The sequence below is a fragment of the Antechinus flavipes genome, chromosome 2 (assembly GCF_016432865.1).
Source record: "Antechinus flavipes isolate AdamAnt ecotype Samford, QLD, Australia chromosome 2, AdamAnt_v2, whole genome shotgun sequence".
Classification (NCBI taxonomy): Eukaryota; Metazoa; Chordata; class Mammalia; order Dasyuromorphia; family Dasyuridae; genus Antechinus; species Antechinus flavipes.
In genome coordinates, this window is record NC_067399.1 from 24,326,111 (window position 1) to 24,468,612 (window position 142,502).

Consider the following 142,502-nt stretch of genomic DNA (forward strand, 5'->3'; position numbering starts at 1 on the left):
ATTTTATTATATAATATATATAAATAGTAGAAGGAGTTCCCATACTGGGAGTTCACCACCAATTCCTGATATGTTGACATAAGAACAGCTTTGTTCAATTCCTGGGTCATCCTCATTTGTCTAGACTTGTGTCCTGACACCGGACTTTGACGTCCCAGGAGGAAAGACTAAAACTGACCGCTTTGTGGAGCTCTGCTTCCCTTAAATCCGATTCCAAATGAAATCCCCATTAAATGTAAGTCTAGCGAAATGAAGGATGGTCAATAAACGACAAATGCTACACGAGTGGTTGATCTGCATCAGTGGAGGGAGGGGATACAGAGGGAGTCCCTGCTTGGATGGAATTACAGACTCAGGCCAGCAGTAGGTACTTTCCCCAAGTAGGTGATAAGCAGTGAATGGAGCACATGCTCGGAGTTTGGAAGTGCTGGGCAATTGCTCCATAGGCTATTTGGTTTGATGAGTCTCAGGCAGCTTCCTAGAGGGTGAGTTATACTGAATTAAGTATATATATTATATGTAATATCATATATAATATTGTAAATATAATAGATTTATATTATAGATATTATGTAATATTACATATTACTATTATATTAATAATATATCACATATAATTATATTAATGACATATTATTTTATTATATAATATATATAAATAGTAGGAGTTCCCATACTGGGAGTTCACCACCAATCCCTGATATGTTGACGTAAGAACAGCTTTATTCAGCTGTGCTGAGGAGATGGGAGCCAAGTATCCCAGAGGCTCTGCCTTCAGGAGCTGTCAGTCTCACTGGGGAGATGGGATTTAGCCGGGAGAAGCCCCCTAAGGAGGGAGACCGAGTTGCTTGTGGCCATGTCGGCCGTGAGGCGATACTGGGCTCTCTAGAGACCGGTGCAGAGCATGTGTCTGAGCCTCTGGTCCTTGGGTCTCCTGCGTGGGAATGGGGGGAGAAATGGGCGGGGGGAGGGGGGGGGAAGAGAACTCGAAATCAAAAACATGGCCATGAGTTGGCGTTCTTGGTATTCCGGGCTTCTCCCGGGCTCCTGGGACTGAGACACCGGCACAAAGCCGGCTTTGTTAGGGGTGAAAGAGGGCTAGAGAGTGGGGGAGGAGTAAGAATTAGGCCTGGGGAGGACCTCCTCCTCTCCTCTGGGCCCGAGGACTCCAGAGCCCTCAGCCAGCTGGAGCCGGAGGCCCTAGTCTCTCACGGGGGAAGAGTCTGATCCAAGGCAGCCCCGACTCGTGGCTGCTCTCAGGGGCCTCAGATTGGGGATGGGGCAGGCGGCCATAGCGGCTGAATGTGCATCCTCCCTTCAGGGAGGTGTCCCTGGTCCTCCCAATACAGGAGGAGACACCTTCCTTTCCCGTGAGGGCCATATTTTAATCTCATTCTAACCATGTTCTAAACTTTAGTCACTTACTCTCCATGCGACTGTTCCTCCTATTACTATCACTACCACAATGACAACTCTTGCTCCTATTAGTGCTGCTGCTGCTGTGTTTCTCCCACTATTATCATTTCTACTGCTGCTGCTACTACTAACTGCTGTAGACGGCTGCTGCTTCTACTGCTACTCCTACTTCTACTATTACCATTACTCTCACTACTGCTGCTGCTGAGTACTACTGCTGCTACTGAATATTATTACTGCTGCTAGTGCTATTCCTACTATTACTTTTACTACTGCTACTGAATGCTATTGACTGTTGCTGAATGCTTCTGCTCTTCCTCCTATTATTATTATTACTGCTTCTGTTGACTTCTGCTGCTGCTTTTGCTATTTCTACTATTGCTACTACTATTATGCTACTTCTTCTACTATTACTACCACTATTACTATTACTACTTCTACTATTAATATTTCTACTACTATTACTACTACTTTTACTACTACTACTACCATTACTATTTCTACTACCACTACTATCACTACTACTACTACTACTACTACTACTGTTACTATTTCTACTACAACCACCACTACTACTACTATTACTATTTCTACTACCACTTTTTCTACTACTACTACTATTACTATTTCTACTACCACCACTACTACTACTACTTTTACTACTACTACTACTATTACTATTTCTACTGCCACTATTACTACTACTTTTACTACTACTACTACTATTACTATTTCTACTACCACTACTACTACTACTACTATTACTATTTCTACTACCACTACTACTATTACTACCTCTGCTTCTACTTCTACTACTAGGTATTGACTACTAGGATAATAATAGCGCCTATCTCCCAGAGAAGCTAGGTGGTGATAGATACTAGAACGCCACTGAGCGTGGAGTCGGGAAGATTCATCTTCCTGAATTCAAATATGGCCTCTCGTAGTTACCAGCTTTATGACCCTGGGCAAGTCACTCAATCCTGTTTATCTCAATTTCCTCATCACTAAAGCTGGAGCTGGAGAAGGAAATAGAAAACCGCTCTTCTATCAAAAAAAAAATCTCAAATGGGCTGGCAAAGACTTGGACATGACTGAAAAGTGACTGACTAATAGTAGTAATATTGATAATAGCGCTCAAGCTAAAAGCATTTATTTAGCCCCTGCTGTATGCCAGGGACTGTGTTAGCTGGGGGGGGGGGGGATACAAAGAGTAAAACAAAAATGGCTCCTGCCCTCAATGAGTTTACATTCCAATTGGCAGGGACGATGTCGAGTTTTTTCTTCTATAAAATGGAGATTATGACAGCACTGCACACAACCCCCCTCCTCCCTCATTGTTACGAGGACCAAATGGGATAATTTTTGTAAAATGCTTTGAAAAACTAAAAGTGCTGTTTCCACGCCAGCTATTAGTAACCTCGTCCCAGTTAATCCATGGGTGCTGGGCGCCTTCTTCTGTGCCAGGCGTTGGGCTAAGCCCGGAGACACAAAAAGAGGCGAAAGTCCTCTGCTGGCCCTCCACGACCTCACAATCTGTGGGGACGCAAGCGGAGAAACGTTGTCCAAACAAGATCCCTACGGTGTAAACGGGGGAGCCTCAGGTGGCGGGTGACAGCCATCATTGGGACGAGGGAAGCCTCCAACAGAAGGCAGCTGCAGAGAACATGGGGGAAATCAAAGGTGGTCCCTGAATTGACTTTCGAAGGAAATGAATGATTTTTTTTCCTTTTGCAAGTCTATTGGGTTAAGCCAAGAGCCACCCCTCAAGTCAGGGCCTTGATATCTCTCATCTGGTCCATTGCAGGGACCCTAAGTCCATCTCCCTGACTCTCCCCCTTCCCCATCTATGTGCACCCCCAAAGAGACTTTCCTAGAGCCCAGATATGGCCACCTCTCTCCCCCGTCCAGGAATCTTTGTTGGCTCCCACTATCCCTGCACTTTGACATCTGAACCCTTTAAACGCCAATCCACCTTCTTATCCTATTTCCACCATTTTTAAACTTTCCATTCCATCCCAGCGGGCCCATTTACCATTCCCTACCTCTCCACATAGGGCGGCTAGATGGCCCAGTGGATAGAGCGCCAGCCTGGGAGTCAGCAGGACTTGGATTTGGATTGGGGGGTGGCTATGTGAGTGGAGAGAAGCCGTGAAGGTGAAATGGATAAAATCTGGAAACTGGTTGGCTGGAGATCCAAAATCTAGCGCTCCAGGACCCCAGCGGCCATCTGCCCCGGGCCTCCCATGGTCCAAACAAGGAAACTGAGGCTCAATGATGACCCAGACAATACTTATCAGAAATAAAATCTGAACCCAGATCCTCTCATCTCTCCCTCATCCAACCCTGATGTGTCCCTACAGTCACTTCCAGCTCTAAATTTATGAATGAAAAATGGAGAAATGGGGCTTGTAGCATCACAGCTGCTCCTGGGTTTGCTCTAAGAGACGGTGAATGGGATTTCGTGTAGGGAGACAGATGGAGATTCCTGGACAAAGATCGCTCTGGAAACATCCCGACTTTTTTCTGGATCTGTGGGAGGTTCGGAACCACAGAAACATGCTGGGCGCCAGGAGGGAAAGGCCGCAGGTTCTAGTTAATCCCCTCTTCTCGTGAGTGGGAGGGAAGTTGTGTAGAAAGTCACTCTCCCTTTTGAAGAACTTGGGGAGACTTTTACTGGGGCCCTTCTCCTTGATTAATCACCAGGAGGCATTTACATTTGCTCCTTGGGGAGTCTGGGGGGCTCCGGATTGGGAGGGAGCGCAGAACTGTCCTGGGGACCTGGGTTTGGATTCTACCTCTGTGTGATGCTGGGCTAGTCTCTGAACCTCTCTGTGAAGGGACTCGCTCAGACCAGGTGGTCTCTGAGGTTCCTCCGGGTCTAAATCTCTTGATTCTGTGATCGGGCTCCTCTGGGGAGGGTCAAAGGTCAGGATACCTGTCCCTGAGCAAACCCTTCTCCGGCCCATCAGATAAGAGAGCCATCTGGCATGGGACGCACTTGGGTTTTGGAAGGTAGTTCCCGATTTTCCCTCTGGGGCTGAATGAGAAAGCTGCAGAGCGATAACTAGAGATGTTTATACCCAGGCAGAGGGAGTAGCCAGCAGTGGGCTGGGGCAGGGGGCCAGCCTGAAACAGGTGGAGAGATGTGTCCCCCAGAAGGGCACAAAGGCCCAGCCCCTAACCCCATCCCCCTCCTCAGGGAAGGCAGGCTCCGGGAGGAAGGGGCTACAGTGACAGGTGATGCAGGAGTCACGTGAGGGGGTCCCACTTCACAGTGTGGCAGGAGGAACAAGGAGAGTGCTCCCCCTCCCCCAGTGTCGGTACCCTGGAACACTGAGCCGCTCACCTAACGACAGCTCTGAAAACCCTTCCAAACTGGAAAATCCTTCTAAAGGAGGCGGCTAGAGCTGTGGCCCCTTTGCTCCCTTCCATCTATCTGTGGATGATGGGGGCGGGGGAAGAGCATTTACTCTGGACTCAGAGGACCCAGGTGCAAATCCTACCTTTAGCACTGGATTCAGTCTCAGTTTCCTCATCTGTAAAATGAGGAGATGGGACTAGTTGCCTCCAGTCCCTTCCAGCTGTAGTTCTAAGAGCCCACGAGCCTCCATTCTTCTTTCCCCAGGCTAAACCTCTCTCTTTCCTCAATTGTCACAAAGGCAAGGACCCCCACCTTGTCCTCTATATTCTCTGCAGATGTTTGATGGTCTCTCCATTTCTTGTTGTATTTCAGTCATTTTCAATTGTGTCTGATTATTTGTGACTGAACAACGACAACAGCAAGAAGTAGAAAGACCAATAAACACCTGCAGAGAATACAGAGAACAGCAAGGGCGGTAAAATAAAGCTCCGACTTAGAGAATCCTGTGGAGCTTTCTCACGCCAACTCGCAACCAAACGCTCTCCCACGTACATCATGGGAGCAATTCTCTCCATGCACATTTTGCGGTTTTTTGTGGGTAGGAAATGAATAGCCTCCCTTTTCCTGATTTAGTTGTACATTATTAACGAATGCTCTACTCACTACTTGGGGAGACCCTCCGTCTGAGACAACTCCTAACCTTGAAGTAATTTTCCCCTGGAGTACCACAGTGAGTAAAGGGGGTGAGAAAAGAGAGTCCAACCCCTCTCCTTGGCGGCCATTCCCTAGGACAGATTTAGTTAAAAACTCCGTGTGTGAATTCAGAGCAAAGAGAGTCCTCACAGGGGTGAAAGGAAGTTATGATTATAATATAATTATATATAGAAATATAAATATAATAATAATACAATACTGCTGATTATAATATCGTTTATCCATCTCACCCAAAAGAGACCCCTTCGGCCGGCTCTCTGCTTCCACCTGCTGGTTTCAGCTCCATTCAGTAAACATTAAGCACCTACTATGTGTTAGTCACTGGGCATAGAAAAACAAAACCAATGGGTGGTTGGCAAATCCAATTTGGAAATACTCAGAGATATCTCAAGTGAAGAATAGAAGGGGACAGGTTGCTACCTGTAATCACAGAGGGTGGAGGTCTATTTCCACAGAGGTTGAAGTGGGACCCCAAGAATCCATGACCCTCCCTCCCCCATTGATTATTTCTCACTCCCCAGTGGGCACAAATTTGCCGAATTCCGGTCAGGCCCCTATGGCCAGCTTTACTGTTTGCAGGTGTGTTTTCCTAAGCTTATGGATTTATGGTGGTCAGTTTTACAAGGTTTATAACTGTTCATTTGACCAGTATGCGCCCCCTAATTCATTTTCCCAGATTCCCCAGATCAATTGAATCTAAATTATAAATTCAATCTACCTTAGTCAGTAATTTTATAAGAAACCATAGAATCCCCCACAATAAGGAGATTTGTTCAGAGGTAAGTAATCCATTAAATTAGAATAACCAAGGAGACTCAGTTTACCTCAGGCTTCAACAAATAGAGATTAGCCAGTTTTTAGACCTCTCAGAATATCTCCAGGCCATGAAAGAGTTAGATTTTTCTCTAAGTAATTAAATAAAGGTCCAGGAGATCACCTCGGACATTTCTACTAGAAGAGCAAGCCTTTTGTTTTCAGACCTTTGAAATTGGGTCTGGAATTATCAAGGGGCTGTTCTGAGAAGGTCTCAGTTTCCCATCAAGTTCACCAACAACAAACCAAGCCCAACTAATCCAAAAACTTCAAGCGACTTCCTTCCTTCAAAACAGAATTCAAGCATCATCTTCTAGGCTCCAGTGGTTTGACCCATGACATCTTGGGCAAATCCTTCCCTTGGCTCTCCAACTGCTAGTTATTATCTTATATTTCTTCTCTTTATATTTATTTGATATCTGTTGGGATGTGTCTTTGTCATTTCACTTGATTGTGTAATAATCACTAGCCTTTCTAGAGTGTTACACAGATGCTTTACACATGGACTCTCTTTTGAGTGTCACAACAGTGTTGTGAGGAAGGTACTATGATTGTTATTATTATTATTGTTTCTTATTTTATAGCTTTTTATTTACAAGTTATATGCATGGGTGATTTTAAAGCATTGACAATTGCCAAACCTTTTGTTTCAATTTTTCCCCTCCTTCCCACCATCCTTTCCCCCTGATGGCAGATTGACCAATACATGTTAAATATGTTAAAGTATAAATTAAATACAATATATTATTTTGTTTTTATAGTTGAGGAAACTGAGAGAAGGAGCAAATGAGTAGGCAGCTGGGGTAACATCTGAACTCAGATCTTCCTGATCCCAAGTTCAATGAGCCCCTATTGCTGAAGAATATAAATTCCTTGGGAATAAAGAATGTTTTGTATTTGTATTTTATGCTCCCTATGCCTTGCACGGTGCCAGGCACATAGTAGGTGCTTAACCTTCCTAAACATTAGATAGCAATAGAAATAAGATTTTTTTTAAAGTCTATGGTAGCAAGTTATATATAGTAGATTTATGTTTTCATGTGTAATCGTCTTACTATATTATGGAAATATTTGTTTTATTCCATAAGTTAAAAAAATTCACAGAAGTCTATGGTATAATGGGGGAAGAATGACTTTTTACTGGACCACAGGATGGTAAGAAGACGTTGAATGTTTTCAGCCAGGGCTGGGTGGGATAATCTCCAGTTTGCCTTCCAGGTCTGAAATTCTGTGATTCTAGAGTAGGATTCGTGGCTCCTGTTGGGGAAGTCCTTCACTACAGAGAATCATGTGAGAGATCAACTAGGGAATATGCTGGTAAATGCTGGTAACAACCAGATTTCCAGGGGGAAAAATGGATGCATGGCGCACTTGTAAATTTAATCTTCCTTGCTATTTTCTCCATCACTTTCTTAAATCTAGATAATCCACAAAATAAAAACCATGATTTGCAGCAGGGTATGAACCCTCACACTGAAAATTTAACAGTCGGTTCTCCACAGTGGTTGGAACCGGTTCTAGCGCCCACCTGGAATGTCATTATCAAAGTCAGTTTGGAATAGGGCAGTAAAGAAAGGGAAGGGATGAAGGAAGAGAAAGGGAGTCTCATTTGACACCACAGGTCTGCTACTATCTGTGTTATTGTTGTTCAGTGTTCTCAGTTGTTCCTGATTCTTCATGGTCCTATTTGGGCTTTTCTTGGCAAAGATACTGACGTGGTTGGCCATTTCCTTCTCCAGTTCATTTTACAGATGAGGAAACTGAGGTAAATAGGGTTTAATGATTTGCTAAAGTGTTTGATATAAAGCCCCAGTTCCCTCCTCTGGGAAACCGAAGTTGGATCAGGTGACCTCTGAGGTCCCAACTTTAAAATCCTATACATCTAAAAACTTGAGTATTTATGTTAGAGGCCACTGTGTGTCAGGCAGGACAATGGACTCGTCTCTAACTGGGGATCTTAGGTTTGTAAGTAGAATACAATATCCCTGTAACCCATTCTTTGTGGTCCTTTTAGTCACACGTGACTCTCTGTAACCCCATTTGGGGTTCTCTTGGCAGATACTGCAGTGGGAGGCTACTTCCTTCCCCAGCCCAGCTCACAGATAAGGCAACGGAAGCAAACAGGGTGACTTGCCCAGCATCACCCAGCTAGGGAATGTCTGAAGCTGGATTTGAATCCAGATCTTCCTTGCCCCAGACCCAGCAGCGCCATATCCACTGCAGCCATCTAGCATCCTTTGTCGTGTAACTGTTAACGAAAGGAGATTTACAAACCATCTCGAGACAAGAGCAGCCAAAGCCGGAGAAGGATTCTCATGGAGAGTACAGCTGATTCCAAAACAAAGGTGTATGGGGGTCCTGGTCTGGGGTCCGAACCCTGAGGGAAGGGCTCCAGCCTTGGAGTCCTGGTTACTTTCTCTACACAAATTCCAAGCTTTAGTCTGCTAAACCCCTTAAAAGACTACTCGAGGTTTCAACACCTTTTAAGGAAAAGTTCACTGCTTGGGGCAGGGTTTAGGACACTGCTTTCACCGCCTTGGGGAAGTGGGGTAATCCTGGGGTCTGTTAAGGTCTGGGGAAGTGGACAGAGCACCTCAGGAAGACCCAAGTTCAAATCCAATCAAAGACACTTTTTAGTGGGTAAATCACAACATGCATCCAAAAAGAGAGGGTTTTTTTTTTTTTTAATCTAGGAGCTCCTTTTAGTAATGACCTCACAGGTCCCATGCTAGGCACATAGTAGGCACTTTATAAATTCTTCTTGATTCCTTGGTTAGAAGAAGAGATGCCTGAAGTTCTTGAATTCTATAATGGCTGTTGCCAGTCCCAGTCAAACCCTGGAGGTCCCCAGAGGTCTTCTTCCCCCAATGGCACAAGCCTTGCTGACGTCCAGTACAGGGTCAGTTCGGACCACTGTTGGAAGCCAAGAAGCTGGGTAATGACAAAGAAGAGTTTGTCCTTGGGTCCCCCATTCCTCCCTCTCCCAAGGCTGGAGATGCTTTCTGGAAAAGCCAAGGACAAGATTTAAGGATGGAGCTGAAAGGATGCAGGACTTCCTTCCTCTCCTCCTCCTGCTCTTCCTCCCTTCCTTCTCCCAAAGCCAACTTTCTAAGGTGTCGAGATCTGGTCTGGAAAAGGGACGCTGCCAACAGACACACAGACACACACAAACAAACATCTGCGTACTGGAGTGAGACCAGAGAGACTGAGGGATATAATGAGCAATCCTTTTCAATGAACATCTGGTGCCATTAGAAAATGTTGCCCAGGGAGTCAGAGGACCCGGATTCATATCCTGGCTTTAAATTTAAATATCTGTGTGTGATCTCAGAGAAGCCATTTCCTTTCTTTCTCTCTCTGTAAAAAAGAAGACGATGGACTAGATAGCGGGGTCAACCTCAGGACCTTTGCGGTCCCTCCCATGTGGTTGTTTTTATAAAATAGGTCCTGCATTAAACACCGGGTGAGATACAAAGTCTAGCCTGCTTTACAGGCTCAGAAGGGAAAGCTGACACAAACGGATAATTAACATTTACAATAATACTTTTTAAGGACATGAGCTCATACAAAGTCTTAGGTGAGGTTAGAGTTGTGGTTGCTGACTTGTGTTCAACTTTCCTTGATCTCCTTTGAGGTTTTCTTTGCAAAGAGTGTTTTGCCATTTCCTTCTCTAGATCATTTTACATAGGAGGAAAGTGAGGAAAGGGAGTTGTGGATTTTAGAGAAATACTGCTTATTCTTTTAAGGAAAGCTCCTTTTATCCCTATGCTCGCTAGTGTTTTTAATAAGAATGGGTGCTGTATTTTGTCAAAGGATTTTTCTGCATCTATTGAGATTATCAAATGATTTCTGTTGGTTTTTAATTGATATGGTCAATTATGGTAATAGTTTTCCTGATACGGAACCAGCCTGCATCTCCGGTATATATGGCACTTGGTCATAGTGTATTATCCTGTTGATAAGTTACTGTAGTCTCTTTGCTAATATTTTATTTAAATTTTTTGCATCATTATTCATTAGGGAAATTGGTCTGTAATTTTCTTTCTGTTTTGGTTCTTCCTGGTTTAGGTGTCAGGGCCATATTTGTGTCATAGAAGGAATTTGGCAGGACTCCTTCTTTACCTATTTTCCCAGATAGTTTACATAGTATTGGAATTAATTGTTCTTTAAATGTTTGGTAGAATTCACTTGTGAATCCATCTGGCCCTGGAGATTTCTTCTTAGGGAGTTCTTTAATGACTTGTTCAGTTTCTTATTCAAGTGATTTATTTCCTCTTCCGTTAATCTGGGCAATTTATATTTTTTGTAAATATTCATCCATTTCAGTTAGATTGTCAGACTTGAAGCTGGGCAAAATAGCTCCTAATTAGGCAAACAGGGTGAAGTGACTTGCACAGGGTCACACTGATGTCATCTGCAATGTGGGGTTTGTTGCCAAATGACAGCAGGTGCCAAAAGTTGGGGTTTGATCATGTGAAAAACCATTCTCTTTGGCAAAAGGTAGATTTGTTTAGGGGAATAGATTATAGACAAATGAAGGGATACAATAGATACCGGAAATGGTAAATAAGAAATAGAGTAAGAGAGCATATGAAAGACAAGTTCCTTGGTGGAACTCCCCATTACCCAGTAAAAGGGAGCACCCCACGGGGTTGGGGAGTGCTCCATAGCTGGCAGGATAAATCCTGAAAAACCTTAGCACCCTAGAAGAGCTAATTAGCCATAAAGAGAAGCATAGTGGCATTGGGGGAGGTACCATTTCTCACAGAGGGGGGTAAGGAGAGTGTCCCTGGTGGGCTGACCCAAAGGAAGGCAGTCTCAGGGCCTTGACATAACTTAGGTTTCTAACTGGTTTACCCTTAGCGGATGGGAGCAAGGAACTAAACTGATCTCCATTGTCAGAGCCCTCTCCCAGATGAATTTTCTATCAATTGCTCTGCTAACCACACTTAACATTGAAGACCTCATCAACCCAGCTAGAAAGTGTCTGAGGCTGGATTCGAACTCAGCCCTTCGGGACCCCGATTTCAGAAGATCTGTATCCCCTGCAGAGCCACATAGGTGCCCAGAAGGTTGGAGGGGAAAGTTCTAGGGCAGGACTCCCTGGAGAAGGTGCCATTTGTGTTGAGCTTGAAAGGAAGGCTAAAAATGCAAGAGAGGCAGTGTGGTGTAGTGGATAGAGAGCCATCCTGCAGGGCAGGAAGACTAAAGTCCAGCCTCGGATGTGTGCTGGCTGTTACCTCAGCCTGTCCCTTATCCCGGCGGGTTCTGGGCCCTTCCCTAACCTGATGCTGCGGAGCTGGGAGCCTGGAGGGTGTTTCTAGGGCAAGGAAATAGCCTGAGGGTAAAGAATCGCTGCTGGGAGACACCTAAAGCTGCTGGGTCTGACCGGAGTCTGATGAGAAAATTCCCTCCCCGGCTGGCTGTGAAGGGCTCTGAAGGGCTCTGGGAAAACACTTCCATCCCTTGAAAAGCTTGTTGACCAATTTGTCACCAGCCAGAAAATCCACCGTTGTAGACAGCGGGTCCCCTTGAGTCTTTAAAAGTGAAAATACACCCCTCCTCCCCCCCCCCAACCCCGCATTCTCCACCTAGAGAAACGGCCAGTTCCTCATGAAGAAATTCATCAGATCCTCCTTTGAAGTGGTCCGAAATTCTCCCCGCCGTCCCTCCGAACCGTGCTCTTGGACCGGGCAATCAGGGCGTCTCCAGAGGTCCCTAGGGAGATTCACTGCTCATCTCAGGCCCACTGGACTTGACACACAGTCCTCCAGGCTCGGAAGGCCCGGGCTTGCATCATTGTAAAGCTAGTCATTGCCTAGTGTGACCCTACTCTGCGCCTTCCTTGTGGGTTGTCCTTAAGGATAGAATGCCCGGGCCTCCTGGGCTTCGCTGGGGCCGTGTCTACACTGCTGCTTGCAAGAAACCAGTTAAATTCACCAAACATTCATCAAGTGCCTGTCCCAGATGCTGTGGGAATAATAATAATTAAAAAAAAATCTTGAGACACTTAGCTTCTACTGGTTGGGGGGGAGGGGATAAGTTGTATCTGAGGAGGAAGGGACTTCTTTGGCTGGATTAGAGAAGACTTCCTGGAAGAAGTGACATCTGAGTTTGACCCAGAAAGAAGATAGTGACTCAGAGAAAAAAGTGAAATGAAAAGTGTTTTTCAGAAATGGCACTTGCTGTTTGGGTTAGGGGTTGAAATGTCAAATGTGGTGCCAGATTCAGCTTGTTATGAGGAAGAAAGCTCTGTGTTCTGGGTTAAGAGTCCTCGGGGCCCATCTCAGTTTTGCTATTAAATACCCAGTGATACTCTCTCTGTCTTTTACTTTTCCTTTTTCCTTTCCTTTTTCCTTTCCTTTTTCCTTCCCTTTTTCCTTCCCTTTTTCTTTCCCTTTTCCTTCCCTCTTTCCTTTCCTTTCCTTCCCTTCCCTTCTCTTCCTTTCCTTTCCCTTCCCTTCCCTTTCCTTCCTTTCCTTTCCCTTCCCTTCCCTTCCTTCTTTTCTTCTTTCCTTCTTTCCTTTGTCTTAATCACTGAATCTGAGGTCCTTCATTTAATCTTGAGGGATTGGGATCTTTTCTACCCCCCCCCAATAGCACATCGCTTACTTGTCACCCGAAATGGAAAGAGATTTAAAATGAATAGTTAACGATTCCAGAAAGGAGCAATATAGACTATGACTTAATCATCATGAATGGAATTCAGGAAAAGTATCTTCAGAGAATCCAGCCACAGAATGTCGGATTTTTGAGTCAAAGGGAATCTGGGTTCAAAACCTCCTTTGTCAGTGACTACCTCTGTGACCCAAAGGTAATTCATTTAATCTTATTCAGCTTCAGGTTCACTAAACTAAGAACAATATTAGCAGCAGATCAGAGTTTTAGGAACAATAAAATTAGGTAATGTATACTTTGTAAATCCTAGTTTGCCATATACAAACCAACTATTGCTATAACTCTTACCTTAGGAGATACAGAAAATAATAGTCTCTGTGGGGATAGGATAGACCTGGGATAGCATTCATACAGTTCTTTTGTGTGTTTTAGGAGGCCGACAACCCAAGTATTTTTTTATGTTCTGCAGCTATTTTAAATGGAATTACACTTTTTTTCTTTTCTCAATGGGTTTTGTTGATAATGATCGGAAGTGTTAATGATTTGTGTGAATTCATTTTATATTCAGCAAATTTGCTGAGGTACTATTTCAATTGATTTTAATTGACTCTCTAGGGTTCTCCAAGTAAACCATAGTATCATCTGAAGAAAGTGATACTTTTCCCCCGTTTTTCCTTTTCTCATTTTTTTTCTCGTCCTATTATTACAGCTAGTATTTCTAGCATTGTATCAAATACCTACGATGATAATTGTTATCCTTGCTTTATCCTTGATCTTATTGGAAAATCCTCTTGTTTATTTCCATTACATTTGGTTCTAAATAGTCTAATATTTAGATATTAATTTATAATTTAGATATTAAAATATTCTAATATTCTAAATATTCTAATACCATATTAAGGATAGTTCCATTTATTCCTGCATTTTCTAATGTATTGAAGATAAGTCTTTCTGACTCCATCTACCACACATTGTGCCATCTATACAATACAATATCTTTTATTTGAGGATAAAAATGATATTTCTGATCTCACAGGACCATGATGTTGTTATTTGATCATTTTTAGTCATGTGCGACTTTGTGACCTCATTTGTCTTTTTCTCGGAAAAGATATTGGAGAGATTTGTCATTTCCTTCTTCAGCTCATTTTGCAGATGATGAAACTGAGGCAAATAGGGTTAAGTGATCTGCCCAGGATCCTACAGCTAGGAAGTATCTGAGCCCAGATTTAAACTCAGGAAGATGATTCCAGGCCTGGAACTCTTATCTATTCTGCACTCTAGCTGCCCACAGGACTAGGTGAAGAACAAATCAGGTAAGGAAGGCAAAAATCCCTCAGCACCCTGAAAAATACGGTGAGCTCCAGATGAAGGTACCTTGTTCAGAGACAGGCTGGTTGTAACATGGGAAACTCATCTTGCATGGGAAATTCAGACCTGGATTGAGAGTCATGGCGACAGGGCCTGGTTGAAGGGATAGATGAGACTGGACGAGGGTAGAAATCTGGGCTATCGGGCACTGAAGGTGAATATTATTTAATATCATTAGTTTTCAGTTTGGGCCAGCTTTGAGTAATCTTGAGGCAAAGATGGAGCCCACAAGTCCTATCCCACTGAAAACTTTCTCAAGTCTATAGAATCCTTTCCCCTGAATCAAGTTTTATGGTGACGCGGCTTTGGAAGACTAGAGGGCAACCTCTTCTCCACCCTTCAAGGATTTATGAAGCATGTGACCAGGATTAGAGATCTGTCTCTAGCTGGAGTTAGAGGGCAATCTGTGGTCAAGGTTGGGGGGTGGGAGTGGTGATGGCGGCCAGTCCATTGCCAGCATTAGCGTGTTGTGTCTAGTGAGGGCTCAGACTGTGGCTGGGGTTAAAATGATCCCGAAACTGGGATTAGACCTCAGTCTATGGTGAATGTAAGGGCTCCGTCTATGACTGGGATTGGCCATTAGACATTTTTTATTCTCTTATTTCCAGTGCCAAATTCATTCTCCTTGGGAGGGAATATGAGACTTAATCACTCTGCCTTCTTTTTCATTGTCTCATTGATCCTAAGAAAAGGTCCCATCCCTCCCTTTTTTGTTCTTTTTTCTCCCAGTAGAGCCAAATCCCCCTTTTGTTCTCTTTGCTCTCTTTGTCAGTCTCAGCTCATTCTGAGCTTTAGAATTCATGACACCATTAAAGAAAAAAACATAATGTTCCTTCATTACCTAATCTTACTTCTCTTTAATGTATTTTTCTTTTAAAAATCTAAGTTAATTGGTGAGTTGCCTATGCTCTATGTTGATTTTTTTTCAGGCAAAGCCCATTTTGTCTCTGTCATTGAAGTCATTTCCCCTTATGATATAAGAACTTAATTTTAAAATATCTCCTATCAACTCTGGGAGATGACTAAGAACCTTTACATTGAATTCCTAATCCCTATATTTTTGCCTGCCGACATTTTGGATTTCCTACATGGGCTAATTGTACAATATTTCAGAGTCCGATTCTTTTTGTACAGCAAAATAACGGTTTGGTCATGTATACTTATTTTATATTTAATTTATACTTTAACATATTTAATGTCTACTGGTCATCCTGCCATCTAGGGGAGGGGGGAGGAGGGGAAAAATTGGAACAAAAGGTTTGGCAATTGTCAATGCTGAAAAATGACCCATGCATATAACTTGTAAATAAAAAGCTATTAAAAAAATAAAATATTTCCTATCCCTCTTGGGATCAGTTTCCTTGAAACATTTTAATATTTAGTATTTCTTTTGAACCTTCTGAAATATACTTTCTTCATATCTCATTTCCTGGCTTCTATTTTACTATTGAAAGGACTGGTCATGGCACCTGAGAGTTCCCATCATCATCTTCTCTCCTTAAATCCCCTCCAACCCCAGACAAAAGTTCTTCCCTTACAGTGAGACTCAGATGCAGAATGGAATTTCCCCTTGTGGGTTTTTCCACAGTTGGACAAATGAGATTATCAGGAGGGAAGTCAATTTTGTGGGACATCTCAATAGTGATTTCACATCAGCCCTGACCTTTCTGAGCAACTTCCTTAAGTTCCAAATCTGGGCTCTTTCTGTCGGCAGTGGCCATCTTCTCCAAGCTGCACAAAACCCTTCTTGTTGCTAATTAACACCAATGTAAGACCCCAGGAGCTCCTCACCTTCAGAAGTAGCAGCTCCCCCAACATCCCTTTCTCAAGATCATGGTTCAGTTGTCTGAGCTCAGAGAAAGACACAAAGCAGAAAAGGCGGCCCCGAGTCTCAGGCTCATCCGAGACGCCCAGGCTGCTCTTACTGCCGTCTGTGAGCAGCTGCCATGGCCACGGGAGCGGAGAATTGTCCTTCTCCCTCCTCGTGGAGAGCAAAGAGAGGAAAATCCGCAGTTCTCAACATGCTTGGTAGACGTCCATCCTGATAATAGTATACAATATTTGTGATATATGGCCGTGGGATGGGAAGAGGGAGAGCACCAGAGAGTGGATCCTTTTAAATTCAACCAAATGGGCCATTCTTTCTGGGCCGGTGTCCCCAGAGATGGACAGAGAACCTCGGTTCGGTTCCCCTCATGAGTCAAAGGACGTTGCGTTAAGTCGATGAGTCACATCTGGCTCTCATGACCCCAATTGGGATTTTCTCAGCACAGACAATGGAGTGGATTGGCCATTTTCTTCCCCAGCTCATTTTACAGATGAGAAAACTGAGGCAAACAGGATGAAGTGACTCGGCCAGGGTCACACAGCCAGTAAATGTCAGACCTAAACCAAATTCAAGTCCTCTTGATTCCAGGGCTGGCACTCTGTCCATTGTTCCATTTAACCGCCCCGAGCCAAATGCTGCTACATTGTCATCCTCACAATCCCATCTTTTTTGGGTATTTTATTTATTTGGGTATCCCATCTCTTTTGGCTTGGGTATGATCATCATTTTCAGGATGAAGAAAATGGAACTTCCTATGACATTATTTGGTGAAGAGTGCAGCTTAGATTTCATAACACACAATCTAGAAAATGTCTTATTTGTGGAGGAAATAAATATCTGTTGTGTGACTAATCTATACGTTATATGGAGTATCTTTCTGATCTTTTTTGGGAAGACCCTAGACTGGAGCCAAACCTCAACTTTAAGCAATTTTTCCTGTTTGGAAAGCAATGGATTCCTCTTTTCAGAGGCAAGGTTCTCTAAGTTCTAAGCCCCCTCCCATGATCCCAGAGTTGAAGAGCCCCTTAGTGGGGAAGGGAACCTTGCAGCAACTTGGACCATGACTGGTCTCTTACTGAGATAGCATGAATGTACTTGGAGATGATTCAACTGGGCTTTAGTTTCTCGTCTCTTAGCTAACAGCCTTGGACAAGTGATTTAACCTCTCTGGACCTCAGTTGCCTCATCTGTAGTCTGGGGATGATAATGTCTCATGGATAGAAACTAAGGTAGGATCTGAGTCAGATCTTGGCCCCCTTTGAGCTTTATGAGTCAATGAAATGAGATCATCGCTAGGAAAGCATTGAGACATCTTAAAGGAACCATTTATCTAAGGAAGATGCTCAGGAACACAAGGGATTGCTTACAAGGCTCCTGCCTGACCTATGATTATAGGAAGTGTAGAAGCTACTTTAGATTCATATTGACCTTTGACAAGTGATCTGGAATCGACATTTCACCAGCCCCTTATGTAGACACTTAATAAATGCTTGTTGGTTGGTTGCTTGTACGTCCTTGAAGTATTCATTTGGGACAAGAGTTTCCTCTGAAAGGGAAGCTCACTTTTTTGGTCCCCGCTATTTAAAAATCTTGTTATTTATTTTATTTGAAGTTAATTTTTTGAGAATAACTTTTATTGGTATATTTTATTTTGCTGCCATCTTTTAAGCCCATTCTACCACTCTCTCACCCCTTCCTAGAGAACAATTTTTATAATAATTTTTAAAATTTTTTATCATTTTACAATGATAAAAGTTTCAGAAAGCTAACCAAACTATTGAAAAAGTATGCTATGTATACAGTGCTCCATATCTATAGCCCCCCTCCTTTGTGTAGAAGTAGGAATATCTTCTTCTCATATCTTGGATCCACCTTAAATCATTTCTATTTTTCTAGTTGTTTAGGTTGGAGGCCCTTCTACATACGAGGCAGGCAGTGACTCATGATAAACTTTGCAAAATATTCTTCGTTTATTGAATTTTTGTAACTTTGCGTTTGAGGTGAGGTTATAACTGCCCACCAGCCATGATAGGTCTGGGCCCTAACAAAACTCTTAATTTGGGAATTGTCTAAGAAATATGCAGAATGGCCTGCTTGGGACTCTTTACAAAGCATTTACGAGATTGTTAAGAATCGTGCCCCGTGGAACTTCTCAGCATCTTAGTACCAGGCACTGGAAGGGACGATGACTGAACCTCCGTGGAGACTTTCCAGAATCTGGGGGTGGGCAACTAGGCCAAATGTATCCCAATTGATTTGCTGGGATTGACATTTAACTAGGGAGTGTAATGATGATCATGAGTCGTGGATTTCCCCTGATGGGCCCTGGCTGGGACCAGCCCCGTGGAGCATTTATGGAGTTGACTTGAGGTCACACAGCAATTAAGTAGCTAAGGCTAGTCCCGGATGCTCCGTCTCACTATCCAGACTTTTCTCACTGTAACTTGATTGCCGCAACACAGTGGAGGTGAGAACAATACAGGAATCCAAGTTTCATTATTCCCAGCCCAGAGCCCTCTTCATAGATTCCCAGATTTGGGAAGGACCTCTGAATAAATAAATGGATGAATGGATGGGTGGATGAATGAATAAAGCTTTTATTAAGCATATATATATATATATATATATATATATATATATATATATATATAGTCTCATTGCATAGTCATATAGTCTCATTGCATAGTCATGGCCCACCCTGAGTTGACTTCCTCCACCAGTAACTACTCATTTCCTGTCCATTAAAAGATAATCAAGGTCCCATTTTATGATGATTTAAGGTTCTCTCCATATCTGACCCTTCCCAGTCTTTTCTTGCAGAAAGTCTTATGAAGTATGGAAAAAGTATTCTGGGTGTAGGACCAGAGTGTAGGAATTATCTTGTTCTTTGTGTATTTGCATTCCCTAGCACAATGCTTGTGGATGGATTGAATAAATATAACCTGTGACTGCTTTTATTTCTTTACCTTAAACAATATTCATTCTTCCCTGTTTTTCCTTCCTTCCTTCCTTCCTTCCTTCCTTCCTTCCTTCCTTCCTTCCTTCCTTCCTTCCTTCCTTCCTTCCCTCCTTCCTTCCTTCCTTCCTTCCTTCCTTCCTTCCTTCTTTCCTTCCTTCCTTCCTTCTTCCCTTCCTCCTTCTTTCCTTTCTCTTTTTCTCCATCCCTCCCTCTTCCTCTACCCATCCTTCCCTCCCTTCCCCCCCCTCTCTCTTTCTCTCTCTCTTCCTCTCTTTTTCTTCCTTTCTTTCTCTGAACACTATCCCATTGCTAATCACACCATAGGAGCTTTGACTCCATTTCTGACCTGGGCTCATTTATCCTTATGTAGGCAATTTAGTGTGCCACCTCCATTCTTGAGGCTCATTATACCGATGCCAGTTGTACTGGGGAACCAACTGAATTAGCCTCCTGAAGCTCAGAACTCGAGTTTTAAGAGATTCACTAGCTCAAGCTTCCCTGTAACTGTGATCATAGGTGTTTTCTACCCTATCTGGCTTAAATTATAGTTTCAAAAAGATTTTTTCTAACCAATGTCTTGAATTTACAGAAAACCAAGATGTAGATTGCCTTCATCTAAGACAGTTCCTAGCACATAGTAGGTACTTAATAAATCATTGTTGAAGTGAATGAGAAAAATCATTTGTTGAATACCTATTATGTGTAAAGCTGTTTTGGACAAAGAGAATCCTTGCCCTCATGGAGATTATATTCTGACAGAATAGGGTGTGAAACTATGATTTCATTAGTATAGTTTTCTATGTCATTCAATCATTTTTCAGTCCTATCCAACTCTTTATAATCCCATTTGGGGTTTTCTTGGCAAAGATATTGAAACGGTTTGCCATTTTCTTCTCCAGTTCACTTTACAGATGAGAAAACTGAGACAAACAGGGTTAAGTGACTTGCCCAGAGTTATATAGCTAGTAAGGTTTTTATACCAGGGTTGTATATAGTATGTGTTCTTATGTAGGAACACATATAGTTCTTATGTACATTAGAATTTACATTCCAATGAGTGCAGGACTTCTCACTTTTTTTTTTTTTTAGCATAGTGCTTGGAACATAGTAGAGACTCAAAATGCCTTTTCTATTCATTCATAAATTTTATTGATTATTATTATTATTAATTATACATATAATTAATTATTTATTAAGCTCTTTCTATGTACCAGGCAATTTAATAGATAAAACATAACAGATGACAATGAATTAATATTTGTAGACAAAGAAAGGATTGTGTGATTTTGGGTGCCTTTTCCATCTCCTCTTTCCTTCCTACTTTTTTTAACCATTGGACCATTATCATTGGGTCAGAGAAAACAAGCTGCCCGGGGAGTTTTGGCCTGATTGACGCCCCATAGAGATCAGCATTTCATATCTTGGCTAGCCTGGCATTGGGTCGGTATATAGTTGGTCTCTTGGCCCATACTCCAAGCCTTTCCATAATAGTAAGGTCTGTCATGTTCCTACTTGTAGAGAGCCAAGAAGTAAGACTCCATTCTGGGTTTTGAGTCTTACTGTAACTTGGCTCACCAAACTCCCTTACTGAAATAGCAGAGACTGCTTGTCAATATCATAAATTCATAATCTAGCAACTGAAGCAAAATGCAAAAACTCCTCTTTGGATTAAAAGCTAAACCTTTGAACTTAGGACAAGGAAGAATGTCCACAAGGAGACTAAAGATATTTGGGAGAAAGATACTGGAGACAATGGCATAATAAACTTTACTCTGATATGTATCTCGACTATTTACATCTCTGTCTAAGCAACCCAGTTCCTGGGCTTAAGGGGTTTAATCATTGACGTCATAATAGATTTTGTTAGGGAATTTTAGGGAATTTAAAAGAGTACTTTGTAAAAATCTACGAGCATTTGAACTGTATACACACACACACACACACACACACACACACACACACACACACATACCGTGTTTCCCTGATCATAAGACACTGTCTTATTATTTTTTGGACAGAAAAAACACCAGAGGGCTTATTTTCAGGGGAGGGCTTATTTTAATGCTCTCAATGGCGCCAGCAAGCAAATCACTGGGGAAGAACAGGATGACGCGCTCACTGCTGCAGCTCTGATTGGATGCAGCTCGGAGCGCGGCATGCGTTTCACCAGGGGGAAGAGGAGGAGGACGGTGCATACAGACGGTACCGTAATGTAGCATGTAGCACAGGGGATCACCTTCACTACAGTAGCAATCTCAATAGGGCTTATTTTCGGGGGAGGGCTTATTTTAGAGGAATCTTACACAGTAAGGGGAGGGCTTATTTTCGGGATAGGTCTTATTATCAGGGAAACACGGTATATATATTTGCCTCTCTGATCAATAAACTTCAAAGAGCACATAATTAGGACCTCTTCACCTGGCTCCAGTATGTTGTCACATCCTTCATCTCACTACAGGAACTGGACTCCAACATCTGTTAGCTCAAATTTCAAGAATCTAGGCTCTTTCCCTGTCAGGAGGAGCCATCAACACAAAAGATTTTTGGAAAGAAAAGACAACTATGAGGTAACTAAGTGGCGCAGTAGATGGAGCACCGGCCTTGAAGTCAGGAGAACTTGAGTTCAAATTTGACTTCAGACACTTAACACTTCCTACCTGTGTGCTAGGGCAACACACTTAATCCCAATTATCTCAGCAAAAAGAAAAAAAGAAAAGAAAAGAGAATTGTACAAAAGTCATTTATATTATAATGTAGTATTATTTATAATAACAAAATGAAAATCATCGTTTTCTGCATTGTAAAAAAGTCACAAATATTGAAAATGCAAGGACATATCTAGTGATTCCTCCTACCTGGATGGCCTTTCCTCCCTTCTATTCCTATTTAAATTCTTCCTTTTTTCCCCAAAGTCTACACTTTCTTCAGAAAACTTATCTGACCATTCTGCCCCCAAATGAACTCTCCTAAATCAAATAGGAAGAAATTCAAATTAAGAATGAATGTAAAATCTTAAATCATTTTTAAAAACCCAATGGTTTTATAAGTATGAGATGGAGGAAATGTGATTAGAAAGCAGGTTGTCTGAAAAAAGATACAAAAGTTTTTTTTTTTTTTTTTTTTTTTTAATCAAACTGCAAATTCTACTTGGGCAATAGTTTGATATAGAAGCCAAAATAGAGAACTCCAACTTAGCTTCATTAAGGAAGGTGTGGGTGTAGCACCAGGGCAGTGATACCCCCGTACTCTGACCTGACCCCACTCTGGGTGCCATGGTTTGGGGAGGAGATTGATAAGCAAGTGAGAAGGCAACTAGGCTGTGGAGAGTCTCTATGCCAATGAGGAGCAGTTGACATATTTGGAAATATTATATCTAAAGAATATCCCGACTCTATTTTGGACTCTCTGGACTTGGCTACCACATCTGGCCACCGTCTCACCCTGAAAATTGCGTCCAAGACTGGAGCTCTCTAACTCTCTAACTCTTCCTGGAACATTCCTTCTTCTCTGTATTCCTTTTCAGTCATCAGTGATCTCCTTCAGATGCCTCCATTTTGTGGAAGGGCTGCCAGCCTTTATTTCCTCTCCCTCCTCTGCTTCTGACTCAACAGATTTTACTACTACGTTCTCCCCTATGGAATCCCACTTCCCACTTTTCAACTCTCTTTTTTTTTGTGTTGAATTCCTCATTAGAAAATAAGCTCCTTGAGTCCTCAGGGACTGCCTTCCCCTATTGTATTTGTATTGCCAATGCTTACCATAGCATCGGGCACTTAGTACAAGTTTATATCCTTCCACCTATTAGCCATTAATTTGATTTTTAGAGGTATTATATAGGACGTTTTTCTTCAAGTGGGACATAATGGTCTTTTAAGTCTCTTCCAACTCTGAGAGTCTGTGATTCTGAGACATTTTCTAACTCTTAACACTGTCTTTCTTGTGGCTGGAGTCTCAGTATCCACGATCTTATATTTGTTGCATATCTTTGTATGTATAAACAAACACCTTGTTTCGTCTCTTAGACTATTAACTCTGAGTATAGGGGGATATCTCAGACTTCCTTTGATTCCCTTCAGTCTAGGTCAAAACTGGTCATCGAATTGGTTCACTTTGGACCCAATCGCTATTTTCCTTTTCACTGAGATTTATAACCTTTGCATCACTTTTGATTCTTCTCCCCCATCTGCTTTAGTCGCCAAATCAAGTCAATTCTATCCCCATAATGTCTATCTTTTTATGTCATTCATATAATTATCACTGTAGTTCAGGACCTTTCTCAAGTCTCTTTCTTGTACTATTACAGTATTTTCTCTAATAGGTCTTCCGTCTTCTATTCTCTCCTTTCTCTCACCCAATATTCTGAGTAAAATTCCCAAGATATAGGTTTAACCATATCACTTCTTTGCTCAAAAATTTTCAATGATTTCCTATTGTCTCTAGGCTAAAATCTAATTTCTGTAGTTTAGGATTTAAGATCTTCTACAATCTGACTAAAATCTACTTTTCCAATGTTATTTCATCTTTCATGCTTTTTATGAGTAACCACCAGAGTACCCCAATTTTGTATGAATAACAATCCAAGTTTAAGGCACTCTGTGGGTCTACAACCACCCATAACCATTATGATTTCTCACCAATGTACTAATTTTTTCTCTCTCATCAAGTAGGCACAATTAGTTAAAGGCAGCTAGGGTGGCACAATGGATAGAGCACTGGCCTTGGAGTCAGGAGGATCTGAGTTCAAATCCAGCCTCAGACATTTGATGTGTGACCTTGGACAAGTCACTTAAAATCCTGATTGCCTCATTCCCTAAGAATGGCAAAACAAGAAAAGTTGTAATGTGGTATTCCTCCCTTAAACCCAGAGCATAATCTCTTTCAAATAACACATCGTTTAATATAAAGAGTGGATAAGCAAAGAGAATATGAATTAGAGGCACAAAAATGGAGAGTCCATAGAGTTAAGTTGTAGGGATGGGAGGAGAACTCACAACTCCAATGATTCCGGACCATTGATGTTCTCTGGTGAAATAATTTTCTCTCTGTCGGGTTTATTGTCACTAGTCTCGTCATGACGAGTTAGTGGCTCTTGGAGTCCTTGCTGGTCCCCATTAGTCTATGTCATAATGGCTAGAAATCCTCTCTAATGCAGGCTGATGGCTTTTTAGTCACTATCTTCAGGTAACAAAAGCCAGACATGATGTCTTCAGTTTAAGATCGTCCCTTTTTTTGATCCCAATGTTTGGTTGTAGATCAAAGCCCTGGGTTATAGATAACAATCTGATTTAGGATAAGCTGCTCTTGTCTATCCCCTGATGGTAATGGGGATGGGGATGATATTCTCTGGTTTAGTATGTAAAGAAATTCGAGCCAGAACAAAATGCTAAAGCTAATGAGGCAAGATCTCTGTTCTTCACCCACATAGCTGGCACTCCTGACTTTATTATGTATATCTCAGCAGCAAAGTCTGACTGATTTGGCTCTGTTTTTTGGCCAGCAAAGACTGACTCTCTCTCTCTCTCTCTCTCTCTCTCTCTCCCCTCCTCCCTCCCTCCTTCTCTCTCTTCTCTCTTTCTTCTCTTTCTCTGTCTCTCCATCTCTCTCTTCTCTCTATCTTTAAGATCTTCCACAATCTGACTAAAATCTACTTTTCCAATGTTATTTCATCTTTCATGCTTTTTATGAGTAACAACCAGAGTACCCCAATTTTGTATCTTTTAATCTGTCTCTCTCTATCTCTCTCTTCTCTTTCTCCATCTCTCTGGATAGGTTTCTTTCCATCTCTCTCCTCTCTCTCTTCTCTCTCTCTCTCTCTCTCTCTCTCTCTCTCTCTCTCTCTCTCTCTCTTCTAGCCAAATTTAAGTGGTAGCTGTTTTCTGAATTCTATATGCTGTCACTGCCATGGAAGCCGTGTCTTGTTCCTGAAATTCATTCTTTCCATCTCTAAGGCTCAGCTCAGGTGCCAACTTCTCAGTGAAGTTTTCATAGATTCTTTCCTTCTAGTTTTTTTGCTCTCTGTCTCTCTGTGTCTCTGTCTCTGTCTCTCCTTAATTAATTTCTGTTTACTAATTTGCATGTCAGTTGTTTTCGTATCAGTAGAATATAAGCTCTTTGAGTGCAAGAACTATTTTGCTTTTGTCTCTGTGTCTCCAGCACCTAAAACAGCGTCCAGGACATAGTAATTGTTCAATACATTTTGTCGAATTGGATTCCTTGGATCATTTGTGTGGTTCTCACAAAAAGGATGGATAGGAATTTCCGGTGAGGCTGGGGAGGGAGAATGGTGTGATAGTTAGAGGTTGGAATGAGGTTGGTGCTTTCTGGAAAACAAAAAGGAACTTTGAATTCACCTTCCTTGTTCTGCTTTCGCAACTTGTTTATGAAGAGAAAAAAAAACTACCCATTTGGCTGGAAGCCAAAGGGATGGTTGGTGAACAACTGAAAAAGGAAGTGGTGATCACAAAGGGCCAGCATGGCTTCATCAGGAACAAGTCATGTCAGGTTAATCTCATTTCCTTTTTTGAGTTACTTAACTGGTAGATATGGGGGAATTTTATAGATGTTGCTTACTTAGTTTTTTTTTTTTTTTGCACTCTAGTAATAGTTGGTTTTTGTCATTCTGAAATCGACAAAGATGGACATTTTTTCCCTGTATGAAGAACAGAAAAAGAGAATAGTGTAGGAAATCACAATTCTCCATCATGTGCAGTTTTTTAAAAAAAGAAAATAAATTTATTATGCTAGTTTCAAAGCTGTCCTACTTGTTTATGAATTCTTTCTGTCATCCTCTTCCTATTAAAAAAAGTTTCAGTGGCCTTCTTTTGTTTTTTGTTCTTTTTTTTTTTTTGACAATCCTATTATTTGTCTTCCTAAATCCCCTCCCAATTAAAAAAAAAATCTCCCTTGTAAGCGTAGCTAAGTGAAACAAACCCTTACGTTGACCATTTTTGAATGAGTTTGAATCGATCCTGCACCCCTAATCGATCACCTCTTGTCAGGAGTTCCATAGCCTGCTTGTCAACGGTCCTCCACAGATGTGGTTGGTCATTACATGGATCAGAGTTTTAAATTTTTTAAAGATATTTTCATGACAACATTGTGATCCTTTTAATTTTTTTTTCTCTTGATTCGGCTTACTTTGCTCTGCATCAGTTCATAGAAATCTTTGCAGATTTCTTGGAATCTATCACTTTTCATTATTCCTTTTTGGATGGAAAGAAAGAAAAAAAGGAAGAAAAGAAGAAAAGCAGCATTTATTAAGCACTTACCATGTGTCAGGCACAGTGCTAAGCAATATGGCGCTGTAATATTCCATTGCATTCAAGTTCCTTTATTCTTCAGTTATTCGATTTTTTTTTTAGCAAAGTGTTTGATAAAGCATCTCATATTCTTTTAGAAAAGATGGAGAGTTGCAGTACAAATAGGAGGATTTGGTATTGAGCAAACAGACAGAGAATTGTAATAAATTATTTTAATGTCAACTTGGAAGAAAAAAATAGCAAAGATCTGCGACCATTTTTTTGAACAATTGCCTTCATTATCAAAGATAGTAGAATCATCATTCTTGAACTCTAATCTCATTCCCAAATGTGTTTATTTAGGAGGTAAAAATGGTAAAAAGAACAAAGATAGGAAGAGCAGGACAAGAAGACCTCAGAGGACATCTATGCTAGATGCAACACAACTGGGAGATTGTTGGGGGATCTATGAACAAAAATTTCTGAGGAGAAAAGAATACAAAAGGTGTGGGAAAATCCTGAACTTTATTATTTCTGAAAAAGTATCAAATGGGGTAATATACGTACAATGGCTTGTAAACCTTAAAGTGCTTTATAAATGCTACCTGTTATTATTAAATGGTAACAGAATAAACATAAATAGCTACTAATATATTGGTTTTTCTTCCATTTGTACAAGTGTGCAACATGAGAGTGATCAATGGAGGTGCTAGTTGAGAATAAGTATGCAGGTAATCTATCAGTATCTTCATTATCATATAGTTAATTGAGAGATGTAGAGAATGTAAGATCCCATTATTTTTGTTGTTTGTTTCTTATGAAAAGGCATTTAATTTGAGCAAAACAAACCCATAAGTTTCTCTTCCAACAAGATGTCTCCCACTCACCAAAATAATTCGAGATTCCCTGAAAGATATTATCAAAGATAATTTTGTCCAACAATCTTTCAGATCCTAGATGTCAATGTTCAATGTCAACATTAATGTCAGTGTTTGCCAATCCTCTGATCATAAATATGGAACCTAAACAAGATGGTGAAAGCTAGGCAGGGGGATTTGCCGTTACGATGGAGTAGATCCACCACAGAGTCCAAGTTGAGTGGGAATTCTCATTGTATGGTGAGTCTTTTTTTTTTTTTTTATAACTTTTTATTGACAGATCCCATGGCAGGGTAATTTTTTACAGCATTATCCCTTGCGCTCACTTCTGTCCCGACTTTTCCCCTCCTTCCCTCCACCCACTCCCCCAGATGGCAAGCAGTCCTTTACATGTTAAATAGGTTACAGTATATCCTAGATACATTATATGTTTGCAAAACCAAACAGTTTTCTTGTTGCACAGGGAGAATTGGATTCAGAAGGTAGAAATAACTCGGGAAGAAAAACAAAAATGCAAATAGTTTACATTCATTTCCCAGTGTTCTTTCTTTGGGTGTCGCTGCTTCTGTCCATCCTTGATCAATTGAAACTGAATTAGCTCTCTTTATCGAAGAGATCCACTTCCATCAGAATACATTCTCAAACAGTATCGTTGTTGAAGTATATAATGATCTCCTGGTTCTGCTCATTTCACTCATCATCAGTTCATGTAAGTCTCTCCAGTCCTCTCTGTATTCATCCTGCTGGTCATTTCTTACAGAACAATAATATTCCATAACATTCATATACCACAGTTTACTCAACCATTCTCCAATTGATGGGCATCCCTTCATTTTCCATCTTCAAGTCACTACAAACAGGGCTGCCACAAACAGCTTGGCACATACAGGTCCCTTTCCCTTCGTTAGTATCTCTTTGGGATATAAGCCCAGTAGAAACACTGCTGGATCAAAGGGTATGCACAGTTTGATAACTTTTTGAGCATAGTTCCAAATCGCTCTCCAGAATGGCTGGATGTGTTCACAATTCCACCAACAATGTATCAGTGTCCCTGTTTTCCCACATCCCCTCCAACATTCCGCATTATCTTTTCCTGTCGTTCTAGCCAATCTGACAGGTGTGTAGTGGTAACTCAGAGTTGTCTTCATTTGCATTTCTCTGATTAATAATGATTTGGAGCATATTTTCATATGGCTAGAAATAGTTTCAATTTCTTTGTCTGAGAATTGTCTGTTCATATCCTTTGACCATTTATCAACTGGAGAATGTCTTGATTTCTTATAAATTAGAGTCAATTCTCTATATATTTTGGAAATGAGGCCTTTATCAGAACCTTTGACTATAAAAATGTTTTCCCAGTTTATTGTTTCCCTTCTAATCTTGTCTGCATTAATTTTGTTTGTACAAAAACTTTTCAATTTGATATAATCAAAATTTTCTATTTTGTGGTCAATAGTGATCTCTGTGTGGTGAGTCTTTAGACGTTTTTGTTTGTGGATGACGTTTTGCTGATGGGTGCTTCAAGCCCTGGAATGTTCTTAGACACAATGAAGAGATCCTTAAGTACATGAAAGAATCTTACCCTGCCATCCACACAGGAAATCTGAATGGATGAAGAATTATGAGATGCAGTTGAATGGACTGTCTAAAGCACTTGTCTAATAGTATGTATAGTTACACAGAAAGTACAAATAGTTACTGGATTGGACTCAGGATTAAATCAGAAAAAGAAACTAGCTTGGGAGGGCAGCTAGGTAGCTCAGTGTATAGAGCACCAGCCCTGAAATCAGGAAGAACTGAGTTCAAATCTAGCCTTAGAAACTTAACACTTCCTGGCTGTGTGACCCTGGGCAAGTCACTTTGCCCCAAATGCCTCAGCAAAAAGAAAGAAAGAAAGAAAGAAAGAAACTAGGTTGGAATGCCTTAAGAAATTGGCACACTTCTTTGATGACTTAAACTTATCAAAGTCCATCTTTTTAAAGTAAATATCAGCTAATTGGTAATAATAAAAATTATAATAATTAGAACAACAATAACTAGCATTTACATGGTACTTACTATATTCTAGGCATTAATCTAAACACTTTGCAATTATTTTCTCATCCATCCAACAGACCTGCAAAGAGGATGCTATTATTATCCTCATTCTACTGATGAGGAAACTGAGGCGATCAATCAGTGAGTACTTATTAAGCATCTATTAAAACAACAACGACTTCTAGTAATGACTAGCATTTCTACGTCATATTTTAAGGTTTGCAAAGTACTTTACAAATATTATTTAATTTTATCCATCCCAAGAACAGTGATGAGTAGATGGTGGACTTGTCTCCTTTTTTACAGATGAGTAAATTAAGGCAGAGAAAAGTTAAGAAAAGATGTAGAGGTATGGCGGCAGGAAGGGTTTGGAGGAAAGAAAAGGAGTTTGAGACGCCTTTGGTACGGGTTGTATGAGATGTCCATGGTGAGACAGATTAGCTCAGAAGAGAGACTAGGGAAAGATATTTAGATGTAGGAAATCACCAGCTCAGAATTGATACCCGAATTGAATAATTGGGGGTTAATGAGATCACCGAGTGAAATAGTACAAAATGAAGAGAAAAGGGAATCCAGAGTGGAGCTTTGGTAGCCGCCAGTGATTGTTGTTTCGTTCCATCTTTTTTCAGTCAAGTCTTACTCTTTTTGGTTTTCTTCTTTTCCTTCTGTAGTTTATTTTACAGATGGGAAAATAGGGTTAAGTGATCTGCTCGGGTCACAGTTAGTGACTGTCACCCAGAAAGGTTCTTCCTGAGTCCAGGTTGGGCGCCCTACCCACTGGACCACCTACTACCCGCGATTAGTTCAGGGGGTTTTGAAGTTGAGTGGACTCCTGGTAGTAGAATTATATGTAAGACTGTACTGTGTGCTAGGATCATGGAGACAATCCCCCAGAAAACAGATCTTGCCCCTTTAGAGAGGGAGATCTCCAGTTTAGCATGAGAACCAGTTGGGTTATGTTCAGCTCTTCTGTGAGACAAACTCCAACCATCCAACTAGAGTCATTTAAAGAGGGAGAAAATACTAAATACTAAAAACTGGTCTTAGCTATGGAGTGGCACCTGACCTCTGTTTGGGAAGCAGAAGAGAGAAAAGCTAGCAGTTAGGCGTGAGTAATATTAGGTTACTTGGACAAGGATCTGGAGGCAGGAGATGAGGGAAGGGCCAGTGGGCCGATCTGACTGGAACAGAAGATGGGTGGCAGGGGATATTAGGAAGGGAGGCTCCCATGGTGCTTTGGAGATGCCCCCTTGTTTTTCCCACACGTCTCTGTCTTGCCTCTTCTCTAGGACATTGGATGTCTGAGATCAAGGACTAGTGGGCTTCCCACGTCATACATTGTTTTTGTCAGGAAAGATCGAGACGAACCTCATCCACTTCTTGTTTTGATCTTGGAGGGGCCTGGCAAATGGAGTAATGGTCCTCTAGGTCAAACCCGCCATTTTATTGATGAGGAAATTGAAGCCCGAGGTCATATAGGAAGTGACCTTCAGAGGCAGAATTTGAAGCCGGGTCCTTTGGCTTCCAGCTGCTTTGAGCTTTTCCCGCCGTGGGACTTGGGGGACCCACTCCAGTCCCTTTTTGTCATGAAATCACCGTCGGCTGTTGAGTAAATGATTTCACTTCTGCAAATCCTGAAGTTCTCATTTTTAAGGTGGGGGGAGGGTCGCACTGAGTGGGGAGAGCCAGAGTCCTCCGCCCTTTCGTGTTGCTCTCCATTTCTGGGTCTTGAGATTCCAGGATCCGGGGAATCAAGCAGAGACCTCAGTGGGCTGCTCCATGTCTCAGTCCTTTAACCTTGGGCAGCAGCTGTGACCTGGATCTATTCTGTTCTCTGAGGTCAAAGAGCAAAATCACCTTTTGTAGTGGCCGGAGGTCCCCAGTTTTGCCCTTTGGGCCAGACAGTGAGTCAGAGCCATGTATCCTCCCGGCTGGCGACGTGGATGAAAGCCCCCATCTTGGGGGGGAGGGGGATCTCCTGGCTACAAGTACGTGCTGATTATGGTTATAATAACTACTAACATTTCTATGGCACCTCCTATGTTCCTGGCACTGTGCTAAGTTCTGCAGACACAAAACAAAACAACAACAAAAAACAAAAACAAAACAACAACAACAACAAAACCCAACAAAAAACAAAACAAAATAAAAAACAACAAAAAACAAAAACAAAACAACAAAAAACAAAAACAAAACAAAACAAAAAGCAAAAACAAAAACAAAATAATAACAACAAAGAGAATCCCTGCCACAGATTACAATCCAATGGGGAAGCCACATGGAGATTGAAGCTGGAAAGGAGGGAAAGATGTCTGGTGTGGAAGTGGTCATGGAGAAACTAATCAGAGAAGTTCCAAGGTGCTAGAGCCAGGTGAGAAATGAGAAAAACAGAAATTGAGATGAGCTTTCCCTTTCGGTGCAGGTTTGACGTTCATGGCCCTTTCCTCCAATCACAGAGACCGGGGGTGGAGTCTCAAAAATGATGATATTTTACAGGATGATGAGATTTTCCACGTTCTTCTCCCCAACTTGACTCCCCTACTTGATCTGCCTCAATTTCCTCAACTGTAAAATGGATATAATAATAATGCCTCCTTCCTGGGTTCTTGTGAAGAACAAACAAAATAGTGTTTGTAAAGTGCTTTGAAAATCTTAAACCACTAAATCAGTGTTTGCTGTCATACTGGTGACCTCATTAGTTTCCATAAATTAAAGATTTAATATCACTAAATGGCACAGGGATTAGAGTACTGGACCTGGAGCTCACAAAGAGCTGAGGCCTCCCCCCCCCCCATTTATTATCTGGGCAAATCTAGACAAGTCATTTAACTTTGGTCTGCCTTACTTACCGCATCTGTAAGATGGGATAATAGTACCTCCCTCCCAGGTGAAGATCAAACAAGTAACATCAGTAAAGTGCTTTGCAAACTTTCGTGTCATAAAAGTGTTAATGTTATTAGCACGATCACATGCGGATGACTCTTAGATAAACAGCTATAATTTCTCTCTTGAACTCAGGGCTGCGTCATCTTGTGATCCTGGAAGATGCCCAATGAGCATTTTCAATTGGATGACTCATAGGCATCACAAACCATATTTCTAAAGTAGAATTTATTATTATTTCCCCCAGATCCTTCCTCTGTCTAGCTTTCCTGTTTTATTTCTCTTTCCAATTAGATTAGCTAGGTAGCTCAGAGGATAGAATGCTGGGCTGAAATCAGGAAATCTGAGTTCCAATTCAGCCTCAGACACTTACTAGCTGTGTGACTCTGGCCAAGTCACTTAACTCTTTTTGCCTCAGTTTCCTCATCTGTAAAATAAACTGGAGGAAAAAAAAGGCAAACCACTCCAGTATCCAATGGGATCCAAATGGGATCAGGAAGAATCAGACATGACTCAACAATAACCTCTTTCCAGTTACCTGGATTTGTACCCTCGGGATCAATCTTAACTCCTCCTTCTCTTAGTTGCACAGTCTGGTGGATTCTACCTTCACAACATCTTTTCCAAGTATGTCCCTCTCCCCACTCAGCCACTGCTCTGATCGGAGACCATCATCCTCCTCCCTTGTAGAAGCCTGCTCATTGGTCTCCATGAATCAAGTCTCTTCCGACTCTCTCCCATCCTCCAGAGGTGTTCCAGCTTGGATCAGGTCATGCTCTCACTCAATAAACCTCAGTAGGTCCCTATTGTTCCCGTGATAAATTTCTGATTTAGTATTTAAAGTCCTTCCCAATTATATCCTGCAACCCATGTTCCCTGATTGATTTCCAGTGCCCCCCCCCCCCTTATTTTCTATGTTCCAGATGAGCTAGTTCCCTGTATATAACATTTCATCTGCCTTTTTTTGGTTCCTGGAGGGCACAGTGCTTGGCACACAGTGGGTGCTTAATCAATACTCACTGATTGATCAAGACATAACACACAGTTGGCTTCTGACTCTGCCTATGTTTAGATTCAGTCCTGACTACCGACCCCAAATGGGCACAATTACAGCTTCTCTGTGTTCTCTAGGGGCTGAATGAGGACAATTACTACAATGGTGGGTGAGGACAGAAATCAGAAACACAATCTGTTTACTTCACTTTTGCTAAAGATGTTTACCTTTCCTCTCTAGAATCTCCCTTCCTCTCTCCCTCCTTCCTTACTTCCTTCTCTTTCTCCTTTCTTCTTTTTTCCTTCTTAACTTGCTTCCTTCCCTCCCTCATTTCCTTGCTTCCTTCCCTCCCTCCTTCCTTCCTTTCTTCCTTCTCTTCCCTCCCTCCCTCCTTCCTTCCTTCCCCCTTCCTCTCTTCTTTTCTTCCTTCCTTCTTTTCCTCCCTCCTTCCCTCCCTCCTTCCTTCTTTCCTTCCTTTCTCTCTTCCTCCCTTCATTCCTTCTTCTCTTCCTCCCTTCATTCCTTCCTCTCTTCTTCCCTTCATTCCTTCCTCCCTCCCTCTCTTCCTCCCTTCATTCCTTCCTCTCTTCATTCCTTCCTTCTTCCTCCATTCCTCCTTCCCTCTTTTCCTTCCTTCCTTCCTTCCTTCCTTCCTTCCTTCCTTCCTTCCTTCCTTCCTTCCTTCCTTCCTTCCTCTCTCCCTCCCTCTCTCTTCCTTCCTTCTTCCTTCCTTTCTTCCTCCTTCCCTCTCTCCCTCCCTCCCTCCTTCTCTCCCTCCCTCTCTTTCTTCTTTTTTTCCTTCCTTCTTTCCTCTCTTCTTCCTTTCCCTGCCTTCTCCTTCCTTTTTCTCACCTTGGCTCCATGGTCTCTCCTTTCCTTCTCTTGTACCCCCTTCCTGACTCTCCCCTCCTTTCTCTGGCTCTTCCCCCTTCTATCCCGCCCCTGGCCCCCAAACTCTCCCTGCCAAAGAGCTGCTGCAGCTCGAGCCTGCGAGCTTTCCGGTCTGGACGCTAAGGCCAGCTGGTTGCCGGGCAGCGGTGACTCCGGCGTGTTTACTTGGGAGGACAGAGTGGGCAGCCGCTGGTGGGGTGTGCTGCTCCCCCCGGGGGCTGGGGTCGAATCAGGATACGCAGCCGCCAGACGTGGTCGGGGTCAGGATGACCCAGAGGGAGATAAGGAGAGCCGAGGACACAAGGAGGCTTTGTCAGGCTGGGGCCTGGAAACCAGCAGCTTGCTCCCGTGACCAGGGGGATGAGGATGCCGCCGGCCCAAGCTACCAGAGATGTGGTGAGTTAGCTCGCTTAAGCCCGCCCCCGCCCCCCAGCCACCTTTCCCGGCCTGGCTTGGGGCTGAGCAGATTTGCTAAGGGATAGTGGAGATGGAGCAATGCAAGAGACTTCGAGGAAAGGAGACTGAGCCAGGCAGAGCCGTAACAAGGGCAGAGCACTTAGACTTTGTCCCAGGGCGCTGAAATTTAAACAGCAATCACAAAATCTCTAGTCTTTTAGCGGTGGAAAAATAATTGAGCTTCGCACTCAGCACCTTCCTCTTTTCCCCTTCCATTGACTGCTAGTCTGCTCCCAGGCTTGGATAACTTTGGAGTCCACAATTCCATTTCTTCCAATACTTTCCAATAAGATGGAGCCTCTAGCTCTCTCCCAGGCTCTTGAGTGTCCTGTCACCATCACAGACCTCCAGGCCTTGCCACACACGCCCGCCATGATACCTGTCGTACTCTGGGTCTTTCCGGCTACCCAGAACTTTGTTGTTGTTGTTGTCTGTGGTCTCCTCCAATTAGAGTCTACCGACATTTACTGAGCATGTGCTGTCTGGCACCGAGGACAATCTCCAGATGAGTAAGATTTAGCACGCAACTTCTTTCTGGCCCTCAGTTTCCCCACCTGTAAAATGATGATCTTTAAACTTTGATTTTTTTGGACATTTTTCCTTCTAACTTTGAGTTTTTGGAGGCCTATTGGATGATAAACACTTAGCTGGGGTGAACTGAGTTATTAGAGACAGGTTAATCTGCCTCATTTTGATTATAAAACAGAACCAAGTTGAGATGTTGGGGAACAGCAGTCTACACAAACAAAAATACTTAATACATTCCCGACCCCATGGATGCCGAGTTTCTCCCTGAGATCTCTTTTTAAAATGGCTGTTCTTCCAGTGATTTCGTGGGATTATGAGAAAGAGAAAAGTACAGTCTACAAGGAAGTGTTTCCTCCAATGGTGCAGGTTGCAACCCTTCCTCCAACTGATAGGAAATCTCATCGATTCGGAAGTCCTCTGCGCCAACAGAGATCAGTCCTGCCCAACCTGGGAAACTCCTGTCCGCTCTGTCCGGTACATTCGCCACGAGTCTACGCGATGCATTGGAGACTTTCCTGCCATCTTGGGGATGTCAACAGAACACGAATGTTGGCGAGGTTCTCCCCTGTGATCGTGGTTTTCTTGATGACATGATTTTCATTGCTTTCTTCCCCAGGATTCTGTGTCTATGGGCTCATCCCCATCCGACATCTACAGCTCTTTGGATGGTTGGGTTACCTTCAATTCCATTCTTTGTAGACGTTCCGTATCTCAGGGCCACCCAAGATCACTGCAGCAATGGGGAGATTCAAAAGATACTTCAGAGAGACTCTCAACAAAAATAACCAGTTAGGATCCTAATATTTTCTGTGCCTTTTGGTCAATTAGGCAGCTAGGTAGCATAGCGGAGGAGTGTTGGATCTTGAGTCAGTGAGATCTGAGTTCAAATTTTGCCCAAGACACTTACTAGGTGTGTGATCCTGGGCAAAGCAATTAACTGCTGTTTGCCTCAATTTCCTCCTCTGTAAAATAGGGCAATGAGGTGGTGCGGTATATAGAGCACTGGGCTTGGAATCAGGAAGAATCATTCTTTTGAGTTCAAATCTAGCCTCAGACACTTACTAGCTGTGTGATCCTGGGCATGTCACTTGACCCATTTGCTTCAGTTTCCTTATCTGTAAAATGAGCTCAAGAAGGAAATGAAAAACCCCTCCAGTGACTTTGCCCAAAAAATCCCAAATGGGGTCGTCAAGAGTGACACAATGAAAACACCCGAACAACAACAAAAAAGGGACAATAATACCTATAATGCATATATGTAAAGTGCTTTGCAAAACCATATTATTTGTTATGCAACGATCAAAAATAGTAATAGCATTTAATAGTGATTTAAGGTTTGCAAAGAACTAGATACCTGGCATCTCATTTAATTCTCCCAACAATCCTTGCATATAGGCAAGGAAAGGGAATAAAGATATCTATCTATCTATCTATCTATCTATCTATCTATCTATCTATCTATCCATCCATCCATCTATCCTGTTTATCTATCTATCTATCTATCTATCTATCCTATTTATCTATCTATCTATCCCTCTATCCATCTGTCTATATCTATCTATCTACAAATAGATAGATAGTTCCTATTATGTGCCAGACACTAGGCTAATCTTTTACAAATATTATCTCATTTAATAATCCTTCAATAGGTGCTATTATTATTTTTATTTTTACAGTTGAGGAAACTGAGGCAAATAGAGAGTTTTTAAAAAGTGATTTGCCAAGGGTCACAGAATTAAGTGTCGGAGGTCACATTTGAACTCAGATCCGGCGCTCCGTCTTCTGTGTCACCCAGCTGACTCCGTAAATGCTCATATTATTCCCATTTTACAGATGGTAAAACAGAGGCTAAGTGGCTAGTCCATAATCACACAGCTAGTAAGTATCTGAGGCAGAATTTAAATTCAGATCTTTCTGACTGCAAATTCAGCACTCTATCCCCTAGCTGACTCTAAATAATTGCGTGACATCATGGTACAGGAAGAAGGTGCTTTTCTTTGTCTAAGAGAACCTGAATTCAGATCTCAGTTCTGCTACTTATCACTTATGTTATCTTAAGCTAGTCACTTACCCCTTGGTCTCAACTTTAAAATGATGGAGTTTGAATTCATGACCTCTAACCTTTCTCCCGGTTCTGAAACGGTGACTTTATATGTTCTGGAGATAGAAAATCTGTTCTTTCCTTAGCCTGAGGCCGAGTCCCATTTTTATGGAGATGGTGTGGAAATAAGAAAGTATGGGTCAATAGTTACCGATAACCCCACGATTATTTCTTTTTCTTTTGGCTGGATTCCCTCCCCCACAAAAATTGTTCAGTATTTTCTCTTCTTTCAGTTAGTTAACCTAAGAACCAGTCCCTTTAACACCCTCCAAACTGTCACATCCAGCACGGATTTCCTTTGTATAAATTTGATGCGGCCCATCCACTTTCCTGTTTTTGTCTTATTTCATGCTTCACCGGAGACTGAGATATTAGATTGGTTCCACTGTCATTGATGAAGAAAATAATTTCTTACAGAAGTGATGAAAAATCGGTTCCATTTTTAACTGTTTGTTCTCCTTCCAATTTCAGCTTTTGATGCCTCGGGATGACTTGACTTAATATGATCTCTTGTCAACCTTTCTGGGAACTCAATATTCCCTCCGCTGCTTTTCATTGTATACTGCTTAGAGTCTTGTCAAGATTTTGCTCAGGAGTTTAACTTCTAAGCCGATAGTGCTTGGGCTTATGGCTTGTCAAAAATATTAGGCGCTTGCTGCCTGAGACAGTTTATGGGCCCCTTTGACCTTCTCACTGTGCTGATTGTTTTTTATAAGTCCAGCTTTCATAGGACATGGATCATTTTGATGGCTTTTCTTTGTCCTGTTTTCATTTTTCCAGGCCAAGAATTCACTCAAACAGGTCAGGTTGGAGCTGTTATGATTATAGATCATTTGTCTTCTCATCTTTATCCTTTCTTCCAACTTGGTATTGGTTTTGACTGTTGTTCTAACAAGTTGTTGATATGACTAAGCATAAAGAGTTGATTTGGATATGATATAATTTTCCTCTATTAGTAAAAATTTCTTTTACATCAGTTAAATCCTGGATCCTTTGGAAACTGAAGAACTGTCTGAATTACTTTTTTTTTGGGGGGGGTAGAGAATACAAATTTTTAATGATATTTTCTTTTTTTCCCCAATTACATGTTGAACTTTTTTTTTTTTTTAATTTAAGCACCAGCCCCGAAATCAGGAGGACCTGAGTTCAAATCTGGTCTCAGACCCTTAACATTTCCTATTTGTGTGACCCTGGGCAAGTCACTTAACCCCAATTGCTTCAGCAAAAAAAAAAAAATTAAAAGTTTTGAATTTCAAATTCAATTTCTCCTTCCCTCTCTTCCATCCCTGCTTCCTGAGAAGTGAAGCAATCTGATTTACGTGAAATCATGTAAAACATTTCCATATTCATCATTTTGTACAGAAAGACGAACAAGAAAGAGAGACAGAGAAATAAAAGAAGGAAAGAAAGTGGGAAATAGCAGGCTTGTCTGTATTCCAACAGCTTCAGTTCTCTAGAGGATAGCTAACTTCATCATGATTCCTTTGGGGTTGTCTTAAGTCATTCTCAATTTTTCATCGTACAATATTGCTGTTATTGTGTGTAATGTTCTGGTTCTGCTCATTTAAATTTGCATCAGTTAATGTAAATCTTTCCAGGTTTTTCTGAAATCTCCTATTTTTTTCATTAGCATTTCATTATAATTTTTCATTATTTCCTATAATTTCATTATAATCACATACTGCAGCTTGTTCAGCCAGTCCCCATAATGAGAATGCTCTCAATTTCCAGTTCTTAGCCACCCCAAAAAGAGTTGTTATAAATATTTTTATGCAAATAGGTCCTTAAGAGCAGTTTCTAAACACACTGATTGATGGGTAAATGACTGCTCAGATGCATGCTGAATCTTAGGAAAGAATCTAAGATTTATGGATAGAGAACTAGCCCTGAAATCAGGAGGATCTGAGTTCAAATCTGGCCTCAGACACTTAACACTTCTAGCTGTGTGACCCTGGGCAAGTCACTTAGCCCCAATTGCCTCAACAAAAAGAAAAAAAAAAAGAATCTAAGATTTAAATTCTTTTTCCCTAAGAAAACTAAAATGAAGAAAACAACAAAAAAAAGCAACTCCAAATTAAAGCCACAAAATATTGCTATACATAAGCTATTAAAAATAGGTAGCCTACATTTGGGTAATTGAGAGCTAGTTATATTGTCATTTATTTCTGGCAAGTAATGGTTCTCAAGGGTCAAAAAACCAAGACTGAAGAAAGGAAAAGAATCCTTGAAAAAGAATTCAGCTTTTCTCCTGGGTTAATAATGTGATATTGGATTTGCAGCTGAAGCATCCTGGTTTGGATAGGGGAAATAATAATGGTTCTAAAATCTATTCAGTTGTTTTTTCCAGTCATGTCTGACTTCGTGACCCCATTTGGGTTTCCTTAGCAAAGCTGCTGTGGTGGTTTGCCAATTCCTTCTCCGGTTCATTTTACAGATGAGGAAACTGAGGCAAATAGGATTCAGTGATCTACCTAGAGCACAACAGCCTGAAGGCAGTTAGACTCTATCTGCTTTGACACTGAGCTGCCCAAGAGTTGGAGAACCTGGGTTCAAATCCTGTCTCTGGCATTTATTTCCTGTGTGATTCTGGGAAAATCACTTGGCCTTTGTGACTATTTCTTTTCCACTGTAAGGTGAAAGGTTTGGCCTCCATGGCCTCTATACTCTCTCCAGTTTAAAACTTGTAACTCCATGATGAGGGAGGGGAGAGGATGGTACAATGCTCCTCCTTTGCCTCTTGGATGACTGAAAATTTAGCCTAGAATTGGGCCTAGAGGCTACATGATAGATGGAGCTAACATCCAAGAGATGTACAAGGAGGAAAAGATTGGCTTGGTCAGCTACAGAGAATGAGGGATGAGTGATGGTCAGGTTGGGGATGTTAGTGGTACCCAGCTAATGTTAAGAAACTTAGAGAAGGGGGATGGAGCTAGGAAGCTTCTCAAGCTCTCCCAATTTCCCTCAAAAATCACATGAAACTGAGCCTCTGAAGAGAGTCTGATGGAATGAAACCATTCTCTAGTTCAAGATAGATTGAAAAAACTTCAAGAAAGGTCAGTCTCACTGGAGTGAAAAGGATGTTCAGCCTAGCTCAAACGGAGTCTGGAAAAGCCAGTGAGAGGCTCTTAATCACAGCAGATCAGCAATTGTGACCCTTGGTCCTGGCTCAATAGAGGAGCACACCAGTGGCGCAGCCTCCAGGCCCAGCTCAGAAGGCAAATTCAGGAAAACCAGACTGTTTCCTGGAAAAAGCAGATAAAAATACCTCCTGCAAACATGTGGGGCTTAATGCTGCACAAGAAGCTTGGGACAGAGCTATTTTACCCCCAGAGCAGAGCTTGACCATTAAAGTAAAAAAATTAGGAAATACCAAAAGAAAAGGAAAGATAACAAGCAAAAACCAAAAAAGAACCTTGACCCTGGAAAGCTACTATGGTGACAGGGAAGAGCAAAGCATCAACTCGGACAAGGACAAAATGTTTGGAGGAAATCACAAAAAGTGAACTGGTCTCAATAGGCCAATTGGTCAATTGGGAGAAGTAGAAAAAAAAATGAGGAAAGAAACGAGAGGTATGCAAGAGAGAGTCAACAGCTTGGAAAAGGAAGGTGACTCCTTAAAAATATAATTGTTCAAATGCAAGAAAAATCCATGAAGAAAACAACTCTTTCAAAAGTACAATGAACCAAATGGCAGAAGAGACACGAAAGCTAAGTGAAGAAAATCACACATCAAAAACTAGATTGTGTCAAATGGAAGCTAATGATTTTATGGGACATGAAGAAGAAGTCAAACAAACTAAAAAGAATGGAAAAATGGAAGAAAATGTAAAATGCCACATTGGAAAAACAGCCGACCTGGAAAATAGATCCAGAAGAGACAATTTAAAAATTATTCATCTACCTGAAGGCCATGACCAAAAAAAAAGAGCCTGAATAGCATTCTTCAAGAGATCGTCAAAGAAAACTGCCCTGATATTCTAGAAAGAGAGGGGGAAATGCTCATGGAAAGAATCCTCGATCACCTGCAGAAAGAGAAAGGAAACACAAAGAAAACCCCAAGGACCTTTGTTGAAAAACTCCAGAACTACAATCTCAAGGAAAAAAATATTGCAAGCTGCCAGACAAAAGCAATTCAAATGTCAAGGAACAACAGTCAGGATTACCCAGGATCTGGCAATTTCTACAACAAAGCATCTGAAGGACTGGAATATCATATTCTGGAAGGCAAAGGATTGGGGTTACAAGTAAGAATTACTGTCCCATGAGACTGAACATCTTTCAGGGGAGGTTATGGATCTTCAATGAAGTAAGAGACTTTCAATCATTTCTATTGAAAAAACCCCCCAGAACTAAACAGAAAATTTAATCTAAAAACACAGGAATCAAGAGAAGCATAAAAAGGTAAACAGGAGGAACATGTATATTAATTAAAGGTTAAACTGTTTACATCCCTACATGGGAAAATGATTGTAACTCTTGAGAACTGTATCTATCACTGGAGCAGACAGAGGAGGACATCATATGGACTGAGGATGTGGTTGTGAATGGACTCTGATGTGATGATCTTTTTTTTTTTTAATAACTTTTTATTGATAGAATGCATGCCAGGGTAATTTTTTACAGCATTATCCCTTGCAATCACTTTTGTTCCAATTTTTCCCCTCCCTCCCTCCACCCCTTCCCCCGGATGGCAAGCAGTCCTTTACATGTTGAATGGGTTGCAGTATATCCTAGATACAATATATGTGTGCAGAACCGAACAGTTTTCTTGTTGCACAGGGAGAATTGAATTCAGAAGGTAGAAATAACCCGGGAAGAAAAACAAAAATGCAAGCAGTTGATATTCATTTCCCAGTGTTCTTTCTTTGGGTGTAGCTGCTTCTGTCCATCTTTGATCAATTAAGGCTCTATTTATCGAAGAGATCCACTTGATGTGATGATCTTTAATGAAAAAAACTTTGAGGGGTGAAAAATAAAAGATTGTATTAGGAGAAGAGGACAAGGAAAATAAAATGGGACAAATCAGATCACATGAAGATGTTCAGAAGACCTGTTACGATAGAGGGAAAGAAGCTTAATCTCATCAGTTTTTGGCTCAAAAAAGAGAATAACAATCACTCAGTTGGGCATAGAAAGTTATCTTATCCTATAAAGAATTAAGAGAAAGAGGAAAGAAAATGGAGGGACTGGATAGAAGGAAGGGCAGAAAAACTAGGAAAAAAAGGTACGAGAAGGGGGAAGGGGTGACAGAAAATAAGGTAGTAGATGGAATGGGTAAAAAAAAAAAAACCCTCAAATACTACTAAATATAGGGTGGAAAGAGAACAAAAGTATATCCAGGGGAGAAAAGATAAAGCTGGTGATCATTACTGTGAAAGTGAGTGAGATGAACTCTTCCATAAAAGGGAGGCGAATAGCAGACTGGATTAAGGAACAATCCTACAATATGTTATTTACAAGAAACATATGTGATACAGAGAGACACTACAGAGGAAAGATAAAAGGTTGGAACAGAATTTATTATGCTTCAGCTAAAGTAAAAAAAAAAGCAGGGGTAGCAATTCTGATCTCTGATAAAGCAAAAATTAAAATAGGTCTAATTAAAAGAAATAGGGAAGGAAAGTACATCTTGATAAAGGGTATCATAAATAATGAAGTAGCTGGAGGTAACTAGGTGGCTCAATGGATAGAGCACCAGCCCTGAAGTCAGCAGGACCTGAGTTCAAATCTGGCCTCAGATACTTCACACTTCCTGGCTGTGTGACCCTAGGCAAGTCACTTAATCCCAATTGCCTCAGCAAAATAATAATAATAATAATGAGGTAGCTATAATATTAAATGTATATGCACCAACTGGTAAATTATACAAATTCCTAGAGAAGATAATCTAAGCTTCTTTCCCTTCTTTCCCGCCATTGTCTTCTGAACCTCTTCACATGATCTGATCTGGCTCATTTTATCTCTCCTTTCCTCCTCTCCTGATACATTTTTTTTTCTTCCAGGAAGAAATAGCCAGCAAAACTATATTAGGGGGGTACTTCAATCTTTCCCTCTCAGAATCAGACAAATCTAACCACAAAATAAACAAGAAAGAAATTAATAGGATTCTAGAAACCCTAGATATGATAGACCTCTGGAGAAAACTTAATAGAGACTGAAAGAAATATACCTTTTTTCCAGCATGGTACCTACACAAAAATTGATCATGTATTAGAGCATAAATTCAGAAAGCCAAAAATAGTAAATGCTTCCTTTTCAGACCATGATGCAAGGGAAATTCTGAAACTCAAAGAAGAGATTAATAAAATTGAAACTAAGAAAATTATTGAATTAATTAATAAAATTGAAAATTTATGAAAAAACCAACAAAATAGATAAATTTTTGGCTAATTTGATTAGAAAAATGAAAGAAAAAACCCAAATCACCAGCATCAAAAATGAAAAGGGTGAACTTACCACCAATGAAAAAGAAATTAAAACAATAGTTAGGAGCTATATTGCATGGGAGCAAGTCTGACAATCTAATTGAAATGGATGAATATTTACAAAAATATAAATGGCCTGGATTAACAGAAGAGGAAAAAAATTTTTTAAAGAGTGTCATTTTAGAAAAAGAAATTAACAAGCCATTAATGAATTCCCTAAGAAAAAATCTCCAGGGCAATATGGATTCACAAGTGAATTCTACCAAACATTTAAAGAACAACTAATTCCAATATTATGTAAACTATTTGGAAAAATAGGTAAAGAAGGAGTTCTGCTTAATTCCTTCTATGACACAAACATGGCACTGATACCTAAACCAGGAAGAACTAAAACAGAGAAAGAAAATCACAACCCAATCACCCTAATGAATTTTGATGCAAAAATTTTAAATAAAATATCAGCAGAGTTTACAGCAATTTATCAGCATTACACTATGACCAAGTGGGATTTATAGCAGGAATGCAAGGCTGGTTCAAAGAAAACTAAAACCATAATCGACCATATCAATAACAAAACCAACAGAAATCATTTGATAATCTCAATAGATGCAGAAAAGGCTTTTGACAAAATACAGCACCCAGTCTTATTAAAAACACTAGAGAGCATTGGGATAAAGGGAGCTTTCCTTAAAATAATAAGCCGTATCTATCTAAAACCAACAGCAAGCATTATTTGTAACGGAGAGAAGCTGGATGCATTCCCAATAAAATCAGGAGTGGAACAAGGATACTCATTATCACCACTATTATTCAACATTGTAATGGAAATGTTAGCAATAAGAAAAGAAAAAGAAATTAAAGGAATTAGAATAGGCAATGAAAAAATAAAACTATCACTCTTTGCAGATGATATGATGATATACTTAACGAATCCCAGAAAATCATCCAAAAACCTACTGGAAACAATTCACAGCTTTAGCAAAGCTGCAGGATATAAAATAAGCCCACGCAAATCATCGGTATTTCTATATATTACTGACAAAGTCCCAGCAAGAGATAGAAAGAGAAATTTCATTTAAAATAACAGTAGACAAAATATTTGGGTGTCTACCTGCCAAGACAAACCCAGGAACTATATGAACACAATTACAAAATCTTTCTCACACAAATGAAGTTGGATCTAAACAACTGGAAAAATATCAATTGCTCATGGGTGGGCCAAGCTAATAGAATACAAATGACAGTTCTGCCTAAATTGGTCTACTTGTTCAGTGCCATAATGATCAAACTGCCAAAATTTTTTTTACAGAACTAGAAAAAATAATAACAAAGTTCATCTGGAAGAACAAAAGGTCAAGCATATCAAGGAAATTAATGAAAAAAATTCAAAGGGCGGTGGGTTAGCAGTACCCAACCTAAAACTATATTATAAAGCAGCAGTCACCAAAACCATTTGCTCTTGGCTAAGAAACAGAGTGATAGATTAGCAGAATAGATTAGACACATGTGACACAATAATCAAGGCCTATAGTAATCTAGTATTTGATAACCCCTCCCCAAACTCCAGCTGGATTAAGAACTCACTATTTGACAAAATTGCTGGGAAAATTGGAAAATAACATGTAAAAGACTTGGCATATTAAAATGAGGTTAAAATGGGTACATGATTTGGGCATAAAGGGTGATATCATAAGCAACCTATCAGATCTTTGGAGAAGGATGACCAAAGAAAAACTAGAGAACATTATGCAAGGCAAAGTGGACCACTTGGATTACATTCAAGTTTTTGCACAAACAAAACCAAGAGAAACAAGATTAAAAGGGAAGTACAAAGCTGGGGGAAAATTTTTATAGCCAGTGTTTCTGATAAGTGTCTCATTTCTAAAATATATAAAGAACTATGTCAAATTTATAAGAATATGTCATTTCCCAATTAATAAATGATCAAAGGATATGAACAATTTGCAGATGAAGAAATTGAATGTATCTATAATCATAAGAGAAAATTCTCTAAATCATCATTGATCAGAGAAATGCAAATTAAGATAACTCTTAGGTACCATCTCACACCTCTCAGACTGGCTAAGATGACAGGAAAAGATCATGATGAATGTTGGAGGGGATGTGGGAAAACTGGGACACTCATGCATTGTTGGTGGAGTTGTGAAATGATCCAACAATTGTGGAGAGCAATTAGGAATTATAAAACTGTTACTCTTTGACCCAGCAGTACCATTACCGGGTCTTATCCCAAGGAAATCATAAAGGATTGGAAAAGGACCCACATGTGCCAAAATGTTTGTAGCGGCTCTTTTTTTTGTGGTAGCAAATGTGGAAAATGAATAGATGCTCATCAATTTGCGAATGGTTGAACAAATCATGGTATATGAAAGTAAAGAAATGTTATTATTCTAGAAAATAAATTATCAACAAGCTGATTTTAGAGAGATCTGTAAAGATTTATGTGACAGATACTGAGCAAAACAAGCAGAACCAGGAATACATTGTACATATAACAGCAAGATTGTGCCATGATCAACTGTGAAAGACTCGCTTCTTTTTAGTGGTTCAGTGATCCAAGACGGTCCCAAAAGACTCTGGATAGAAATGCCATCTGCATCCAGAAAAAGAATTATGGAGATTGAATGTAAATCAACACATGCTCTGTTCATGTCTTTGTTTCTGTTTTTTAATCTCTCCCATGGTTTTTCCCTTTTGTTCTGACTTTTCTCTTCCAACATGATTCATAAAACAAAGTGTATTAAAGATAAATTAATTAAATAATTAAAGAGATTGAGAGCGAGGCCCCCTGTGGAGGATCATGGGCCACACGGGCAAGTAGGTCTCAGTGTGAGAATGGATAGGTGGTTGTGAGCTTGGCCACCGTGGGATTGCAGGAAGTAACAAAGGTGAAGGCTGTGAGTTGAAGCCTAATTTCTCCATTTTGCTGATGAGGAAACAGGCCCAGGAAGATCCTGGGAGTCACCCATAATGCCATGTTCCTTCTTGACTAGGGAGATCCGTTCTGCTTTCCTAAAATGGGGCGAGTTCCAGGCCGGGAGGGCTGAGGGGCTTTGGGGTTGGGGGCTGCGTCTTAGAGTCACTGGGTAGGGCGAGAACTGGGGCCCTATCCTTGGTCCCCTTAAGGAGGCAGCCCGGGATGGCAGAAGGCGCAATGAACTTGTTTCCACTCCAGCTTCAGAGACTTCCCAGCTGTGTGATCAGTGACTCAGTTTTCCCATCTGTAAAAAGGGAGGATTGGACGCGGTGGTTTCTCCGATTGCTAAATCTGTGATTTAGGGAATAAATAGGAGGGGGAGGAGAGAGGAGGGCGGGAAGGGGGCCGGGGAAACTCTACCTTGCAGACTGTGGGCAAGGCTCAGAGGAAAGCGGCTGGAAATCCCGGAGACAGCCGTTCTGGTGCTGGCTACAGGCCAACATTCTGCATTTCCAAAACGGGGCTTACTAAGCTCAGTCCTGCCTGCTCCGGTCGGGGGGAGCCCGGTCCGAGCCTCATGGGATCTAGACCTGAAGCGGATCTTTAGAGACCACGGAGACCAAAACCTCCATTCGGCAAATGGGGAAACTGAGGCCAGACTTCGTAAAGCTGACAGACCTGACTGCTTGCGAGAAGTTTGAGAGCTGAAGGCACGTAGGGAGCTGGGTTTGCGCTTGAGGAGAGCGGGCCTGGGTTGGGGCGCCCCGAGGGGCGCTTCGGACCACTGGGGGTACGTCTCGGGCACCCCCACAAGGCGGGGTCGGGCTGGGACTGCCAACTCCCCGGCACGCCTCCCAGCCCGGGCCGGGGCAGCTGGCTGCGGACAAGCGGCCCAGGGCGCGGGAGGGCGGAGCGCGGAGCCCGGGGCAGCCTCCGGGGAGGCGGGGCGGCCCGGGAGGGGAGAGGAGGGGGCCCGAGACGAGGAAAGCGAGGCGGAGCCGGGAGGATAAACAGGCCGCGGTGGCCGGGCCGGCCCCTACAGTCCCGGCGGCGGCGGCGGCGGCTGCAGGAGGAGGCGGCTGCGGAGGAGGAGCGGGAGGAAGAGGAGGAGGAGGAGGAGAAGAAGGAGGAGAGAAGGAGGAGGAGGAGGCTCCCGGGCAGGAGGCTGGAGCTCAGCACAGCCGCGATTCACTCCCCCCGGCTCGGCAGGGAAAGGTACCGCGGGCTCGCCCCTCTCACCCCTTCCCACCCCCGGCCCCCCGCGAGCCCCGAGCTCCAGGCGCGCGAATGCGGGCGCGGGGTGCGCTGCCGGGGGAGCCGGGCTAAGTCAGCCCCTTCCCGCGAGCGCCCGTTCACAGGGGTGCGGGAGGCGCCCTCCGAGAAGCTTTCCGAGATTGACAGGCGCCGAGTTGCCCCAGATGCCCCTGGCTGAAGCTCGGGGGGAGGGGGGACCGCGATCTCCTCCCCGGAGCTGTACCGATCGGAAGGGGGGACCCCTGCGGGGGGGTGGGGGGTGTGCACACTGCTCGCGCCTCTGTGTGTGTACGTGTAGGTGCGGTGCCGGAGGGCTGGGAGGATGTACGTGTGTGCGCGCGTGTGTGCGCGCGTGTGTGTGCGCGCGTGTCTGGGTGCGCGCACATCCAGGGGGCCGGGGCTCGGCCGGCCGAGACAAAGCCCGCCCCCGCCGCGGCCCCTCCGGCCCCGGGCCCGGGGCCCGAGCTCGGAACCTCTCAGTTCGGGCTGCGGTTACGGGCCCGGGCCCGGGGAGGGGGCAGCCGGGCGGGCTTTGTGCACTAGGTGTATTTGTGCCTTTGTGTGCTCGGGAGGCCCTTTGTGTGCCTGGCGCGGGTGGGGGGGGGCGGGTGTGTGACCCTGGCACGGAGGGCACCCGAGGTAACCCCGGCCCAGACGGATTTCCCGGTTCCCGGCTCCCGGCCTCTGCTTTGAAAGCACAACCTGTCTCCCTCACACACCCACACGGGGCTCCCCCGCCCCCCTTACTCAGGCAGCCAGGAAGAGGCCCTGAGTCAGTGAGCAAACCAAACAGAGCTGGGGGGGGGGGGCGGTGTGTGTGTGACAGAGACAGAGAGAGGAGACGGAGAGAAAAGGGGGATGGGGACAGAGACAGAGACAGACAGACAGACAGACAGAGACAGAGAGACAGACAGACAAAGAGGAGGAGGCAGACAGACAGACAGACAGAGACAGAGACAGAGAGACAGACAGACAGAGAGGAGGAGGCAGACAGACAGACAGAGACAGAGACACAAAGAGGAAGAGGCAGAGAGACAGAGACAGGAGACAGAAAGAGAGACAGAGAGACGGTGTGTGTACGAGAGGGACAGAGACAGAGAGACACACACAGATGGGGTGTGTGGGTGTGAGAGAGAGAGAGATACACGGATAGAGTGAGTCACTGCACTAGGTTTTGAAGAATGGGTCCCGAAGGCTAAGGAGAGATCTCCGTGCTGTGATTAGGATTCTGAGCTTCTATGTGGGAGTCGGTTCCAGGGGGTGGGTGGAGCCTGGTGTCCCCTCAACTTCCCATTTCTTCCCCCACACTGGGGCTGAGGTGAAGCTTAGGGGAAAGGCTGCAGAGATCCTGCTTTGTGCTCTAGGCCCTTGTGTAAGGGACTTGGAGGGGCCCAAGCCCTTCAGTTCACTTTTAGGGAAACTGAGGCTAGCGAGAAAGCCATGGTGGGGCCTGGAAGGAGCAGAGGCAGCCCTGCTAACTGCCCCGTTGTGTCCACCGTTGCCTCCTAGTGTGTGTGTGTATGTGTGTGAGTGTGTGTGAGTGTGTATGTGTGAATGTGTGTGTGAGTGAGTGTGTATGAGTGTGTGAGTGTGTAAGTGTGTGTGTGAGTGTGTGTATGTGTGTGTGTATGTATGTGTAAGTGTGATTGTGTGTGCATGTGTGAGTGTGTAAGTGGGTGAGTGAGTGTGTGTGTTGTGTGAGTGTGTAAGTGTGTGTGTGAGTGTGTGTGTGAGTGTGTGTGTGTGAGTGTGTATGTATGTGTGAGTGTGATTGTGTGTGCATATGTGAGTGTGTATGAGTTGTGTGAGTGTGTATGAGTTGTGTGAGTGTGTAAGTGTGTGAGTGAGTTGTGTGTGTGTGTGAGTGAGTGTGTGTGTATGTGTGTGAGTGTGTGTGTATGTGTGTGAGTGTGTAAGTATGTGCGAATGTGTGTGTGAGTGAGTGTGTATGAGTGTGTGTGTGTGTGAGTGTGTGTATGTGTGTGAGTGTGTATGTATGTGTGAGTGTGATTGTGTGTGCATATGTGAGTGTGTATGAGTTGTGTGAGTGTGTAAGTGTGTGAGTGAGTTGTGTGTGTGTGTGAGTGAGTGTGTGTGAGTGTATTGTGAGTGTGAGTGTGTGCGTTTGCTCCCCAGGCCAGGCTTGCGGCACCTTCACAGACTCTCCCGTGTATCGGTCAGGGGGCAGTTTTAGGCGGACTTTTCAGACTCCGCGTCACTCGCTGTTGGACAAGTCCCGGCCTCCGGGAGTTTAGAGCTCACAAGCCACCAGCCTCCTTTGCCGCTGAGAAGCTGAGGTCCGAGGCTCAGGGGTGCCCGGGACTCCCAGGCCGGGCTCCTGCCTGTGCCGGGGCCGCCTCACCGAGGGCCCTGTCAGTGTGCGGGGCGGAAGCGGGGGCGGGGTGGGGGGCAGCAGGACCAAGACCCTCATAAACTATGAAGTGAGGGGCAAGAGCGCCCCTCCGCGCGCTGGGGCGGCGCTTGGGGTGATGGGCGCGCAGGCTGTGACAGACACCGCGGGGCGTGGGCACGAGCCCTAATCCGCGCGTGTTCCGGGCTCTCTGTGCGCGGGCGGGGCGACTTCGGGTCCCAGCGCGGGAACTTGTGTACGACATCTGGCCAGACACGGCAGCGGGACCCCCCCCCCCCCCCATCGGACAGATGCTGGAGCGGGGTTTGAATCCTGCCCCTTCTCTTGCCCAAGCTGAGCGACTTCTTCCCCGAGTCTGTTTCTCTCCCAGAAGAAGAGGACGGGCCAGACCAGGGCTTCTTCCAGCTGTTCCGACCCGTTCTGCGCGGGGGGTGGATTCCCCTCAACTTCCCCTTTTTTCCAAGAAGAGACTGAGCCAGGAAAGGTTCCAGCGCTTTCCTGACCCCCTGGCTGGCTGGTGGCCGCTTAACCTCTCAGGGTCTGTGCTACAGTTCCTCAGTAAGCATTTATGAAGCCCCGACTGTATGCCAGCCAGCAGCTGACCTGCATCAGTGGGGGCTTTGCCACAGTGGAAGGTCCCTTTGTAAATGGAATGAACCCCATACAAGGGAATGTAAAAATAAAACTTCCAGACGGTCCCTCCCCAGGAGCCTCTGGGCCTCCAGGGAGGGCTCGTGGGTTCGCAGCTGGATAGTCCTCCCACCCCCTTTATTTTACAGAAGGGGACATTGAGGCCGAGGGAGGTTAAACATCGTGGCAAAGGTGGGATTTGAATCCAGCTTCTACAGCCAGACCTTTTCCTACTGTACTTCAGCGTCCCCTTGTCCCCCCAGAATCACAGAATTTGAGCCTGGGAGAGAAGGGGGGGACGCTCGTTATCATCTACCCAACAAGGGGGGCCCTGCCCGTCTCTCTGATCTCTAAGTTCCCTTCTGGCTCTAGAGAGTCTACTTGCTGGAAACCAGATTGTTTGGATGGACGGCTTCATCTTAGGGGTCCCACAACTCCTCCTGGGGGCCATGGACGGCCATGGGTCAGAGGCAGCCTTCACACAGAGCACTCTCCCCACCCGACAGGGACCTTCTTCCTCTAACCCAGTCTGGCCTCAAGTGCCCCCCCCCTCCAGGGTTCTTTCTTTCTTTCTTTCTTTCTTTCTTTCTTTCTTTCTTTCTTTTTTTCTTTCTTTCTTTCTTTCTTTCTTTCTTTCTTTCTTTCTTTCTTTCTTTCTTTCTTTCTCTCTCTCTTTTCCTTTCTTCCTTCCTTCCTTCCTTCCTTCCTTCCTTCCTTCCTTCCTTCCTTCCTTCCTTCCTTCCTTCCTTCCTTCCTTCTCTCTCTCTCTCTCTCTCTCTCTTCCATTGGGGTTAAATGACTTAGCTAGGGTCACACAGCTAGTGCCAGTTGTCTGAGCTGGATTTGAACGGGAGATTCTCCTGACTCCCGGCTCTCTCTATTACACCACTTGTTGCCCCATTCTTCCAGTTTCTTAAAGGGGAAAAGGAATTATCAAATACCATGGGAAGTTGAGCCATGTGAAGGCTCTGGATGGAGAAGTGTAAACAGCAGAGCCGGGGCTCCCAGTGGCCCAGTGGAGGTTTGAGCAAACAGCAGAAAGCCTGACTGGTGGGGGTTGCTCAGTGGGAGCCTGATTCCTTTTGTTCTCCATGAAGAAAGCCTGGGGGGGGGGGGTCATGGCAGTCCCTGATCTTTCAACATTCTTCCACCCCAAGCGGACCTGCTCTGTTTGCCAAGATTTTGGAAGACAAAGCTAAGTCTTGCTGAGAAGAAGCACAAGACTCCCGATGCTTGCGGCTCACAAAAGGGTAAAGGCTGGGACTGAAGGATGGAAAAGCAGGATGGGACGGGCTGAGTGGGTCAGAGATCCTTTTTCTGGAGCAATAGCTCCCGGTGTGAGAGGCCCCCTTCTCCAGGGATTTCACTCCAGGAAACCCACGGTGAAAATGCCTGTGCTGGGATAGCCCCGTGTTAGGGGCTGATGGGAGAGAAAAAAGTTCGCCCCTCCCCCGGGGAGGGGGCTTTCTGTCTAGTTGGAGAAATAAGTCTGGTGAAAAACGGCCTCCAACATTCAGCAATCAAACAGCGTATCATCGAAGGGTAAATTGTGGGGCTGATAGTGTCAGAGATGGGGAAGGGTAATCCCAGAATCCTTCACGAAGGAAGAAGGGATCAGAGAATCCTGTGATAGAATAGGAAGGGCCTTCTGATCCAACCCACTCATATACAGATGGAGAAACTGAGGCTCAGAGAGGTTGGCCTTGCTCAGGGTCACACACGTAGTATGTCTGCCTAGAAATACAATCCCAGCATCCTCCTGCTTCCCAGGACCCTGGCGGATCTGTGTGGGACACGGAGGAGGCAGGAAACTTTAAAATGCAGCAGATTTAGAGCTGAAAGGCTGTCGAGAATTCATCCGAATGAATCCCCTCGTTTTTCGGACGAGAAAGAGGTCCGGACGGGAGAAGGCCGCTTGCCCAGCGTGCACGGTGGCTGGAGAGTCAGGCCGGGTCCCGGACCCTGAATTTTCCCCCTCTAACTCAGTCTGCAGAGGCTCTGGAGGAGAACGGGCCGTATTGTGGGCTGTGAAAAGGGAGAGGGCCGGCCTGGTAGGAACAGAGCAATTGTGTTGGGGAAAGGGAGAGAAATTTGGAAAGCTTTCAGAGGGAGAGGATTTGGGGGGAGCGTTGAATAGCAGATCCAGCCAGCCCTCGCTGGCCATTTCTCTTTGGGAAAAAAAAAAATAGGCTACTTTTTGCAGCTGCCCTTCAATCCCTCTATTGTTTGGGCTGAGGATGATGGAGGAATCGTATTGTGAGCTTGAAAGAGAGCGCGCAGTGTGACTGACCCCAGAAGGGCCTGACAATGGAAACTCAAGCTGCCTCTGTGCTGACAAACCCTTTCCTCCAATAGTCCTCCAAGGTGGGAAGGGCCCGTATTATCGGAGCCGAAAGTCCTAAGTTCAAATCTCAGTCCCGACACGTAACTGTCCAGAGGCCATCAAGGGATGGTTCGAAAGGCATTTCTGAAGGGCTTGCTGTGTTCCAAGCGCTCTCTAAAGGGCTTGAAAATCAGAAACTTAGATTTAGGAGGAAACTTGGCTTTGGAGGGTCCCTCGGCAGGACCAGCGGTAAAACAGCACCCCCAGGAAATGATCTTGAAGCGAGTTGCCCCTCTCTGGGGCTTCTCTGACTGACTTGTCCGTCATTGGTCCTCCTCCCCCTCCATCGGTCCTTTCTGGGCCTAGTCTTCTCCCTTCAGACTGCAAGCTTCTCCAGGACTCAGATTCCGTCTCTCTGTCTCTCTCTGTCTCTGTCTCCCCCGTGTTTACACAGGGCCTGGCACACAGCAGGTGTTTAATAAATGTTTATGGGCTATTTTGATGAAATAAGAAAATTAACGTCTGCAGTGATTACCTCCCAGGGCCGTTCGAATGAGCTAATAGGATGTTAAAGTACGATATAAAAGCTAGTTATTTTATTTTTATTATACTGCTGTCATTGTTATAGGAAATTAGTGGGATGTGGTAGATAAAGAGCGGCAGGAAGGGCTTCTCCTGACATGCGTTGGATGCGCGATCCTGGGCAAGTTAACCTTTAACCAGAAATTTGCTTAGGCTAGAATTTATCGAACAGATGGAGAGTCATTTTGATAAAGGGAATTTCCTCACTGGGAATTCTGGGAACCAACGAAGCCTCAAAGTCCATAAAAATGCTTTTCGTCTTACAGATAACGACTGAGCTTTAGACGTGATGTTAGCGGAGCTAATAAAGATGATGATGATGATGATGATGATGATGGCTAGCATTTCTGGGGCAGTTAAAGGGCTTTACAATTATTATCTCATTTCACCCTGACCGGCGCTGCTGGGATTATTCTCCATGCACAGTTGAGGAAGCTGAGACACAGCTTAAGTGACTCAGCTAGGGTCGCACAGCTAGTGTCCGAGGCCAGCTTGAAATTCAGCTCCGGCTTTAGATCCGGCGTTCTGGCCACTGAGCCCCCCGGTGCCTTCGGAGTGACGGTCAGAATCTGGGTACGGGACACTGACTATCGAGTTCTGGCTCCGTCCTTTCTTCCCAGCTAGTGCTCTATGGACAGGGGAAGAGACCTGTACAAGGATCGACTTCAGGGGAACTCAGAAGGCTCTCTTCCCAAGCCGTCGCAGGGGAACCGGGCCTTTGGGCTAAACATGGTCCTCTCCTGGTTGGAGTCCGCCCTCCAAATGCTAATAGCTAGATCGCAGAGTGAGGAGAGGGCTGGGCCTGGAGTAAGAAAGAACCGAGCTCACATTCAGTCCGAGATTGTTACTACCTGTGTGATCTGGGCAACTTATTTAATCTTTATTTGACTCAGTTTCCTCATCTGTAAAACAGGAATAATAATAGTACCTATTTCCCACAGAAATTGTTGTGAAGAGCAAGTAAGAAAATGTGTCAAGCCCTTAGCATAGTGCCCGGCACATAGTAAGCACATAATAAATGCTTCTTTACCCTCTCCCTCCTTCCCAGTCTCCTCTTTTCTTCTCTCCCTCCTTCCTTCTTCCCTCCCTCCCTCTTTCCTTCCTTCCTTCCTTCCTTCCTTCCTTCCTTCCTTCCTTCTTCCTTCCTTCCTTCCTTCCTTCCTTCCTTCCTTCCTTCCTTCCTTCCTTCCTTCCTTCCTTCCTTCCTTCCTTCCTTCCTTCCCCTCCTCCCTCCCTTCTTCCTCCCTCCCTTCCTCCCTCCCTCCCTTCTTCCTCCCTCCCTCCCTCCCTCCCTTCTTCCCTCCCTCCCTTCCTTGACAGTGAGACAATCCCACCCCTCAAAGCAATTACATCCTCCTGGGGAGGCCCAGAATGCATCAGAGGAGCTCTAAGTAATTGCTGGGGGTGGGAGGTGGAGCAGGGAAAGCGCCCGCAGCTGATGAGCTCGGGAAGGTCTGGCTGGGGAAGGGGCCGCCGGGGAGGGCTCGGAGGAAGCGGATGATTCTCGGGAGGGATTCTGGGTAGGAAGGAAGAGCCCTCGGTGCTTTCCTCCTTTCTGGAAGGGCCTGGGTCAGTGCTGGGTGGGGAAGATGTGGCAGAGAGAGTGAAGGAGGGGCAGGAGAAGGCGAAGTTCTGACCGAGCGCCGGGCCTAGGAATTATAAGCACTCTTCTGCCGCCCACTGACTGTGTGACCTTGTGTAAGTAACTTGTCTTTGTTCAGCCGAAAAGCCCCTGGTTTTCCACCCTGGCAGGAGGGGGCGGCGGCCGCTGGAGGGCGAGGTTCCAGGAAGGGAAGGGGCTGAAAGCTATTTCTGGTCACTCAGCCATCCCCGAGGGCCTGCTCCTGTGCTGGGGTCCACCCACAGAACAAAGGCCTCACTCCCTGCCCTCCGGAGTTTCCACCTGACATTCAAGAAATCCAATCTATGTGAAACGTGCGCAATTCCCCATTTCCACACCCCCGACATTTATTAAGTCTGATCCTGGACAGGTCACTTGCCCCCAGACTGTGCTAGCTGTTACGGGCCAGGCCCGGGCGGCCCCACAGCCCGACCAGTCTGACCTCGGGGGACAGGAGGGGATGGAGGCTGGGCCGGGGACTGATCCAGGGTCACCCGCTGGCCGGAGGCAGGCCTTGGGAGCCTCCCGTCCCCGGGCAGCTATTTCCAGCGCCCGGCAGCGTGTGGCGGGGGCAGATCACGGGCTGGACTTCCTGGTGCCAACCTCGTGCCAGTCGGGGCCGATAAAGCATTTCCCCAGGAGTTTGTTGTGGGCGAGATTGGCAGGACCGTGAGACAGCATCTGAAAATGAAACGCTGCTTGGTTGGTTTGTTTGTTTGGGTCAAGAAGGACGGGGGGCAACTGGGGGGGCAGCAGAGAGAGCACCGGGCCTGGATTCCAAGTCCCGAGTTCGAATCTGCCCTCAGAGACTTACTGTTGTGAGGCCCTGCTCCAGTCACTTCACCCTAATCATCTCCTCCCCCAAAAGATGGTAAAAAAGAAAGAGATCCGTCAGCGTGGGCCCCTCACTCAGGGAGACTCCCTGGAAAGGAATGAAAGGGACATTCGCTCTTGGTTCTTGATCTTCCCCTCCGGCAGAGGTGGTGTCCCTCGGGGCGGAGTGCTGTCTACTTGGTGGGGTGAGGTTTCTCAGTGTGATTCTCTGTTGCATTTCTTTGATACTGGGGGAATTCTGGGGGAGAAGGCCTTCCCACTCTCAGGGAGGGGAGAAAGAATTTGATAAGATAAAAGCTTCAACAAACATATCTTCCTGTCTTGCCGCAGGCTTTGTTGGGGCCCAGTGAAGAGGAGGGAATCTGGGGGCCGGATTCAGGTTTTACCTCCGACACCCATTTACTGTGAGTCGGGGCACGTGGCCGGGCCACAGATGTGGGGCCTTAGAGAGTCCGAATCCCTCATTTACAGATGGGGAAACTGAGACCCACGGGAAAAAGCGACTGGCTGAGGTGTCTGAGGTGAGATCTGAACGCTCCGTGTTCTTCCTAAATAATGCTGCCTTAGCTTTCTGCTCGGTACAACGGAGGGCCTGATTCTCTCAGGGTTCACTGGGAAGGGCTGTGTGTGTGCACGCGAGTGTGCAAACATAAGGATGTGCCGGCCTTGATGAAGAGGGAGAGTGTTCCTGATCGGAGACTAAGGACGGGAGACAAGATGCCCCAGTGCATTTAGGGAGCAGAAAGACCCACTTGGCTAGAGCCGAATGGGTTTCCTGAGGAGGAGGAGGGCCCAGGAAGTTGGATTGTAAACTCTGTGGATGCTCATTTTTATTTAATTTATTATTATTACTACTAATGATGAGCAATTATATTTCATTCTTGTATTTATTTTTTATTCTTGTTACTACTATTCCATTCTTTTATTTAATTCCTAACTTTGTGAAAGCTGTATTTTGGCTAATATTTGTGTTTTCCGGGCGGCTCCGACACAGGGAAGTGGCCAGCGCCCTGGGTTCTGTCGGGCAGGGAACCGAGTTCGGATCTGGGCGCGGACACGCCCTCGCCTTGGGCCTTGGCCCAGCCACTACGTGCTGTTTGCTGCAGCATCAGGAAAACGATGCTAATGGTAGGTTCTTGTGAGCATCCGCCGCGGTGACATTGGGAAAGTGCTTTGAAGGCTGTGGAAACGCTCACTGTTATTATGTCGCACAGTGTCCTTGAGCAGTCTGTACTTAAATAGCATTTTACTCTGTGACTCAAGTAGCCACATCACGGGACCGGGCCGAGGGGCCGGGTTCGAGTCGGGGCCTCAGGGAGAAGCTCCCAGAGGGCCAGACTCGGGGGGGACTGCTCCCCACGCCCACACCGGGCTGGGGGCCGTGGTGAACCTTTCTCTGCTCCTCTTCTGTAAAACGTCAGGGGCGTCTGGCTGCTGCCGGGAGAGCCCCGGGCCTGGCTTGGGGCGGGGGGAGTGGAGGCAGGGGGATGCGGCGATGACCTCGCTCCGAGGGGAGGGGAAGCTTCCGTGAGAGGAGGCCGGTGATGGCCGGGAGAGGGGGGCCGTCCCCGGGGAGGGAGGTTCGCTTGTCCTCTTTCCCCTGTCCCAGGCAGAGCTCCCTCTCACCCAGAGGCCTTTGGGGCTCCCCGGGTGCGACCTCTGGTCAGCAGCTGCCGGCCGTGCTCGGGGAGGGTCACGGGCCTGGGCAGGTGACTGGCAGCCGCTGGCCGGGGCCGGCCTCTGAGAGCCCGTTACTGATCCGCGGTCACCGGCCTTCGGGGGAAAGTCCCGCTGACCATTCCCTGAACCGGGCAGACATGCTGCTCAGCGGCCGGAGGAGGGGGCGCCGGGGGGAGGGGAGGCCCCATACAGGGCCGTGCCAAATCTTTGGAAACATTTTCGGGTTGCTTTTCCCCCTCTAAATTCTCCTGACTGGGCCACCGCTGTCAGTGAGTCGTCCAATCACCAGCATCTGGTACACACCAAACGTGTGTCAGGTCCCGGAGACACAAATGAAAAGCCCGAGATGCCGCAGGAGGCGCGGCCGCGGGTAACTGAGAGCTGGCTGTGTGCCAGAGCCCTCTGGGGGGGCCGGGTGCCCCGGGTGCCCGCAGATAGCGACCCGGAAATGGAGACAGATTACGGAGGCTCCTGGGACGGGGGCAGGGTGGCCAGGAGCAAGGCCTGGATGCGGATCTGGGACCCTGGCCCCCGTAACCCGCCGGCTGGCCCCGAGGAGCCCCCCGCTTTGTGTCCCTGGACTCCTCGCCAGCCACGGGCCGGCCTCAGACTCGGGTTTTCCCGACCCCAACTCCTGCCTTGTGTCCCAGTGCTCAATGTCTATTGTAGTGAATTGGATCCAGAGCGGGAGAGAATCGGTGTGAGGGGCGTTCGGATTGCCCGAGGGTGAGAGGTCCTGGGTTCAGATCCCCATTCTGTGGGACTGTAAGCAAATCATGTAACTTTTCTCCGCTTTGGTAAAATGGGGGTGGTACATCCCCCCCCCCCCAACCAGTGGGTTATTGTGGGGAATCAAATTAGATTCAATGTATAAAATATAACCAGAATAGAACTATCTGTGTGAATGTGGACACAGACATAACACACACAGCCTGCACCACTGTGCGCACAATACACACACACGTATAAATACAGTCTTACATATAGATGAGTAGCTGCATCTGTAGCCGTCCTGGCGAGCTCGGAGGCCCACAGAAATGCCGTCCATTGTTCTTCTCTCCCCAGCAGACAGGAGGCGGCCATGACCTTGGCTGGTAGGGTTTAGGGTGAACTCTCCTTGGGGCCCGATTTCCCCAGAGGGAATCTCCCGCTGGGCCGGGTGAATCCCGGGGATGAGGGAAAATCTGATTTCCTTCCTTGTGATTAATGATGTCCAGGAAAACGGAGGGAAGCCCAGGGCTGGGCTGGAAGCCCCCTCGGTGGGCGAGGGCGGGGCGGGACGGCATTCTCCGGCCGGTGGGTGCTCCCATTTCCTGGCTGGCGGCAGAGGCCCGGAACGCGGCCCCGGAGAAGATGGACAGGGTGTGGAGCTGGACGCTGCCGGGGCGACCCGGGAGGGCTGGTTCCCTGGACGAGCCGGAGGGAATTACAAGTCCCGGCACGTCGCCCCGGCACGCAGGGAGCCGTGGGCACATTCTTTCTCTGAAGCCTCCAGTTGCCCATCAATCTGCTTCCGCTGTTCTTAGTTTCTAACTTTTATTCTTTCCTATTTGGTCTCCTGTCACACTCCTTCATTCACTCATTTATTCATTCTTTCTCCTTTTTTCCCCATTTCTTCTGCTTTTATTCTTCCAGTCTCATTTTTTCCTCATTTTTTCACTCTTTTTTCTCATTTCATTTTCTCTCTCCTTCCTTTCTCCCATATTATTATCAGTTAATAATTTCTCAGAATCTACTCTGTTTCCAAACCATTTTTCTTTTTCCTCCTCTTCTTCTCCCCCCCCCCCCCCCTTTCTCTCCCTCTCTCCTCCCCCACCGGGACTTTTCAATTTCCCGCTCCCCCCTCCGCCAGTCTTTTCTCAGTCTTTCCCCTTATGTGTCTGCTTCTCCCCCAGCTTGTGAGACCTCAGGAAACTTGGGGAACTGAACAAGTTCTTGGTCTCTGGTCCTTTGTGTGAGCTTGGGACTCTGGGAAGCCAAATCCTCAAGGGTTTGGGAGGGATTTAATGATGTGCCAGGAGGTGGAGGGCTGGGGATGCAGGGGCCAGCAAGAGGACAGTTCCTGCTCTGTCTGAGGAGGGAAGCCGTGTGAATAGGCAGATAGAAAAGCTACACACACACACACACACACACACACACACACACACAGTTAAAAAAAAAAAAAAGGCCAAAGAGTTAACTGAATGTTGTTCCGCTGCTATTACAAAGAAAAAATATTAATTGGTTAAAATTTCAGCCTGTTCCAAAGTGTTCAAGTGGCTCGTTTACTTTTTCTAACAGTCCAAAGACAGCCGCACTTTTATCAGAAGGAGCGTGACTTTAAATTGTTTCCGTATATTTCACACTATGAATAAACAGACTTAAAAACACACCCCCCGTATTTTTGTTGGTGTTCAGTTGTCTCAGCTGTGTCTGCCTCTTTGTGATCCCAGTTTCTTGGCAGAGATACTAGAACGGTTTGCTATTTTCTTCTCTAGTTCATGTGACGGTTGAGGAAACTGAGTCAAAGTGGCTTGTCCGGGGAGTGTCCAAGGCTGGATTTGAACTCGGGAAGATGAGTTTTCCTGATACCAAGCCTGATGCCCTAGCCATTGTGGCACCTAGTTTGTACTCAGGGCTTCCTGATCTATAAACAGATTTCCGTTTATAGAACAAGGAGCCCTGAGTTCAAATTCATCCTGGGACACGGCTATTTGCCTCAGTTTCCTCATCTGTAAAATGTGAAATAGCCTCAGAGGTCATCCTTTTTGCTTGGTCTTTTCCCAGGCTGCCTCAGAGCCCCTCCCTATCATTCATTTCCCACTCTGTGTGGCTGCTTTTTAGTCTCTCTTTCCCCTCCCCTGTCACCTCTTTCAGGGTGACTCTGCCTGCCCTTTTCCGTGTCTGTTCCCATTTCCCCCGCTTCTCTCTCTCTCTCTCTCTCTCTGTCTCTCTGTCTCTCCTCTGTCTCTCTCTCTCTCTCTCTCTCTGTCTCTCCTCTCTCTCTCTCTGTCTCTCTCTCTCTCTCTGTCTCTGTCTCTCTCTCTCTCCCTCTGTCTCTCTCTCTCTCTCTGTCTCTGTCTCTCTGTCTCTGTCTCTGTCTCTCTCTCTGTCTCTCTCTCTCTCTCTGTCTCTGTCTCTTTGTCTCTGTCTCCGCCCCCCCCCCCCCCCCCCCCGCCCCCGGATCCCACAGCGCTGCCTGGGCTGACTGACAGCCCCCTGCCCCGCGGCTCCCTAGGTCCCGGCTCTCCAGGCCTGTGGGAGCCCTCCCTGGGCGGGGACGCTTCAGGCGGCACTTTCACGGGCAGTGCCAGGACGGGCCCGTGCCAGGGGGGAGGGGCTGCCGCCTGGTTTGGGGGCCCCGGTGCCCCCTCTCTCCGCCTCGGCCCGGGGTTAGACTGCAGCGGGGACTCTGGGCCTTCAGTTAACGTCCGTCGGCCTGCGGCCTCCTTGGGCCCCTGCTGTCCGGCACCACCCTGCATGCTGCTGCTAGGTGGCGCCAAGGTGCGCAGAGGCCGGGTCTGGAACTGGAAGCCTCATCGCGAGTTCAAACCCCGCCTCAGACCCTTCCTGAAGAAGCCGCTTCTGCCGCCTGCCTCAGTTTCCTCGTCTGTAAGGGAGCTGGAGGCGGCCGGGTCCTTGCCGGGAAAGCCCGAGTGGGATCATGCCCCGGGCTGGGATGTTTCAGGCACAGAAGGGGCCTGAGCGGCAGCGGGAGAGTGGCCCTGGGGGCCGGCCCGGAGCCTCCCCCGAGGAGCAGATCCCATCTCGGCAGGTATCTGGGCTGGCCGCTGGCGGGCCATTCCTGCGGGAGATGCGTCTCTCCCAGATAGAGATCTCGGCCTCCCGGGAGCATATAGGCGAGGGATGGGCGGGCCGGAGCTGACTCCCAGAGAGGCCGTCCTGCAGCCAGGAGCCGCGCTCTGAGAACTTGGGGTAAGCGGGACGTCCCCGGGGAGCCCGCCGGCCGGGAGATGGCGCCGGGGCGAGGGAACCAGAGTTTGTCGGGCCCTTCGTGCGAGCGGGGAGAGGGGGGGTCCTCGAGGAGCCCCCGTCGGAGGGAGAGACCCCGGCGCCCACGGAGGCACGGGCAGCCCCACTGGGGGGGTGGCGAGAGCAGCCCAGGGGCCTGGAGAGGGCCCGTGAAAGTGAGCAGAGGCCGGGGGCAGACGGAGGCAGGTGGGTCACGGAGGGACGGAGCCCTTAGCAGGAGTAAGGAGACAGGAGCAGCCTGGGACAAGCAGAGGGAGGGGGTCCCCACTCGTCCGGGGAGCACGGGGGCAAAGGGGCAAGGACGGGCTGAGGGGAGACGGGGCTGGGAGGGGAAGTTTATGTGGGGCAGAGCTGAGGGTGGGCTTGGGGGCAGTCACGGGAACCCTGGCTCTTGTGCCAGTCTCTCCCCTCCCCCCAGCGTCCGCTACTTCCTCTGCCCTTTGCCCAGCTCCCCGACCCCTTCTCTCCCTGGCCCCAGGGCCCCCCTTCCTTGAGAGAGGGCCCGTAATTTCCCTCACAGAAGTGTCAGGGCCTGACCCTTCCATCATGTACCGATCCCTGACCCTAGCGCCCTTTTGGCCCCTTCTCCCTCAGGAGGTGGCTGAGAACCCCCGGGATGGCCCGGGGCCGGGCCCTGAGCCTGGGCCGTGGGCCCGCGGGGCTCCATCCGCTGCCCCGCCCCCTCAGTGGCCCCTTGTCCCCAGACGCTCTCTCTTCCTTTCGTTCTTCTTCTGGCTCTGGGAGGCGACTCCCACAGGAGGGTGTGAATTGGGACCCTTCAAAACCAACCCAAGCCCCGCCCTTTCTTCTCCTCTCCCCGAGACCCCTGGCAGGGCCCACTGCGTCCGGCTGCGTCCGCCTCCCCTGCCTTCTCTCCCCCATCTGCGCCCCCGATGGGCAGGAAGCCCAGGAGCCTTGAGAACCTGAAAGGGGGAAAGGAAAGAGGAAGTCTGCGGGGAGGGGGGCCTCCCACTGGTTCTCTTAGGGTTCTCTCTGCGCTCGGGCCGCATCCTGGGGCGGCGGGAGTGCTCGGTGGGCTTCGGGGGAGGCCCTTCCCAGGGCCGGCGGTGGGGGGTTCCCGGCCATTCCCGGCCCCCCGCGGGTTTGGGGGATTCTGTTGCTGACTCACGAAGGACTTGGCTGCGTAGACCGCAGTGTAGACTGCCGGGGCGAGGAAACGGGCTAGGGATCGGTGGAGAAGAGGGATTTTGAACCTGGGGGTCCACGATCCGATGGAAGAGGGCTTTGTGAACCCAGATAGGGAAAGACCCCCCAAAGCTACATCTTTATTTCAACGTAATCGATTCCCTGTGTCGTCTCACTTATTTACGCATTTAAAGACATGATTCCGAGAAGATCTCCCTAAGCGTCACCACGAGGGGGTCCGGTTAGAATTCTCTGGTCTAGAGGCAGCCAGGAGAGACCTTATTTAATAAGTATTAAATTAATGATTCAGTAATAAATGATATTATTTCACAAGCGTCAGCCGAGAGACACTTATTACTCCCCCGCTAAGGGCCGAGCACTGTCCCAGGTGAAACCCCGGCGGCCGGACACCTGCCCGAGCCGCTTCCCCAAAGCCGGGCGAGCCCTTCGTACTCAGTGGCGACCCCTCCGGAAGGCGCGGGGAGGATGGGGAAGCAAGGGGCACCTTGTTCTCTCCCCAGGAACCCAGGCTGGAATAGTGGGACCCCCCGGAGGCAGCGAGAGCCGAAAGCCCACCTTTGTCCCTGAGATCCTTGGGAAGGGACTTGACTTTTCCGGGCCTCGGTTTACTCCTGTGTTAAGTCCAACTCGGCGGTACCAGGCTTGGAGTACGGAAGCTCTGAGTTCAAATCCAGCTTCGGGCCTGTGAACCTGGGCAGGCCGCTTACCTCTAGTTGCCTCAGTTTCCCTATCTGTAAAATAAGCTGGAAAAGGAAACGGCAGGATCTTTCCCAAGAAAGCCCCCAATGGAACCATGAAGTGGGGCTCAAGTCGAGACTGCAGTCCCTCGGGAGGGATGTTGTGAGAGTGCTGTGGCCGGAGGGGCTCGGGAGACCGGCCCGTGGGCCAGTGGCAGACTCAGAGTTGCTGAGCTGGGCGCTTTCTTCCCTGCCGGTGACGTCACTGCCCCTCCCCCTCCGCCCTCCCCACACCTGTAATACCAGAGGAGATAAGCATCTGAGATTTGGGCAGCCTGGGAACGCCCTCCCCAGATCCCCCGGGGCACCGGGCCAGTCCCAGGGAGCGGTCGGAGCCCGAGTCCCGCCTCTTAAATCCCTGGATGCTGATACAGTTAATTGTGGAACACTAAGTGGGGCAGGACGGTGGTCCTTATTGTTTGCCCTTCGTTCCCAGAGTCCTTCACTCTGGCAGGTGATGTCATGGCACGCAGGGGGGCTGGATGTGAGTGAGGGGGGCCGGGCGAGGGCACCTGCCCCCTTCCCCTCCGGAGCCACCTGGTCCGGTGGCCAGAATGAGAGCCGGACGGCTGGCCTGGCCCCGGGCGATGGGGATGTCTCCGACGGGGCTCAGCTTGGGTTAGATAGATCGGGATGACTGGAGAATGGCGCTCGGCGGCTCCGTGGGGAGAAGGCTGGGTCTGCAGTCAGGTCGCTCACTGACTGCGCCAGCCTGGGCAAGTCGCAAGACCTCAGCCTCAGTTTCCCCATCTGCAAAATGGGGCTGGGAAACACCTACCCACTAAGTGGTACAGGGCTGGAGTGAGCGAGATGTGAGGTCAAATACAGCCCGAGACACACTGGCCAAAGTCAAACACTTTGGTTTGCAAACCTTGAAGCACTAGATAAATGTTATTTATCCTCGTTTTTGGGGGGTTATTAGGCAGATTGAAAGTCTGTTCTTCAGGATACCATGGCCAGCCTGCCTTGCACTTAAGTCTCCGAGTAAAGTGCTTTTGTAAATCTTATTATAGATGGATTTGACAAACCTTTGAACTGGTCAGATCATCTCTGCTGCCATTACTTTCATTGCACTGAATTCTTGGCCATCCTGGTGATTATTTCTGAATCTCCCCTTTTCCCCTTGTACATAAATCACGTCCCATAACATCTCCCACGTGCTCAAAGGAGGGGAAGAGAGAGGGGTCAGAGCCATTTTGGGGGAGTAGGGCTTAGCCGGAGTGCCCTGGGGAGACAGGAGGTCTGGGTGCTCAGTGTAGGGGCCGGAAGCCTTCAGAGAAGCCTCAGTCTGCTGAGCCGGCCAGCATGAAACAGCCAGTGGCTATCAGGAGAGCCTTCCATTTGATTTCCCTCTCAGATACCTGTGATTTGTTGTCATTGTTCAGTTGTTTGACTTGTGTCTGACTCCCTGTGACCCCGTTTGGGGTTTTCTTGGCAAAAGAACTGCAGTGGGTGGCCATTTGGCAGATGAGGAAACTGAGGCAAATAAGGTTAAGTGACTTATCCGGGATCACACAGCTGGTAAGTAACTGAGGCTGGATTTGAAATCAGGGAGAAAGGAAAGAAAAGGAAGGAAGGGAGGAAGGTAGAAACGAAGGAAAGAAGGTAGGAAAGGAGGGAAGATAGAAGGGAGGAAGGAAGGAAGGAATGAAGGAGAGGAGGAAGGAAAGGAGGGAGGGAAGGAGAATGGGAAGGAGGCAGGGTGATTAGGGAGGGAGCCACACAGCTGGTGAGATCTGATCCCATATTTGAACTCAGGTTTTCCTGTCTGTACCTCCAGCTGCCTTTGTTACCTGGAACGCCCTTTTGCAGCCATTAGCTCATTTGTAAATCTCGGGAGAAATGTCACGGCGCCTGTGCTCTGCGGTCCCCTCCTCTCTGGATGGAGGGAGTTTGTTTTGGAGGAGTCATTAGTTCAGTCATACCTTCTTTTATCTCCCAGTTAGGAAAATGTTTACCTTTAGGTAAAGATGGGGTTATTGGTCTTGTTCTCCATCTCTAGGGTCTCGTTCTCCATTTCTACTATCTCTACTCGACCCCTGGCTGTTTTGTGCTGGAGACCAAATTCACTGCCCTGGAAACGTTTGGGGAATGAAGCGAGGGAAGGTGTTGTGTTGTCTCCGGACAGATAGGCCCTGGGAGGGAAGATGGAGAAAGAGCTGGTCTGGGGGGTCCCCAGCTGCATCTCCCCCACGGAAGGCCCGGGGAACCCAAGAATCCCTCTCTCTGCCCCCGTTGGGGGCCCTTTGCTCTCCAAGGTATGTTAGGGAGGCGCCCGCTGCAGTCTCTGGAATTCTTCCTCATTCCCGCCGACTCTCCCTGTTGTCGTGCGGTTGTCTCAGGCCACGTTCCATTTTTCGTGACCCATCTGGGAATTTTCTTGGCCAAGATCCCGCAGGGTTGGCCACGTCCTTCTCCAGCAGATGTTACGGGGTTAAGTGACGTGTCCAGGGCCACACGTATGGGAGGCCAGGCTGAAGTCAGGAGGATGAGTCTTTCTGACCCTGGCCCAGGGCCCTTCCAAGCTGCTTCAGCAAACTCCCTGCTTGCGTCCAAGAGAAAAAAGTCCTCTGGCCGATACAGACTTCCTGTCTAAGTGCATTTTGCGGGCTTTTAAAGACTTCCCAGTTAGTCCAAGATCGTGGGATTGAGTGATTGACTGAGATATATTTTTACTTAGCTCTGACCTGGGCAAACACTCCTGAGTTTCCAAGAACCAAAGAATTTGCGAATTGGACGGGACCTTGCAGCCTCCTAGTCCAACCCACTGGTGAAAGGCGCTAGTTAATCACTTTCTGCTTGAAGACTTCCCAGGACGGAGGACCCATCTCCTCTCGAGGCGGTCCTCTCCTTGGTGGCCAGTTCCGTTAGAGCCTTTCCCCGACTCCTGTAATTATTGGTCCCTCTGCAGCTTCTCCCTGGGAAGGTACAAGAATCGATCTAGTCAGGGTGCAGCAATCCAAGCCCAGGAAGGCTTAGAGGAGTCGTGTCCTACAGGAAATGCTGTAGAGGATCATGGAAGCGACGGACTTGAGATCTGGGAGTTAGTGGAGGACTTAGGGTCCTGGGGACACAAGGAGTCAGACATGACTGAACAGCAACAGTAACAACACAGAAAATCCTCATTCTCTCCATCAGCCTCTAGGGCCGTTTGCCCCTTCTGAACATCCTTTCCTAGGAAAAGACTATTTCCTTCCATTGAACAAATAAGTAAAACAATCCTAAATGATTCTGTGTGGACTAGACTGATACCTCTCAGATTCCAGACAGTCATGGTCTAGAGTTTAAATTATTTGTGTGCTCCAGGAGCTAATCTCAGGTTAAGTATTGCCTGTATATTTGGATGATGAAAATACAGTTAAATTGAAAGTTTAAAAAAAGTCAGCAACTTGAAGCGCTCATCTTCTTGGGAAAAGTCCATCGTTGTTCATTCTCATCGTTCCTGGGGTGACCGTCTGGGATCAAACAGACTGTCTGGTCTTTCTTTCATACAGTGGCCTTCCAAATATTAGGAGACAGCTCTCTTGTCTCCTTACCCTTTCCCCCCCTCTCAACCTTCTCTTCTCCAGCTCAGCTCCATGAGCCCATCTTCCTATAACATAGACTCAGGGCCTTTAACCGTCTTGATGGTTCTCCTCAAGATACTTAGCAATAGTCTTACGAAGACTCTGTCATGTCGTGGCTCCCACTTTTCTTATTTGTGAAGTAATAACTTATAATAGCTATCTCACAGGGTTATAATAAGGATTAAAGGAAACCATGTAGGCCAAATATTTTGCAAACACTAAAGTGTTTTAAAAATGTCAGTGATGACCATTCGAGCTCCCCCAGGTCGGGAGACAGTATATCATCCATTTGGAGAAAATTTTATGAAACGCCAACAACAGAAAAGGAATTAATAGTCAATCCTTCATCTTTTCTTCAGGTCAAGAGCAGAAAAGACTCACAAAAGGGGACATTTATTTAGAGAGAAAAACCATCATACTCACATTGACTTAATGAATAGTTGTTGATGCATTTTTTTAAAGAATTGAATTTAGGACCTTTCTCACGGAGAGTTCCCAGAATAGCTTTCTTGGGTTTACTGTACTCTGTAGAGCCGTATCTACGTGGATAGTTTTTTTTCTTTTTTAATTGTAATAAGTTTATTTATTTTTAATATACATTGCTTTATGAATCATGTTGGGAGAGAAAAATCAGAGCAAAACCACGGGAGAGAGAAACAGAAAAAAGAAGTGAATAGAGCATGTATTGATTGACATTCACTCTCCATAGTTCTTTTTCTGGATGCAGATGGTGTTTTCTGGACTGCTTTGGATCCCTGAACCACTGAGAAGAACCAAGGTTTTCATAGTTGATCATTCTTGCTGTCACTGTGTACACTGTATTTCTAGTTCTGCTTGTTTCCCTCAGCTTCAATTCATGTAAATCTTCCCAGGCCTTTCTCTAATCAGCTTGTTCATCATTTTTTTAGAGAAGACTTAGTTCTTGAGCCCCCACTGATGTGTTTGTAGTTTCCCTAGTTAGCCAGAGGCTATAGAGAGCTCAAAGCAAAAGGCATTTAAAGAAATAGCATAGGAAGAAAAAAATGCAAAAAAAAATTCTCCTCATAAACCTAGGATACAGTTTCCCATAAATACATATAAGGGGGGAGAAGTGGGCACAGAAGTCACATACATAAGGAACATGTGAGGGCATGGGACAACTTACATCTGTAGGCAAGTAAATCCCCAATGACTGGATGTAGTTGTCTCTGGTAGACATTACTCCTCACCAGCTTCTGGTCTCTTTGAGGCTACCTGCTCCACGGTTAAGACCCCTTCCTCAAAGGGTCTGCTGGTATCATACTAAGTATAAGTACAGTCAGCTAATCAAAGTCTGGCAGAGTGCTTCTGGATTAAGATTAAGTCATTTCTTTTCCTCACCATGTCTGGGATGGGGTAATGGGGGGGGGAAAAAACATCTGGTTTGGATCTGGATATTCCCAAGATCCTCTTTGGCTTATTATTATTGGATGTCTCATGGAATCATTAGCTTCTACTTGATCAGTTCAAATTTTTAAGTAATTATTTTCTTCAATGAGCTTTTTCCAATTGGTTAATTCAGTTTATTTGCTTACTTCAGAATGAGATCAGAAGGTAAGCCAAGAGAACAAGTGTTGCTCTCTCTCCACTTAGCCGCGGTCCTGACTTTACCATGCGTAGCCATGACCATCCAAACTGCTCATAATCTCTTTTAGCCAGTAAGAAAAAGGAAAACAAGTTTTTTCTTTTGTGTTGAAATTCACCCTTTGATTGGATTTTATAAATACGTAATTGAATCCTCAGAGGAGCAAGTTGGAAAGGACCAAGGAGTCATATGGATGAGGAAACTGAGACCTAGAGAAATTAGTGTTCTTGCCCCAAATCACGAGGTAATTTTTGATTTGGGCCCAGTCGGGTTCCAGCCCAACTCTTTCCCCCTGCTGCATCAAGGGGCTGTTACTCATTTCTGTATTTGTTTGTTTGCTCATTTACTTCATTTGCCCAATTCAGTCGAGGGTAGAACGGCAGTAACAGTGGCCAGTGATCCAGCGCTTTAAGAAAGGTTTACAAAGTGCTCTGCTTCTCCAGAACCGATCATCCCTATTTCACAAGGGAGAAAACTGAGACTAGTGTCTACCTCCAGAGTCAGGGAGTGAAGTAAAGGGAGTGGAATTCAACCCAGGAAGTAACCTTTTGTTCTCTCCCACTGCAGGTGAGTTATTAACTCACCTTTTGAACTCCTTGGCAACCGCTTGGGTTGAGGCTATTGTTCCTTCCTAAATCACTCAGTAATTTTTTTCAGTTGCCTTTGAATTATGGGGATTAGAGGGTGCCAAGAATGAAAGGCTCCTGCCCCCTTGACTGTTTTCCAAAACCTCAGTCAAGGTGGCTTCAGCTCTTATTCGGGAGCTGGGGAGAGGGTTTCTTGGCAAAGGCACCGGAGAAAAAGTGGTTAGGACCGATAATCGGCCTAGCCAGGAAGCCTTGGGAGACGTGGTCCTTGGGGGAAAGGGCCAGGGATTAATGCAGCAATTTAATTCAACAAAGAATTAAGCTCCTACCTGCTAACGACGAAATACTCTGCCAGGCGCTGGGGAATACTTTGAAAGATAAAAATCATCCTGTTTTCCGTGGGTTTACAATCCACTTTTACTAGTAGTGATGGGCTCAAGTGGGTCTGTAGTATGTAAAAAGATTATTTCAAGAGGGAAAAGGTGAGTAATTGTGAGAGAAAGTGAATCAGACAACGGAGAATGAGAGAGACAGAGATACCGAGAGAAGGAGTTGAGTCAGAGACTGAGAGAATGAGAAACAGGTTGAGTGAGAGATGAAGAAATGAAAGGGATTTTGAGAGAGATTGTAAGAGACACGGAGAGAGATTGAAAGAGTGAGAGAAAGATCGAAGGAGGAAATAAGGCTGAGAAACAGAGAGATTGAAAGAGTGAAAGATCGAAGGAGGAAATAAGGCTGAGAAAGAGAGAGATTGAAAGAGTGAGAAAGATTGAAGGAGGAAATAAGGCTGAGAAACAGAGAGATTGAAAGAGTGAAAGATCGAAGGAGGAAATAAGGCTGAGAAAGAGAGAGATTGAAAGAGTGAGAAAGATTGAAGGAGGAAATAAGGCTGAGAAACAGAGAGATTGAAAGAGTGAAAGAAAGATCGAAGGAGGAAATAAGGCTGAGAAACGGAGAGAGATTGAAAGAGTCAAAGATTGAAAAAGAGACTGAGAGATGAGAGAATGAGTCAGATAGAGACCGAGAGACACAAGTGTTTGAAAAACAGAGAGATAGAGAGTGAGAGATTGAGAGATAGTCTGAGAGGTGGAGACAGGGAGACAGAAGTGACCTGGAAACACCCGGGGAGAAGCTGGGTATTCAGTGTTGGGAAGAGCTTGGTCAAGATGGAGAAGGGAGAAAGGGGAGGAAGATGAAGGCGGAAAGGGTAGGTGGGAGAAAGGTTATGGAAGGGCTTAATTGCCAACGTTAGCAGTTTATGTTTTATCCTAGAGGCTGGGGAAACGGCCGATTTCGTTGTCCATCCAGGTGTCTTTTGTGTCGACTTTATAGCCAAAATCTTCCTACTTCTTATGGCTATTTTATAAATAGGGAAACTGAGGAACGGAGTAACAGGTTGCCTGCCTACCGCTCTGATGGGCTCAGGATAGGCAGGGGAATATGTATAAATGGATACGTATGGGTGTGATATAGATGTATATGTATAGATATATGTAAATGATATTTATGTATATGAATAGACACACCCATCTGTGTTTATATAGGTACATATATTAATGCACACACAAGCACACACACATGAGCACACACGTGTGCATATATGTACACAGCACACATCACACACTTGTACACACACGTGTGAATGCATGTATAAGGGTACACAATGTGTATATATATGTATATCTATGCATATATAGGAAGAGCCATACAACATGTGTGTACACATGTATATTGGAACACACACATATGTGTATATGTATGTTTGCTGTTCTCTGATCCTGTGTCATCCCTCCTGTTCTTCACATCATTGAAAGGCCGCTGATGATGGCTCAGCAATCCCATTTGCAGACAGGTGATTCAGAGCTCCTCTTTCTGCTCTTCTTTCTCCTCCTCCTTCTTTTCCTTCTTCTTTTTTCTTGTTCTTCTTGTTTTCTCGCTCTTGTTCTTCTTGTTCTTGTTTTTCTTGTTCTTCTCTTCCTCTTTTTCCTCCCTTTTTTCTTATTCTTGTTCTTCTTGTTTTCTCACTCTTGTTCTTCTTGTTCTTGTTGTTCTTATACTTCTCCTCCTCCTCCTCCTCCTCCTCTTCCTCCTCCTTGTTTTCCTCCTCCTCTTCCTCTTTCTTTTCCTCCTTTCCTTTTTCCATTTTCTTTTCTTTTCTCTTTCCCTACTTCTCTTCCCCCCTTCCCTCTCCCAGGATTATTCAGATACTGTCAGAATCAGGATCTGAACTCAGGTCTCCTGACTCCCAGCTTGCTTTCCTTTGTGACCCTCTGGCTGTGATAGAGATAAACCTTAACTAAGAGTTATGTAGTATGATATCATGAATTTGAATCTTCTCTTAGATGCTTATTAGCTGTGTGACTCTGGGCAAATCACTTAACCAATAAACCTCATTTTTCTCATCTGTGAAATGAATTAGTTGGACTCAGTAATCTCTAAGTTAACCTCCAACTCTAAGATCTATGGTCCAATGAAATGGGCTACCTTGGGAAGTAGTGGATTTTCCCTCAAGGTATTTTGAATTAAAATAATAACTTAAAAAATTAATGAGAACCTATTCTCTCTCTCTCTCTCTCTCTCTCTCTCTCTCTCTCTCTCTCTCTCTCTCTCTCTTTCTCATCTTCATCTCTCTCATCTCTCTCTCTCTTCCTCCCCGTGTCTGTCTGTCTCTCTCTTTCTCTTTCTCATCTTCATCTCTCTCATCTCGCTCTTCCTCCCCATCTCTCTCTCTCTCTCTCATCTTCATCTCTCTCTCTCATCTTCATCTCTCTCTCATCTTCATCTCTCTCATCTCTCATCTCTATCTCTGTCTCTCTTCCTCCCCACCCTCTCTCTATGTCTCTTTCTTTCTCTGTCTCTCTAGTGTGTCTGTCTTTGTCTCTCTGTCTCTCCCTCCCTCTCTCCCCCTCCCTCCCTCTCCCTCTCCCACATCCCTCTTCTCCAGTGGAAAAATAAAACCTTGTAACAAATATGCAGAGAGAAGCAGAGCAGCTTCCCACACTGGCCGGGGCCAAAAATCTGGAGGCCTCCTTGTGCTCCCGGCCCATTGAGCCTCTTGAAAGGAGGTAGGTCACTGGAGGCCTCTGGGAAAAGCCTCGATGACCGTTCGTTGGGAGTATTGCAAAGGGGCTTCTGGGTCGGTGAAAGGCCAGCCTGGAGTCTTGGGGTCCTTTCCAGGTCTGAGGTTCCTCCAGTCTGGCATTCTGGTCTCGAAAGGGTGCACTCCCAGAGAGTCTGGGCTGGGGAGGACCATGCTGGAAAGAGCCCAGCCCGGGGAGGCGAGGACCCCGGCTGAGGGGCCGCCACAGGAAGCAATCTGGCCAGGGAGGACTCGTGTGGGTGGGCAGGGAGGACTCGTGTGGGTGGGCAGGGAGGACTCATGTGGGTGGGCAGGGAGGACTCGTGTGGGTGGGCAGGGAGGACTGGTGTGGGTGGGCAGGGAGGACTCGTGTCCGCGGGCAGGGCCGTTTGCTGCTGCTGGGATGTTGAGAAGGGCTTTGGGCCGGAGGCTTTCCACGGAGCAGACACTTTTTGAGCGGAGTCAGGAGGGCAGGGGGAGACAAAAAGGGAACTGGATACTTTGACTGTTTTTCGTAAGCACAAATTCTTGTGAAGCGATTATGAAAGGTTTGGTGGAAAATGCTGAGTAGGTTGTTCTTCCTGACCCTGTAGCAGCTAGCCTGGAGCTGTTGGCAGGGGAGCGAGGGAAGATGGGGAGGGAGGCTGGGAAGGTCTTCTAATAACAGCCTTCCGGCACCAGGAGGCGGCCCAGCAGCCAGAACAAAGAAAATCCAGCCGTCTGCTCCCGGGGATCCAGGTTAGACCTGAGGAAAAGCAGATGCAGCCAGGGTTCAGGTCGGGGGAGGGAGGAAGGGAGGAGAAATGAGGGCTCCTCTACTCTCAGTCCTTAAGCACTCAGTTTCAAATATTAGCGGGAATTTGTATGTGACTTTAAGGTTTGTAGCTGTCTATCGTATCCATCCTTCCTCCCTCCCTCTCTCCCGCTTTCCCTCCCTCCTTCCCTCCTTTCCTTCCTCAATATCTCTTTCTCTCTCTCTCTCTCTTTCTTTCTTCCTTCCTTCCTTCCTTCTCCCCTTCTCCCTCTCTCTCTTTCTCCTTCCTCCCTCCCTCTCTCCCGCTTTCCCTCCCACCTTTCGTTCTTCCCTTCCTCAACCTCTCTCTCTCTCTCTCTCTCTCTCTCTCTCTCTCTCTCTCTCTCTCTCTCTCTCCTCTCCTCTCTCTCCTCTCCTCTCCTCTCTCTCCTCTCCTCTCTCCTCTCCTCTCCTCTCCTCTCCTCTCCTCTCCTCTCCTCTCCTCCTCTCCTCTCCTCTCCTCTCCTCTCCTCTCCTCTCCTCTCCTCTCCTCTCCTCTCCTGCAGAGGGTGCCCCTTGAGCTGGGCCTGCTGAACAGTGAGGGTTTCCAGGAGAAGGAGGTGAATGGCAGGGTTCCGGGCGCCGGGGGATGGCCTGGGCAAAGGGGAGACGGGCAGTGGAACGACGTAGGCTGCGCCCGGCAAGTCCCCGGGCTTGGCTGCAGAGGCGTAGGGGGTGTGTGAGGAAAACAACCTGGAAAGAGACTGGGGTCAGAGGGGAACGGCTTGGAATGGCACCCGAGGGGCTGGTGTTTTATCCACTACCATAATACTGTTAGCTACAGTACTGGGCTATAGGGCTATAGGACCATCTAATACACATCACATTATTAATAATAACAGCCTGCGTTGCACAAGCCCTTCAGGGATGTAAAGTGCTTTGCAGACATCTCTCCTGATGGGCGCACTGCCCCCTGAGAGGCAGGCCCTGTGATTACCCCATTTTACAGAGGCAGACACTGAGGCAGAGAGCGGTTAGGGACCCGCAGAGGTAGGATTAGAACTCTAAGCCCAGCCCCTAACTTCTTGGGGTGATAGGGAACTTCTGAAGAAAGTGTTTTGATGCCCTCACAGGAGCAGAGCTTAAGAGCACTGACTCAGTATTTATGTAAAGGCCCTAAGGGATTGGCAGGAAAGGTTTTTATCGCCCTGCATTTCCCAGGGGTATTGGGGACCGGCCCGCTGAGGATTCTGGGAGCCGCGCCCTCTCCCTCAGAAATGACAGCTCGGACCCCTCTTTCTCTCCTTCCCCTCCCCCCCCAATCTGGTTGGATCTGTTCCCTTCAGGCCTAGGAAGCTGCTGGTGACTGGGAGGTGCCTTCTGGGCTCTGAGGGTGGGTAGGCCGGCCTTGGGTGGGTCTGGGGGCATTTCTTGCAGGGGATGTGGGGGGTGGTGAGGTCCCCGTGAGCCCGGGGATGCAAGACACTTGGCTGACTGTGTGTGAGGGAGACAGCCCTGTGTGGAACCGGAGCTTGCCCTCTCGGGTACCAGGCCGGGGTCCCTCAATGTGGAGAGCCTGGGGTTCTGGGCTCCTGGGGTGTCTCAGCAACTGATCCACAACAGGGAGAGCTTCCCAGGAAGCCCCAGGACAGGGGGAAGGGGCCGGGGTCAGAGGGCATCGGAGGTAGGAGGGACAGGGCTAATCGGGGGAGGAAGAGGAGAGGAAGGCTGGGAGAGGGGAGACGGCTGAGATGTCCTGACAGACCCCGGCTGGATGCGTCTCCTTGGGGTCACTCCCCTCTCCGAGCCTCCGGCCGTGAGCCCGGTGCACCCCAGGGTGCACCTCCGGACGGTGCCTTAGCAGGCCGCCCGGCATCTGCGCTGGTTCTAGGGCTAGAGCCGTGCCTAGCATGGGGCGGCCGGGCTCTGTCTCCGGGCGCTGACACTGGGTGGAGCCGGTCCGGTTTGGTAGACCCATCCCCCCTCCAAGCTGGTGCTGCCAGAACCCTCGGGGGGCGGGGGGCAAGCTCACTCCGTGCCGGGACTGCGTGTGTTTGGTGGCCGCTAGACCGCCGGCCTCTCTGACTTCCCCAGCTGTTTTCTCTAGAATATGTTTTTTAATTTTGTGAGGAAGGAAAGAAACAAGCTTGTGGTCCTTTCACAAATAGGGCCCATTTGACCCTCACAGCGGGAAGCAGGAGCACTTATCACCCCCATTTTACAGATGAGGAAACTGAGGCAAACAGCGGCTAAGTGACGTGCTCAGAGGAGAGCGGCGGGCAGGTGACCGGAGCTCAGGATTCTGTCTGTGGCCTCCCCCCGGGCGGGGTTCCGGTCCCCTTCACCTCCCCCACTCCTCCTGCTGGCGCGGTTTGGGTCAGATTTTGGTAACAATGGGAGTAATCCCGGTGCTCATGGACGCAGAGCTTTCGTGGTTGGCGGAGGCTTGTGGAGGTCAAAGGGAGCTCCCAGACCCTCTCGCTCCCCTCCCACTTACAGGCGTGGAGACCCTCATGGCCGCATGGCTTCGCCGAAGGGCTGCACGCGGACTCCTGCTCAGTCCCGCCTCCGGGCCGGGAGGGGGGGCCGCAGGGAACGGGAAGGGCCTGGGTCCTTGGGGAGCCCTCAGGAGAGTTAGGGATTCGGGGGCGCTCCCAGGAGATGCTGCAGGAGCCTTCACAGAGCGGGGCCCCAAGAGCGAGACAGTGTGAAGTTCTGGGTGCATGTCTTCCACCCCATCAGGCCAGGGGCTCCCCAGGGGCGGGGCCTGTTTCCCCATCAGTCCTGGGCTCCCCGGGGGCAGGAACTGTTCCCCCATCAGACCTGGGGCTCCCCGGGGGCGGGGCTTGTTCCCCCATCAGCTCTGGGCTCCCCGGGGGCGGAGCCTGTTCCCCCATCAGACCCGGGGCTCCCTGGGGGCGGGGCTTGTTCCCCCTTCCTGCCTGGCCTCCCCGGGGGCGGGGCTTATTCCCCCATCAGACCTGGGGCTCCCTGGGGGCGGAGCCTGTTCCCCCATCAGACCCGGGGCTCCCTGGGGGCGGGGCTTGTTCCCCCTTCCTGCCTGGCCTCCCCGGGGGCGGGGCTTATTCCCCCATCAGACCCGGGGCTCCCTGGGGGCGGGGCTTGTTCCCCCTTCCTGCCTGGCCTCCCCGGGGGCGGAGCCTGTTCCCCCATCAGACCTGGGGCTCCCTGGGGGCGGGGCCTGTTCCCCCATCAGACCCGGGGCTCCCCGGGGGCGGGGCTTGTTCCCCCATCAGACCTGGGGCTCCCCGGGGGCGGGGCTTGTTCCCCCAACAGACCCAGGGCTCCCCGGGGGCGGGGCCTGTTTCCCCATCAGGCCTGGGCTCCCCGGGGGCGGGGCTTGTTCCCCCATCAGACCCGGGGCTCCCCGGGGGCGGGGCTTGTTCCCCCTTCCTGCCTGGGGTCCCTGGGGGTGGGGCTTGTTCCCCTATCAGGCCTGGGCTCCCCGGGGGCGGGGCCTGTTCCCCCTTCCTGCCTGGGGTCCCTGGGGGCGGGGCCTGTTCCCCCATCAGACCCGGGGCTCCCCGGGGGGTGGGGGCTCAGCTGTGTGACTCCCATCAGGCTTAGGGCCCAGAAGGTGACGTGTGCCTCGCCCTCGGGAGTGAGTCAGCCTCCAGCTTTCATCTTTTTTGCCCTCTCCAGCTCCTTCGGAGGCTGACTGGACTCTGGCTCCCGGGTGGGGAGCTCCGGTCTCGGGGGAGGAGGCGGGTTCTCAGGCCCCTTCCTGTCCGGGTCGGGGGTGTGGCCCCGCCCGTGGGCTCCAGCTGAGGACTTGGGCATCCCTGCTTTGAACCCTCAGCCGGCACCTTGTCCCCACCTGCCCGGGCGGCCCCGGCTCTCAGGTGGAGAACCAGCCTTTTCTCCCTTGCCTCACCCCGTCAGTTATCCTCCGCTTCCTTTTTCATGTCTACACCTGACACAGCGTGGCCCCTCCGGGGGGCGCGGCTCACGTGGGGCTCAGGGTCCGAGGTGAAGCGGGTCGGGGTCCCCAGGCCTTTTCACTTTGGGAAGAGGAAAGCCGGTCTCAGGAGGGGCACGGGCAGGAGAGTGGGCGCGTGCCCGGTGGGGGGCACACAGTGCCAGGGGCCCGGCGGTCCTGGGCTCTGAATGGAAGCTCTCCAAGGGCGGGGCCTGTCCCGGCGCCCAGAGCGGGCCTGGGGCCTAGAAGGAGACTGGTAAATGCCGACTGAGCAGAGCAGCGGTTTCCAGTCTGCCGCCTTCTTGGCAGGGGAGGGGTGAGAGGGGTGGATGGGAATACTGAGGCCTGGGGGCGCCGTGACTCAGACGGGCAGCTTGTCTGGGGGAGAGAGCCAGGTGCGTGGCTGGGTGAGCCTGGGTGAGCCCCCCGACATCCTGTGCCTAGGAAGCTTTCTTGTACTGGGGAGTGGGGGTTTCCCAAAACCCCCCCTTAAATCACAGGCCCCATGTCTGGCTAAGTGACTGAAGCCCTGCCCTCGGGGTGGACTGGAGCTGATAGGGTCTCCCAGGCTCCCTTGGGCTGCTCAGCCACAGCGGCCTCTGACCCTGACTTAGTGATGTCATCCGGCCCTTTGGCCACATAGGACACCGAGCGACAGTGACCTGTGAGGAGTGAAGTCTCTGCCCCGGGAGTCAGGTTCGGGCAGTGGCCGCGAGCCCTCCGCTGAGATTTTTGTGGCCGCTTCTTGACCCGGCTTGACAACGGTTATTTGTTTTAAAATTTATTTTCAGTAACTCCAATTCAATAAGCCCTTATTGAGGGCCTACTGTGCGCCAGGCCCGTGCTAGGCTACGGAGACAAATGCACAAGGATAAGGCTAAGAAAAGAGGCTGCGGTAACAGGGAAGGTGTGCTAGCTGGAGGGCATGGCTCAGGCAAAAGCCTGGAGGCAGGAAGGACGTCTCATGAAGCCGGTTCTCATCTTCTTTGGGTTTTGTGTTTGTTTCCCGCCCGTGATTTCACTGACTGGAAGGTGGCTTGACAGTGAGCTGTCCTGGGGAGTTGCCGGGACATTGAGTGATTAAGGCCCGGGACCCAGAGCCACCGGGACCTTCTGGTTCAGTCGTCAGGCGATGCATGAAAACCCGTCTTCCACAAGGGAAAGGCCTTGCCAGGAATCCCGGGGGGCCCAGAGCTGTCGTCCGGCTGCCCCATTTTACAGGCTCAGTTCAGGCCTGATCCTGGAGAAATCATTCCCAGCCCGAGCCGGCCCCATGGGCCCTCTGGGCTCCCTCCCCAGCGGGGTGATTCCTTCTTGAGAAGGCTGATGAGGGAGCCCCGAATGGCAGGATGCCGGGTCCCCGAGGCGCCTCCCAGCCCCGGGATCCTGGGAATCCCCCTCTGCCGGCTTAGCCCCCAGACCGTGGCTAAGGCCCTCCCTCTGCTCCCCCCCCCTTCTCCCTCCTGCTGGGGTGACTTTTCCATCCTCTCCTCCCTCCCATTCCCTCGGGAGCTGGCCAGGACCTGCGAAGCCTCTCAGTCTGACCCTCTCGTTTTCTCACTGGGGAAACTGAGGCCCACGGACGTTGGGCGCTTCCTCAAGGCCGCACGGGTGTTTGGCGTCGGGGGGATTTGAACCCAGGCCCTCCTATTCCAGTGCTCTTGCTCTTGCTCCCTCCTTTTCTCCTGGCCCTTTCCCCTCCTCTTTGGTTCTTTCCCTCCGTCCTCCCCCCAGCCTCTGCTGGCCTTCTCCCCCCAGCCTCGCCTCGTTCCAAGGATGCCGGGGTCGGCGGGAGCCGGGCCAGGCGGGGGACCGTGAGCTCCTTGCTGAGTCAGCGGCTCCCCCGGGGGATGGCTTGGAGGGGGGCGGGCTCCTTGTTCCTGCAGCACAGGCAGCCCATTGTCTGCTGCCTCCGGACCCCTCCGGCCCATGCGGGCAAGGATTTCTGGGCGTTCTGAAAATCTGAAGAATCCCGGCATTGTCCTTGGAGCCACAAGGACACGGAATCCTTGCCCACCATGCCGGGCTGGGGTCGCTCGCCAACTTTCCCCCCTTAGGCCTGACCCTTGGGCTTCCACACTGGGCTGTCCGGGCTCAGAGGACCTGCCTGGAGAACTCTGGGACCCTGGCCACGGACAGTCGGAAGTTTCCCCTTCCCCTCCTCAGGCCTTGGCTGTAGTCTCTGCGTCTCCGAGCTCTCTCTCCCCCTCCCCCGCCCCCGCCCTATCCAACCCAGTGGTGCATCTGGCCGCTGCCCGGACCCTCCTGATGGGTCTCCATGGCAGACCTTTCCCATCATGCCCCAATTACTCACCCTCCCCACCCCATCCCTGCCAATTTTAAGTGAAGAGCTGACCCTGTGAGTCCCCTCCATGGCTCCCTATTGCCTCTAGCATCATGGAGACAAGCTCCTGTTCCTCTTCAAAAGCCCTCCATGATCCTGCCCCTTGAAAGAGAGCTCAACTCCGGCCTTTCCCATGTCATCGGACGTTATTCCCCATCCCGCACCTTGAAATCCAGCCAAACGGCCCTTCCCGCTGTTTCTTTAATGTCTTAATTTCCTGCCTCTGAACCTTTGCATCCTTGGAACGTACTTTCCCCCTCCCCTCCACCTCGTAGAATCCTTTTCTTTTCTTTTTTTAAAATTGAAGCTTTTTATTGATAAAACTTGCATGGATAACTTTTTACCTTTGACCCTTGCCAAACTTGTGTTCCACTTTCCCTCCCCTCTCTCTCCCCTCCCCTCGACGGCAAATAATCCAATAGATATTAAACACATGCAATTCTTCTGTACGTATGTGCACAATGATCGTGCTGCCCCAGAAAAATCAGCTCGGGCAGGGAAAAATCACCACCTTTTAAGATGTCGCCCCGGCATTATCTGAGTGAAGAGCCCGTCCCGCCTTACTCCTTTCCAATCTGCCTTGTATTTAATTACTCCGTGTATGTATGTGTGTGTGTGTTCGCGTGTGCACATAGACATGTATTAATATTATACTCTTACTGTACATATATTTTACACCCACTCGTTTCTCTCTCTTTAAAATGTCAGTTCTTTGCTAGTAGGGATTGTCTCATTCTTTGTACTTGTATCTTCAACGCTTAGCACGGTTCTGGGCGCATAGTAGGTGCTTCATAAAGGCTTGCTGATGGGCTCATTAAATCCTGTAGGGTGAGATGGATAGCCAGGTATCCAAGAGTCTGTTCTCACCTTTAGGTCATTGGTTCCTCATTCTTCCCATCTGGGAAGCGGAACATCGGGAGAGGAGCCAGCTATCCAATATGCAGACAAAATTTGGAGATTGGCTAGGTTTTTTTTCCTGAGCTAATTGGGCTCACACAGCTAGGAAGTATTAAGTGTCTGAGGTCGGATTTGAACTCGGGTCCTCCTGACTTCAGGGGGCTGGCTAGTTTTTACCATTTATTAAATATCTTCTGTGATTATTAAATATATTTATTAATTTATTAATAATTTACATATTTATATGTAATATAAATTCTATTAAATATCTCCTGTGTTGAGGTTCCAAAAAAAAGTAGGACAAAGTACACAAGAACGGAGTGGGATTGTCCCCAGATTGTATTGTTTTTTGATTACTGTGTATATAGCTTTTCATGAAATAAATATGATACTCCAGACCTATTGGCAGAATTGCCCAGAGCTGTCTCTCTGCGAGAGGGGATGAGTTGCCGGGAGCCATTAACATCTCGTCTAGATCCTTGCCCGTGGGCTGAATCGATAATTGTGGCTCCTAACTTTGGACACACGGGAGTGACCCTTAATTCTGACTCTGTTCATCTAGCAGGGGTCCTCAAACTATGACCAGGGGCCAGATGCAGCAGCTGAGGACGTTTATCTCCCTTCCCCAGGGCTATGAAGTTTCTTTAGTTAAAGGCCCACAAAACAAAGGTTTTGTTTTTACTGTAGTCCAGCCCTCCAACAGTCTGAGGGACAGTGAACTGGCCCCCTATTTAAAAAGTTTGAGGACCCCTGATCTATAGCTTTACATCAACTCCTTTCCCTAATTTGCCAAAAACTGAATGGAGCCCTTGATCAGACAAGATTGACCCGTAACCTTTGATTGACCTGTAATCTTTGATTGCTCGTGATTTGGGGCTCTAGACCCGGTCACTTAATCTTTCTTATGTCCAGAGACTGACCCCTGACCTCAACTAGAGATTTTCCCCTAATCTTGGCCGTAGATAGACCTTTAAGCCTTAGTCTTTTTTTGGTAGGTAATTAAGATGGTTGATGATCAATACATTGATGGCTTCTCTTGATAATCATAGCTCACCATGGGAGATTCTGTTATGTCTTTTAAAAAAATTAAACTTTTTATTTTCAAAGTAAATACCTGGATCATTTTCAACATTCACAAAATCTTGTGTTCTGAAATTTTTCCCTCCCTTTCCCCCACCCCCTTCCCTACACGGCAAGTAATCCAATGAATGTTAAGCATGTGCGATGCTTCTCTACATATTTCCCCAAATATCATTAAGCCTTAGGCTTGACCATAGTCCTAGACTGACCCCTGACCCTATCCCTGGCCACATATTAACCCTTGACCTTAAGTCCCTAAAGAGGGCTCCCCCACTTGGGTCACAGACTGAGTGCTCTCCTTGGCTACACACTTCATCCATAGCCATGGGGGCAGACGGACCCCTGGCCCTGGCTGCCGACTGACTTCCGACCATACTTTTGCCGTAGACGGACTCGAGCCCTAACCCTGGCCCTCGCTGACCCCTAAGCCCTCTGGCTGGCTGGCTCCCAAGCAGGGAGGAGTGGCGTGCTTCCCCAGCTGAGTCCCAGCAGGTCTCGGGCCGCCCCGGCCCTACGAGGAAGCTGGCCTTGACTGGGGCCTGCCCTGACGTTCCCTTAGCCCAGTTCCCAGCGGTGTCAGCAAGTCACCGGGTCATCTTGGAAGCCACGGCCTCATGTGATGTGGAGCTGACTCATCTCGCAGTATAAGATGTGGAAACTGTGGGGAGGGCTGCGCCTAAGCACTGCGGACCTAGCCTGGGCTCACCTGTAAGCACTGCGGACCTAGCCTGGGCTCACCTGGGCTCACCTGTAAGCACTGCGGACCTAGCCTGGGCTCACCTGTAAGCATTGCAGACCTAGCCTGGGCTCACCTGGGCTCACCTGTAAGCACTGCGGACCTAGCCTGGGCTCACCTGTAAGCATTGCGCACTTTGTCTGGGCTCACCTGGGCTCACATAAGCATTGTGGACCTAGCCTGGGCTCACCTGTAAACATTGCGGACTTTGTCTGGGCTCACCTGGGCTCACCTGTAAGCACTGCGGACCTAGCCTGGGCTCACCTGTAAGCACTGCGGACCTAGCCTGGGCTCACCTGTAAGCATTGCGGACCTAGCCTGGGCTCACCTGTAAGCATTGCGGACCTAGCCTGGGCTCACCTGTAAGCATTGCGGACCTAGCCTGGGCTCACCTGTAAGCATTGCAGACCTAGCCTGGGCTCACCTGTAAGCACTGCGGACCTAGCCTGGGCTCACCTGTAAGCATTGCAGACCTAGCCTGGGCTCACCTGTAAGCATTGCGCACTTTGTCTGGGCTCACCTGTAAACATTGCGGACTTTGTCTGGGCTCACCTAGACTCACCTGTAAGCACTGCGAACTTTGTCTGGGCTCACCTGGGCTCACCTATAAGCATTGTGGACCTAGCCTGGGCTCACTTGTAAGCATTGTGAACTTTGGGCTCACCTAGACTCACCTGTAAGCACTGCAGACCTAGCCTGGGCTCACCTGTAAGCACTGCAGACCTTGCCTGGGCTCACCTGAGCTCACCTGGGACCACCTTGGCTCACCTTCAAGGAGACCTTCCTCCCTCTCTCTTCAGTTCAGTCCGCTGAGCCAGCGCACTTTGTCTTGGCTTGGGGCTGGGCACAAGTGACTTAAATCTCAGCTCTGCCTTAGTATCTGTGGACCTTGTGCCTCAGTTTCCCCATCTGGAAAGTCGGACTAACCATGCTCCCTTGCTGCACCGCAGAGAACTCATGTGTTGTCAGGAAAGTGCTTTGAAAAGCTCCTTGGGCTACATGAGCGTCAGTTATCATGCCGAGGGAGGCTCCGTGGGGGGAAAGGGGTCAGAATCCCGGGGCCAGGACCTCATGGCCGGCGTCGGGACGGTTGGGATCCATCAGGCTGGAAGACGGAGCTTTGTGCTCTATGGGTGCTGAGAAAAGTGGCCAGAGGAGAGTGGATGGCCCCTGGGTGACCCGTCGCCCCTCCCTGGGGTGGAGGGGAGGAAGAAGGGGAGGAGGGGGAGGCCCTGGCTGCCGGGCTGCTCTCTGTGCTCTCCCCTCCCTCTCCCCCTCTCTCCTTCTCTCCTTTATCTGTAAGCCGGCACAGAGTGTTCTGTCTTGGCCCTGCACAGAGATCAGAGAGCGCTGGCCGGATGTTCTCGGGGACTTATTTATTTGTGTCCCCACGGCGGCCCGGCGGGTGCGGGGCATGGTGGGGGCCGGGCCCCTGGCCCTCCCTGGGCAGGACTGGACACCTTCGCCCTCCTGGGCAAGCCTCTTGGGGGGGCAGTGCTGTCCACTCTGTGCTGTCTCCCTGGGTGACCCTGAAAACAGCCCCCCCGGGCTTTGCTTCCTCGCTTGGGGAATGAGAGGAATGGACAGAGTGATCCCAGTGAGCACGTCCGCAGCAGGGCCAGAGGGCAGTCGGTCAGTTGGCATTTATTAAGCGCCTGCTGTGTGCCCGGCGCCACACTGGAGGGAGGGGGAGAGGATGACCTTGTTCACAGCTGATGGTCCCTCCGTGCAGGCCTTTGGGGCTGAGATGTGGCAAAACCCCGGCTGATTCTCTGCTGCTCGGGCCCATTTGGGCCAATGACGAGCACCAAGAAAACAGCGGTTTTGCTCCGTCTGGCACCGAGCCGCCCGCGTGTGTAACCGTCGGTTACGGTGATGGCGGGTCTGTGGTGCCGAGGATGGGCTTGGGGACTCCCAGGGCGGCGCGCATGGTAACCAGAGTGACACGTGTTTCCGGGGCTAGCTCGGAGTCAGGGAGACTTCAAAGGATTCTGGGAGACCCGAGGGATCACACCGACCCCCGGACCGAAGCCTCCCATTGTCTGCCTCTGAGCCCCGGATGGTGTGCCAGCCAAGCCGGGAAACGGAGCCGCTTCTGTGTGAATGAGCCGCCCTGGGAAGGTTCTGAGACCCCCCGGCAGGAGAAGGTCCCGACACTGAGGGCCTTTCTCCAGTTAAACTTGCCAGCGTTCCAGCCCTTCTGCCGAGAGAGACGGTCTGCCATCTTGTTCAAGGGCCATTCACCCCAAACCCCACTTTTTGAAGAACCCACTTAGGGACCCTCGAGGAGTCTCTGAAAAACCTCAGATTCAATTGTTAGATGGGGGAAAGACGCTGGCCCAGGAGCGCCCAGGACCGGAGAAGGAGCTGGGTTTTATAGCGAAGCAGAATTGTAGCAACTCAAAACCCAAGTCGTCCTGCTCCAGACGTTCATGTGGCCGGGGTTCGGCCTCCGGGGCCCCTGCTGGCCTGGTCGCCACAGTTGGACACGCGCATTGGGCCCATCTGGGGTTCGGCCTCCGGGGCCCCTGCTGGCCCAGTTGCCACAGTCGGACGTGCCCTTGAGCCCGCCTGGGGTTCGGCCTCCGGGGCCCCTGCTGGCCCGGTCGCCACGGTCGGACATGCGCATTGGGCCCGCCCGGGGTTCGGCCTCCGGGGCCCCTGCTGGCCCAGTTGCCACAGTCGGACGTGCCCTTGAGCCCGCCTGGGGTTCGGCCTCCGGGGCCCCTGCTGGCCCAGTTGCCACAGTCGGACGTGCCCTTGAGCCCGCCTGGGGTTCGGCCTCCGGGGCCCCTGCTGGCCTGGTCGCCACAGTTGGACACGCGCATTGGGCCCATCTGGGGTTCGGCCTCCGGGGCCCCTGCTGGCCCGGTCGCCATGGTCGGACACGCGCATTGGGCCCGCCCGGGGTTCGGCCTCCGGGGCCCCTGCTGGCCCAGTTGCCACAGTCGGACGTGCCCTTGAGCCCGCCCGGGGTTCGGCCTCCGGGGCCCCTGCTGGCCCAGTTGCCACAGTCGGACGTGCCCTTGAGCCCGCCCGGGGTTCGGCCTCCGGGGCCCCTGCTGGCCTGGTCGCCACGGTCGGACACGCACATTGGGCCCGCCCGGGGTTCGGCCTCCGGGGCCCCTGCTGGCCCAGTTGCCACAGTCGGACGTGCCCTTGAGCCCGCCGGGGTTCGGCCTCCGGGGCCCCTGCTGGCCCGGTCGCCACGGTCGGATATGCGCATTGGGCCCATCTGGGGTTCGGCCTCCGGGGCCCCTGCTGGCCCAGTTGCCACAGTCGGACGTGCCCTTGAGCCCGCCTGGGGTTCGGCCTCCGGGGCCCCTGCTGGCCCAGTTGCCACAGTCGGACGTGCCCTTGAGCCCGCCTGGGGTTCGGCCTCCGGGGCCCCTGCTGGCCTGGTCGCCACAGTTGGACACGCGCATTGGGCCCATCTGGGGTTCGGCCTCCGGGGCCCCTGCTGGCCCGGTCGCCACGGTCGGACACGCGCATTGGGCCCATCTGGGGTTCGGCCTCCGGGGCCCCTGCTGGCCCAGTTGCCACAGTCGGACGTGCCCTTGAGCCCGCCCGGGGTTCGGCCTCCGGGGCCCCTGCTGGCCCAGTCGCCACGGTTGGACGCGCCCTTGAGCCCGCCCGGGGTTCGGCCTCCGGGGCCCCTGCTGGCCTGGTCGCCACGGTCGGACACGCGCATTGGGCCCGCCCGGGGTTCGGCCTCCGGGGCCCCTGCTGGCCCAGTTGCCACAGTCGGACGTGCCCTTGAGCCCGCCGGGGTTCGGCCTCCGGGGCCCCTGCTGGCCCGGTCGCCACGGTCGGATATGCGCATTGGGCCCATCTGGGGTTCGGCCTCCGGGGCCCCTGCTGGCCCAGTTGCCACAGTCGGACGTGCCCTTGAGCCCGCCTGGGGTTCGGCCTCCGGGGCCCCTGCTGGCCCAGTTGCCACAGTCGGACGTGCCCTTGAGCCCGCCTGGGGTTCAGCCTCCGGGGCCCCTGCTGGCCTGGTCGCCACAGTTGGACACGCGCATTGGGCCCATCTGGGGTTCGGCCTCCGGGGCCCCTGCTGGCCCGGTCGCCATGGTCGGACACGCGCATTGGGCCCATCTGGGGTTCGGCCTCCGGGGCCCCTGCTGGCCCAGTTGCCACAGTCGGACGTGCCCTTGAGCCCGCCCGGGGTTCGGCCTCCGGGGCCCCTGCTGGCCCAGTCGCCACGGTTGGACGCGCCCTTGAGCCCCCTCAGAGACACAGTGTGGCGGCCTGGCTCCCCGCAGCTCTCTCCTCCCCGGTGACAGGGCCTCCTGCCCGTCCCACAGACCAGCCCGCCCCTCAGGCCGCTCTGCCGCTCTCTCCGTCCCCAGGCCCGGAACGCTCTCCGGCCTCTGCTCTGGCCCCCGACCTCCCCGGCTTCCTCCCAGTTAGCCCCCATCTTCTCCGGGAGCCTCCTCCAGCTCTCCTTAAACCGTTGTCTAGGAGAGAGCTCGTTCCTGCAGCCGTGTTTGCGTGTTGTCCCCGTTAGACCGTGAGCTCCTCGAGGACAGGGAGCATTCGCGCCCGGCCGCAGCTGGCGCTCCAGAAATGCTTATGGACTGAATAACAGGGTGGCAATAATTCATTTTCTCTGTGGGCAAAGGTGGGGGTGGAGGCCGGAAGGGGGGGTCTCACTCAGCGCCAGGGTAAGATCTTCAGAGGATCGAGACTCTAGAAGAGAGCTCGGATCTAGTCCGGGAACCGAAGCTCGTGGGGTTTCTGGGACTCACTCGAGCACCGCGTGGGCCATGAGCCTCCTGGGGGGATTTGAACCCCGGCCCCCTGATTTCAGAGCGTGCAGGAGAGAAGGGAGACGTCTCCCTGCACAGAGCCGGGCCCAATCGCGGGGCCCCAAGCCCGACAGCGTCCCCGCAGGCTCGCCCCGGGCCGGCCTCAGCGCCCGGGCCGGCAGCTGGCGAGGTGGGCCGTCTGCTGAGGAGCCACGTGTATGTGTTTGGGTTGGGGCAGGAAGTGAGCGCCACGTTGCCGGACGCCTCCGCTGCTCTGGTGGCCCGGTTGCGTCAGCAGAGCGCTTAGCAGCTGGCACGGCGCCCGCCTGGGCACGCTGTGAGTGTTTATAAACCTGACAGAGCTACATCCGGCAGCTGCAGCAGAAGGCCGGGGAGCGGAGGACGGGGGGCTTGGAAGTGTCGGGATGCGGCCGCTCCCTTCCCAAATCATCAAAATATCCGCCAGCATCACTGCGCCCCGTCCCCCTCCCTCATCCTGTCACCCCCTCCCCCCGGCCACATCCTCTCCTCTAAATTTAGTACCTGGGAGGCAGGAAGAGTCTTTGGTCTCTGAAGGATCCCGGGCAGAGGCAGAGACACGGGATGCTTTGTGGTGGGGGGAGTGAAGGGGGGAGAAAGGGGAGGCAGAGAGAGAAAAGGGGAGGGGGAAAGAAAGGGGGAAATGGAGAGGGGAGAGAGAGACAGAGAGACACAGAGACGGAGAGACGCGGAGACTGAGGGACAGAGAGAAATGCAGAGACAGAGACAAGACAGAAACACACGGACATAAAGAGAAACAGACAGAAAAAGACAGAGAGAAACAGAGACAGGCAGAAAGATACCTCAAGAGAGGGAGACAGAGAGAGACACAGAGATGGAGAGACGCGGAGACTGAGGGACAGAGAGAGACACAGAGATGGAGAGACGCGGAGACTGAGGGACAGAGAGAGAGACAGAAAGAGAGAGAGAAGAGAGCAGAGAAACAGACACACAAAGACAGAGAAACAGTCAGAGAGACAAATGGGCACAGAGACAGAGACATACACACACACGGAGGTGAGGAGGGGCCCTGGGGAGGGAGGGAGGGAGAGAATCAGGATGGAGGAAAGAGCAGGCAGAAGGTGCTGAGCTTTGGCCCGATGGGCGAGCCCTTGGTCTGGCAGGAAGGCCTTGGGGAGCCCCTGGGCTGGGGGCCGACAGCCCCCCTGCTCCACAGGGAGCTCTGGCAGCTGCCCAGATGCTCAGTTCCCGTATCCCGGCCCTTTCAGGGATGGGGGACAGACAGCCCCAGGGGCCCGCGGATGGGCACTCTCTGGCGGAAGGCTCTCACTGCTCCTCCGGGAGGACCATTCTCAAGCCCGTCAGCTGCCAAGCTCCGTGATCCCGGGCCTGCCCCCTGGGTGGGGATGTGTCCTGGGCCCCGGGCGGGGAGTGACTCAGCCCGGTGGGGAGGGAGGCCTCTGGACCTTGCCAAAGCCGCCCGCTCGGAGAAGACGCTCCGCTCCCTCGCCTGGCACGGGGCCTGGCGCAGTAGCTGCTCGGCTCGGGCTTGTGGCTCCCACAGGATGAGTCCAGTGGGCAGGCCGAGAGTCCTGAGGGGCTGGGAAGGCCTCCTGCCGGAAGGGCCCGGAGCCGAGGCCCAGAAAGAGCGGGGGTCCCGGCCCCCAAGCAGCGGGGACTAGTGAGCGCCTTCCCCGGGCCGGGCGCTGAGGGTTTCTGTGGCTCGGTTACTTCAGCCGAGTCTTTGTGGCCCCGTCGGGGTTTTCTGGGGGAACATCCCGGAGCGTTCCCTTCCCTTCTCCGGCCCATTTCACAGAGGAGGAAACTGAGGCAGGAAGCGTCGAGTCTGGATTAGAACTTGGGTCTTCCCGACCTCGGGCCCCGCCCCCGGTCCCTGTTGCACCACCTGCTACGGGGTTCTGGGGAGGTGGAGGCAGGGCCAGGGCACGTGGTCGGCCGGAAGGGGGAAGGTGGGGAAGTTAGTGTGGTGGAGAGGAAGGCTGGGGCTGGGGTCTCCCCCCCGGGGACGGAGGGAAAGGGGCAGTAGGGGCAGCTAGGGGGCGCAGTGGGGAGAGCCCCGGAGTCAGGAGGACCCCGGTTCTAATCTGCCCTCAGACACTTACACTTCCTGGCTGCGGGACCCTGGGCGAGGCACCGAGCCCCACTTACCTCAGGGGAGAAAGGGGGCAGCGTTCTGGATGTGGGGGAGAGTCTGTGAAGGTGAGCTCTGGGAGAAAGGCCTGCTTGGCTCTCAGCCCCTGCTCTTTGAGCCCAGTTCAGTGTGGGGAGGGGGTCAGGAGGCAGGGGCTCCCAGCAGCCCTTTGTGCTGGCCCCGCGTGGGACCCCTGAGAGGAAGGAAGAGCGGGGCGGCCGGCACGCCTGGCCTCCTCCTCCCGCCCCGGTCCTTGTAGCGAGCCCTCTGGTCCCCAGGCCTGAAGTGAAGCTTTGTGGTGGCCGGGGAGGCAGCCCCAAAGCAGGGGAAAGGAGGCCACATCTCCGGCCTCCGTGGCACTCTCCGGGGAAGGGCGGGAACCGCGGTCCTCCCACCAAATTACAGCCTCCTTCGGTCTGGTGAGAGAGAGAGACACACACACAGAGACAGACAGACACAGAGAGACAGACAGAGAGACACCCAGAGGCTGGGGGTGGGGAGGGGAGAGAAAGGGAGAATTGGGGAAGGGGAGAAAGAAAAAGAAAGACAGAGAAGAGCAAAGATAGAGAAGCGGCATTTCCCAGTGTCCCGGGAGCCCTTTCTGAACTGACCTAGGCAGGGGCTAGGTGGATTCAGGGTCCGGCTGGTCCAGCCCTGGTCTCGGGCTCCGAAGCTCCTTCTGTGCCTCTGAGCTGCCACTGGGTTCCGCTTCCCTGTGTAAGGGGGTGAATGGGCAGGGCGGGGGGAAGCCCTGGCGAGGGTGCAGTGATGGGGAAGGCCGCAGAACCCCCTGGGAGGTGGCCCAGGGGCCTGCCGCCCTCCCCAGCGGGGCCCCTGCTGCCCTCTCCCTCATGTCCGTCCCCCCTTTCTGCTTCGCCTCGGGGACCTGCGCCGTTCTGGCCGGACAAAGGAAGGGTCCCGGGCGGCTGAGGGGTGAGCGGGGGCAGGTGGGAGCAGTGGGAGGGGGGATTCCGGAGCCGTAACGGGGGTCCCAGCCCCCGATTCCTTCACCCTCTTGAAATGCCTTGAGAATGAAAATCCATTCACTGCAACCCCTTTGGGAAAGGGACCCCCCGGGCTCCCGGAGTGAGAACCGGGAGAGACCTGGGGTCAGCTCGCCCCCTTTTCTGAGGCAACGGAGCAGGAGCGCGGCCCAGTGGTCCCGAGTTCTTGAATCGTGAATGTGAGCCGGGGCGGTGGGGGAGAGGCCCGGGCTCGGGAGCCAGCCATCACTCCCTGCCCCATGTCATGCTGACACTGATGGTGGGGAGGAGGGATAGGGGGGGCGGTGATGGGAAGGGCGGGGCTGGGAGGGTTTCACCCTCGGAGGTGAGTGGGGAGGTGGAGGGATGGAGAGAGCAAGGGAAAAAGGGATGGGCAAAGGGAAGGGTGGTGGTGGGGGAACTGGGGTGGGAGAAGGGATAAAGAGACAGGAAGGATTGGAGGAATAGAGAGAAATAGGGAAGGAAAAAAGGAAAGATGGTTGGAGGGATAGAGGCGGGGGTGAAAAGAAGGATGGATGGAAGGAAGGAAGGATGGGTGGAGGGGTGGGTGGAAGGATGGGTGGATGGAGGGGTGGAAGGAAGGATGGAAGGAAGGAAGGAAGGATGGATGGATGGGTGGATGGATGGAGGAAGGAAGGAAGGAAGGAAGGATGGATGGATATATGGATGGAGGGAAGGAAGGAAGGAAGGAAGGATGGGTGGATGGGTGGAGGGGTGGAGAGATGGACAGATGGACAGATGGACCGCTGGGCGGAGGGCGCACCGAAGGGCTGGACGGTGACCTCTGCGTCCCCCCTTTCTCCCCTGGCCGCAGGTTCCTTAGAAAGCGAGCTCGGACGGTATGCAAAGTTGTGAAACCTCTGGTGACAGTGCGGATGACCCTCTCAGTCGCGGCTTGCGGAGAAGGAGACAGCCTCGAGTGGTCGTGATCGGCGCTGGCCTGGCCGGTCTGGCCGCCGCCAAAGCCCTCCTGGAGCACGGCTTCACGGATGTCAGAGTGCTCGAGGCGTCGGACCGCATCGGAGGCCGCGTGCAGAGCGTGAAACTCGGTGAGAAGCCCCTCCCCCCGGCCCGGGGCCCGCCCGCCGGCGCCTTCCCCGGAATCCCGCCCCTGGCTGCCCGCCCTGCGGGGTAACTTCCGGAGCGCTCTCCGAGATTGCTGCCCGGGGCCTGAAGTCATTCTGCAGCCGGGGCCGAGCGTTGTTGGCGTGTTATACGTTGTCATTATTGGCTCTCCCTTATGGTTACACACAACGGTGGATGACAGGAGCCCGGGCCGGCTGTGGCTGGGAACGGCTTTGGGCAGGGACGGCGGCCGAGAGGCCCCGGAAGCCATTTCCTTCTCGGGGTCAAACAGAGCTGAGGAGACCGAGGCAAACAGGGAGAAGGGACCCGCTCAGGGTCAGCCAGGAGAGCGGCCGGGGCGGGATTTGAACCTGGGGCTTTGTGACTTCAGACCCGCCCCCGGGCTCAGAGCAGGGAACTCGGCAGGTGCGACAGAGACGCGGCTGTTAGTGAGGTCGCCTCCTGACACGGGGCTGGAGCAGCCTCTGTAGGAGGCGCTTAATACAGGTCTGCCCCCTCGTGGCCCCAGGCAGGAAGTTCAGCTGTTTGCCAGTAGAACCAGACCAGGAGCCCGGGAAGGATTTCCCAGCTCCTTTCTCCTCAGTTGGCAGAGTCTTGTGCTACAAATGTAGGGGGTGTGTGTGAGAGACACAGACAGAGAGAGAGACAGAGAGACAGAGAGACAGAGAGAGAGACAGAGAGACAGAGAGAGAGACAGAGAGACAGAGAGAGAGAGACAGACAGAGAGAGAGACAGAGACAGAGAGACAGACAGAGAGACAGAGACAGAGACAGAGAGAGAGACAGAGAGAAAGAGAGACAGAGACAGAGAGAGAGAAGAGACAGAGAGGAGAGAGACAGAGATAGAGAGAGAGAGACAGAGACAGAGACAGAGAGAGACAGAGAGAGAGACAGAGACAGAGAGAGACAGAGACAGAGAGAGAGACAGAGAGAGACAGAGACAGAGGGAGAGAGATAGGGAGAGAGACAGAGAGACAGACACAGAGAGAGACAGAGAGAGAGACAGAGAGATAGGGAGAGAGACAGAGAGACATAGAGACAGAGAGAGAGACAGAGACAGAGAGAGACAGAGACAGAGAGATAGGGAGAGAGACAGAGACAGAGAGAGACAGAGAGAGAGAGAGAGAGACAGAGAGACAGAGACAGAGAGATAGGAAGAGAGACAGAGACAGAGAGAGACAGAGATAGAGACAGAGAGAGACAGAGAGAGACATAGAGACAGAGAGACAGAGACAGAGACAGAGAGAGACAGAAACAGAGGGAGACAGAGACAGAGAGACAGAGAGAGACAGAGACAGAGAGAGAGAGGGAGGGAGGCAGGGAGGGAAGGAGAGATCTTGTTTCTTCATAGCCCTTTAGTCCGGCCCTCCTTCCCCAACCCTGCCCCCCAAGTGGGCCACTTCCGGCCCCCTCCTGGATCAGAGCCGTAGGACGGGCCGAAGGCCGCTGTGTCTCTGTCCGGCACTTCTCCTTCTGGGAAGTTTCTTGGTTGTGGGCGAGCACCAGTGGAAAGCACCAGGTTGTTTAGCTTGGAGACAAGGGCGTTTTCTTCACGCTTCTTCTTGTGGAAGAAAAAGGGTTAAGCTGCTTCTCTTACTTAAGGGACAGAGCGGGGGATGGGGTCGGTTCCGTATGCATACATGTCACCTACAGAAGATCCATTACCCGTAATAGGTTGTATCACAAATAACAGAGTGACAAGACCCGGCATTCACACGCTGCTTTAAGGTTTCGTTTGATTTTCTCAATGACTCTGAGCAGTAGGTGCTGTTATCATCTTCCTTTTACAGGTGAGGAAACTGAGGCAGGCAGTGGTTAATCTGAGGTCACATTTGCCCCCGGGTCTCTCTGACCCCGGCCCTCCGCCCACCGAGCTCCCACCAGCTGTTGGCAGAAACCACCAACCATTGGCTCTGACCGCAGATGGGCCGGTCTGCCCCAGGGTGGGGCCTCCTGCTGACCCCTGGGCGGGGGCGGGGCCTCCTGCTGACCCCTGGGCGGGGCCGGGGCCTCCTGCTGACCCCTGGGCGGGGCCGGGGCCTCCTGCGGGGCCTCCTGCTGACCCCTGGGCGGGGGCGGGGCCTCCTGCTGACTCCTGGGCGGGGCCGCTGTCGGGAGGGGTGGGGGGGAGAAGGGCCGGGCCTAGCCCAGCACACTCGGTGTTAATGTCCCATTGGGCCTGGGTCCCTCTGATGAGAATTGGGTGGGACCCTCCCTGGGACCCTCCCCGAGGAGCTTTATAGCGAGAACATCCACAGACCTGGAGACCTGGAGTCTCCTTAGAAGTCCTCTTGTCCGTTTGGTGGCTCCATGAACCGTGGTTCTAATCCTCGTCACCAAGCGAAACTCGTGATCCCCTCGGACAAGTCTCCTTCCCTTTCCTCCTTCCCTTTTATTCAGCTTTTGAAACGAGGAAACAGCTCGTGTTTCCATAAGTGCTTCGGGTATATCGTGGTTCGATTTTCATAACACCTCAGTGAAGGGAGGTGCTGGTAACATTACCATTTTATAGATGTGGAAACCGAGGCTGAGATTGAGAGTTCCCAGAATTACAGAGAGTAAGTCCCCGAGCCGGGATTTGAACTCAGGTTTTCCTGCCTCCCAGAAACCTAGCCCGGTATGCTGCATTAACACCAGGATCACCACCATCGTCACCGTCAGCGTCATTATCACACCACCATCACCACCATCACTATCAGGATTCTCATCTCCACTATCCCCCAAATCACCATGATCACATCACACCCTCATTCCTCACATTTCTGTAGTGTTTATCATGCTCCAGGCAGTTACTGTCCCCTCTGCTCCTCACCACGACCTTAGGCCACAGCATCATCCCCATTTTACAGATGAGGGAACTGAGACAAACAGAGGTCGAGTGGCTTGGCCAGGGTCACAGATCCAGTCGAGTGTCTGCGGCTGGATTTGAACTCGCGTCTTCCTGTCGACCTGGATGGGTCTCGTAGCAAGGGCCCCGCCCGCTCAGACTCATTAGGCCTCGGATGATGCGACTGGGGAAGCTTGTCCCAAGGAAGGTTTTCCTTATTTATAGATGAAATGAGGCCCAGGGAAAAGGGCCCCCAGGAGAGGGAGCGCTGGGGGCCGGTCAGTCCCAGGTTACTAACAGTTCCTTCTGTGGTTCTGTGTAGTTAGCAGGATTCTGAGCCAAGGGCCCGGGGGCTTCGCCAGCGGCTGCCCACGGGGTCCGCGCTCCCAGCAAGGGTGAGCGTGCCCCCCAAGCCCGCCTCCCTTTTCTACAGGACGGGGAATCGTGGAGGCTCCGCAGTTAGGAAGCTATTTGGAAAAAGAGCAAGTTCTGAAAGTAATTCGAATTCTTATTTATCTTCTGGCCGGGGCCCCCCACTTCCCGGACCTGTCGGCTGCTCGCTTCAGCAACGCCTGGAAATAGCCCCGCTCCGTGGTGGCTCGGACGTGCTCCGCGCAACGGGGCCCTATTTTTAGCTGCAGCTGCGAGAGAGAGATGCTGCCTGGGGAGGAGGAGAGGAAACGGCTGTTTGTTCTTCTTTCTCCTAGTTTCCCCCGTCCCTCCACATGAGAGCCGGCCCTCTCCGGGGGGCTTCTTGCCCCCACCTGGAAGGGGGAAGGATGTGCTGCTGGGGGATGTGGGATCTCCGAGTCAGCCAGTTCCACAGGAGACACATGGCTGAGAGCTGGGGATCCAAAGGCCAAAATCACCCTTATAATTTCCTGGGGTGACAACAGATACACAGATGAGGAAGAGAAGGGAGTTTGAGGCAGGAGTGTATGTGTGTGTGTGTGTGTGTGTGTGTGTGTGTATCTACATACATGTATACGTGTTCTCAAGAGTACACTTGAGTCCAAGAACCAAAAAATAAGACCTATCTGTTAACTAGGCTAATCCATCATTCATGTGGCCCTGTTTCTTCTCCCTGGGCACTTCTCACTGAATTCTTTCATTTATTAAGCACTTACTGTGTGTCAGGAACTCTGTTAGGTTTTAGGGGCACAAAGATAAAACAACTGACAAACCTTTATTAAGCATCTACTGTGTGTCAGGAGCTGTGCTAGGATCTGGGGGCACTAAGACAAAACAATTGACAAACCTTTATTAAGCACCTACTGTATGTCAGGAACTCTGTTAGGTTTTAGGGACATAAAGATAAAACAACTGACAAACCTTTATTAAGCACCTACTGTGTGTCAGGAACTATGCTAGGATCTGGAGACCCCAAGACAAAATATCACTTGACAAGCTTTATTTAGCACTTTCTGAATACCAGACATTGCTGGAGATACAGATCAAATGAAATCTGCCCTTAGGGAATTAGTGTATTGGAGGATAGCATGTATAGATAGGTCTCTACAAAATATGTAAAACGCCAATGCAAGGACTTTTTTGGGGGGGGCACTAGTAACTAGTGGGGGTTGGGAAAGGCTTCTTGAAGGAGGTGAGGGCTGAGCAGTTTTGAAGGAAACATGCTTTTTTAAAGGCAAGAAGTAAGGAGGGAATACATTTGGGGCACAGTGGGATAGATAGTGAAAAGGCACTTTTCCTGCTCCAATTGTTCTCCTCCTTCCAAAAAACACCCAACTCCCACAGCTACCCAGAGAGGAAGTGGATTTTCAGCTGGGTTTTGGATTTAGGCAGGATATTGAGCTAGTCTATTCTCCCTGAGCCTCAGTTTCTTTATCTGTGAAATAGCTAAAATACTTTTGCACCTGCCTCCCAGGGTTGTTGGGAAAACCAAATGAGTGTAAAGGGATCTGCAAGCTCCAAAGTGGTCTGCAAGCTACTTCTTCCTCTCTTCTTCCTCTTCTTTTTCTCCTTCTTCCTTCTTCCTCCTCTCCCCTCTTCCCTTCTTGCCTTCCTTTTTCCTTTTCTTTTCTTCATCTTCCTCCTCCTTCTTCCTTCCTCCCCCTCTTCCTCCTCCTCTTCCTTTTTCTTCTCTTCTTCATCCTCCTCCTTCTTTCATCCATCTTCTCTTCCTCCTCCTCTTCTTCCTTCTTTTTCTCCTCCTCTCTCCTCCTCTTCCTTTCCCTCTCTTCCTCCTGCTCTCTCTTTCTTGGGCCTTGCTCTAACTGGGTGACTTTGAGCCATCATTTCCCCGAGCTGGGCTCAGTTCTCACCTATAAAATGCAGATGGGGCTTGATGACCCCTGAGGTCTCTCTCCACTTAAGCTCCCTGGTTCTGGGCCCCTCAATGATCCCCGCTCCTTCCCCCCCCCAAGTTTGTAAGGTCCTTTCACAGATGCCTCATGATACATATTTGGGGAAGAGAGGTGTGCGGGCTGTGGCGGACAGAAGGCAGACCTCAGACAGGAAGACTCGGATTCAAATCCTGCCCCTAAACATCCTGCTCATCAGGCCGGGGCAGGTTATAGCCCAGGGGATGCTCTAGGACTCAAGTTACAGAGAGAAGCACTCACCTGTATTGGGAGGTGTTTCCCCCCAGAACTTCCCGATACCAAGGCCATCCCAGGTCAGCTCAGTCCCTCTGCTTTGGGAAATTACCGTAGTGGGAGGTGGGCTGACCCTGGAGCCCGCAAGGCCTGGACGTGGCTCCTACCCGGGCTCCCTGGGCCAGTCACTTAGGCCCTTTAAATGCCAACGGCTCCAGCTGGAAGGCGGGCAGCGTGGCCCGTGCGGTGCCAGGCGGTTGCGGAGCGAGCCTCTGTGAACCTTCGAGGGCTTGAGAAATGGGAGCTGTTATTTATTAATATGTTTTGAAACACTTTATGGAGGAAGGGGAATTCCCCGAGGGGAAATACTGGTTGACCTTTGTCCAGGATGGAGCAAGAGGAAATGAATCATAGTGTCAGAGCCGGAAGGGGCCTGGGAGACTTGTCCAATATTCTTCTCTTCCTTCCTACCTCCTCCCCAGTTCTTGCCTTTATGTTATAGATGGGGAATCCACAATGTGGGGCTGGGGGTGGGCCGGGAAATAAGGTGTCCAAAGTCCCGGTAGTCTCGGAGAACTCCAGCCCGGCTCTCCGATTCTGGTTCGTCCCTTTTGTTTCATTAAAGGCCAAATGAGGGACCCAGGTTACCTTGTGATGCAGGCTGACCACTGGCCTGAATTAGTGAGGAGGTTTCCTTTCTTTGTGGGCGTTGACCCGCCCCAGCCATGGAGCTCTCTGGTCCTTGTTGAATGAAGCTCCTCGTTTCCATGGAGCTGGAAGAGACAACACGCCCAAGAAACGGGGCTGCAGGGCTGCAGGAAGGAGCCACAAGCAGGCTGGGGCAGCAGGTAGATGGCCGTACCTGAGGGCTCCGGAGGGCAGAGAGGGCCGGGCGGGTGATGAGGCAGAGTCCTGGGCGTCCGCCATCTTGGCTGAGCCAGCGGAGCTGGTGGTTCCTATCTTATTCAAACCCTTATTCTGCCCACATGGGCCATGGGCTTCATGGGTAGGGGCAGAGGGGGAGGGAAAGGGGAAGGTTGCCTGGTCTCAGGGCCATGGTGGATGTGAAGGAGGAAAGGGCTAAAAGCTGTGGGAAGGACCCAAGGGGTGTGAAGGAGGTGGCCATCCTGGCCCTGACTGAGCATTAACATGCCGTGTGCCACAGGGCAGGCTTATTTTGCATTCTCCTAAAAATAGTGCTCTCTTTGCCCATGGTCCATCCCCTCCCTCTCCCCCTTCCCTTCCTCTGTTTAAGACGTAAGGTTTTGTGAACCTGACCTGGGAAATTTCACTGGGAGAGAGAACTCCCAAGGGAGACACGCCACATGGAGCAACCGTAAATGGATACTCCATCAGCCAGAGTAGGTCAGCATCTTCCCTCTCAGGGAATGGCCTAGACCACCGAGAGTGAATGACTTACCCAGGATCGCTCGGGCAGCGTGGGAGAGTGGAGGGTCTGACCCCCAGACTTCTGGACTTAAGGCTGGTTCTGTAGCAACCACAGCCTGCTGCTACTCAGCATTTCAATTCAAAACTTCAATTCCACGAACATTTATTAAGTTCCTACTACGTGCCCGACAGTGTTACGTACTGGGGATACAAAAAAAGCAAAAAACGATCCCCACGTCCTCCAATGGAGGGGAAAATATGCAAACAAATAGACAAAGCGAGCTATAAACAGGATAGATAGGAGTTAGTTAACAGCGGGAAGGCCTTGGAACGAGAAGGGTTAGGGAAGGCTTTTAGTTGGGATGTGAAGGAAGCCAGGGAGCTCAGTGGCTGGTCTCGGAGGAGAGTGTTGTGGGCCGGGAAACAGCCAGAGAGAATGTCCAGAGCCGGAGATGGCTTGCCTGGTTTGTGGGGCAGCCCGGAGCTCGGGGCACTGGATCCAAGAGTACCTGTCGGGGAGGAAGGTGGAGGAAGATGGGAGCGGCAGCTTAGAAAGCAAAGCAGAGCCGTGGGACTTTGATCCTGGAAGCCATAACATGCCCCTGGGGTTAAGTGATAGGGGAGAGGGCGACGCCACGGACAGGGAAGCGAAAAGCAGCCCCCGGCACGGTTTTTAAAAGAAAAATATCTGTCAGTCCCCCGTTGTCACAGATGCGCCGTGCAGTAGCAATAGCCCGCTGTCTCTCGCCGGGAGGAAGGAGTTCTGTCTTCCTGCCAGTCGGGGTGCTGCAGTGATCAAAGCCCTAAGTCTTTCAGTTTGTTTTCCTTAAAATAGTCTGGTCACTGGATGATGATGATGATAATAATGATTATGATAATGACAGCATTTATATACACACACACGCGCGCGCACACACACACAGAGTAAACACAGTAAACTGTGTATAAAACACCTTATTATATTAGTTCATTTGATCCTCCCAACAGACCTTGTGCAGAGTATTGGTGTCCCCCACCTTACAGATCAGGAGACTAAGGCTGAAACCAGTTATGTGACTTTACCAGGAGCACGTAGCTAACAAGTGTCTGAGGCGGGATTTGAACTCTAATCACTGCCGTCAGATCCGGTGCTGTATACACTGACACCAGCGGACACCATCCCCTCGGTGAAGATGGGAAATTTAAAAATAGGAAGGAATTTAGAGCCCAATCCCCTCCTTTTACAGCTGAGGAAACTCCATGGAGTCCATGGGGGTGATTTGAATTTTTCCAGGTCAGATAGTAAGAAACCAAGGCAGAATTTGAATCCAACTCTTTTAAACTAGAAGATTCCATTATATTTTAAAGTGCCTTTTGGAGGCAAGTTTTTTTCTGCCTTTGGGCTTATTTCTTCCTCTCAGGCCTGTTAATTCCTGCCCTGCCTAATCACAGGGTGGAGGTGGGTGGCTTCTCCTTTCTGGGTCTCAGTTTTCCCATCTGTCAGATGGGGAGGGTGGATCGATTCGACGGCTGTGGCGGCGCTCTCTGGCTCTGGAGCTGTTTGATTCGGGGGCCTCTGGGTCCCTTCTATGGGACTCTAAGGAAGCTTTATACAAACGGGAGAGATGACCATTCTGACCGTCCTCTTCATTAGAACACGCCACCTTTGAACTGGGAGCTACCTGGATCCATGGTTCCCATGGAAACCCCGTCTACCATCTAGCAGAAGAGAATGGCTTGCTGGAAGAGACGACGGATGGGGAGCGCAGCGTGGGCCGTATCAGCCTGTACTCCAAGAATGGCGTGGCCTACTACCTCACCAACCGTGGCCAAAGAATCCCTAAGGACGTGGTTGAGGAATTCAGCGATTTATACAACGAGGTGGGTGACGGGCACAGGGGAGCTCGGGGTGGGGGCGGGGAAGGGTCCGGGAGCTCCCCGAGCCGGATCGTCGGGGAGCCAGCGTTCGGGGGCCTGGGCCGCCCTTCGCTCGCTGGGGGGCTGGGAATCTCTCCTCCGGGCCTCGTTTCCCGCCCTGGACTATCCCGTGCTTCCCAGGTGGCCCCGGAGAACTGGCTGAAGAAAAAGGGAGCACTGAGTCCCTAACACGATACCTAATCGCCAGGGAAGGTTATTTTGATGTTTGTGTGTATGAAGAGAGCAACAGTAACAACACTTAGCAGGCAGGGAGCATCTCAATTGTGACCCTTTTCCCCCCCAGGGGTGCCAGAGTGCAGAGAGCCCTGAGTGGGACTCATCATCCTCCCGAGTTCAAATCTGGCCTCGGACATTAGCAAGTCACTTAACTCAGTTTCCTCATCTGTCAGATGATCCAGAGAAGGGAATGGCAAACCACGCTAGTATTTTTGCCAGGAAAACAGGTCACAAGAGTTGGAGCCTCTTGAAAAACAAGTATTTTCTCATTGGATCCTCACAAGAACCTTGGAAGGGATTTGCTATTTTCAAAACCATTTTACAGAAGAGGGAAACTGAGGCTAAGTGATTTGTTGAGGGTCATGAAGCTATTAAGCTTCTGAAGCAGGATTGGAATTCAGGTCTTCCTCACTCCATGTCTAACGCTAACCACTCCACCACCTGGCTGCCTTGCTAAGGGATCTCATGGGTGTGGGTAACCCTCAGTACCAGGGCAGATCCTTCCAAGAGGAAGATCAGCTGCTTCTCGGTAACTCAGTCTTTGAGGGTGGCCTGGGCTGCTGAGAGCCAAAGACTTGGGCAGATGGCAGAACTAGGGCGTGTCAGAGGGATCATTTGGAATTCAGGCTTCTCCCCCCCAAGGCCCATTCGCTGCCCTTCCCATCATTCTGCCTTGTGGTGTCTGAATACTGAGCAGTTCATTAATACTCAAGTTACTCTTTGTGACTGAAAGAAATGGGGATCTTGAGCCGTGAAGGATTATCCCCTGGAATGGGACGCCTGGACTTGTGCTGCTCGGCTCCAGATTTCAGTTTAGTGTAAGGAAATGTTTCCTAGTAACGGAAATCTTGGAGGGTGGTGAGTCCCTGACACTCGAAGTATTCAAGCAGAAATTGGATCACTGTTTTGTCAGGGATTTTGAGGAGGGGTTCCTGATTGGGGAGAGGTTGGAATAAGTGATCCCAGAAGTCCCTCCATAGGCTCAGGTTTTCCGTTTCTGTTATTCTCTGACCTGTTTGGTACAAATTCAAACAAGTTGAGGGCAGGGGAAACCTGCACTCAAGAAACTTATAATTGGTATTCTAATGATGAATAATACCTTGCATAGGTCAGTTATTAAGAAAACAACCTTAGAATTAGGTTCTAACCTAATGAGACTCATCCCCTGTGGAGGGAGAAGAGAGCGATTTCTTGCTTGGGATCAAGCTCTGTGTGATCTTGAGTAACTTAATAGCTTTGGGACTGGTTCCTCTTCTGTCAAATTAGGGGGTCCGGCTAGAAGGTCTCTAAGGTCCCTCCCAGGCCAAACACGGTGGCTCTAAAAATTCTGTGGGAAAAGAAATTCCCCTCTCTGTTGTCCTTGAGTTCTGGGCCTATGGGATTATCCTTACGCCCACTAGGAAACTCATTTCCTCCTTCTTCTCCTCCTTCTCTTCCTTCTCCTTCTCTTCCTCTTTCTCCTCCTTCTCTTCTTCCTCCTCCTGCTCCTCTTCTTCCTCTTTCTCCTCTTCCTCCTCCTCCTTCTCCATCTCCTTCTCTTCCTTCTCTTTCTTGTTTTCTTTCTGTCTCTTTATCTCTCTCCTATTCTAGTACAGGAAGGCAACATATCAGGGGGAAGGAGAAGGAAGGAAAGGGTACTTCCAGAAGACTGCAGGAAGTAACCCATTGGCTGTGCTGGTTTCCAGAACCAACCAATGACTAGTCTGTCACAGGCATGTGGGAGCAAGGAGTAAGCTTTTGCTATAAGCCCCATCTCCATCCCCTTGTCTCTTATCTACTTAGATTTAGGAAGGGACTTTCAAAGTCTGATGCCCTTATTTTACAGATGAGGAAACTGAGGCTCAGAGAGGTTATATGATTTAGGTACATAGATCTAGAATGACCAGAGACTTTAGTGGCCACTGAATCCCGCCCCCTAATTTTTGCAGATGAGGAAACTGAGGCATTGAGAGGTTAAGGACTTTCTCTAGTCATACGCTAGTAAGTAATTGAGGTCTTCCTGACTTGAAGTCCAGTGCGCAATCCACAATACCACGGGGCTGCCCTTTTTGACACAGCCCGGAGATTGTTGTTTCATTAAACCCGAGCAGCTGACTCTCCAGGGCACTGAGGGAAGGGGGAAGGGGCTCGTTAGAAACCATTCCTCCCTTCCCTCCCATTCTCTGATCCCTGTTCTCTAGATCTCTCACGTTTATCCTTGAGTCAGCGCCAGAGAGAATGCTGGGAGGGGGCCGGTGGCCCACAGCTTTGGACTCTTTGGAGAGAGATACGTGCATAGACTCATGTGGGCCCTGGCCAAGGGCTTCCTGGTGGGATGGGGACAGTCACGAAGCCTTGGAGGGAGAGACCCCTAGGTGACCTAGAGAGGCGGATTTCTTTTTCCCACTAAAATCTTGGAGATGCCCTGTTAGAGCTGCAAGAGTCCTTGGGGAGCTTTAGTCTAACTTGTTAATTTTATAGGGAGGAAACGAGTCCATTGAGGTTAACTGATATGTTCAAAATCCCGCAGGGAATTTCAGTTAGAATCTGAATCCTGTCAGGACTGGAAGCTGCTCCTTCCCCTTAGGTTCGGCAAGGACACATCAGGAAAATGGAGAGCTCAGGGGGCTGGGCCACCTTGGAGGTGGCGGGCTTTCCCTCACTGGAGAGGACTTCTTGTGAGATTTTTAAGTGGGGGGGGGGATCCTTTGGAGGTAAGCGTTGGACTAGTTGGCCACTGTGGTTCCTGCTGAGCTTGAGGCTCTGGGATGTCGTCCTGGTTTTCTGGGGGAGACAACACCCTTCCATAGCCACCCACTCGCCCACAAACACGTACCCTGGTCTTTAAGAAAAAGCAACAAGAGAAATTAGTCTATGGAATTAAGTAGGCAAGTTCTACGGAGCTTAGATGAGCAGCCACACTGGCCAGAGGAGGAGACTTGGTTATGATACCTGGAGGAAGGCTTGGATTGCAATTGAGCAGGGGAAGGGATGCCAGACATGCAGCCAGGGAGGATGTGGCTGGAGTTCTGGTTCTGTAGTGGGTGTGACAGTGGGCGGCCTGATTAGCTTCTGGGTTCCTCAGTTTCCTCATCTGTAAAATGACGCAGTGGAAGTGGTCGGCCTCTTAAACTTTCCATTCTAGATCAATGATCCCATGACTCTGCTTACTATTGTCATTATTTTGTCCCTCTGAAATGACTCAGTTTCCTCATTTAGAAAAAGAGAAGGTCGCACTGGACGGCTTCTGCAGCCCTTTCTAGCCTTAGCTCTTGAGTGGGCTTGGAAAAAGGTCTTTTGGTCTCAGTTTCCTCATCTGTAAGTGGAGGGGCTGGCCCTTCAAGCTGCTGGTCCGTGAGCCTGTGGGTGATGGAGGCCCTTCCATTTCCCAGCCTTCACGCTGCTCTCTTACCCCCCTCAGGTCTATAACCTGACCCAAGAGTTCTTCCAGAGAGGTAAACCAGTCAATGCTGAGAGTCAGAACAGTGTGGGCGTTTTCACCCGAGAAGAAGTGCGGAATCGCATCAAAGCCGAGCCGGATGATTCGGAGGCCACCAAACGCCTGAAACTTGCCATGATCCAGCAGTATCTGAAGGTGGGCTGGGGGATCTCCCGTCACTTACTCCGTGGCAACCGCCAAGGGCCTGACCCCCTTTGGGGCTCAATCCAAGGCCATTGAACTAAGGGACGGCTCTTCTTGGGTGATGGCGGATCTCTGTGGGCTGGGGGGTAGGGGAAGGGCAGCGGGAGGAGGGCCATCCCCGGCTCCCCAGGCCTCTGACTTTATAGGGATATAGCTCTCGTTCTCAGGAAATCTTTGGCCTGATTTTTTTGGGGGGTCCTTCCAAGCCACTACAAGTGCCCTTTCTCTTAGGGGGTGGATGGTATCCCCCAATGGGATGGGAGAAATCAGAGACTTTGAAGTCCAACACCCTCAGGAGGAGCCTGAGACCCCGGGGGGATCTGCTGGTATGATACTGTGAGCAGCACAGGACGGCTGACTCCCGGTGGAGCATTCTGACCTTTGCACCGGGCGGCCTCCCGTCCATGGACACTGCCATTATCTCATTCATTTATTATATCTCATAAATCTTAGCCTGGCTGATGATGGGGAGGGTTGCAGAATTCGCCTGACCCCCCTTCCTCTGTTCCTTCATTCGTTCGCTGATCCAGCCTTTGCCATAATACAAGCCCCGGTCCCAGGCGCATGTCCGCAATGGTCCCGCTCTGGGCGGCTCCCAGGCCCACGGGACTGTCCGGGAGCTCCCAGTCCAGAAACCTCTGTGACCCCGGGGGCGGCCCTCTCCCCACCGGCTCTCCCTCACGCTGTCCCTTCCCCTTCAGGTGGAGAGCTGTGAGAGTAGCTCCCACAGCATGGACGAGGTGTCCCTCAGCGCCTTCGGGGAGTGGACGGAGATCCCGGGGGCCCACCACGTCATCCCCTGCGGCTTCATGCGCATCGTGGAGCTGCTGGCCCAGGACATCCCGGACCGCGTCATCCAGCTGGGCAAGGCGGTCCGCTGCGTGCACTGGGACCGGGCGGCGGCCCGGCGCGGCGGCCCCGAGATCGAGCAGCTGGCCGACCACAACAACGACACCTCCGAGGAAGGCGGCGAGGAGCCCGGGGAGGACCGGGGCGAAGGAGGCCGAGAGGAGGGGAGCCAGTGGCCGGTGGCCGTGGAGTGCGAGGATTGCGAGGTGATCCCGGCCGACCACGTGATCGTGACCGTGTCCCTGGGCGTCCTCAAGAAGCACCACTCCACCCTCTTCCGGCCCGCCCTTCCCTCCGAGAAGGCCGGGGCCATCCGCCGCCTGGGCATCGGCACCACGGACAAGATCTTCCTGGAGTTCGAAGAGCCCTTCTGGGGGGCCGAGTGCAACAGCCTCCAGTTCGTGTGGGAGGACGAGGCCGAGAGCCGCAGCCTCACCTACCCCGAGGAGCTGTGGTACCGCAAGATCTGCGGCTTCGACGTGCTCTACCCGCCCCAGCGCTACGGCCACGTGCTCAGCGGCTGGATCTGCGGGGAGGAGGCCCTCGTCATGGAAAAGTGCGACGACGAGGCCGTGGCCGAGATCTGTACGGAGATGCTGCGGAAGTTCACAGGTGGGCGGCGGGAGGGCGGGACCGTCTCCTCCGGCGGTCACCTCTTGTGAGGCCCCGGGCCGTTCTGGTCTCTCAGCGGAGCTGGGGGGGCCCGGGCCAGAGGCCTGCGGAGGCGGGTAGTCAGGGAACGCTCCTGGCCCGGGAGTCGAGGGCCTGAGGGCAGACCTTCCCTCTGCTGCTTATTGTACCTGCACAGTTAGGTCCTGACCATGAAATTAGAGAGGTGGGTCCCACGGTCTCCAAGGCCCCTGCCAGCTCCTGATCTCTAATATAGAATTAGGTCCTAAGTGTGAAATTAGAGAGAAGGATCCGTTGGTCTCTAAGGTCCCAGCTCCTGATCTCTAATCTTATAGAATTAGGTCCTAAGTATGAAATTAGAGAGGTGGATCCTATGATCTCTAAGGCCCCAGCTCCTGATCTCTGATATAAAATTAGGTTCTAAGTATGAAATTAGAGAGGTGGATCCTATGATCTCTAAGTCCCTTCCAACTCCCGATCTCTAATCTTATAGAATTAGGTCCTAACTATAAAATTAGAAAAGTGGGTCCCATGGTCTCCAAGGCCCCTGCCAGCTCCTGATCTCTAATATAAAATTAGGTCCTAAATATGAAATTAGATGGATCCATTGGTCTCTAAGGTCCCTTCCAACTTTTGCTCTTATAAAATTAGAGAGGTGGCTCTGATGGTCTCTAAGATCCCTTCCAATTCTTGACCTCTAACCTTATAAAATTAGAGAGATGGATCCCTCGGTCTCTAAGGTCCCTTCCAGCTCTTAATCCCTAGTCTTATGACTTTGGTCAACTCATTTCAGTTTCCTCATCTGCAAAGGGGAGAACGAGATACTAGTCTCTGAGATCCCTTCTAGTCCTAGATCATGATGCTGTGATCATCCTGTAGGACCTGTCCAGAGGGTGGGTTTATCCCAGAGTTCCGGAGTTCTCTGGGGCCCAGCTTGTGAGCCCCATCTGATGGGCCTTATCACAGCCCACTTACATGGCGGTGCCTGAGTCTGTTCCTCTCTTGACTGCCAGGACTAATTCCCTCTTGAATCTGCAGGCAGCTCTCTTCTCCGCTGCCAGAGGTCATGAAGAGATTATTGGCCCTGGTTTTTCATACCTGTGCCTTTCTGTGCTGGGTATGGTACCTCCTGCTGGACAAGTGGGATCTGCTGCAAGACCCTCTGGGTGATGGGGTATAGGAGAGAAAAGCCCCTCCTTTCTCCTTGCTGGTAGAGGCGCGGGCCACAGAACCGTTTCTGGCCTCAAACGCTGTCTTGGACTCGCAGGCTCATCTTTTTAAAGACCATCAAGATTGAGGTTGACCTATGGCCCTCCCAATGGTCACATGCCTTAGGGGCCCCCCTTCTGGCTTTTTAACAGGACACCAGAGTTTGTACTTTGTTTCTATGCCCTAACCTGTCATTACCTCTGTTACTTGCTCCTTATGTGTTTATAGAAACCAGGCAAGTGGTCCTAACTATAAAATTCCATCCTTCCATCCTAATGATGATGATGATAACAATATTTTGTATTTTGTTCCAGACCCTGTGCTAAGTGTTTTAGATATAGTACGTCAGTTGATTTTAAAAACAAAACAACTTTAAGTTGGCAGGTGCTATTTTTATCCCATTTTACAGTTGAGGAAACCAAGTCACAGAGGTTCAGTGACTTTCCCAGTTTTGTGGGTGGGAGAATTGGTGCTGTAATCCAGATGTCTTAGCCCTAGTCGGGGCTCTCGCATTTGCGCTTACCCTTTCATTTCCAAGGCTCCTGGTTTGGGTCGGTACGTATCCTCCCCTCCTGGGCCTCCTTTTTTTTCCATCTTAAAAAATGAGGTTGGCTGAAAATGCTTTTAACAGCTGTGACTTCCTTGGGGGAGCTTTCCCTTCATTAATGTAGTTACAACTCTTCTGAAACTTAACAGATGGCCACGGATTGCCGCAGCCGACCTGCTGATGAGTTCTCCACACTTAGCCAGGCTGGTCATTGGATGTCGGGCCTGTGGCCCCTCTCGGCCCATCCTCAGGGCCTTTCCAGCTTGTTAGGAGTGGGTAGCGTGGTTTAGGATGGCGCGGCATCCAAGAACCCAGGCAAACCAGGGCAAGACCCTCGAGAGGGTTGCGGTGGAATTAAAATGGTTCCAAAAAGGACAACAGGAGAATTCTCTTATCAAAGCAGCTAATCCCGTGCTTTCCTGAATGTCCAGCATGAACATCACACTTAGCCAAATCCGAGCTCTCATGGCTCCCACCACGTGTCCATACATCCCATCATCTCGGGGGGGCTAAGGCATGCTATTGGCACCTATTTGGGGAAAAAAGCTCAGAGCTTCAGTGAGTTTGGGGTAATGGATGGGCCAAGGAGATCATAAATTTAGAACCAAAAAGGACTGAGAATAAATCAGCCAGCCAGCATGTATTGAGCCTCTCCTGTGTTCTAGCACGCTGCTGGATACCAAATAAAATGGAAGCCAATTCCTGCCCTCTGGGGCCTGAGAGTCTAGCTAGGGGAGACAGCATAACCAGATTTAGGCCTATAGCTCTATAGAATTATACAGTGTGGTGAGGGTGGCCAAGGGCCTGGCAGCTGGGATGAGCTGGCCAGGGAAGGCCTCTTGTAGGACATGGTGCTTCCCCTAAGTCTCGAAGGAAAGGCTTTCTGAGGAGTTTTCTCTGACTTGCCCATGTAAGCAATAAATGAATATTTATTCATTATTATAATTATTACAATAAATGAAGTCAGATCTTGTGACTCAAAAAATCCAGGGTACTGTATATTTTTGGGCCAAGAAAGGTACAAATTTCTCTTTTTGAAGATGAGAAACTGAGTCTCAGAAATACTCGGAGGCCCACTGTCACCAGGAAGGAAGGGGTAGACTGCAATCTAGGTACTGTCCAGCTCTCTTCCCTTTGTACCACCCTATCTCTAATCTATTGTGACCTTCTTCCCCTGCTCCACGCTTCTTCCCTACCATCCCTGAGGTGGCCACTGGCCCCATCTCTGCCTGTGGGTCAGGGAGTTTCCTCAGTTTTCAAACATCCCCCCAGGCTCCACCTCTCACCCGCTCCTCTTGTGTGGATCCCCAACAGGGAACCCCGACATCCCGAAGCCTCGCCGGATCCTCCGCTCCTCCTGGGGCAGCAACCCCCACTTCCGCGGCTCCTACTCCTACACCCAAGTGGGCTCAAGTGGGGCTGATGTGGAGAGACTAGCCAAGCCACTGCCTTATACAGAGAGCTCTAAAACAGCGGTGAGTGGGGTGCCCTCCTGGATGTGGAGGGAGGAAGGGGGGTCTGTTCCTAGTATTTTGGAGCCCCCAGAGTGATTGCTGTGGAGAAAAGCACGCGAAAATCAGTCTCCATCAAGAGCCACCTTGGACCCTAGACTCAAAAAGTGCTAATTAGAGAATGAGCTAAATCCCATAAGTTTTCCCAGATACCCACGCTGGGAAGAATCCTGAACTGTCAATCAAATCTTTCTTAAACACCTACTGTGTGCCAGCTCTGGGGACACACAGAACAGTAAGCTCCTTCCCTCAAGGAGCTTACTTTCTAATGGGACAGATAATGTGTATGTCAATAGAGACAGGCAGTGTATGGGGAGCAGATGGGTCGAGCATTGAGGTGGGGACACTCAGAGGAAGGGGACTGCTTGAAGACAGAGGCCTGGCCTCTGGGAATGAGGAAGGAATTGTTCTGGCAGATTCCCTACCCATATTGAGGGCTGTTCTAGCTCTGAAGTCTGGGGAGGATTCTGGGGAGCTGGAGAGCATCCCGGGGAGGCCGATTGGGACGGTCAAGGGCACCGGGGAGGTCATGACATTGAAAAACCTGGGGATGTTTGGCCCAGAGAAGAGAAGGCTCTTCCCAGAGACAGAGTTTATTTTGGAAGGGCTGATATTTGGCCGAAAGATTAGTCTCGTTCTGCACTTTTGGTCGCCCCAGGAAATTGCGTTTCCATCACTGGGGGCTTTCTGGTCCAAGATGGATGACTTACCAGATCCTTGTTCAGGCACGGGCTCGATGTCATGGCCGCCGGGGCTAATCCGGCCCTTTGGGAGGTACAGGTGTTCTCACGTTGCCTCATGGGACAGGAACTAGGAGCAATTTGAGACAAAGGGAGGGAGTGGTCCCCTCCCATTCACTCCCGGGGAGGCGTCCGACCGCTTGTCACCTTGCTTTCTCTCCTGGTCTCTTTCCAGCCCATGCAGGTCCTGTTTTCTGGGGAGGCTACCCATCGAAAATACTATTCCACCACCCACGGCGCCCTGCTCTCTGGCCAGCGGGAGGCAGCCCGCCTCATCGAGATGTACCAAGACTTTTTCCACCGTGGGACCTGAGACGCCTCTGGGCTCAGAGAGTCCGTGACTCAGGACCTCCTTTCCCAGGCCTTTCCTTCTGCAAGGCCCCTGGGATTATTTTTCGTGATCCTGAGAAAAATTGATTTTTTAATCTTTTTATTTTTTTTTAAATGCAGAAGCTTCAACTGATTTTACCCAGGGCATCCCCTGTAGCTTCCTTCTATTCTGTACTGTACCTTCTAACAGGGCTGTGCTGGGGATCCATTTCTAACCCCTCGGACTTAACCTCTTTGCGCCCCTCTGATTGGACTGTCTGGTGCCTCTCAGTTTTCTCTCCTTTCCCCTGCTCTGTATTGTAAGTGCCTTCGATACTTTTGGAATAAAAGAGGTGTCTGAGCCTTTCTCGGTCCATTCATCCGTTCCTTCATTCAGCCATCCAGAAAACTGCAATTAATTACTTTCTTGGATTTTGTGGGTCTATATTTTATTCTTTTTGATCATCAGGTATTTAAGTCCCTAGAGCGGGAGGCAGGACCTGGGTGACCCAGGCTGCTGATAACTTAGGGAGGTCCCGAGTCGGGAGTTCACACGTGGCTGAGGACAGTTGGTGCTTGGGGTTAGTGACCAAGAGCAGATGTCAAAGACTGGTTAGAAATCAGTCTCCGTTGGGCTTCCAGACCAGTCCTGGTTCTTGCTTGTTCTTGTGAGTCAGTTTTTTGGGACGAAGTAAAGCTCTGAGATTTATATCCAGATTTGAGCTGTGACCTGGAGCTAAACCCTGTAGCCTATTCTCAGACCTGATTCCCAGTGGAGGAGGGGGCAGGCTGGACCCCCAGGAACTGGCTGAGAGAATCGCACTCTACCACACCATGGGCCCCCAGTTTCATCCCTGGATAAAAGTGAAATGTCTCCCTCAGGGGATGATGGGTGTGCAAGGGGGCAGGACCGGTCCCACTAACAGAGGCGGGGCTGACATCCTCTCTCCTTAAATGAGGAGCCTTCAGCCTTTCCCTCTGGGCCATGCTGTTGCTGCCCCAGGACACATGGGAGCTGAGACCCTGAAGGAGGGGAGGCTTTGGAGAGCCATCCTGGTGGCAAAAGGCAAGCCTCCCCTCCCCCAGCTCTCCTTCTGTGGAAGATGCTGCCGTTATCCGGCATGGGAGAGCAAGGACAAACATCCTCTCTGACCTTGGAGGGGGTGTGCAGAATTTTGGGCTGGGCACGGGGAGGGGGGGCAGGGGGCACAGAGTGGGTCACAATAGGAGGGATCCCAGGGAGAAAACATTATCCTCCCCAAGAAGCCCCTGCTCACATAGGAAAGACAGAACCCCAGCGGTATGTCCTTGGGGAACCTGTTGGGTTCTGAACTTTAGCTTCCTCATCTGTAAAATGGGTATCATAACAGGCAGCAGGGTGGTGCAGGGGAGTCGGTGTTCGGCAGAGCTGGGTTTGGATTCTGACACTTACAGCTGTGTGGCCTTAGGCCACCAGCCTCAGTTTCCTCGTCTGTAAAATCCTCCCCTGTTTCTCAGGGCTGTGAGGATCAGTGAGAGGACCTGAGTAAAGGGCTCTATAAACGCTAGCACTGTGGTGGTTACCGCTCTTAATCAGAATAAAACGAGGGAGCTCGCCGTCCCCCTGGGCTTGTCATAATGAGAGTGCTTCCGAAAGCGGGAAAACAGAAAAACGGCGCGTCTGTCCGGGAGCCTCGGGTCTGTGAGGGAGGCGGTGGGAGGAGGCAGCCCCTCTCCCCTCCCCTCCCCCACAAAGACAACAAACCCCAGCTTGGAAGCGGCCCCTTCTTTCTCCGCGAGACCTTGGGCGGGCTGCACCGGGGCTCAGAGGCGAGTGCTCCGGCGCCACCTGCCGGCCCCCACGCAGCATGACCTCCTGCCCCCTCCTACGGAAGACACGACTGGGGGGATTCCCAGGGTTTCTCGGGCCCGACTGCGCATGTCGCTGCCGCCCTCTCGGCGCCCTCTGCGGGGGGACTCCCGAAGAGGGGCTGTGGCCGACGAATCCGGCACTTTGTGGCCCGCCTGGTGGCGGGAATGACGAGCACACCGTCCGTCAGCGCCGGACACGCTGGGCTCAGGGGGTGCCGTGGTTGGAGCGACGGCCTCGGAGCCGGGGGGAGCTCGGGCCAAATACCGCCTGAGACAGGTCGCGTGAGCGATGCATGCGCGCTAGCTGCCTCCGCTTCTTCATCTGTACCGTGGGGATGATCCCAGCATCCTCTGGGAGGGGGATCTCGGGGGGCGCAGGGGGGGCCCGGGCCCGCGGCCTGATGCTCTCTGCCGCCAACGCGTCCGCCCCCCTCTGGACGGCTCCGGCCGCGGCGGAAGTCCCTCCGACTTCGGCCTCTGGCCCCCGAGCCCCTTTCTCCTGTCAGCTTTCCCGAGCCAAGCAGAACGGGCTTTCTGCACAGCGGCCACAAGGTGGCGCCGTGGGCAAAGCGCCGCGCTCGTAGTCGGGAATTCCATGGACACAAATAAAGTTAGCTCTAAATAACTGGAAAAATACTAATTGCTCGTGAGATGGCTGAGAGAATGTAATAAAAATGATAATTCTGCCTAAATTAATTTATTCAGCGCCCTACCAAACCGCCCAAAATTATTTTAGAGAGCTGGAAAAAATAATAACAATTCATCTGGAAGAACAAAAGGTCAAGAATATGGACGGAAGTAACGAAGAAAAAGGCAAAGGAAGGGGGCCCAGCCGGACCAGATCTACAAGTGTATTTTGAATTGGCGATCATAATCAGAAATCATATGATTGTCCATGTAGAAGCGATATCAAGTTGATTGCCATCTTGGGAAGGAGGGAAGAAACAAATGGAAATCAAATATTATCAAAGTAAATGTCGAAAACTAATAAATAAATTTGACATATATGTGTTTATTAAAGGAAATACTGGAAGGGAGGATAGAGTTGTGAAAGACTTTTAGGTAACATGAAGAGGAGGGAAGAGGGCACCCTAAGCAAATTGCCTCGATTTTTCCAGTGAAATATGAGGCGAGGTTCTCAGCTGAGAGGGGGAGGAGAGGCCATGGGAGGCATGAGAGAAAGACGAAAAGGTTGGACAAACCGTTATGTGGTGAGATAGTAAGTCATTTGAGAGGTGTAGTTGCAGAAGTGAAGACAGATGAGGTCATGTAACAAATTGATAAATTATTTAGCATCCCTCAGGATTTTCCCAGCTCCTTTAAGCAGCGCTTTAAGTGGCCCAAGGTGATGAATGGTTGAAGCAATGCAGATTTGGGATCTGGGAGGGAATGATGGTGATAAGACAAGAAACTATGATTGAATTGAACAGATGTTGAGCTTGTGGTACATTCAGACCTCAAGATATTTTTCAGATAAGTCGACAGTCGTTTACTTACCACACTGAAATGGAGTCACACCTGGATCATCATTTTTTGAACCCTATGTAAGACTACATTTCACTTGAATGAAATTGGTTCAATGCTCTGTTCTCTTGAGAGGTTTGGGGATTCTCATGTTAGCCAGCATGTTAGCCACCTCTCCAGCTTTGTGACATCTCTGTTTCATTCAAGTCATTGACAAATACATTTCATAGTCCATGACCAAGGACAGATCCGTGGGACACTCTATTAGGAACTTTGCTCCCAGTCACGTGTCCGTCCGTTGATGACCATTATGTCAGTCTTACCATCGAATCAGTTCTGAATTTGTCCCCTCGTGCCGCGGTCTAGCCCACGTCTCTCCAGCTTTTCCACAAGGATAAAGAGAGACCTTATCAGCAAAGTGATGCAATCTGACTCACGGGCTGCAAAAGTGCTTCTGGATATGATATGCCATTTGGATTGGAGGGGCTGAGGGAGCCCCTATCATGACGTCATCGTGTCCATTCAGATGGGTAGGAATAAAGACCTGTTCTAGGGTCTTCACCCCGATACTAGCACACACATTTAGGAAAAATATATATGCATGTGCATCAGCCTATGTCCAGATACAAATTAAGAGCACACATTACATATCTCCCCATTCTTACTCATAATCATTCTCTTCCAATCCAAGCCAATCTAATTTGATCCCATACAATCCAATCCAATACTTTATATTTCTTTCCATCTTTTCAACATTTTGATTTTATTCTAATATTTCTTGCTATCTCATGGCATTATTGATTTCTCTTTGGTAGATTTTAATTTTCAAGAACTCATTTCTTGGGGAAGATTTGTTGTTGTCTATTCTAAATTCTTTATTTGCTTTCTAATTCTTTTCCTCAAAAGTTTTTTTAGTTTTTTTTTTAAAAATCCCTTGATTTATTCCTTTTTCATATTTACTTAGTCCTTGGAGGAAATCTGGCTTTTTCTTTTGAGTCTCTATTAGAAGTTGTCAGGGTTGTTCTTTCACCTTCTTGATTGGATTTTTGGATGTCTTTGAATCTACAATAATTATTTATAGTCGTATCTTCTTCAGTTTACTAATTTCTCAAGTCTTGAAGAATTAGGCCTCTGGTGAACTTTGTTGGGAGTAGTTGATCTGGACATTTATCACTGATTTACACACTCTAGTGTTAGCCTTCCATCCCCCAATCTTTGAAGTTTGGCACTGGGAGGACTAAATGATATCTCAGGCAGACCAATATAGATCCCAGGACCCATATCATTATCCAGGTCTGAGTGCTGGTGCAATCAAAGGAACAGTAACTACATTGATCTCCGTTGCTCCTGTTCCCCTGGGGCTTCCCCTCCCTTCCCTAGAGAGCCTACTACTTTTATTACCTCTGGATAGAGGTTTTGCAGGAATGTCCTGATGAATATCACAAAAGCACTGACTGCATTTTCCCATCTATTTTCTATCCTAGAAGTCCCCAAGACCGCCTTGATGTGGTCACATAAACAGGACAAAGGGATGTTGTGGAAAGAACATAAAGAACCCAACTTTGAATTTTATTTCTAACACTAGCCATGTGTCTTTGAGTAAGGTACTTTTCATCCATAATATATTGAGTTAGTCGGTCTCCTCGTTCCTTTGCAGATCTAAGAGACTATTATTCTATAACTAGCACACATATAAAGACTGAATTTTCCTTCATTCCCATTTTGGAACCGCCAGGCCTCCAGGTTATGTGGAGGAGGTGGTCATTTTGTTCTCAGCACTGCAAACATCCTGCTTTCCAACTTCTTCAAAGACCAATTGTTTTTCCTATGACATTTCTTGAACTCTTGTGTCATCATCCTTGATCTCTCCTGTGTTTGATTTACCTCCAAGTGAGCCGAATGTCTCTCTGACCCCATCTGTCCCTCAGAATAACCGATCAGACTGACTTTTCATTGGACACCTTCCCTTCACCGGGGAAAGACGTCTGCCTCCCACTTTCCTTTCTGGTCTGATTTCAGATCACTCCTCTTCATGCACTATCCGTACTGCTTGGACTAGGTTTTTAGCTGTTCCTGACCCGGCCCTCCGGTTGTGTGTCTTCCCTCTTTCCCCTGACATTTTTCTTCTCTCCTCTGCCTTAGATTCCCTACAATAATGAATTTCCCAAGAATCCCCCCATTCCTTCCAAGCTCAGCTTAGGAGCTACCTGCCGGATGAGGACATCGTCCTGCCTCTCGGAGTATCGCGCTAGAGAGTTACAAGGACATTTTGGATGATTCTCTATATGGTTTTCATTCCCTTGCCTGCAGTAGAATGTATATTCTTTGAAAGCAGGGACGGTTTTCTTTTCATCTCCATATTATGGCTCAGTGCCTTGTACATTTCCGGCAGGTCCAACTCTTCATGACCTCACTTGGAGTTTTGTTGGCAGATTCAGGAGTAATTTGCCGACTCCTTTTATAGCTCATTTTATAGGTGAGAAAACTGAGGAAATCAGAGTTAAGGGGCTTGCCCAGGGTCTCACATCCAGGAAGTGTCTGAGGGTGGATTTGAATTCAGGTGTTCCTGACTCTCCCTACTCCACCACCTAGCTGCTCGTTGTACATTATAAGTACTTAATTTAAAAAAAAAAATTGGACAGCCTACTGAGAGGAGCTAAATCAAGAGGAGAAAAGCCCATGACCTTGTAGACTTGTCCTGATGTGCGCAAGGAAGATAGCAAGTGGCCTTAAAAATCAAAGCTTTGGGGAATCGGACTGTGGCAGACAAACGGCCACTTGTTGCATGTTGGTTGCCAAACCTAGTAGTGATGCCCTGCTCCCAATCGCTCCCCGCTCATCCCAAGTCTCAGGATATGCTCCCGAGGGGAGCGCCGACCTTCCTGCTTTATTATTTGATGTTTGCCCTTCTCCCAACACAAACGCCCATCCCTCCCCAGGCCTTCCTAATCGCTGGCAGGCGCCCCCTTCTCTCCATCCCTCTCCAGAAGACAGCTGGATTCGCTCTAGTGTCATATAGTGGCGAGCGCCAGTGTGAGGGAAGGACACTTCCACATTCATAAGGAGGCAAGAGAAGTCTCCCCACCCCCACCCCACCCCATATTTATCTCCCAGACCTCCAGAGCCCCCAATCCCCCCCTCCCCAGTCCCATGGTTCAGCCATACTTATTCTGCCTTTCACTGGAGCCGTAGTCCAAGCAGAGAGAGCCCTTCAGTCCCCGGGCCAGCATCTGGTTTTAAGATTCACAGGAGTCACAGAAGAGGGGAACCCCCCCCCACCCCAGACATTCCTCCCAGGGAGGGAGGACATATATAACTCAGTCCTTAGGGGGTCAGATAGGCTGGGAATAGCACAGGGTCAGGACGAGCTTGGAGAAAGTGCTGGAGACCCGGTCCCTCGTGAGTCATGAGTGCTCTGGTCTCCGTGGTGTCATGGAAAGAGTGCTCCACTTAGAGCAGGAAGAGCCGGGTTCAAATCCCACGTTAGACACTCCCCAGATAAGTGACTCAGCCTCGCAGCGCCTCGGCCCCTGATCTGTAAGAATGATGATAATACTTTCACTATCTCCATGGTCCTCATTCCTCCCGACATCTGCCCGATCATGTTATACTTCAGGTCTTTTCTAGTCTCCTAGGTGGCACTAGTGTGCCTCTTCCCCAAATCACTGTATTTGCTTTTTCTAATTTCTTCCTCCCTTCCTTGTCTGTCTGTCTGCCTGTCTCTCTCTCTCTCTCTCTCTGTGTCTCTCTGTGTCTCTGTGTCTTTCTCTGTCTCTCTCTTTCTGTGTGTCTCTCTCTGTGTGTCTCTCTCTCTCTCTCTTTCTCTGTCTCTCTCTGTCTCTGTCTCTTTCTGTCTCTCTTTTTCTGTCTCTCTCTCTGTCTCTTTGTCTCTCTGTCTCTATCTGTCTCTGTATCTCTGTGTCTTTCTCTGTCTCTCTTTCTCTCTCTGTGTCTTTCTCTGTCTCTGTGTCTCTCTCTCTGTCTGTCTCTGTGTCTCTCTCTTTCTCTCTTTCTCTGTCTCTCTTTTTCTCTGTCTCTCTTTCTCTCTCTGTCTCTTTGTCTCTCTGTCGGTCTCTAGCTGTCTGTCTCTCTGTCTCTCTCACCCATTGTCACACAGTGTCAAGTGTCTGAGGCCAGATAAGAGCTCAGACCCACCTGATCTCAGAGCCAGTGCTCTATCCACTGCACCACCCCGCTGCCCCATTCATTTTCTACCTCTATATGTTCACATTGTTTCCGCTGAGAAAGTGGGGGCTTTTGAGGGGAGGAATTACTTCATTTTTGTCTCGCATCTCCAGTGCTTTCCAGCGGGTGGAAGCGGCAGGGCACCCTGAGGGAGAAGTGGGAGGCAGCGAGTGCCAGGCAAGTCAGACCCTCACCAGCCTAACCCCGGTCTCTCCTCAGACCCTGCTGGAGATGGTTTAGGACCCTGAACGAGAGCTGTGGGATTAGCACCGATTCCAGCCCAGCGCCCCCAGCCACCATGGTGGGGAGCATCCTGGGGAGAAGCAGCATGGCCACAATGACCGAACACCCAGAAAGGAAAGTCCTTGCCCTAATGTACTTGGCACAGACAAGTGGTTCAACATCAGACACGAGTTTGTTTAAGAAACATTAACATCTGTTTTCCTCTTGCACCCTAAGGATCATGAGACTTCTCTCTGCCTGCCAACTGAGAGCTTCCACATGTGTTAAATCCCCTGTTAGAATACTAGCCCCTTAAGAAAAAAGGAAGGGCTACTTTTTTAGTTGTATTCCCAGACTAGTGCTTTGTACATAGTAAGTGCTTAATAAATGCTTTTTTTCACTCATAGTGCCCAGCATATCATTAGGCACTTAATAAATTCTTCTTGATTGGTTGAGTAGTGTTGTACAAATATGAATATGTTACTAAGGTGGGTAATTTGATTTGTGGAAGTAGTGTTGGAACTTGCTAGATTACCTCTAGAGTACTTTTCCTCTCTCTCTCTCTCTCTCTCTCTCTCTCTCTGTGTCTCTCTGTCTCTCTCTCTCCTTCTTCCTCCTCCTCCTCCTCTTCCTCCTCTCTCTCTCTCTCTCTCTCTCTCTCTCTCTGTCTCTCTCTGTCTCTGTCTCTCTGTCTCTGTCTCTGTCTCTTTCCCTCTTATCTGCTCTCTCTTGCTCTATCTTCTCTGTGCTCTCTCTCTCTTTCTCTCTCTCTCTCTCTCTCTCTCTCTCTCTCTCCCTCTTTCTCTGTCTCTCCTTCTTTCTCTGTCTCTCCTTCTTTTTCTCCCCTTCTCTTTTTTCTCTCCCATTTTCTTCCTTTCTCCTCCTTTTCCTTCTACTCTCTTCTCGCTCGTCCTCCTCTTCCCCACTTCTTCCTCCCTCTCCCTCTCATCCTATGACATTAAAAATGACCACAGTTTCTTCCTGTCACTTTAAGGTCCACGTGACATTGAAACTGGTAAGAAGCTAGTGCTGAGAGGGCTTGAATCTGAAGAGACCTTAAAGACCATTGAATTCAGCTCCTTCATTTTACATGAAACAGACCCAGAGAAATTAAATGACTTTCCCATAGTTCCACATATAGTATTACTACTGGGAGTCCCTAGATGGTACAGGCTTGGTGTCGGGACGATTCTTAGACTCTTAATAGCTGTGTGACCCTGGCAAGTCACTTAACCCTGTTTGTTTCCTCCTCAGTAAAATGAGCTGGAAAAGGGAATAGCAAAATACTCCAGCATCTTTGTCAAGAACATCCCCCAAAAGGTCATAAAGAGTTGAACACACTCAACATGATTGAACAACAATTACTATTACTATTATTACCACTTATATATATCATTTGACCATTTCCAGAACTCTTTATTAATATTATCTACTTTTATTCTCCCTGCACTGTGAGGTTTAATTATCTACATTTTTCACAGGAGGAAACTGAGGCAGACAGTATTAAAGTGATAGCCCTGGGTCACACAGTTGATCTTGGGTCTTCTTGACTCTAGTTCTAGTGACTGATTCATTGTGCCCTTTAGTAGAGCTGAGATTTGAACCCAGATCCTCTTATTCTGAACCTAATAGTGCTCTTTCACTGCTGGTCCAGCATCTGCCCAGGTTTAAGGCTGTGGGCTAGCCCGGCTCCCTGGCAACAGCTTCAATAGATGAGTACTGCGAGGGGTTGGAAGGGCTTTTTAACATCCAAAAAGTCTTGAGAGTTTCTTCCTCTATAAAGTGCCAGGGAGTCTTCAAGAGTCCCCCAGTTCTAAAGCTGAGATCTGTTCATTCTTGTGATTCTTCTTTCGTTTAATTGAAGGAATCAACATGTGCAAAGTACTTTGGAAACCTTTAAAGTGCTGTATAAATAAATACAGCGTTGCTGTCATTGTGGGCTTTGTCATCCTCGTCACCATCCTCATCCTCATCCTCATCTTTTGTCCAGATGCTCAGTCTATGTGTAAATAAAAGGCTAGCCACTAGGTGGGTATCATGATATCATGATATTTCCTTCCATGGAAACTAACTTTCTTTCTTTCTTTCTTTCTTTCTTTCTTTCTTTCTTTCTTTCTTTCTTTCTTTCTTTCTTTCTTTCTTTCTTTCTTTCTTTCTTTCTTTTCTTTCTTTCTTCTTTCTTTCTTTCTGTGGGTATCATGATATCATGATATTTCCTTCCATGGAAACTAACTTTCTTTCTTTCTTTCTTCTTTCTTTCTTCTTTCTTTCTTTCTTTCTTTCTTTCTTTCTTTCTTTCTTTCTTTCTTTCTTTCTTCCTTCCTTCCTTCCTTCCCCTCCCCCCCCTCTCCCTCCTTCCCTCCTTCTTCCTTCCTTCCTTCCTTCCTTTCTTCCTTTCTTTCTTCTTGAAATTTGGTGAAATTTATCTCCTCTCCTAGTACTCCTCTTCCCCTTCCCCCAACCCCAGTTAAACGATTTTACTTTTGACCCCATCCCTCATCTCAAAACTTTTCCCTTTGCCTTCCAAAGCCACAGGCCGTGAGCTCATCAGATAAACTGTCCCTGTCTGTTCTAGTGCTAACCGGAGAAAGCTGGGACAGATCCCCCAAGCCCTCCCTCCCAAGCCTAGGTACCACATTGGCAGTTTCACTGGGGGCCTTTCAGAATTGATACCCCTGGATTATTTTGCCTAAAGCAGGGGAATTGCTGCTCTGTGTTGATTCCAAAGTGTGTAAATCAATCGGTTCTATCATTTACTAGCTCCTGTGTCTTGGGAAGACCTTTCTTTTCTCTTCCTCCTCTGGGACTCAGTTTCCCCACCCCCAAGTAAGGCTTGGAGTAGGTGATCTCATAGCTCTTAAAGATCTGCCCCATATAATCCGGGACCTTATTATGGTGATACTTGTTTTCCAGTTCCCAGTTCCCTCAGCTCGGCTGTGAGCTCCCCACGGGCAATGACCACGTTCCTTTCCCAGCTCTCCACCCACAGGATCTTCCCACAATGCTGAGCATGGGGCACGATTCCAAAGGACTGTTGATGAAACATGTCCCTTACCTCCTGAGAGAGGTGATGCTGAAGGAGACATACATTTTTGGAGATGGCTGATGGGATCTGTTTGTTTGCGTGTATATGTTGATGGATTTTTTTCTTTCTTTCATTTTTTTCGGGGGAGGACATGAGAGAAAAATAAATATTTGTTTAAACGGAAACATTTAAGAATAAAACCAGAATCAGAAAATAACAAATTCACTGAGTTCTTGCTGTATTTTCTTTGATGGATGCTGCTGCCACAGACGGGAAGCCCGAGACCAAGGTTACTAAGCATGGTGTTTTATTGATCATCAGAACAAGTTTCCACAGAAGCCCCTTGGGGCACAGATTCTGACAGAGATGGCACTGAGTGGTGGCTAGGGGCTGGCAGTGGGAGGGAGGCCAGCCTCCAGGAAATTACCCCTTCCAGACTCCCTGATATGCTCAGTCCCTCAGCTCTGAGGAGAGCTCTCGTCCTCCCTGGCCAAATAAAGCAGGGTGGGGTAGGGAGAGCTGACTCTGCCTCGGACTGGCAGTGCCCACGATGGCACTAGGCACCTGGGAGAGGGGTCTGACACGGGAGGGGGTGGAGAGACAGACAATTCACTTCACAATGTATTAATGGACAGCAGTAAGTGAGACCTAGTTGCTGGAAGGTGTCATGGGTCTGGGGCTCTTATACTCCTCTTTCTCCCAGGGCGGGCAATGGATCCTCCCTCCCCTATTTCAGATCTCCCTATGCCCACCCCGTTCATCCTAAGGTCCGACATCTTAAAATCTCACCTACATCTGTCTTCCTTCAACGTGCTCCATATTCAGACTTTGCTCGTAACATCATGAATCCAAATTCTGTGACATTTTCTTAGTTTTCTCTTTTTCAGAAAAATAATCCTAGTTCCTTGCCTTTAGTGGGGTTTCATTTCAGGAAATTTTGGTTTATTACCCACAATCCTAAGAGCCTGGCTAGGTTCTGTAGAACACATGAAACCCTATCCCACCCAGAACTTGCTTTCCTTGGAGGATCCAGACTCCTTCCTTCAAACCCTTGCAGGAGCCTCACAAATAAAAAACACCACACTGGTTTTTCCTTTACTTTTTCACCCTCTGAGGACTTCCCAACACGGAGGAGGCCATTTGCCTGCAAACAAGGTGACCTTTCCGCCCTGTACGAGAGATTGGAAACTGCTATTCCATCTATCTTTGAAGCTCTCTACTTGCCCTCAGGTTGGAATGGATTGGAAATGATGGTAACCTTGTATTTCTCCCTTTGACTATAGTGGGTGCAATACAGGCCCAGGATAACAGTATTTCAATCTTAACAGGAGTGGGGTAGAGAGGATCAGAAAATAACAACCTCTCTCAAGCCAAATGCGAGTTTTCCATGCATGCAATAGGCTGGAAATTATGGTAAGCCAGCGTTTTCCTCCTTAGACATTATAGGCCTGAAATTACAGGACCTTTTTCATCTTGGATGGGAGAAGTTTGATAGGGCTGAAATTACAGTGATTTTTAAGCTGCTGTTCTCCCCTAGTATACCATTAACCTTCCTTTATGGTAATTTTGGGCCATTCTGTCTGGGTTTTACATCCTTAAATTATCTTTTTTTTCTTTTTTCCCCCTTATCTCTTTGAGTTTCTTAAGAAGGTGGCCTCCTTACCAATCTGTGAACAGAAACCCAAAGGCCTCTGGGACCAGGATGATTTCTCCTGGGCTGACAACAGCAGCATAAAGATAAAAGCTCATTAGTTCGGTGAGAATACAGGAAATGAAAAGCATGATACCGTACCCAAAGATCGCAGCCTGGTTTGAGGATCTTGGGTCCGTTAACCTGTTTTCCTGCTTCGGTTCACAATTTAATATTTTGTTCTTTTTAACTGATGGCTGTCTCTTCATTTGGGACTCTTGGCACTCTTTCTGGTGAAAAATTGTGCTTATGTCCCCGAGGAGAATTGACGGTTTTTGTTTTAAAAATGTTTAATGCCAGTATAATATCAGAGGTAGGCTTTGAACCTAGCACTTCTGCTTCCCAGCCCGGCCCCCCAGCCTTTCCACCACGCTGCTTTTCTCATAGACCTTTCTGACCCGCTAAGGACGGCAGCGATCCGTTAAATCCACCACCAGAATCTCTTTTCCCCTCCTTTGGCATAAACCAGAAACATCAGCATTAAAATCAATCTGCACACAGCCGATCGATCACCTCTGGCCACCAAGTACTTGCTGGACTTTAGAGAAAGCAAAGCTAATTTTTTTAAGGGAGCAGGGGCTTGCAGGGGCACAGAGCGAGTCACAAAATAGAAATATTCTGACCAATAAATACATCTCAAAAAAGGAAAAGCAAAACCGCTCCATTGATGCTCCCGAACACGGCGGGAAGCATTAGAACATGCACACGGAGCTATGTACAGTGTAAACAGTAAAGACGGCGTGGTTTGGCTCCAGTGGGGAGCAACCTTGGGGCAGAGGCCAGTCAGGATGGACGGTGTGTCCAGGTGGGGGTGCTGCTCAGGGGCGGGGGCCTGGCTGGGGAGGTGGGCACTTGGGATGGAAAACTCCTACATCTCCTTCCCTCTGGGGAAGCAATGGAGAGTCCGTGGGAGGCAGAAGGAAGAGACGGGGAAGAGGGACGTCTGCAAGGCAGCAAAGCTGGAGGTCAGAAGCGGTGGAGGCTCACCACGGCCTCCGATCGTTGGAAAAGGGGGAAGTTGATGGGCAAAACACCGAATAGTGGGAGGAGGGGGCAGGGCTGCAATTTACGGCCTTCGGCCTCAGCTTCAGCGATCTGAGGCCGGCCAAGAGAAGAAGCAGGAGGACCTTTCCCTCCCCGAACCGGCCAGGCCCTCTCCAGGAGATCAATGAGCACCTAGGGGTGAGTGTCCAGGGACAACACCCGGGAAAGGGGTTAGAGGAGTTCCATTGTTTTGCCGGGGGGAGGAGGGAGAGGGGGTCTGTTCTGGACCTGTGAGTCCATTGAGTAGGAAACTCCCAGCACTCCTAAGGAATTCATCGGCAACCCGAGTCTTCCATGAGTAAGTTGCCACCAAGAGGTTAAGCGACTTGCCCGCTATGTGTCAGAGGTAGGTCTTGAATCCAGGGCTTCCTAGCTCCAAGGCTGGCCCTCTAGCCACTGCCCCACACTGCCTCTCTCCTAGACTCAGAGACTCTTAGTGCGGGAAGGGACCTCTGACCCCCTGTGGACAGAAGTGGAGATCCCCGTCCAGGGGCAACACGAGAGCTTGGGCAGAGGAAGGGGTGGGAATGTTCGAAAGGGGTCGCAGGCGGCTTCCCTTAAATCTGGGGTCCAGCTTTGGGCCTGGAAGCTTTCCCGATGGGTTTGTAAGGGAAAAGTCAGACTGGGGGCCTCCACTAGAATGAGTGAGAGACTGGCTCCATGTCTGGTGGTGACCAAGGGCCCGAGGACCCTCGTGGGGATGGGCCTGGGGGAGCAGGGCCCCGGGCCCCAGGCAAGCACCTCGAGTTGGTGCTCTCCAACCAGCTGCACTGATCCAAGTGTCTGGGCTGTCCTTGGGGGGGATGGAAGGCCCCAAACCCGGAGGAAGGAAGATGGGGACTCAGTTCCGAAGCCGTCTGACTGAAGCCTGGGCCCCCCATGGGAGCCCCTCCCCCAAGCTGCCATAGAACCAAAGCCAGAGAGGCCCTGGGGTGGTCAGTGTATGCGCGGGACAGAGGGGGGGGCAGCCCCTTTCTGCCTCGGGCCGGGTTTCCATCCACCTGCACCCTCCCGCACGGTCTCATCTGGAGGACCCCGCGGCCAGGGCCCGCTGACCGTGGGGAGGGCGGCTCCTTTAAATATCCGTTTCCCGGAGGCCACAGTAGTCGTCCAAGTCGTAGGCGTGGAAGGCGGCCGCCTCCACTCCATCCTGGGGCACCCCGAGGCAGATGGACTCCACCTCGCTGCGGGAGGGGGTGCCCCCGGGCCCCCCGCCCGGGGAGCCCCCGGAGGCCCCGGCGGCGCGGAGCTTGTGCGACAGGCTGGTGACCTTGGCCCGCAGCTGCGTCGTGGGCTTCTTGAAGGGCCCCAAGAGCTTCCACTCGCGGAAGGCGGCCGTGGCCTTGAGCCGGGGCCCCGCCGCGCCGTCGGGAGGGCCCCCGGGCAGCAGGGAGGCGGGCCGGGCTGGCGGCGTCAGCGGGGCCGCCGCGAGGGCCGCGCAGTCCCGCCGGGAGCCCCCAGGGCCCGGCCCGGACCCCGACGCCCGCCAGTGGTGGCCGTAGACGCGCCAGAGGGGCCGGCGGCGCCGGCGGCGACACTGGCAGCGCAGCAGGCGGAGGAAGGCGCGCTTGAACTCCTTGCTGGAGCAGGGGTAGATGATGGGGTTCACGCAGCTGTTGAAATAGCCCAGCCAGAAGATCACCTTGAAGACGCCCTCGGACGGCTTCAGCTGGGGGAAGAGGGAGCCTGGACGGAGAGGAGAGAGAAAGACAGAGTGAGCGGAGGGAGGAACGGGGGATGTGCGCGGCGCGGGCAGGCGGGTGCAGCGGGGAGGCAGAGGGTCCTTCTACCCCAACCCCCATCTTGTAGCCGGGGCACTGATGCGGGAAACTCGGGTTTCTCAGTAGAGATGGTGGGGACAGTCCCTCCCTGTGGGAGCCACCAATCTAAGGGGGAAGCTTCAGGTCTGATGGGTGCCATACTGTCCCAGCATCTGAGACACTCCTGATCTAAAAGGAGAGCCCCTGCCGCGGGGAGCCTCTAGTCTGATGGGGGAGGGGGCGCCTGCCTCCAGGGAGCCTCTAGTCTGGTGGGGAAGGGGGCCCCTGCCCGCGGGAAGCCTTTAGTCTGGTGGGGAAGGGGGCCCCTGCCCGCGGGAAGCCTCTAGTCTGGTGGGGAAGGGGGTTCCTGCCTCCAGAGAGCCTCTAGTCTGGTGGGGGAGGGCGCACCTGCCTTCAGGGATCCTCTAGTCTGGTGGGGAAGGGGGCCCCTGCCTCCAGGGAGCCTATAGTCTTGTGGGGGAAGCACCTGAATCGTAGATGGTTTAGACTGCTGTTTTGGGCTTGATATCAGGAGCTGAACTCAAATCCTGTCCCAGATACTGATTAATCAGCTTCCTTCTCTATGAAGGATCAGCCTGGACTCAATGGCGTCTAAGAAATCTACTTGTTTTAAATTTAGTCCATTCCCTTAGGTAGCCCCTGTCCCTGCCTCCAAGGAGCTTCTAGTCTGGTGGGGGAGAAAGTCCCTGCCTCTAGGGGAGGTACATCCAGGGGAGGATGTAGGCAGCCCTTTCCTCTGCCTTCAGAGAACTTCTAGGTATATGGGGGGGGGGAAGGAAACCAGCAGCTGTCTCAGAACAGCATACAGGAGCGAGGGATCGGTAGACTGGTAGTGTCTGACAAATAAAACTGAGAGTCATTAGGTCATAAGTGGATCACATGTTAACTTAGAAAACCAGGATGTTTCTATATTTCTTTTAACAATAATATTTCAGTACATTAAAGCACATGGGAACTGCATTTTAATTCTGGTTTGGGCTGAATGCCGCCCACATCTCTGGGGGACACTACCCGGGGAGTGCTTTGGGGATCCCCCTCTCAGTATCAGAACATCCCACTTAGAAGGTGACAATCTGGTCCACTAGAGGCCACTTCCAACGTCCCCAGTGGTCACCCAGCTCTCTTGTGAGGCTCTCTAATGCTGAGGAACCCACCAAATCCCACCATCATTGTTCTTTAGGGATATCATGTCAAAGCGAGACAAAGTGCTGGCTTTCCATGTCCTCTCGGACAGCTCCCCCGTGAATAAGGTTCCTAGCAGGTAGGGCTGGTCAGCAAAGTCCCTGATCAAGGCAGGGGAAAGAAGGCAGAGCATCTGGCAGAAAGAGGCCTTCCTGGCCACAGGGCTTTTCTGAGACAGCTCAAGTGAGCCCCCAAGAAATGGCCCGATGTTTACTATCCTTGTGGGTCAAGGGGAACGAGTGGGGATGATCCTAAGATCAGAGCTGCAGAGCTGGAAGGGACCTTTATCATGTAGTCCAAACCAGGGATCCTCAAACTTTTAAAAATTTTTTATTATTTTATTTTATTTTTTTCAAACTTTTTAAATAGGGGGCCAGTTCACTGTCCCTCAGACTGTCGGAGGGCTGGACTATAGTAAAAACAAAAACTTTGTTTTGTGGGCCTTTAAATAAAGAAACTTCATAGCCCTGGGGGAGGGGGATAAGCGTCCTCAGCTGCCGCATCTGGCCCACGGGCCATAGTTTGAGGACCCCTGGTCCAAACCTTTTCATTTCACAGACCCAGAAAGTGACTTTAAATGATACACAGTTTGAGACTGGATTCAAATCCAGGTCTTCCTAATTCCAAATCCTTTCCCTTATCTATGGTCACTGTCTGTCTTTTCACATCACTGATAGCCTTCTCTCGCTGCCATTCAGCAGGAGACGATCCATGAAGTGAAGATGGGGAAATGTTGATGAAAGAGAAGGGAGCAGGAAACCTAAACGGCTGGGACAAAAGGTCAGAGGGCACCTGGGAGTTGAGATTTCTTACCCCCTTTTCAACCTCTTTTTTGGGTCATCTAGTCCCACCTGATATTGACTTTCGATGTTGATCGATTGAAGCTAAGTATGAGACTCCATTTATGCCTACTGAGTTTCATCTAACCAAGGATGACCATCCAGCCTTCCAGAATCCTTCTGAATCCTGACTTGTCGTTCAGAGTGTGGAGCAACCTCTCCGGCATCATGCTATCTGCAACTCTGAGAAGTTCACCCTCCATGCCTTTGTTCAAGTCACCAGAAGCCAGTCTTTGCCAGCGGAGGCTCCGCTGCAGTTCTCTTCCAAGCCCTTTACAACCAACCGCTTGTCCGGCTCCAGATCTAATCTCTTTCTTGTCTAGCTCATTCCCTTCTCCCTTGAGAACCCAACGAGAGACTTTATCTTATAAACGCTTTGCTAAAATCTGTGTCTACTTGGCCCACAGTTATAACACCCTGGGAAGGGAAGGAAATGAGGGTGATTTGGTAGACCTAGTCTTGACAGAGCTATGCTGGCTACTCTGATAGTCAGACCGGAAGCTGCAGAGAAGGAGCCCGCTTCCATTTGTTCAGTCCCATCACTAGTCCCGGCTCCACTCTCACCAGCAGGTGGAGCCAGACCCTTGAGGAAAGTGGTCCTTTCCGTGGTCCTGAACCCACCGAGGCTGGAAAATCACTTTCTGACTCAGGGCGAATTTCTTTTAATTTAAGCCTGGGATGACAAATCATTGGGTGACCCTGCCAAGCAGTGAGCTCGCGCTTGGCTCGGGAACGTTATTATTATTATTATTATTAGCTTTATTATTCCATTCACACCAAAGAGAGTTATGTCCCAGCAGTACTGGGGGCAGGCGGCCAGAGGTCCCGAGCCAGTTCAGGTCAGCCTGGAAGGTTGGCTACGGCTCCGAGAGAAGCCATTCTGCAGCCACGCCTTCTGCTCGCCCTTCCTGAGGGTTCCTGAAGAGCCTCCAGGGAAGGCTCCTGGGTAATAACTCAGCTGGACAGTCAGCAGGCGCTTTTGAAGCACTCGTCACTCTTGTCAACACTGAGGATACAAAGGAAGGCTAAAAAACACAGCCCCTGTCTTCAGAGGGCTTATATTCTACTGAAGGAAATCACATGCAAACAACCATAGACGACCAAGACATATACAGGGTAAATGGGAATTGCCTCCCGATGAATGTGGGATTTGAGCTGAATCTTGGTGAAAAACATGAGTTGTAAGGAAGAGGAAGAGCATTCTAGGTTTGGGGGAGAGCCGATGAAAGAGTTATGGAGTCAGGAGATGGCGCATCATGTTCTTGGTTCAGTAAGAAGGCAGGATTGAGGCCTCCAGAGACTTGAAAAAGTGGGAAGGGCCCAGGTTGTAAATTACTTTAAGATGATGTAAAATTTGACCGTGGAGATAATAGGGAGCCACTGGAGTTATTGATTAGGGCAATGATATGGTCAGTCTTGTACTTTTGGAAGATTATATTAGCAACAGAGTGGAGGATGGATTGAATAGGAGAGAGATTTGAGGGAAAGGAGACCCACTAGCAGATTATTGCAATAATCCAGGCAATAATAGACTAAGGTGGTGGCTTTGCAAGTGGAGAGCTCAGGACCAGGATGAATAAGGATCATGATTAAAGATGGAACAGAGGAGCAAAGTCCAGCCCAAGAATCCCAGAGCAAGGTCAGGTTCCTTCCCATTTTGCTGATCCCTCTCAAAACAGTGAGCCATCTCCTTTCTGGCTGTTTTATGTTTTACAAACCAATTTCCTCCCAAAAGCTCTGAAAAGGAAACAGGACAGAGATGAATATTCCTGTTTTATAAATGAGGATGCATTGAGACTCATACCTTGTGCCACCATTGGTGTCCTAGTGTGATGGTCTTGCCTCCTTTAGGATCTGTGTCTTCAGTAGCTCTACAGTTCCATTCTGTACCATGTCTAAGGACCATGTCTAAGTGAAGGGACAGGTCAGTTCTCTGAGAGCCCCCACAGCTGTGGATCATAACATTTGAGGAAATTGCAGGGCAACCTTTGCTGACACAGCTTGTCAGCTTGCGGCTTGTGGATGGGGAATGAAATAAATTGGAGGCAGGGGGAAGAGGAGGGAAGTCAGACAAAGCGACAGCCTCTCAGTGGGGAGGTCAGAGAACAGCAACTGCCTCTCAAGTCTCCTTGTATCATCATCTCTTCACATAAAGAGATCCATTCTACAGGTCTGAGTTAGACCTCCAGCAGCCACTGGCAGGTGGGTCCCCTGTCACAACACAGAACTACAATCCACATTTTCTTTCTCTGTCTCTCTCTGTCTCTCTGTGTCTCTGTCTCTCTGTGTCTCTGTGTCTCTGTCTCTGTCTGTCTCTGTCTCTCTTTCTCTGTCTCTCTCTGTGTGTCTCTCTCTTTCTTTTTCTCTACCCTCTCTTTTCCACTGTCTCTTCTCTTCTGTTCTTTTCCCTTCTAGTCTTTCTCTCCTCTTTGTCTTTCCTCTTCTCCCTTTCTTCTACCAGGAAAAAAGTGCCTGATAGGATAGGAATCTGTCTATAATTAGAGTGCGTAGGATTAGGAGAATGAGTGGGCATAAGGTGTGGAGAAGGTATACTAGTACCTATGGGGGAATATTGCCACTGCCTCTGCTCCTGAAGGGAAGTGAACCAGCCCGTCACAGGAGCTGATCGGGTCCGATGGGCTTTTTTTTAAGGGATGTCTTTGAGGAGGATTTTTATTTTGGTGGGATAGTCAAAGTCCCTTCTTTTTCTTGACATTTTCTCATCCGGCCTCCAAATTCAGCAATTTCTTGGTAATCACCAAGCATTTATTAAGCATACAGTGCCAGACACTATACCCATTTTTTTCCTAAAGGAAAGGGGAAGAACCACTGGGCATGCTACTCCTGGGAAGCCCATTCCATGATCTGTATTTGCCTATCGTTAGGCTCAGTTAGTGCAGGATTAGAGCCCAGTCTGTATTTGGCTTAAGGGTTAGTTCATGTTTTATTTAGGAATCAGTCTGTGGCCAGGTAAGAGATCATTATTTATTAGGTTTAGAGGTCAGTCTATGGCCAGTTACAGGTCACCTTTGGCCAAAATCTGTGGCCATTCTATAGTCAGAGGTAGAGGTGTCTGGATTAAGGGATAAGGGAAACCGAGTGCTGCAGAATGGAGGCTTTCACATTGTGCGCTGGAGAAGACTTTCAAGAATACCTTGTACAGCAAGGAGATCAGATCAGCCAACACTTAAAGAAATTAGTTCCCACAATTCACTAGAAGGTGAAATACTGAAGCTGAAGCTTAAATACTTTGGCCATATAATGAGAAGACGCGTCTTATTGGAAAAGACCTTGATGTTGGGAAAGACTGAGAGCAAAAGGAAAAGGGGACGGCAGAGATGGAGAGAGTATGTCGTGGAAACACGAACCTGAGCTTGGCCAGACTTTAGGAAGTCGTGGCGGGCGAAGGAATCGGTAATCTCTGGCGGGGTCACAAAGAACTGCATATGACTGAACAATATGTCTTGATTAGAAGTCAGTCTGTGGCTGGGTTAGAGATCACTCTGTGGCCAAAATTAGTGATTATTCTATGGTGATTGTAGAGCTCAGTCTGTGTTTGAGTAAGGAGTTATGGCGTCGCCAGGGTTAGAGGTCAGTCTTGTCCGGGAGAGGGATCAGTCGGTGGCCAAGGTGGGAAACCACTCCATGACTTGGGTAAGGGGTCACTCTGTGTGGGGAAGAGTGAAAGGCCCACATGTGGGGAAGGAACTCGTAACCTTGGGTTACTTCAGCTTTAAAGAAAACCAGGCGGCTGGATGGTATGGCAGAAAGATCGCCTCTGTCTGAATTCAGTGACGGGCTCGGACATTCGCTGCACCTCGGACAAGTTGCCTCAGTTCCCTCATCTGTAAAATGAGCTAGAGAAAAGAATGGCTAACCATCCTAGTATCTCTACCAACCAAACCCTACATAGGGGGTCACATAGAATGGGAAATGACTAAAATGACTTGATAATAACAAACTGGGAAAACCAAATGTAAAACTTTCAGTGGGAGAGAGAAGTCTCCATAACCTGGTTCTCCCGGCTCTGTGTCCTCCCTCGCCCACACCCTCCTGTGGGACACCTCCTGAACTGTTCCCCCTCCCCCTCCACTGGCTCTGCTCCCAGTGGCTCCAGCCCAGGCCACAGCTAATTAAAAAGCCCCAAGTACTTCCTTCCCAGGATTTCTGTCCCTGAGTCAGACTGAGGAATAGTTCTGCAGGGCCGCCCCCTCCAATTCCAGAGACCCCCAGCTGGAAGAGCTGGGGATGCATCCCTGCTGTGGCTCATCTGGGCGCTGGTGGGGGGCGCAAGGAGGAGATGGACAGAAGCCCTGCCCCGGCCGAGAGCCACCTGGCGTTGGAGACGGATTCAAGTCTCGGCTCAGACCCTTCCTGGCTTTATAAATCTGGGCAGGGCGTTATTCTCTCAGGTTCCTCACCTATAATATGAACATACTAATAATGCCCACCTTCATGGGGCTGTTGTGAGGATCAAGTGAGATTATACAGAAAAAGGGCTTTGGAACCCGAAAGCTTTTGCTGATGTTCTAATTCTCATTGGAGGCTTTCTACGAAAGGGACAGAAATCTAGACATGGTGTCTTCCGGCCTCCATTTGAAGGACTTATTCATGCTCTCTAAAGGAGATCCGGTGGCTCCGGTCTCGGAGTCGTGGGGGATGCAAGTGGTGAAGTCTCGGGCGGGACTCGCTCTCGATGCCCTCGGAGAAACCTGCCAGCTCTGCTGTTCCAGGTGATACTCGGGCACTCCCGGAGCACCCGTGTCCCAATGGAGTCCCCAGCCTGCAGCCTGCATTAGATTCAGGATGGGGGAGACTGAAAGCCTGGAGCAATGTGAAGGCCCAGTTAGCCCCCTTAGAATCAGCCGGAGTCAGGATAAGCAAAAGTCCTTGGTCTTTAGGGGGAGAAGTGAAGGGAACGGCTGCAAGGTCTCCACGACCTCCCTTCTCCTTGTCAACAGCCAAGAGATCCTGGCTTGTCTCACTCCACTCCCCAATCCCTCCCACAATTCTCTGTGTCCACCAAAATATCGGACCAGCACAGGAGAGTGGGAAGGGCCATTTTCCAAGCATGTGCTAATGTGCTTATTAGCATTAATTAGCCTCAAGTTGTCTGATTCCAGGGCACCTACTCTGAGTCTCAGCCCTTTACAGAGCAATGTCTTGCGTTATTCGAATCTGTTTCATGTTGCCGTTGGGCAGGAGTAGCCATGGCACGTAATTCCAACTTCTAAGAGAGTGAATTGGAATATATGGGGTACTGCCCTGGTCGCTTCTTTGCAGGGGGGAACCTGGCTGTGTTTCCTCCCACCTGGGCCTGCTCATCCAGCCTGTGCCTTGTTCACGTCCTTCCATAAGCTCCCAGGGGGTCCACACTCCACGGACCCCTCCTCTCTTTCTATGACATTGATAGGAAACCAGCAGAATACACAATTGGCAATGGATTTGGTCCTCCAGCCTCTAAAACAATCACAGCTGATATTCTTATATTGCCTTAAAGTTTACAAAGTACTTTACACATGTTAACTCACTTGACCATGTGAAGCAGGTGCTATTATTATCTCCATTTTACAGATGAGGAAACTGAGGCTAAGAGAGGTCTGAATTACCCAGCGTGATGCAGCTAGAGAGGTCTAAGATAGGATTTGAATTCGGATCTCCTTGCCCTACAAGTCCAGCACTGTGGTACCTTAACCAGGGAGGGGTCTGTGAATTCATTTTTTGGAAACATTTCAAGGCACCTGGGAGAAGGCAGAATGGAGCCAGTGTTATCTGAATGAATGAATGAAAAAAGCATTTATTGAGTGCTTACTGTGTATCGGACACTGAGATAAGAGCAGGAGCTAGGAATAAAAAAAGACAAAATAGTTTCTGCCCTTAAGGAACTTATTTATCATCTAATAGAGAAACACAACACATGGGAAATAGTGTCTAGGGCTTTTGTCCAGTCGGTCACTGGGATAGTCAGTGGAGTACTTTTGATCGATCCATCATTCCCAGGAATGGCTCTATCTGATTACTCTTTACAGGGCAAAATGTTGGAAAAGGGACAGGACTAAAGGTAAGTGGAGGAGTGATCAGACATATCAGGAAGTTTGCCTGAGTGCGATTATAGATAATCTAGAGAATAGGATTCCCTGGTTCATTACTAAGAAGTAACTGAAGGGAAACCCCCCTCCCCCCAATATGGGAAGATATGATGTGGAAGAACACATTGTAATATTCTAGAATGAGACTTAGAAGTCACCCTAGAAAATATTTTTTATTTTTTATAGTTGGGGAAACTGAGGCATAGATGACAGAGCTTGGATTCAAACCCAGATCCTCTGTCTATAAATTCTTTTGAGTGCTGCTTCAAGGGGACATCTCCTGAAAACCAAGCCATAGGTTGTTGGTGAGATGGGGTGCTAAGTAATCGATGGCAGATCAAACTCCTTCTCTGAACCTCAGTTTCCTTATTTGTCACCTTGTTACTACCAACCTTACCCGGTCGCCTGAAAGCTCTAGCGTGACAATGAATGCAACCCCAAAGCACCGGGATTCTCTGCCAGCTCTTACTCCGTCATCGACAGGGACACAGACGAGCGCTTGCCCGGGAGGTCTGAAGGGGAGATTGGGATCCAGGTCCCATTATGGTTTCAAACTGGGCTGGCAGCTGAGGACCCAACCACAGAAAAGAAATTCTATGATGTTGTTGTTATGAATCGAAATTCTGTTTGAATTGGAAGTCACCCGGGGACATTGACTAACGGGGCAGGCCCTGGCGCCAAGCGGAAAAATGTTGTTTGGGGATGGGACTGGCATTTGAGCCTGACTGCAGTATTTTTTGGGTGGCATGGGCCTTTTGATGAAAATAACCCACGGTGTCCCTCTTTGACTGGGATTGAGAAAAAGTCTCCCCCAAGAGAGCTCGGGACAATATTCCCATTGTCTGTTTTTCAGTCTGATTTCATGTCAGAGAAGCCATGACAAGGGACTCTGGCATCTGGGATTCATGTGGAGGGGTAGAGGAAAAAGTCGTGGTCTGCGGGATAACTTTCCTCTTATTCTGGAGCTGTGCTGACCCCTTCCTCGGACTGAATGTGGTGTGGAGAAGGAGAGCTTCTGGACCCTGTCCCTAGAGGCCCAAGGGCCTTGAGATGCTTCCTTTTCATGGACATATCGGGGTCTGACAATTACTTCCCAGGCCATGGCTTTTTCCTGGCTGCCTCTCTGCATGGGCTACTGCCGGGTCTCCAGGAGCAATATCTCTTTAGCTTCCTCCCCTTTGAACATCATAGCATCCTCGCTAACATGTTGCCATGGTTACCAGAGATCATGCCCTAGAGGAACATCTGCTCTGGGCTCTCTTGATTGGTGACTGCCTCTCCTAGATAACTGTTTTCAAGACCCAGCAGGTGCTTATTTTCAGAGAAGTCCTTGCCCTGATTTAGTTTACTCTCTCCTCCCGGCCTTACTGTTTCATTCACCCTTCTCTGTCCTCCCCCCATTCTGGGACTACAAACCATGATCAAATCGATTCTGCCCTTGTTCCTGGTTGGGTGATGTCAACCTGCTTCCCTGAGCACCACTCCCTGTCCCTTTAGCTCCTCACTCTGGTCATCACTCTCCTGTATATGTTGTTTTCCCCAGGAGGATACTCCTCATCCACCTCATCCACCTCAGCCCCTTCGGGAGGGAGGCGGGCTCGGGGCTGTTACTGCTGTTCCTGGAGAGTTTAAGTGATTCAGCAGAGGCTGATTCAACATCTATGAACAGACAAGCACTGATGAAGCACTTCCTGGGTGCTAGGTACCTCTCTAGGCCATGGAGATATAAAAGCAAACCTTCCATGGAGGACCTTGGTGATCAAGGCAAAGGTCCTCTGATGTCAGCTTAGGAGCTTTCTCTTGGAAAGACCCATTGTTCCGGTGAAGTTCTTAACCAGGGTCCAAAGATTTCAGGGGGTTGGCGAACTTTTTCGTTTCTATATGGAAAATCGCATTTGGGTATAATTGATTTCCTTGGAAAGTTTGTGTTTATTTTCCGCATTTAAAAACATTATTCTGAGAAGGGGTCCATGACACAAGAACAATTAAGATTTTCTGGAACAGAGTCAGAGTCTTGTCCTGCTCCTTAGTCTCATCAGCCTTAAACTCACTGAGGGGCAGCTGTAGAATAGAAATGATAATCCCTGATTCTGGGAAGAGACCACTTAGAAGACCAATAGTACAGGAAAAAGCAAGTGGATTAAGAAAACCTGTGATAGAAGTTATCCATCTACTCATTTATGTATCTAATACATATGGTCCTTTAAGGATAAAAACCTATTATTTCTAGAATACTGTAGGTTTTCAATGTACTTTACAGATATAATATCTGTCTTCATGATAGTCCAGTGAGATACATGCTATTGTTTCATCATTTAATAGATTAAACAGACAGAAATTAATGACTTGTCCAGGGTCACACAGTTAATAAGTGTCTCAGGTTACATTTGAATTTGGGTTTTCTTGACTCTAAAGTTAGTGCTCTATCTACTGCTTCACTTAGCTCTATCACTTAATCCTCACAAAACCTCCCTCAAAGTTACCCGAAGGTAGGTGCTATCATTATTGCAATAATTTGTTTCCATTTTACAGAAGTAAAGGAAGTTGAGGAAGAGAGGAATTAATGCTGACCAAGATGGCAAAACTAGTTAAAACTCTTGAGGCAAGATGGAAAAGAGTTGGGCTCAATAATCTGGAACTCTGCCAAAGGGCCAGCAATGGCACTACTAAGTCTGTACCCCTAAGAGAGCAAAGAAAAAGGCAAAAGGCCCATATGTACAACAATGTTTACAGCAATTCTTTTAATGGTGGTAAAAAATTGGAAACCAACAGGATCCGTCAGTTGGGGAACAACTAAACAAGTTGCAGGATGCGATTGTGAAGGAATACTATTGTACTAAAAGAAATAAAGATCAGGGAAGACTCGTATGAACTGATGCTGAGTGAAGTGAGCAGAACCAGGAGAACATTATACATAAGTAACAACAACATTGTGCAAAGATCAACTATGATCGACTCTTCTCAGTAATACACTGATCCAAGATGATTCCAAAAGTCTCATGATGGAAAATGCTGACCACATATGGAGAAAGAGCTATGGGATCTAAATGCAAACTTTTGAAACTTTATTTTTCTTTTTTTTTTTTTTTTTTGGTGTGTGTATGTATTTTCTTTTGCAACACATGATTAATGTGTTCTGTGACATATATATGTATATATGACATATATACATATATATAAATAATCTAGATCAAATTATTTGCTAAGGGAAGAGAGAAGGGAGAGGATTTGGAACTCAAAAATTTTAAAAAGGGATGTTTAAAAATTAAAAAAAAATTTGCCTGTAATTGAGAAAAGAAATTAAAAGAATTAGGCTCAAAGCTGAAAAGGAAGAGGAAAAGTTCTTGATGGCTTTTGGAAAACTGACAAGTTTTTTTTAATGAACTTTAAGTTTCTCTCTGGAAAACAGCCTTGAATTTTTAATATCAATATTCTATTGGTATCATTGTATTATGTTGAGTAAAGGAATATTTCCCTCCCCCCGGGAGAACCAAAAATGAGCGCTGCCCAGAAAACGATGGATAGGTACATTTAGGCCACGAGGAACGCTGCAGAAAAACAGGAGTTAAGAGTGTCATCAAAGGCATGAATGAGAGAAAAAGAACATGGGTTGATCATGTGGCAAGAATGAGGACAGCCTGTAGACACCATTGGTAGTCTTTTCATATGAAGAGAAAGCAAGGGTTGCCCGAGAATGGTAGGTAGGCTCCCTGTTATGAACCTGTTGGAGGATGTGGGCATGTGTTACTCAGAATGGGCAAATATGGGGCACTATGATCGCCATGATTAGAAGGGACATATATATCCTTAAAAAAAGCCATCTGCACTTTTGATTTCCATTTCTTCCTTCTCTTCAGTCTTTTGTAATTTGGCTTTTCACCTCATCTTTCAATGGAAACCATTCTTTCCAAAGTCACCAATGTTCTCTCTCTTTTCTCTTTCACTCCCAAGTGTTTTGGCTTCTCTCCCTCCATTTTTTGGGTAACTTCATTAACTCTTCTGGGTTCAATGTTCATCTTTATGTAGAAAACTCACAAATCTATAAATCTAGCTCCAAGCTCCTCCCTTTGCTTTTAATCAAATTTGTTGTTGTTCAGTCATTTCAATTGTGTCTAACTCTTCATGACCCTGTTTTTATGGTTTGCTCATTTTATAGATGAGAAAACTGAGGCAAATGGGGTGAAGTGATTTGTCCAAGGTTACAGAGCTAAGGGGTTCTGAGGCTGGATTTGAATATGAATCTTCCAGATTCTAGACCCAGACACTTTTTCCACCGCACCACCTGCTGCCCAAATGACCAGTTCCTAGTGAATGTTTCAGATTTTATGTCTCAGAAATATCTCGATCTCAACATGTCCCAAACTGAATTTATGATCTTTCCTCCCAAATCCTGCGCTCTTGCAAATTTCACTGTTTCTGTCAAAGGGAGCACCATGTCTCCCAAGTTCCTCACGTTGACATCAGCCTCAATTATTCCTCACTTGACAAATCGAGTCAGTTATCAAACCTTGCCCTCTCTATCTACACAAATTCTCTCATGTCCTCACTCTCTCCATTCACACAGCCTTCATGCCCTTTTACCAAACAACAAACAGCTTCATCATTGTTTTTCATCCATTAAGTCTCTCCCCATCCCTATCTGTCCTCCACACTGATGCCAAAATGATCTTAAAGGAAAATCTGACCCCATCCCTCCCCTCCTCAATCATGTCCAGTGGCTCCCTATTACCTCCAGGATAAAACACAGTTTCCCCATTTGGCCCTTCACAATTTGTTTCTACTCTCCCTTTACTTGCTGTTCTCCATATATAATATTCTATCTCCTCTTTCCAGGCTTTTGTACTCCCTTCTCCTCCTCTTTCTCTTCCTCCTCCTCCTCTTGGTATTGGCTCATGTGCGAATCTTCTATGCGAAGTTTTTCCTGATCCCCTGAAGTCATTAATATCTCTCCCTCCTCCATGAATTCTCATGTATTTACTGATATGTCTACATATTTTTTTCCATTTTTTATTATAGCTTTTTATTTATAAGTTATATGAATGGGTAATTTTACAGCATTGACAATTGCCAAATGTTAACATATTTTTTGGGGAGACATTGGAATTAAATGACTTGCCCAAGGTCACACAGCTAGTAAGTATCTGAGGCCAGATTTGAACTCAGGTCCTCCTGATTCCAGGGTGCTTACACATTGCATCCCTAAGCTCTTTGAGAGGAGGAATTGTTTTTGCTTTTATTTGTGTCCCTTGTCCTTGGCACAGTGCTTGGTGCTTATTAAAAAGTTGTAAAGATATTTTTATCTTTTTCACATCTCTCAATCTATCTGTCTGTTTATTGTCTGTCCATCTGTTTTTCTGCTTGTCTGTCTATCTATGTGGTATCTAAGTATCTATATGTCTGTCTATTTTTCTATCTACCTGTCTATTTATCTATTTACCTATCTATCTATCTGTCTGTCCATCTGTCTCTATCTATCTATCTATCCATGCATCCATCTACCTATCAACAACTAGGTGGTGTAGTGGGTAGAATGCTGGGCCTGGGGTCAGGAGGCCTATTCTGCCAGAGGAGTTCGAATCTGGTCTCAGCCACTTACACACTGTATGACCTGAACAAGTCATTTAACCCTGTTTGCAGTTTCCTCATCTGTAAATTGAGCTGGAGAAGGCAATGGCAAACCACTGCAATATCTTTACCAAGCAAACTCCAAATGGGATCACAGAGAATCAGGAGCGATTGAAAAACGACTGAACAACAAAATTAGGCATATATATTTACATACATGAATATAAATAACTAGATTTAATTTTTGTAAAAAGCTTGTTGGAAAGAGTGGATTAGTTTCGACTCTCTTATCTAATAAAGAACAGTGCCTTCTGAGGACATAGTCCATGCTTGGCTGCAAAGGCACAGAGGGATATGAAACACCCTGGAAGCCGAGCCATCGGCGGGATGCCGACGTCCAAGCTGAACGGCGGATCCAGTTTTCCAAGGGGCTTTTCCTGCCTTTCACAGAGCTCTGAACATCCCCGTCGCGAGTGACCACATTCAGCCAAAGAGCATCTCTGCAGAAAGCTGCAAGGTGTGCTAAGGGCCTGGTCGGAGCTGTTCGTCTTGCCTTATCTTTGAAAAGGCTGAGGTTAATTCCATTAGAACCGTTTCACGGTTTAAAACATCTTGAAATCTTGTGCTGACCGAGCCAGCCCGGGCCGGGGTGACGACCAGGCCCTGGGACGGCGGATTCTTGGCCAAGTCCCAGGTTGCATAACCAACGATCCGAGGGTCTCTTTGCCTTCCCATGCAGGGCCTTAAACTGCCTCCCCAGGGAATGAGGTTAGCACGAGACAAGAATTTCCTGAGAGAGACTTGTATAGAGAAATGGAGGCTAGCAGGGAAAAAGGGTTACGGTTCTGCAAACGGTGCAATAAAAACAACATCATTGTTTAATATTGTACAATAACATTGTATTATAACAAGTATAACAGCTACCATTTAGATCGTGCTTGAAAGTTTGGAAAACAACCTACAAATGTTCTCCTGTTTGATCTTCACAGCAGCTTGAGAAGTAGATGCTATTATTATCCCTGTTTTACAGATGAGGAAACTGAGGCAGAAGAGGTTAAGTGATTTATCTAAAGCAGGGGTCCTCAAACTTTTAAAACAGGGGGCCAGTTCACTGTCCCTCAGACTATTGGGGGGCCGGACTATAGTAAAAACAAAAACTTTGTTTTGTGGGCCTTTAAATAAAGAAACTTCATAACCCTGGGTGAGGGGGATAATCATCCTCAGCTGCCGCATCTGGCCCGCAGGCTGTAGTTTGAGGACCCCTGATAAAATCACATATTGGCTAAATAGCCAAAGCTAGATTTGAACTTAGATTTTCTTTGCTCTGAGTCTAGTGGCCAACGGATCTAACCATACCCTTGTTGTCTTTCTTCATCATGTCCTCGGGGTTCTTAAGAGTGATTTTGTCAAATGTCTTGCTGAGATTCATAGATGCTGTATTGGAGGATCTCCCATTTAACTAAGAAAATTTGGGTGAAGTTTCAGTTCAATCCCTGTCAGGACTGAGATTTAAGCCACGATTTTGGACAGTGAAGATTCAAAGGGAAAATGGCTCCCTCTCCTCTAGCCCTGCCCTCGAGGAGCTTTTATTTTACTGAATGGATGCAATGTTTAATGAACACAGACATGATTATTTGAACAGGGAGAGACCCCTAACAACTAGAGGATTCAGGACAGATTTTCTGCAGTGTAGTCTGCAGGAAGTCGGCGTTTCCAGGAGGGAGAAGTGAGAAGGAAGTACATTCCTGGTTTGGGGGATGTCCAATGTGGTGGGAGATGGAATGCTGAATCTGGGGAGCAATATGGCAGGAGTGGAGAGCGCAGGGAAGGCATTGTTATGCAAAAAGCTTAGTAAAATAAGCTTTAAATAGAAAATGAAAGTCTTTAAATGTTCAGGTGAGAAGCTTGTATTTTATCCTAGGGACAAAAGAACCCATTGAAGATTCTTGTGTAGCCAGACTTGTACTTTAGAAATGAGTTTTCTCATCTGTAAAATGGGGATAATAACAGTACTTACCTCTCAAGGTTGTTTGAGAACATTAAAACTCTATGTAAATGTTAGCTATTTTTATGTATGAAGGATGGATTGGGGAGAGGAAATATAGGAAGCTGGCAGTCCCATGAGGAAAGTATTGCAATGGTTGAGACAAGAAGTGATTGGGGCCTGAAATCAGGTGGTAATCATGTGAGCAGAGAGAAAGGGATGCATTTGAGAGATGTTGTGTAGGTAGAATCCGATTTGACACTTGATTTTATGTGGCTGGTGAAAGAAAGTGATCCATGGTTCTGAGTCAATCCCCCTTAGCTCCTAGTGATCACTGCTTTCTTTTCTCAATGCTCCCAGACTAATTCTAATAATGGATTCTAAAACATTTTTTTTTCTGGGGATCCTTTGGGCTTCCAAGCATGTAATTTTGGGAATATTTCTTTTTTCATTTTCATTTTTTAAGGGGGATTTTTGTTTCTCTCCCCTCTTCTGACAATTCTACCATTCTCTGACATCACGTTACGTGAATTTGTCCACTACTCTATAGAATAACTTCCCTGTGTGAGCAAAGTTGAACTTATCTGATATAAGCAGGCGCTGTCTTCTCTGGGAGTTAAAAATCCCTTTCAGGCACTTTTGTTCTGCTGTTTCAAATCTGAGGATAATTATCGTTGGTGGAAAAAGCAGAAGCAATACAGCTTAGTGATTGTCCTTTAGTCTGTTCTCTGTTAATGGTATTTCATTCAACAAGGGTTTATGATGTCCCATTACCCCAAGCAGGAGATTTCCCCTTTTTCCTTTCTCTTCTCAATTTAAACTCAATGTAGTTCTTGTACTTTGTTGTCCTTAGCATCTTTCCTACAAACTTCACTAGTTCATTTTGGGTTTTACTTTTCTTAATATTTTCCTTAACTATCTGTGTCAGCCTAGATGATGATTCATTGCTTTCATTAGGTTACTCGTTCTGTTAAAAAAAAAATCTGTGCTCACTGTCAAGTCCCATCACTCTTTCTAGATGCTTCCTCCAAAACTAGATTGTTAGAATTTTATTCTTGAGAATTCTCTCATCCTTTTTGATCCATCGTCCCTTTTAGAATCTCATCCCAGAGGACCATCCTTAGAGTGATCTAGAAGGGTCCTCGAAGCATGTTGTGCTTAAATGTTTGATCCTATGAATAGGGAAACTGAGGCAGTCAGGGGTTAAATCACTTGTCCAATGTCACACAGATAATGTCAGAGATAGGATCTGAACTTAGGACTTTTGACTCTAGAGTTTGTACTTTTTTCATTATACCTTATTACCTTTTTTTTTATTTTTAAAATTTATTTTATCTTATTTATTTATTTTATTATTTTTTTCCTGGAGCTTTTTGAAATTAATATTCTTAAAGAGCAGGAAGACCTGAATTCAAATTTAGCCTCAGATACTTCTTAGCTGGGTGACCTTGGACAAATCACTTAATCTCTATCTGCCTCACTTTTCTTCATTGTAAAATGGGGACAATAATAGCATCAACCTCACAAGTTTGTTTTGAGGAGCAAATGAAATAAAGTTGGAAAGGGCTTAACACAATGTTTGGCATATAATAGGTGCTTAATAAATGCTTGTTGTTTTTTTCCTCTTTCCCCATCTGATTATGCTCAGTATTTGCCTCTTTGTTTAGCAGAACATTCATTTCATCTCCAGTTTTTTCTCATTTCCACTCCACCAACCAGTTCCTCATTATTAATTAGAAAGAAAACAAACATTGAGTGTTAGTTTCATCCATTGCTTTCTCTACCTTGTGAAAGATTAAATTGTTAACAAAGCAAGAAAAGAATTTATCAGATGCTTTGCAGATTTATTTTTCCAAAGGGTTTTTCTGGCTTATTTGAAGCCCTGTATTATATATGCATATACACACATTACTACTGTTACTACTATGTATTACTGCATGCTCTCCCTCTTTCTGTATATATATACACATACACACACATATGTATATATGCAATATATAAACATATACGTGGAAATGACAACACTTTGGCAATTATGTGAACGATGGATTTGAGAAAGTCTCTCTTACTCTAATTTCTC

At 48.7% G+C, this 142,502-nt stretch overlaps 2 protein-coding genes across 4 annotated transcripts in view; one reads left to right on the forward strand and one right to left on the reverse strand.

Moving 5' to 3' along the window:
* Positions 1-47,554: 47,554 nt before the first annotated feature.
* Positions 47,555-109,875, forward strand: SMOX (spermine oxidase). 3 transcript variants are annotated; one of them, XM_051974333.1, is made up of 7 exons: positions 47,555-47,667; positions 90,910-91,144; positions 99,585-99,811; positions 103,485-103,658; positions 104,408-105,167; positions 108,256-108,416; positions 109,368-109,875. In XM_051974333.1, the coding sequence occupies exons 2-7, from the start codon at positions 90,937-90,939 to the stop codon at positions 109,503-109,505; spliced, it is 1,668 nt and encodes a 555-aa protein (XP_051830293.1). In that variant the 5' UTR covers positions 47,555-47,667; positions 90,910-90,936; the 3' UTR covers positions 109,506-109,875. The 3 variants fall into 3 exon arrangements, with proteins under 3 accessions (XP_051830293.1, XP_051830295.1, XP_051830294.1); XM_051974335.1 differs by lacking the exon at positions 47,555-47,667 and adding an exon at positions 87,575-87,995; XM_051974334.1 differs by lacking the exon at positions 47,555-47,667 and having other exon boundaries at positions 90,791-91,144.
* A 10,663-nt stretch (positions 109,876-120,538) lies between these two features.
* Positions 120,539-142,502, reverse strand: part of ADRA1D (adrenoceptor alpha 1D) — a 63,135-nt gene continuing 41,171 nt past the window's right edge. The window contains exon 2 of the mRNA XM_051973516.1: positions 120,539-124,668. Coding sequence (XP_051829476.1) covers positions 124,058-124,668 — 611 coding nt within the window. The 3' untranslated portion in view covers positions 120,539-124,057. The remainder of the gene's footprint in view (positions 124,669-142,502) is intronic.

Coding starts and splice junctions, on each gene's coding strand:
- SMOX (XM_051974333.1), top strand. CDS start 90,937: ATGCAAAGTTGTGAAACCTCTGGTGACAGTGCGGATGACCCTCTCAGT. Junction 91,145..99,584: donor CGTGCAGAGCGTGAAACTCG/GTGAGAAGCCCC, acceptor CCTCTTCATTAG/AACACGCCACCTTTGAACTG. Junction 103,659..104,407: donor TGATCCAGCAGTATCTGAAG/GTGGGCTGGGGG, acceptor CTTCCCCTTCAG/GTGGAGAGCTGTGAGAGTAG.